Source organism: Monodelphis domestica, chromosome 6 (genome assembly GCF_027887165.1).
Source record: "Monodelphis domestica isolate mMonDom1 chromosome 6, mMonDom1.pri, whole genome shotgun sequence".
NCBI classification, from domain to species: domain Eukaryota; kingdom Metazoa; phylum Chordata; class Mammalia; order Didelphimorphia; family Didelphidae; genus Monodelphis; species Monodelphis domestica.
The window spans coordinates 292632586-292754481 of record NC_077232.1 but is presented as its reverse complement, the minus strand read 5'-3'; the positions used below and the strand labels follow the sequence as shown (position 1 = coordinate 292754481).

Genomic DNA, 121896 nt, shown 5'->3' with positions numbered 1-121896 from the left:
CTAGGGGGATGACTCCCCATTCAGAATGAATCCTTTCCCAGGCTGGGAAAAGTAAGGACGTCTCTTGGGGGATCCTGGGATCTGTTCTTGTAAACAAGATCCCCGTAATCCTATGACCCTAGACTTAGGGCCAGTGCGCCGAACCCCCTCATTTGATGGGAAGCTCATGGTCAGAGAGGACCTGATCATGGGCACACGGCTTTCCGAAGTCTTAGGTAGGACGTGACCAGTTTGAAGACAAGCTGCCTACTTGCTATACAGTTTCTGACAAAAGCAGTCCAATGAAGTATTCCAAATAACTCCAAAGTACTGTGGGTTCTTCCAAAATTTCCTTCAACCCTAACTACCCTTGAGACATGGGAACAGGCCAGAAGCTTCTGAATACCAGGTTACGCAGCAGCCTCTCCTCTCTGGGGGACTAGTTGCCACGATGCAGTATACAGAGAGCAGCTGCCCAGCTGGCACCCTGTCCCCCAGTCCAGCCCAGAAATACCAAGTTTCCTTTCCTTCAGTTGACCCAAGGACTGCCAGGCAGACACAGAGAGCACAGATGCGGGCTGGTCTGGGGCATCTCCTGGGGACAATGGCCCCTACTGAGGGATACGTGCCCAAGCCTGGCACTGCTGGAACGCTTGTCCACCCCTGCTCACAGGCCCCTGTGTTCTCTAGAGGCAGCAGCCCCACACTGGGATAGGCACTCCTTATGAGTGGGGCCCAGCAAGGCTGGACTTGAGGGGAGCCTGGGGGATGGGGGAGGGCTTCCTACTTTCACTGATAAGGGGTTAAAATCCCAAAGAAAATACAGATGTGGATGGGAAGCTTCCAGAGCTGTCCAGGGTCCCAGTTGGTTTGTGTCAGAGGTAGCCTTTCATCTTTGGAAGATCCACTCTCCCACCTAGTCAGTGGTGGAAAATGCCATGGGAAGGGACTCATGCTGGAGGTGTAGGTGTACATGGCAGGAGGGAGGGAGAGAGAGATGGAGGGGGAGAAACAGGGAGAGCAGGAGGAAGAGAAGGGGAGGGAAGGTAAAGAGATTGAGAGAAAACACAAGAATATGGACATTCCATTTAGTAGAGAAGTTAAGAGGGGGAGATGGTCTCCCCACCTCGAACCCACCCCCAGGTCTCTAATCTGTCCACATTCTGTCTTCATTTACTTTTCTGTGAACATTTTTTTATCCTACCGTAGAAGGTAAGCACCTCTTGGACGCAGACTTTTCTGTATATTCCCAGCATGTGGCACACAGTAGGTGCTTCATAAATGGGAATGAGTGGATTCTGTAGTTGGTGCAGCAAGATGCATAGGAAGTTGGATTAAGACACAGTTCAGGGCTAGGGCAAGGTGATGGGGCATTTCTCCCTATGATGGCCGCTGAGGTCACACAGAGGATGTAAGGCAAGGAAGGTAGGCAGCTGCCTCTGCAGGTAGCAAGCTGCTTATCCTGGAGAGTATTCCAATAGAAGCTGGATGACTTCATTTGGGGGAGGAGGGTCATACTTGGGCACTCAGTTCTGGCCTTGCTGGACCATCTGTTTTTCCCAAACCAAACTGTAAACTGAAAGTAAAACTCAGCAAGTGAACAGACAAAGCAGGGAGACCTGGGGCCAAAGCTATCGTCAAATGGACCCCAGTGGGTCTGGAGTTAGAGGGCCCTGGAAGGCTCTGCCTCCTGCCCAGGACACAGAAGAGGAGTGAATTAGTACTGCAGAGCAGCGGCAGGGTGATGAGGGAAGTGACTGTCCTCTCTGAGGCTGTGGGACCCAGTCTTTCGCTGTGAAAATGAGGAAACAAAGATCACCCACCCATGCGAGCCAGGAGGGCCAACCCCATATTGATCTGGAAGATGAGGAAACTGAGGCATGGAGGTGCCATGTGCATGGGCTGCTGAACCAGAATGTGGACCCATTTTTTCTGAAACCACTGTTGGTGTCCCTTCTCCCACAGTTACCCTTGAGGTGGCACAGAAAGACAGACTGACCTGGAGCTCCTAGAAGGTAGGAGAGCCCAGGCATTCCTCAGAGCAGAGCAGGTCTAGGGCCATGGACTGAGCTCTAAGGTGGGCCAGTATATGTGAAGTGGAAGGCCTGGGATTTGAATTGTAGCCTTCCCACCCAGAGGACCCTGGCAAATCCTTGAAGCTCCCTCAGTTTCCTCATTTTTAAAATGAGACATTTGATGACTCCAGATTACCATTACCTCCTGACAGAGGAATCAAGGTATTGGACTAAGGAGGCAGGTAAGAACCTCCATTTGGGACAAAGACAATCCTGGGCTAGCCTCTGCCTGGTGATGCCAGCACAGTCACTCCCAGGTTGTGGCCTCCTTTTTTACCTTTTTTTTTTCCCAATGGGGAAGGACAGTGGGGAAAATAAAGGCTCATTCATTTGAAAAGGTGGCATGAAATACAAGTTCCATTAAAAAACAACAACCAAACAATCAAAAGAAGGAGTTAGGTCACTAAGGAGGTTCTGTCTGCCACAGCAGGGGCTTGGGAAGAGCCCTGGTGGGGGGCCACAGCTCTGGTGTGCAGTTGGCTACAAGTGGGCACACTCTGCCTCCAACAGGACTATTGTGTTTCCACATCCTGGCTCTGTGGGGATAATGCAGGGAGAGGCAGACTCCGGGTACTCATGGCCAGGGGGTCACAGGGGCTGCAGCAGCCTGAGTGTCTGCTGCAGGGCCCCAGGTTCCGAGGAGGCCAGGTACTGACAGCACAGCCAGTCCTCCAGCTCGATGGTCGCCTGCTCGTCCAGGGCCTTCTCAGCCAGCTTCATCAAGAGCAGGGCCCTCTTCATGTGTAGCCAGTTCTGCAGCTGGCCCTGCAGCAGCTCCCGCCGTGGCCCCCACAGCAGGCACTGCAGGGCCCGCTTGGCCTCGGCGATGTGCAGCCGCTTGATGGGGTCAGCCTCTAGGAGCCGGTGGGCCAACCGCTGCAGGCCGGCTGAGTAGAGGGACAGAGTGGGCACGGGGGGCAGGTCCTCGGCCTGGTAGTCCTGCCGCTGCAGCTGGGCCTGTTCCTCAAAGGGGTTGGGTTGGTGCAGGAGCTCGTAGATGAGGATGCCTGTCTGGAACTCGTCAAACTTCTTGTACTGGGCAGCGGCCACAATCTCGGGTGCCAGGCGCGCCTGGGTCCTCCTCTGCTGCTCATCCACCCCACCGCCGCCCCGGGGCTGCTGCTTGGCCTGAAGGAAGTTGCTGATGAGGAGTCGGGGCAGAGACTGGTCCCCTGGGGAGGTCCCCGGGCAAGGCACCAGCAGCAGGTTCTCCAGGCACAGGGCCCGGTGTGTGATGCTCTGTTCCTTGAGACTCTCCAGCCCTTGGCACAGCTGCAGCAGCAGCAGGCACACCCGCCGCTCGTAGGCTTCTGGCTCGGCCCAGTGGCGGGAGGCCGAGTCCTTCACGAAGTCTGCGGCCGTCTGGTGGGGCACCTCTCGGGTGATCACCACCACACAGTCCTGGTCCTGAGGCTCCCCTGCACACAGCAGCATACTGGAGGGCACTGAGGCCACAAAGTGGCCACAGTCCTGCTGCAGGTTGAAGTGAATAGGCACGGACAGATCATCGCTGTAAGGGGCTTCCTTGGACACCAGCATCTTACAGATCTAGAGGAAGACGAGAGAAGTCAGGGCAGTGTGTTCCAACATGTGGAAAGTTAATATTAATTTGTACCCCTTTTTGGTCCCCCAAACACATTTTTTGACTTAAAAGCTATCCATGAATTGGCTTCTCCAGGCTGAGGCCAGGAGGGGAGGCCTCCCTCTTGTATATCTACAGGGTGGAGATGAGTTCTTTGTCTTATCTGTAAAGGATTCTCTTTCTGGGACACAAGGAAAAGTACACAGGGGCTGTGCTGCCATTTTGCCCTGATAGAGGTCAGAGAAGCTCCAGAGAAGGACACTGCAAAGAGCATACACTGATGCAGAAGACTGGATGTCGGCCTTTTTTCCCTGGAACCAGTCTGGCTTTCAGATCATGCAGCTGCTCAGGAACAAGTATCTAGAAGTGCTGGCTGGCCCCAGGCTTTGTGCTCCTAGCAAGCCAGTCACGCAGCTCAGGCTTCTCTTTCTCTGGCCTGCTTTCTGCTACTTAATAATTATAAAATTAAGGTACGATCTCCAGAGGATTTTAATTGTAAGAAGCAGAAACAATGGGAGCCAGGCCAGGAGTTTGAATCCTGGTTCTACCACTGACCACTTGGGTGACCTGGTGCAAACGACTGACGTTCTCTGTAAGATTAGAGGGTTGGCATGGCCAGCCTCCCAAGGGCCTTTGCAGCATCATGACAGGTCTGCCAGGCCTTCTCCTAGGGCCTCGATGTGCCCATCTATAAAAGGATGGGCTAGATATTCTCTAAACTCTAAACCTTAGGGTCCAAAGACAGAACCTCTACAAAGGTTGGGCAGAGTTCTAGGGATCAGAATGATCAGTCTTGGTCAAGTGGATCTCTCTGAGCCACTGCCTCCTCTCCAGTTGGCCCCATTCTGACTTTGGACAGTGAGGTCCAGAGGCTGGACAGGAGGAGCCTACCTCTGCAGAAGATCCCCCCAAGTACCTGGGGCAAGGGATCCATGAATGAGAATGAAACATTTGCTGCCAATTAAGGGAAGGAAACCTCATGATCCCTCCAGCTCCAAAGCCTACAGCAGCAGGGCTACACTTCCTTCCCTAAGAGCAGTCCTAGGAGGCTTCCAGAAAGTTCTAGGTACCCTCTGGGACCTTCTAGACCACTAGGGAACCCCCCCCCCAAATTATTCAGTGGGTCCTGATTTCTTCTAGGGTAAAATAGACTTTTTGGCCTAGCATTCAAGGCGCTATAAAATCTGGCTTGTGCTTGCTTTTCCACATTTATTTCATGGTACTTCCTTCCATGTACTTTGGGGTCCATTCAAATGGGTCTCCAGCTAGATCTCTCAATGAGTGTAAATGATGGATTCCCTTGATGTAGTTAGATATATTCAATTTCATACTATTTAGATTTATCATTATGTAAAATATGGTCATTGGTCCTAGCCCAGCCAAAATAGGCCCTGAAAATTTGAATAATATAACCACCTGGGATGAAAGTGGGAGAATCCATACTATCTGGGGCCTGGATGTGCTTGCTAGATAATCACAGATTTTTCCTGATCTTTCCCACCTCCATTCATTTGCATAGCCTGTCTCTGGTTCCTGAAACATACTCCTCATCTCTGTCTATTAAAATTCTCTAAGGAGGAAAAATGCCCATAAGAAATAAAAGAAAAACCCAGGCATAAGCCTCTGGGTGTAACTGGTTGAGGGGTGGGGCACCCCCACATGCAGCAGGGCTGTGACAGGTAGCATGTATAGGCATTCACTGACAACCTCAAGAGTTGGCATGTCACCTCTCTATGGTGGCTACTGGCTCATATCTTTACTGATTCTCATCCCGGGTTCCAAGAAAATCAAGGAATATGTTCTGAGGGTTCGTCATAAGTTAATAGAAATGGGGATGCTAGGAGACTCAGTGGATAGAGCACCAGGCCTGGAGATGGGAAGTCCTGGGTTCAAATCTTTCCTGATACTTACTAGCTATGTGACCTTGGGCAAATCACTTAACCATGACCACTCTTCTGCCCTGAAACCAATACACAGTATTGATTCTAAGATGGAAGGTAAGGATTTTTAAGTTAATAGAAATGCACAACTCTAGAGTTAAATCAACTGGAAAATTGGAGAATTTGGAGAAATCTCTTTTCCCTATAAGCTTATCTTGTCCATTCACAAGCAGATCAGCTGCTCCATTTGCCTAAAGTCACCTTTAAGTCTTTGCTCTCTATTCCTTGAGGCCTGTGAATCTTAAAACTGCTCAGACTCTACTTCAGAAGATTTGATTAAGCTATTCTTCATTTTTAACAATGGAGGTACTTGGTCAGGAATGTATTGAGAACTTTTAAAATTACTCCAACCTACTCAGATAGTGCCTTAGGGGAAGATAAAGTTGAAAACTCCTGATTGAATAATGAAAAGTCCCTAACTCATACCTATAGTAAAGCTAGAACCTTAAGCTAGGTCTATTTTTAGATCTAATACAAAAGGGTGCTAAGTACTTATAAAGGTTAAATTAATCACTGAAAGGTCAAGCAACTTACAAAAGGCAAGCTTAACAAAAGAGGTGTGAAGGACTCAGTAGACTTTATCTAAACTGAGAAGGTGAGAACAAAAGAAGATGAGAACTAAGAATAGGTGGTCCTGGGAAAAAGCATCTACTGTGATTGGTAGACCTGAAAATTTAGGGGAGGTGACACGAGAAAATTTCTTTAAAAGGAAGGGGAGTTCGAAATTGAGTTAGTTGGAGTTTTTAGTTTTTGGATTGGAAGTTAGTTGGAGTTGGAGTTCAGAGGTTTGGAGCTTGCTTGAAGACAATCTTGTGGTGAGTGATAAAGACTGACTTGCTTTCCCTTAGGCCCTTTCTACTATTTTCTTTCTCTCTCTCCTTCCCTTAATTCCTTCATTTGTATTAATTAAAATCTCCATAAAACCCAGCTGACTTGGGTATTTTCATATTTGGGAATTTTCCCATGGTGACCACTTAATTTTAGATTTTAAATCAAGACACTAAAAATTATCTTTATAGTTTGGCTGAAACCTTAACAGTTTTGGCAATTCACAGTCTTGACAAACCACATTTTCAGTTACAGGCCCCAATGAGGCACTGATGACAAATATAATTTCCCCGTTCTAAGCAGAAAGTTGTAGCTGGAAGACTGCTCCCATGAAACCTAGAATGAGAATGAAGAAGGAAGGGAGACTTCTGGCAGAGAGACATGTCATGGAGGTTGGAAAGAGTAGCCTGAAGTCTAAGAGAGACTTGTAGGCAAAAGACACTAAATGTACTAAATGTAACCCTGCCCTGGTAAAACTCCCTGAGCCCATTTCTTCCTCTCTGAAATGGGAAGAAAAAGGAGCATCACCAGCTCAATAGTACATGGCTATATTACCAGGGACTTTGGTTAAAAACCTCCATGAGGATTGCTACACTCAAATGAGGCGGTGAATATTAAGTGCTTTGCCCACAATAAAGCATTATGCAAATGTGAGTCACAATTCTAATACAGACACTGACTTCTCAAGTTTACTGGGGCTAGCCAGAGCCAAGAATTCTCTAAATACACTTCTGTCCCCTTGGGAAGTGCCTGGGTTTTAGCTGTGCTCATGTTTGTACCTCCTTAATTAACTATGAACAGAACCCTGGATGTGGGCCAGCAATGGCAACCCTGGGCTATTCCCTGCCAGCTCTCAGGCAGGGGTCAACCTTTTCTGCTCTGCAGGGGCTGAAGGGTTTCCATGGCAGCCGAGGTGCTTCTCTGTTTGGAGGATGGCTCTTGTGTCTTGGAGAGAGGCTGGGCTTGAGGGAATGGAGCAGCCCCAAAGATGACTAGGTTCTCTGACATCTAATCCCACAGAAATTGTTAGGGATTCCCAGTTCAGGTTTTCTGACATACTGACTAGCCCGTCTCTGATTTCTCCAAATCTATCACAAATGTCTCAGAACATATTATGGGATGAAGAAAAGGGAAGCTTCTGAAAAGGCTGAACAGTCAGAGGAGCCCAGATTCTCAATGTTCTCTAAAAAAATGCCACAAAAACATCATAGAAACAAAATGACCAGGAAGGAAGAGCTAGTGGTCCGGAGATTCTGAGTTTTCAGGATTCTAGTGTTTTCCTCATTTGACCCTTTCATTTTGAAGATGAGGAAGGAATGGCCCAGGGAGGCTAACAGCACAATTGATCAAAGTTATATAGGTTGGTCCTTTGATGTAAAATTCCATGTTCTTTCTATTATATATATATATTCTTTAGGTGCAGCACCATGATGGTAGGGACAAAGTACATTGACCCATCTGATGTCTAACCAAAATTCCATGATAGAAGGTCTGAAAGTGAATTCTGGCACAGCATCACCTATGAAAAGATGGAGTGAAATTTTTCAGCCAGAATGACTTAGAAGGCTGGTCCAAAACATCTGTCCCACCAGGATGGAAAAGTAGGACTGCCAAGGCAGGCACCACTGTGCCAACAGGCCTTGGGAACATCTGAGTCAGCAGCAAAAGCTTCTGGAGCTCTCAGGGACAGAAAGTAAGGGGGATTGGACAACTGCTCAAAAGGAGATTACAGGGGCCCCTTTGCTGGCTCTGGGTGCAAGACTTGTCATAGTGCCCATATGCACTTGGACTCAGTGAGGAAGAGTACTAGCATATACCAGCTCTTAGGGACACAGGGAATCAGGGGACTGTGTTCACAGTTCCAAGGGAGAAAAGAGTGCTTGGACACTGTGACTTCTCTACTAGCAGCAATGCAATGACCCAGTACAATTCTAAGGGACTTCTGAGAAAGAACACTATTCACATTCAGAGGAAGAACTGTGGGAGTAGAAACACAGAAGAAAAACAACTGCTTGATCACATGGGTTGAAGGGGATATGAATGGGGATGTAGGCTCTAAATGAACATCCTAGTGCAAATATCAATGGTATGGAAATAGGTCTTGATAAAAAAAAACAGTGGAATTGCTCATTGTCTATGGGAGTGGGGAGGGGGAGGAAAAGAAAATGAATCATGCAACCATGAGAAAATATTCTAAATTATTTAATGAAATAAAAATTTTCAAAAAAAAAAAAGGAAAGAGTGCTTGGAAAGACTTAAGAGGAACTGAACCAGGAGAACATTGTACACAGTGACAATAATATTGTGTGATGAATAACTGTGACTTAATTTAGCTATTCTCAGTAATGCAATGATCCAAAACAATCCCAAAGGACTCACCATAAAAAATGCCATCTGCTTCCAGAGAAAAAATTGATGGAGTCTGAATCCATATTAAAACTAAGTTTTTCACTTTCTTATTTTTTTGTTTAAGTTTTCTTCCATAAAAGGATTAATATGGTGAAATGTTTTACATGATTATACATGTAAAACTTATATCAGATTGCTTACCATCTCATGAGGGTTTGGGGAGGGAGAGAATTCAAGATTTAGAATTATTTTAAAAAATGTTGGTAACTGCAGGAAAAAATAAAATATTTTTTAAATTGGGCAAAAAGAGTTCTGACTCAATGAAAAAATATGCCTGCAAAGGCACAAGAGAAAAAAGTGACAGAAGAAAACCAGAAAAGCAACAGCAATAGAATCTTCAGAAATGAGACTAGAATTTTCTGCTGATACAAGAAAAAGGAGATTTAATCCTCTAAAGATAGGGCTGATCCCCATTTAAAAAAGGGGGAAAAATCAAATTAAGACATTTAAGGGGGAGGGGAAGCATAAAAGAAAACAGCAGGAAGAAAAATGAACAGGTGGGAGTAGACTGAAATTTCAATACTGACTTGATTAACTACTTAAAGGGGAGGCAGCCCTGTGTGTGTGGTGACTGAGGGTCTGCTCTGCTGGTTTCCTGTAAAATCCTCCTTCTGTTCTACTCTAGATGTGGAAAATTCATTTTATTGGGTATTTGTTAAGCTCAGAATTCTTTTTTGTTGTTTTAAGCAAAGAGAGGCCAGGACCTCTTCAAAATGCTTCCTACTTCCCTCACTCATGTTTGTTGACAAACCCTGCCATCCCTTAAAGATCAGACTGCAACAAAAATTGTAACCCAGGTACATGTACCCCAAGACTCAGACCTAACTGGTGCCTAATGGTGGGGAATGGAGCAAAGAATACGTCAAGAACAACAATCCAAAATTATATTGTTTAAAAATAAAGGAGATGCTAGAGAGGGGCTGTGAGCTCCCACAGGGCAGAAACTGGCTTGCTTTTATTTGTAGACCTAGCACTAGACAGTGCTTGGAAGCTTGGCACATGGAGAGGCTTAAGAAATGTTTCTAGATTGATAAGAAATGCAGAATGGACATGACCATTAAAGGGGTAATGAGCATGTTTGCTGTGAGGGTCTTCCCTCCCTCCTTTCTTTTTGTTCAATGGAGATGGGTGGGCAGTGTGAGGAGGAGAAATACTTGTAAAAATAAACAAATGTCAATGACAGTGAAGCAAGAATTAATAGCAGAGTCCCCCAGGCATTTTCCTTTGACTTGTGATTTCATCTATGTGACGGCTGCCTCCAGTTGGAAGCTGAACATTGTCTACAGTGTGGAAAATGCACCTAGATCCAGGTGGGCCACACTTTGGTGTGGTGATGTCTGCTCCTAGAAAGTGGCTGGAGATCCTGTGATGAGGCACCTTGCTTAAGGTCCTCTTTGGATGGAGGGGCCAGAGGCAGGACTCCTCAGGCTGGCAGGCTGGCTTTCTGATCACCATATCTGTCTACCTCAAAGGCAATCAATACCTAAAAGGAAAACCTAAAGAAGGGCAGTTTTTGTTTTCACATAAAACCATCTCGTAAAGATTTCTTGCTTGTGCATTGCAGCATGTGCCTGCTGGTTCCTCAACCATAAATTCTCAGTGAGTACATGCTATTTTGTATTTTTATGGGGAAAATAATGCCATGCTTGGGTGGGAGGTGGGGATCAGAGTGTGGGTTCCATTCCTCCCTTCTGCTTATTCACTCATCTCCTTGCTCTTGACTGAGTTTCTGTGTTTGTAAAATGGGGGCTGGGTTAGACTGGACAGTCCCTGAGATTCAGTTCTGCTGGGGCATCCTGGGATTCTGGGGAACATCAGGTAATCAAACTAATCTTGCCATCTTGGTGACATAGAACCAAATCAAAGCAGGGGTGCATGCCCTTGGCAGGGGTAGTTGCTGGCCCTCCTTCAGGGGTGGATTTCTATAGTTAACCTGGCTTCTTAATGAGTCCATTCCCAACTATCACATTCAGGGAGACCTTGTGGCATGGCAGAGAAAGCCTGGTTCTCACACTCCAAAGATCTCTCTCTCATGCCAGCTCTTCCCTGGCCAGATTCTGTGACATCAGGAAAGGCACCCAAGCCTGTCTTCTGAGGTATCTTTATGGAGTGGGGGAAGTTATGAAACCCAAAAGTAGGATTCAAATCCCAGCTATGACACCTGTGAGAGGCCCTTGGGAAATCCCTGTATTCTTCCTAGATTTAGTTTTCTCATCTTGAAAATGGGGATGATGGTTCTTGATATGGGTCCTAGGACCACAGATTAGAGCTGAAAGGGACATTAAAAGCCAATTCCAACCCTTTCATTTATCAGGAGAGAAAACTTGAGGCTCAGGGAGAGGAAGGAACTTACCCAGGCTAGGGTCCTAGGATCACTAACTTTGAGCTGGAAGGGTCACTGAGACCAACTCCCTTCATTTTATAGAGGGGGAAACTGAGACCCAGGGAGGAGAAGGGACGTGCCTAAGGCTCATATTCCTTTAGATGGATAAACCTTAGCTGTTGGGGTCTCTGGGAGGAAGGGGTAGGGGGTAGATAGATGATCTCAGAGGTCTCTTCTTCCAGCTCTAACATGCCCCACAATTAATGTTGAAGATTTTTCTCTTGCTTCTAAAGCAATTTTTTTTAAATTATAGGTAGAGCAAAGGCTTCTGGTGGGCTGAGACTGCTTTATGTAGCTTTCTTCTGCCTTCCCCCAGAGTCCCCAGATGGCTCTTTCTCCACTTCCAACTCCAATTCCATCCATACCACTTACCTCAGAGTAGCTTGGGCTTATCCCTCTCTTCCTCTTAGGCCAACAGTGACCAATTCCTGGCAATGGTCCTTTCACTGCCCTCAGGCTCTTCTCCCTATTCCCCTCTCTGCAACCCCCAGATTGCTGCCTCCCTCTATACCACCCTTCACCATTTACCCCACGGAGCTTCCTTTTATACCTTTCCAATGGTTCCAATAAAGCTCAAAGTTCTTGGTATGGCATTCAGGGCCTCCATTGGGTGCTGTGTTCTCCCTCAGCCTTGTCCTCCTCTTGCTTCATCTCAGGCAGGTTCCCTAAGGCCCTTTCTGATCCCAGAGCCCTTTCTGGGTGCTCTCCCCTGCTTTACCTGATGGATCCTGCTCTGTCCCTACTGCCTTCCTAAATCTCCATCGGGAGCCCGGGGGCCTGGTACCTTGACAGCGTAGGCGCGGGAGGGGTCCTGGGAGCAGGTGGCACAGTAGTAGACGGCATCTCCAGAACGGCAGCAGGGCTGGTTGCGTGTCAGCTTGAAGAGAGACCAGCTGTTCTCGCTGAAGCGCAGCGGCTCTGACCCTTGATCCCCCATGAAGTGTTGCTCGCACCTGGCAGCCAGGCGCAGAAGGGACTGGGTGTAGAGGTCACTGAGCTTGGCGTAGGTGGCCTCTTTGCTGGCGATGCTGGCGAGGAGACTGGGCTGCTGCTGCGGAGGGCAGCTGGAGGCAGAGGTCTGGCTGGACACGCTGAGCTGAGAGGAGGCCAGGGACAAGCCCTGGGACCCCGGCAGCTGGGCCTCGGGGCCCCTCCCTGTGGAACGAGAGTCTTCAGGGAAGCAGATGCTCGTTTCAGAGTGGCTGGGGTTCAGCCTGGGGCTTGTGGTCCGGTGGACCAGGGAGCCCTGGGTCAAGAAGAGACCGTCGGGAGAGGATGCGGCCCGGCTGACCGTCCTCTTCTGGGGCAGGGGAGGGGGCTGCAAGGGCCCATGGGTGGACTCATCCTCCTCAGGTTGCACAGGGGAAGCCACTGGAGCAGAGGAAGGACAGCAGGCTGGCTCCAAGGAAAGCCCTGAAACAGAAGAGCAAAGCAGGGCTCACCCTGAGGGTCAGCAGCTGAGTCCCAGCGCAGTCAGTGGGGAGGGAGGAAGAGCTGGGATCCACTGGCTCTTGGGTTCCGGGGACTCTAATGGTGGGAAGGGGACCCACCCCCAACAAAGGAGCTGGGAGACGCTGGAAGTCATGAAGGCTAACCGAGGCCCAGGAAGGGGCAGTGACTTAAACAAGGTCACATTTAGGATCTCAGCTGCCATCTCAATGAACCAAGACACAGACAGTATGGGACTTGCCTACCTGCCAGTAGGAATGACAGTTTCTCTGATGCTGGCGTTAGACGTGGGAAGGCGGGGCTAGGTGTCCCTCAAGACTCCTGTCGGGGAGCCCCAGGGAGGCCGTGACCCTCCTGGTCTCTTCCTGGTGAGCCGGGGTTCAGAAAACACGCCCTTCTGCTACCTCAGGGAGTGCTGAGGGAGACCTCCATTTAACACCCAACCATTCCTCGCAGCTCCCCGAGACCGGCTAGCCTAGCGCCACTTAGTCCAGGGACGGGCACGCTAGCGCAGGAGTATCATGCAGGAGGGCAGTATGTCATTTCAGAGACGGGGGGCTGCCTCATTGTATTGGGGAACGTGGGACGAACTGCTGGTCCGTGTGCCTTAGGAACGCCGCTTTGGCCTCTAAATGGAAGGTCACGTGGAGCGGGGAGACCAGAATTTGGAGGCGACTGAAGAGGTCTGGGGCGTCAGAGGAGGCTGGGGAGGCAGTGTGCCCGAGGGACAGGTGTGAAGCTTTAGGCTCCCAGGAGCCACGACCCCTGACCCGACTGCTAGGCTGCGAGGGAAAGTGTTGAGGATGAGCCTCCGCTGGTGGTCTTGGTTGGCCATAAGGACAGTGAAGGAAAGAACTATGGAGGTTAGCAAGAACGCTTGGGTGTGGTTCTGTGTCCCAGTGACCTCCTTTGGCCATGGTAAGTGGGGGGTGTTTGGGGGCTTCCACTTTAAAATGTGGAATAGGCCGGTGAGGCTGCAGGCCTGGAGATCCGGAGAGAGGGAGCTGGGAGACCTCTGCGTGAGAGGAGACAGGAGAGGAAGAGAGATGAAGGATTGATTCTACTGTTCAGAAAAATGATTTCAGCCCAACCCCTTTAATCAAAGGTGGCCCGCCCCAAGAGCGTCACCTGGCCCCCGGAATTCTCTCGGAAGGCTGAAGAAGGCTACAAAGCATTTTGGGTTTCCCCGGGGCCTGCATCCTCCAACTTGTTCTTGTCTTGGGTTACCGCCCCCAAGACTTGATGATCCATACATAAAGGCCTGTGTTTTGGCTAGTTCCTCACCTGGCGACTTTTCTTCCCTGGGTAAATTCTCTCTAACTCCTTTCTGGCAGGCTCGTTCTCTCTCCTCTACCAAATGACCTCAAAAATGTTGTTCTAAAACTATTTCAGATTTTAGGTCTGATCTAGAGAACAACAACAGTGAGGAAGCTTAGGGAGGGGAGCAAGCCCTTTGGAGGAAGATTCAGGAAGGAAAAAGGAGAAGAGCTAGCCGGACCCAGCAAAGTAAGTCAAAAAAGGTACAAGACGCTCCTGGAGTTAAGTACAGCCAATGCAGTGACCTGAGGGCAAAATCCAGGATAGAGGATGGGGAGGTGGATGAGGGCCGTGAAGCAAATAAGAAAAAGGATTCTCAAAGCAGTTTCAGCTTTCTCTGATACTAAGCCACCATCTTGGCTCTGCACCCAATGGAGAAAAAGGAAAGGAAATTGAGTCTCTTAAGAGTGATAATTGGTGGAGGCAGCTGGGTGGCTCAATGGATTGAGAGCCAGGTCTAGAAACAGGAGGTTCTGGGTTCAAATTTGACCTCACAGAGCAACTGGGTGACTCAGTGGATTGAGAGCCAGGCCTAGAGATGGGAGGTCCTAGGTTCAAATCTGGCCTTAGACACTTCCCAGCTGTGTGACCCTGGGCAAGTCACTTAACCCCCATGGCCTAGCCCTTACCACTCATCTGCCTTCAATACACAGTATTGAATCTAAGACAGAAGGTGAGGGTTTAAAAAACGAGTGATAATTGGCCAGAAAGGACTTAACTAGAAGCTGGGATCTCAAGTGGGTAACCAAATACAGAACAAGGTTGAAAAAAAATGTCAATTAGTCTATCAAAGGCCATGTTTATATCTTGGCCAGAAGAGAATGATGAGGAAGGGAGAGAGGGAGCAAAGGGATGCCCAGAAAGCCTCTTCCTTCTCCACACTGTTTGGGGGAATGAAGGGTCCCTAAAGCAAATAGTGGTGAGGTGTGGCTGGTAAAAGAAGGGATGTGAAGGGGAGAAAGGGAGACCAGGCCCTACTGTTCATAGAAGAAAAGGGAAGGAAATGTCAGTTGGACACACAATGCAGGAAATAATACAAGAGAACTGTTAAGAATTTCTGAACATTAAAAAATGGAATTCCAATCTTAAGGGTTTGCAGGTCACTTTCAAAAACAAAATACATCCAAGGTTCTGAAACTCCAAGACACAATTCAGCTGAGAAACAACAGAGTCTAGAGGTCTCCAGGAGGAAAACTTTCAAATACAAAAGGAAAGGAAATTCTAGTGACACAAGATTATTCTGCATGCACCAGAAAACATAGGAGGGAATGGAATCAAGTGTTCTAAAGAGCAATGTAGCTCAGCCCAAGGGAACCTACCGTCTATAAGTGAGCTTAACCACACTAGAACAAAAGATTCCATAATCAAGAAGAATTTTAAATATTTTAATAAAGAAACCAGAAACTAAGAAATTAGTTGCTTCTTGAACACATGAAACAATAGAAATGCAGAAGTGAATATATGCAGTGGGCAAGATCAGCCACAGCCACAGAGTGACAGCAGAGAAACTCCAATAAAAATTCTTTCTGAATGTACACAAGGAGATAGGGATCAAGGTAGAAATCAGGTGGAGGTGACAGTGGAGAGTCACACAGGGGGCACTATGGATAGAACCTAGTGACACCTTGCTTATAGATAAATCAGCGTTTTGGGGGGATCCATATAACAATATCAAGGGGGTACATGAAAGGCAGGGAAGAGAGAAGTGAAGGAAAGGAGATAGAAAGGAGTGTGTTATGCACTGGGATCAAAGGGCTCACAATAAGGGTAAAGTGACCTCTGTGGTCTCAGAAAGAGAAAGACTAGGAGAAAAGAAGTAGGCCTTCTTTTAGGGGTGTGAAGGAGTTCCACTGATGAATGCTCTTCTATAAAGGAAATAGTCTATAAAGGGAGATGGTAACCATATACAGGCTGTGGCTTGGGATATTTGGTACTTGAAAAATCTGTTCTTCCTACATTGGGAGGAAGAGTTAGAACTCCTGGAGGCAAGTGACACCTGGGGGAGTGGGATGCCATGGGCATATGGAGGAGATTTTAAAGCAAATGAATTAAAAAAGAGGTAACTGGGAAAGGTAGAAAGTGTGGGGCTCCACAATTGGGGACATGGTAGGGTAACCAGCCAACCAGGGATCAATGTCCACTCTGACAACTGCAGTAAGTGTCATTTTTCTGAGAGTGAGCACAATGTTAACAGGGATACCCACCAGGCAGGCCCTACAAGCTGTGGTCGAATGACTCTAGAAGGGCATGCCTCGAAACTCTGAAAGTTTTCACTATATGAGGAATACAGAGAAAAGAGATAGCCAATAATTTTAGGGACAGGAATCAGAATGAGTGTCTAGAGTAAAGAGAATGATAAAATGGATAGATAAGAAGAGAGAAAGAAATCCTTTTTGGAAAGAGAGGCAAAAAAAGAAATTAAAAAAAAAACAAACTAATGAACAAGGCTAGGTAAAGGAGAGGAAGAGGGAATCTGGCCAAAAAGGAAAAAGAGGAAGAATTCTAAAACCAGATAAAAGCAGGACATAAAGGAACCAATAAACAAAGCCCCAACAGGAAAGGGATAACAAATGAGAAGAGGAGTGAGGGGAAGAGAGCCAGTGGGAAAAGGGCTATCTTAAAAATAAAGTACCTGAAGGAACATTGTACTGTGTTTAAAGAAGGGGTATCAGAACTGAGCCCTGACCCCCAAAGGAAGAAACATATAGAGGAAAATATAAAGCCAACTCTTAACTTTCAATGTAAATGGATTAAACAACCCAATAAGAAAGGGGAGATTGGATAAGAAATCAAAACCCTATAATCTTGTGCCTAAAGAAACATCATTAAAAAAACAAGTCGTGTACAAATGAAAACTGAGTGATTAGAAATGATGGGAACCTGTTTAGGGGGAAGGGGAGTGACTGCTCCCTCAGAGAATTTGTAACAGAAAGGAATCTGGGCAAGGTCTGACAGGCATCTTGGATTTTTGGAAAGGAGACAAGATTCAAAGAGTTCATAGAAAGGTTAAGGAGGAAGTCCTGGGTCTAAAGTCTACGAGGAATATCAGCCCAGCAGGGATAGGGATGCCCAAGAAAGAAATAGGAACACAAAAGCAACAATTGTAATGACAAGGTTGAGGGGGAGGGGATGGTTTGAGGAGCCCAATGTGACTGAGTTCACCAACTGAGATTTAATAAAGAAATATAGAGAAGACAGAAACAGCTGATGCCAAGCAAAGTAAAGGAGCAGGGACAAAATTACCCATCAGATTGCCAGCAAGGGGAAGATTTCAAGATCAAACAAGGAATATCAGAAGATAAAACAGACTTTTTTGTGCAGAAAACATGAAAGTTTTTGTGCAAACAAAAATCATGCAGTTAAAATGAGGTGGGAAATGTTTAATGGGGGGAAATAATCTTTGTAGAAAGTTTCTATGATAAAGGTCTCATTTCCCAGGATAGATAAAGCACTGGTTAAAATACCTAAGCCTGAAAGCCATATTCCAATTAGTACACGGTCATACGATATGAGTGAGCAATTCCCAAAGGAAGAAATTCAGGTTCTGAACAACTATATGAAAAACAAGCTGCCTTTTTATCGTATTTACCAAAATACATTTATAAAAAGATGAGGGTCCTTGAAGCATTTCTAAAAATGCATGGAAGAGAACAGAAGGAAAGTCAATAAAAAAAAAACACAGAAGCCTTGAAGTAAGATTGAATCCTTGGAGGGTGCAGATCATTAATCCTCTTTTCTGACTGCTTCATATGTGTGGAAATGCTTATCTCATTTGGTATATGATGTTTGGAAGTTTTTATAAAGGACATTTTTTAAAAAAAGGAGGTGGGGTGGGGGTGGGGGTATAAATTTGAAGGAGCTTTGAGGCCCTGCACAGGACTGACCTTGCTATTTCAGGAGAAATCCATACATACCAGCTCCGGGTCCCCCCATCCAGCCTGGGATGTCTGGCTCCTCCCTCCCTTTTCCCTTTTAGCTAGAAGTCACATAATGCCCCATATTGTTACTTAACTATTTCCTGTGTATAGGTCTAGTGGCTCCAAGTAGAGGGGACCTAGTCTTAAAATTCTTCTGTATCACCCTCAGTGATTTTCACAGTCTTTTGGGCCCCGGAGGCACTCGTAATTACACCCTTACGTGACTAAATACTTTTAAGTGAATGAATGAATGAGTTTATGGATAAGCTCAGTAACAACATGCTGGAGAGGAAAATGTTTCATCAGCTGAAGCTGAGCCAGATAACAGAGAAGGCACTGGGGGAGTATGGTCCTGGGAAGGGTCACCCTTAGCCAGAATGGCTGGGTAGGGAAGCCCAGGATAGGAGCTCAGCTTTGGGCGGCTGGGAAGGAGGAGATAACTGACCAAAGGAAGAAGGCTGAGAGCTCAGTGGGAATGTGGAGGAGCCAACACTAGCCAGGGAGTCCTCTGAGCTGCTGTCCTTTCTGACCTGAAGGAAGTGTTCTGGCCCTGATGCCTGAAGTCCTTGAGCCCTGAAAGAACTGATTCACTGTCAGGAACATGTGAAAGTTCATGGAAAAGAAGAGACATCACGGGATGACAGAAGGGTTTGTTTCAGAAAAGGAAGAGAATGAGATAATATTTGTAAAGTGCTTAGTACAGTGCCTGGTATAGGGTAGGCTCTCTAATAATGCTGGCTATTATTATTATTATTATTGAATGGAATCTGCAAAGGATAGGCTGGTGAGCTTGACTGGGATTAGAGGAAACATGCTAGAGCCGATAACCATTACAAGAAAAGTGGAAGAACATCTAAAAAGGAAAGCTGTGATGGCTAAGAGCCAACCTGCCTTTATCAAACACGTGTTATACCATTTTTTCCTTTTTTGGGCCAGGATTAAGAATAGCTAATGATAATAGCCAGCATTTATATAGCACTTTGATGGTTTGCAAAGTGCTGTAGTGGTTTGCCATTTCCTTCTTCAGCTCATTTTAACAGATGAAGAAATTGTGGCAAACAATTAAAGTTAAGTGATTTGCCCAACTAGTAAGAATCTTAGGCCAGGTTTGAACTCAGATCTTCTTGGCTTCAGGCCCAGAATTCTATCCCCTGGTGCTACCTAGCTGGTCTACTCCTTTTTTCATCGAAGTCAATGACTTGGAAAAAGGGACAGATGACATGCCTATGAAATGTGCAGGTGACCCAAAGTTGGTGAGGTAAGCTAATAAAGTGGATGGCAGAATCAAGATATAAAAGGGATTCTGCTTAATAGGCAAGTACACTGGGCTGAAATTAAGAAGATGAAATTAAATTTGGACAAATTCACACTTGGGTTCAAAAATCCAATTCCACTAAATATAAGATGGGGTGGCATGTGTAGGCATTATTGTTTCAAAAAAAGATTTGGAAGGGGCAGCTAAAACAGAAGGTAAAGGTTTAAAAAAAAAGATTTGGGATGATTCTGATGAACAACTTGCAGTCAAGCCCAAAGGACTATAAAACTGTGCTCACCCTTTGATCCAGCAATATCACTATGTCTACAGAGAGATCAGAGAAAAAGTAGGACTCATATGTACAAAAATACCTCTAGCAGCTCTCTTTGTGGTGACAAAGAATTGAAAATTGAGGAGAATGGCTGAACAAATGATAGCATCTGACTGATGAATGGTTAGCCATTGATGAGAGGAAAGATTTCAGAAAAGCCAGGGAAGATGTATATGCAGAGCAAAGTGAGCAGAACCAGAACAAGATAGTGTGTATACAGTAACAGCAATATTTTCCAATTATCAACTCAGAATCTCTTAGTTTTTCTCAGCAACACAATGATCCAAGACAATTCTGAGGGACTCATCACAAAAATGCTGCTCTCCACCTCCACAGAGAACTGATAGAATCGGAGTAATGACTGAAGCACAATTTTTTTCCTTTATTTTTTTTAACAATGTGGCTAATATGGAAATGTTTTTCACATGTGAAATCAAGATCACATTTCTTGCCTTTCTCAATAGGTGGGAGGGAGGGAGGCAGAGTCAAGATGGCAGCTTAGAGGTAGCAAAAATTAAGACCTCCATAAACCCTTCATCACCAATCAAAAACACAGCACTTTCAGGGGACTGAAAACCAAATCTAACAACAGGACAGAGCTAGGAAACCCTCTTCCTGGACCCAACTTAAAAGGTACGTCCCCCCAAAAGTCTGAACTCTAGAACACACAGGTTTAATATACCTGCCTCACTGGGTCAGTGAAAAAACGATCAGAGTAGTGGTATTTCACCGGTGGCCTGGAAGGCTGGCTCATCAACCCTGGGGGGGAAGCAGAGGGGGAGGCTCGCCGACTGGGGGATCCCCTCGAGGGGAGCCTGAAGGCGGGGCCCTGGGGGCCTCTCTCTTATTCTACACCTCTCATGTCTCCTCACCGTGCCAGACTAGAGTCAAGAAGGAAGGTCTCTGGACCCCTTACCCACCTATTGTACTGAGCCTACAGAGGTGGCTGGAATCTCTGGATGGGCAAGAGTGCTTGTCTGGAGGGAGAACCCTGCCAGTACAGCTGTGCCAGGTTCAGGGTGTTGAACACAGGTGGTGTAGAGGCAGCTGGAGAAGTGCAGAGCAAGCAGCCTAGTAGCAGCCAAGACACTCCATCTTGGCTCCCCCCCCCCACCTTTTCTGGAGGTTTTGACCTCAGGGAACAGTCAGCATTGCAGATCAACTCCGTCCTGGCTCAATCCCATCAATAGGGCAGATAAGAAGCCTTCAGAGGACAGGAAAGCTCAAGCTCCAACACTCCTTCCCCACAGACTGATCTGAGTGCCTCACTGACTGAGCTCCAAGGGGCAAACACTGCAACAAACTATAGGCAACAACCTGGACAACAAGGCAGGAAGCCCAGCTCCTTTTCAGCTTCTGCTGTCAGCTGGGGAAAATCAGACTTCCTGACCAAACAGCAGAACAGAGAAGAAACCCCTTTAGGACAGAACAGCCCAAATTCACAGATCCAGCACAAAATGAGAAGAACAAGACTACAGGCAACTATGGCGGGGGGGGGGGGGGGGGAGGAGAAAGAAATATGAGTACACAAAACAGAAAAAGAAAAAATAAATTACAATCAAGAGCTTCTATCCAGGCAATGAACAAAGAGTAAATGAAACAGAGGACAATCAAGGAACACCAAGCAAAAACACAGAAACTCCAGTGAACTGGACACAGGCTATGGAAGAACTTAAAATACAATCTAAAAAACCATTAAGAGAGGCTGAAGACAACCAAGAAAAGAACTTAAAAAGCAAAATAAATCATCTGGAAACAGAAAATAGTGTCTTGAAAGCCAAAATTAATCAGCTTGAAAATGAGGCAAAGGAGATGAAAGATGAGGCAAAGAAGATGAAAGATGACCTCCAAAGAAGGAGAAGGATGACCAAAAAGCCAGGGATGAAATACAGTTTTTAAAAACCAGAATAAAAAAACTAGAAGCAAACGACTTCACAAGAAAACAGGAAACTATGAAACAAAATCAGAAGAATGAAAAAATTGAGGAAAATATGAAACACCTCATCCACAAAATGGAAGGTTTAAAAAATAGGTCCAGGAGAGACAACTTAAGAATCATTGGTTTACTGGAAGATGGTGACAAAAGAAAATGCCTAGACATCATTCTACAGGAAATTATCCAAGAAAAATGCCTCGGCATTCTAGAGCAAGAGGGATAAGTGGAGATTGAAAGAATCCACAGATCACCTCCTGTACTTAATCCCCAACTGACAACACCCAGGAATATTATAGCCAAATTCAAGAACTACTAGACCAAGGAAAAAATATTAAAAACTGCTAAGAAGTCATTCAGATACCATGGAACTACATGAGGAAAATAGATACACATAAGGTAAAGGTAAGCAGATGGAGCAAAATCTATTGGGAATCAAATGAGAAAAAGGCAGGAGTCACAATCATAATATCTGAAAAAGCCAAAGTAAAAATAGATCTAGTCAAAAGAGATAGGGAAGGCAGTATAGAAAATGAGGAAATATGTATGCACCAAATGGCACTGCATCCAAATTTCTAAAGGAGAAACTAGTGAGCTCAAGGATGCAATAGATAGAAAAACTATACTAGTGGGAGACCTGAACCTTTCTCTATCAGAACTAGACAAATCAAACCAAAAATTAAATGAGAAAGAGGTAATAGAAGTGAATGAAATCTTAGAAAAATTAGTATTAGTAGATATGTGGTGAAAAATAAATGGGAACAAAAAGGAATGCACCTTCTTTTCAGTAGCACACGGTACAATCACAAAGACTAACCATGTACTAGGGCATAAAAACATTGCAAACAAGTGCAAAAGAGCAGAAATAAGAAATGCCACCTTTTCAGATCACAATGCAATGAAAATAATAATTAGTAAGGGTACATGGAGAGACAAATCAAAAATTAATTGGAAATTAAATAGCAGGATTCTCCAAAATCGGTTAAAGAACAAATCATAGAATCAATTAATAATTTCATTGAAGAAAATGATGATGAGATAACCTTTCAAAATCTATGGGATGCAGCCAAAGCAGTACTTAGGGGCAAATTTATATCCTTGAGTTCATATATTAACAAATTAGAGAGGGCAGAGATCAATGAATTGGGCATGCAAATTAAAAAACTAGAAAGTGAACAAATTAGAAATCCTCAGATGAAAACTAAATTAGAGATCCTAAAAATCAAAGGAGAAATTAATAAAATGAAAGTCAAAGAACTATTGATTTAATAAATGAGACTAGAAGCTGGTACTTTGAAAAAACAAATAAAATAGACAAAGTACTGGTCAATCTAATTTAAAAAAAGGAAAGAAGAAAGCCAAATTAACAGTATCCAAGATGAAAAGGGAGACCTCACCTCTAATAAAGAGGAAATTAAGGCAATCATTAAAAAGTATTATGCCCAATTATATATGGATGAATATTTACAAAAATATCAATTGCCTAGACTAACAGAAGAAGAAACAGAATACCTAAATAACCCCATATCAGAAAAAGAAATTGAACAATACAAAGAACTCCCTAAGAAAAAATCCCCAGGACCAGATGGATTCACAAATGAATTCTATCAAACATTCAAAGAACAACTAATCCCAATATTATACAAACTATTTGACAGAATAAGCAAAGAGGAAGTTCTACCAAATTCCTTTTATGATACAAATATATGGTACTGATTCCAAAGCCAGGCCGGTCAAAATTGGTCTAGAAAGAAAACAATAGACCAATCTCCTTAATGAACATAGATGCAAAAATCTTAAATAGAATACTAGCAAAAATACTCCAGCAAGTGATCCCAAGAGTTATTCATTATGACCAGGTGGGTCTTATACCAGGAAAACAAGGATGGTTCAATATTAGGAAAAACCATCCACATAAGTGAACATATTAACAAGCAAACCAACAAAAATCACATGATTATCTCAATAGATGCAGAAAAAGCCTTTGACAAAATACAACACCCATTCCTATTGAAAACACTAGAAAGCATAGGGATAGAAGGGTATTTCCTAAAAATAATAAACAGTATCTATCTAAAACCATCAGTCAACATCATCTGCAATGGGGATAAACTAGAAGCCTTCCTAATAAGATCGGGAGTGAAACAAGGATGCTCATTTATCACCTCTATTATTTAACATTGTACTAGAAACACTAGCTGTAGCAATTAGAGAAGAAAAATAAATTAAAGGTATTAAAATTGGCAATGAAGAGACAAAGGTATCATTCTTTGTGGATGATATGATGGTCTGGGTCTACTTAAAGAATCCTAGAGAATGTAATAAAGATGTAAGCTGATGGGAAACCTTATTACTTCTTGAGATAGAGAGGATGAACTGAGGGGGAACCAGTTTCTTCACAATGGCTATAGCTCTCTTTTCTGGCTGGCTGTGTCTAGAGAGACTGCTTCAGGGAACTGAAACTGCTGATGGAACCTGAGGCTGCTTAATGGTAATGGAGGACAGAGAAATGCTGCTGGGGGATGTCACACACACAGGGATGCTGGTACACAGGGGACTGCTCTGGGGAATCTGCCTATTGATCTCTAACGATGGTTGATCTATTTCCTAACCTCCTTCTTCCCTCACTCCCCCTCCAACTCTCTTCCTCCTGCCACCCTACTCCTCCCAATTTTCCCTCCCTCCTGAGTGAATTATAAAATATTCCAAGTTTCTTTCTCAGGTAAGGGGTTTATTAGGATAACAGGATGGGAAATTGAGGTAAGGGGGATGAGGAAGTCCCTAATCTAACTGAGGTAAAATTGAGAAAATAGTCCAGTCACAAACTGTGACTATTAGACAGGGAGATGGAGGACAATGGCTTTTCAAGATCTTTCTTCTTCAGTTAGATGTCTTCTTCTTGTCAATTTCAACTGTCCAAAGTCAGAGAACTTCAAGTAACCAAGTCAGCCTTGCAGTCCCAGATCTCAAACTATTGTGATAGAGGCTGGCACTAGAGAAAAAGTGCCAGAATGAAAAGTATGTGAAATTGATCACCTTGACAGGGGAGGGGCCCCAGGAGTGGAATCCTGAGGAGAGAAGACTCTTGTGAGGAGAGCAATGAGGGTTTCTCTGTCTGGAGAGATTTTCAGTCACCAGCAGGAAAAGTAGGTAACCCGCAGGAGAAAGTCTTTTAAGGTAGAAAAAGACTTTCTCTTGAAAGTCTTTTAAGGTAGAAAAAGACTTTCTCCTGAGGGTTACCTACTTTTCCTGCTGGTGACTGGAAATCTTTCCCCCCCCCAACACTTCCCAATTGAAGGGACTTTCTGAAGAGAAACCTGAGCTTTACCTCAACTCCTGTTGCCCAGGGGTGAGTCAACCTGACTTTCTCTCAGGGGGCTCAGGCTGCCATGGCCTGAATTCCCCCCCAAACTCAAGGAGGGAGGGAAAAGGGTTTAGAGACAGGGACCCCCTTTTCCCACTTTCCTTTTCTCATTCTTCTTCCCTGTCCATTATTCCATTTGTATTACCTGATTGAGTTAACATTAAAAGTTATCTGTTTCCCAAGCTGAGTGTAAGTGAACGGATTAAGGGGAGACCTTCTGGTCTCAAGTAGTGGAGGGGGGACAAGAGGGACAAGAGCGAATTGGGGAGAGCAGCTTTAGCTAAGGAGGGAAGGCAGAAGGGGGAAAATCTTTAAACTCCCCTCTCTGAGCCAACCCGTTATATCTGCTGTCTCCCCTGAACCCCACTTTGTGGGAAGGGGGGGTTCTCCTCTCCTTCCTCCTCTCCATACCTCAGGGTCCAAGCGTCCCCTCTAGAATACATCCCTTCCCTTCTCTTTTCTCTCTTCTATTTTTTTTTTAAAACACTATACTATAAAGCAGTGGTCATCAAAACAATTTAGTACTGGCTAAGAGACAGAAAGGAGGATAAGTGGAATAGACTTGGGGCAAGTGACCTCAGCAAGACAGTCTATGATAAGCCCAAAGATCCCAGCTTTTGTGACCAAAATCCAGTATTTGATAAAAACTGCTGGGAAAATTGGAAGACATTATGGGAGAGATTAGGTTTGGATCAACATCTCACACTCTACACCAAGATAAACTCAGAATGGGTGAATGACTTGAACATAAAGAAGGAAATTATAAGTAAATTAGGTGAACACAGAATAGTATACTTGTCAGATCTTTGGGAAAGGAAAGAGTTTAAAACCAAGCAAGACATAGAAAAAAAAATCACAAAATGTAAACTCAATAATTTTGATTACATCAAATTAAAAGTTTTTGTACAAACAAAACCAATGTAACCAAAATTAGAAAGGAAGCAACAAATTGGGAAACAATCTTCATAACAAAAACCTCTGACAAAATTCGATTGTGCCACAGTGTATTAGTCTCTGTGTATAATGTTCGCCTGGTTCTGCTCCTTTTGCATCAAATTACAAAGAGCTAAACCAATTGTACAAAAAATCAAGCCATTCTCTAATTGATAAATGGGCAAGGGACATGAATAGGCAATTTTCAGTCAAAGAAATCAAAACTATTAATAAGCACATGAAAAAATGTTCTAAATCTCTCATAATCAGAGAGATGAAAATCAAAACAACTCTAGTAGATTGGCTCACATGACAGCAAAGGAAAGCAATGAATGCTGGAGGGGATGTGGCAAAGTCAGGACATTAATGCATTGCTGGTGGAATTGTGAATTGATCCAACCATTCTGGAGGGCAATCTGGAACTATGCTCAAAGGGTGCTAAAAGACTGTCTGCCCTTTGACCCAGCCATAGCACTGCTGGGTTTGTACCCCAAAGAGATAATAAGGAAAAAGACTTTTACGAGAATATTCATAGCTGTGCTCTTTGTGGTGGCAAAAAAATGGAAAACGAGGGGATGCCCATCAATTGGGGAATGGCTGAATAAATCGTGGTATATGTTGGTGATGGAATACTATTGTGCTCAAAGGAATAATAAAGTGGAGGAATTTCATGTGAACTGGAACAACCTCCAGGAAGTGATGCAGAGTGAGAGGAGCAGAACCAGGATAACATTATACACAGAGACTAATACACTGTGGCACAATCAAATGTAACAGACTTCTCTGCTAGCAGCAATGCCATGATCCAGGATAATTCTGAGGGACTTATGAGAAAGAACACTATCCACATCCACAGGAAGAACTGTGGGAGTAGAAACACAGAAGAAAAACAACTGCTTGATTATATGGGTCTATGGAGATATGGTTGGGGATGTAGACTCTAAATGATCACCCTAGTGCAAACAACAACATGGAAATAGGTTCTGATCAAGGACACATGTAAAACCCAGTGTAATTGTGTGTTGATTATGGGAATGGGTAGGGGGAGGGGAGGGAAAAAATATGATTCTTGAAACCAAGGAATAATGTTCGAAATTTACTAAATAAAATTTACTTAAAAAACAAAAAAGAGGGAAACAGAGGCCCCCAAAAGGGAAATGACTCGGCCAGGGTCACCTGGGCTATAAGCAAGGAGGGACGATTTGAACTTGGGTCCTTGGACTGCTGTCTCAGAGCTGCCTTGGACCCTTGCTGTCCTTAAGATCCTTACACCCTGCCCACTCACTCATTCATGGATATGGAACTGCCTCTTTGGGACCATGAGGGGACTGCAGGGGCAGAGGCTGCCCTGCAGTATCTGCACCCAGGATTGGGATCCAGTCCAGGGAAGGGGCCTCAGTTTCTGCCTCTGCTCTGGTCTTCCTGCCCTCTCTAAGGAAGTGGTGAAAATGGGATTTCTGGGCTAAGGCGGGCCTCCCTGTAAGCCATACTGTGGTCAGGCTGGCCAAGACACTTCCCAGAAGCTGCCCGCCCTCTGGGTCGGTCCATAGTTCAGATGTGTACGTGGGCCACTTACCTCCTTCACTGCAGCTCTGCGAGTCAGAGGTCAGGCTGTCCGTGGAGCCGGTGGTGAAATGGACATGGAGTCCGCCGAACCCGGGGGGGCTGAGGCTTTCCGCCACACCGTGGCTGGCCTGTTCCAGGTCAGGGCTGCTTTTGTTCATTCTGAGGAGATGCCTGGAAAAGGGAAGAGGACAGGACAAGCCCTTTAGTCCTAGAGGGGCTCTGGGCTGGAGGCGAAGGTTCTGGAAGGGGGCTTAGTCCATACTATCGTCCTTGACAAGAGGTCCACCCCAGTCTGGAGACCTCCTGGGATGGTTATCCCCTCCTCCTTCAGGACAGGAAGCTTTTCTTCCCCTGGTATGGGGCCTCCATGGACCCTTCTGCCTCTTTCCCCACCGCTCCAGGTTCTGCCGCTGGGGCCAAAGAGAACACATGGAATCCCTCTTCTACATGGCAGAAGTGGCTCCCCTTCTCCCAGAACTGCTAGAAGCTCATCCAAAACCTGGCTAAGCCGAGGCAAGCCCTCTCCTCTGCCGTGGTCACTGCCCTCCAAAGTGAACCAGGCCAGCCTTCAGGGCGTGCCGCTTCTCGTCTAGACCCTGGGAACCTCCCCAGTCCCCAGCCATCCTAGAATCTTCCTAGGAAGCCCAGTGGAGCTCTGCCTTCCCCTGCCTCCACGGTGGGCCTATGGGCTCACGCCCACCTCCATTTTCAGATATCCCAGGGGCACTCGGCAATCCCACCTTCTGTCTTTCAGGGTACCATCCATGGAGGCCATGAGCTCCCCCAATGCCTTTGGGTGTCCCCATCCTATTGGGAAGGTGACCCAGGAGGAGGCAACCAGGCTGGGCATTTGGCCTGGAAGGATGTAGAGACGGTGAGCGGAGACACTGGCCATCCATAGGCACACTTGGACCAGGACGAGGGATGCTGCGGCGGTGGACACAGCACCCAGAGGCAGAAAGACGCCCAAGGAAAGCAAAGGGCAGCGGGCGGCCACAGCCAGGGAAGGCTGGGAGACCCTTTCAGCACAAAGCCTCTGTGGATTGCGACATGGCCAGGGCACAGCAGCCACAGGAAGCGGCCAGGCCAGGGCTGGATGTGGGTGGCTCCTGGGGCATCATAGAGCCCTGGCCCAGGGAGTCCCTAACAAGCGAAGGGGTGTCCCATGGCCCCGAGGGGGAGCACCAGGGCAGGACCCAAGAGTCCGTCATAAACGTCACAAGGCCCGTCTCCTGTCATCTGTTTCTCACGTGAAAAGAAAGGGGGTGAGGAGCCAGCTGAAAATGGGTGGGCATGTGGGAGCAGTCCAGGAGGTGTGGGGCTGGCCTGGGCCTTGCAAGGATGCTAAGGTGGGATCAGGGAGCGGAGGGGCCCCGGGCAGGGGCAAGCTTCTGCAACTATTTGTCCTAGCATCAAACTAGGGGACTGGCTGGACAAACTATGGCCTATGAGGTCATGGACTAAGGCGGCGCCCTCAGCAGTGAGGAAGACTCACAGGAGCCGTCTGAAAGCTGGGGGCAGGCCCACGCCAGTGAGTGTGGGAGCGCACATTCGGGGGGCTCTGAGTCTGGGCTGTTGGGGGCAGAAGGGACTATTCAGGGACGCCAAACCCGGGACGTGATGGCGCCTTGGGGGACCCCTCCAGACCAACCAGGACCTGAAGAAAAGCCACTGCTCCAGCCGGCCCTTTGCAGGACTCGCCCCCATGCCTATCCCGTCCTGGGGAGCTCTAAATCCATCCAGCTGGAGGAGCCTGTGTACAAGGCTGACTTTGGAGGACCAGACTGGAGTCCAAACCCTGCCAGTAATACACTCTAGCTGTGACCCTGGGTCAGTCACATTTCCCTGGGCCTCAGGTTACTCATCTGTGTCATGGTCCACTGACTCCAGTTTAGCATGGAGGCTGGACAGGTTCTGTGATCTCTGGCAGTCGTTTCTGTGCGGGTACAATGGGGCCATGATTCAAATTTACTTACAGGGACCCTTGGAGGGGAGTCCTCTCTACCGTACCTCGGAAGGAGATCGGGGCCATCATTCCGCTGATCACGGATCACAATCAGCCACGACAAAATCCAATGAACAAAAGTGGATGCAACTAACCCCAAGCCCCCTGGCCAAGCAAGATAATGCAATGGCCAGTGGACGGGCAGGAAGCTTACTGGGGTTTCTCAGAATGAGTCATTCCAACAGCAGCCCCTGGCCAGTTACTCTTCTCCCCTCTTGGGGTGGGCCTTGACACAGAGGAAGGGGCCTCCCCCCCCCCATTTCCCTCCCATTCCTTCTTCTCCTGCCCACGGCTGGCTTCCTTCCCTGCCTCCGGTTGGCTCTGGGCCCGCTGGACGGACCTTGGGAGAGGTGAGTGGCAGAAATCCCCTGGCCCCAACAGATGACAACGAAGGCAACATCCTCCTCAGGGCTGCCGGCGGCAGCTGCTGCGGACAAATGCCTTGAATGGGGTTTTCCCCCTATTGTGCCTGGGAGGGACGGATCAGAGCTGCCTGCCCCAGACTGGATGGCTACTGAGAAAGCCAGAACAAGCTAAGGCCAGCAGGAAGAAGGGCCATCTGCTCAACTTCCTCATTCATTCTCAGGAACAAACCACAGCTAAAAATACCGCTGAGCCTGGGGAGCAGCACAGGGCCCAGTGTGCAGGGCTCCCCAGCCCGACTTGCAGCGGTCCTCGCGGCCCAGGGCCCCTCACTGCCCATCTCCCGCTCCCCGTGGGGCCGGGCCGCTCACTCCTCACCTACGAGTCCCCGTCAGGTTCCCACAGGATACTGAGCCACACTCCGCAGCCCCAGCCTGTGTGGCCGTGGGAACGCACATGGCCAGTCTGGTGCCACAGCAGGAGTCTGCCTCTGCGCTTGCAAAGGAGGAAATGGGAATTCCAGTGCCCCAGCCCCACGTCCCGCGCAGTGCCTGGAGCAGAGAAGGTGGGCACCACAGGCCTCTTACCATCCTTGATGGGCGATGCCCAGCAGCAGCCCCTCCGTGCCCCGCGCCACAGAGGCAGAGAGAGCAGCTGCCGCCGGCCGCGTGGGTCCCGCTGTGCCGGCCGCTGGCAGGTGACAAGCAGTTCCTCTCCCGGCCCTTTCTATAGAATGCACTTCCTCTCTCGCCCGCCTGTGTGACCCACACATCTCCCTACGGGGGCTGGACCTCTCTGGCTAGGCCCCTCCGATCTGCTGTGACGGACAGACGCTGCCGCCCCGGGAACAAGGAGGGACGTCTCATGTCGACACCGAATGAGAGCTTACAAATGCCTTTCCTTCATTCTTTCTTAGCGCATCTGCCTGGCCTGGGCAGCTTTCTACCCTCTCTTCCTGCCTCCGGCACGGTTCTAAATGAGGCCTGATATTCAGAAAACACTTCTTGTCTGCCATGTGCCAGACACTGAGTGTGGGGGAAGCAGAGAAAGGTAAAAACCAGTGCGAAGTGCCTCCCTTTGCTCTAGAATATGCGGTAGCTCCCTGCAAGGCCCCACAGACTCTCCCCCAGCCCCCTGTCCTTTGACTCCGCGTCGTTTATTCTCCCACACAGTCCCACTGACCCACAAAAGCTAGCTCAGCCTTCCACGCGGGCAGCTCTTTAACTCCATTCACTTTGGCCCACTTGAAGTGGCTTCCTCTCTCTCCTGCAGGCAGCTTTCCCTCCCCCGAGTTTTCCAGTCACCCTGACGGCCCCTTGGCTCATCCATCCCAGTCTGCCTAACGAGAGGCCGTCCGTGCCAGACGGGTGTCCATTCGGGCAGTATTTTCTCAAAAGGCCTTGCTGTAAACTGTGGGGAGCACGCATTTCCCTCTTCATTTGGGCAGCACCATCGGAAGGAATGGGCTGCTCCCGAGGGCTCAGTGGGCCCAGGTAGGCTTCCGTTTCATCACCGGGGAAGGCCGGCCTCCCTCCTCTCCTACGCAGGAGACTCCCATCTGGATCTATCAGAGCTCTGCTCAGAAATCCTTCAGACACTTCCCTCAACAAGGAGAGGGCCTCCCCATGACCTCTCCAGGCTGCCTTGGGCTCCCTCCCCAACACAAACTCAACCACCCCGCTCCCACTGTGGGGCTGCTTCTTGTCACACTTTCCTAGAATGCCTTCCCTTCTCTTCTCTAGTGCCCCTTCCTCTGACGCACAACTCTGACGGCACGCGGCCCTCCCAGGAAGAGAGCTCTGGCTGGCTTCACCTTTGGGCCTTGACTGTCCCCAGCACCACAGGACCGCATGTCCCCCATCGGGGGCTGGTCCAGGACCCACAGCGGGTGCAGAACACACGCTTGTTTACCACCCGGCAAGTGAGTGCCTTCGCTCACAAAGGGCCTGGGCCCGGCAGGTGTCCAGCACGACCATCCTGGGGGCAATCCAGCACATGGGCCCCTCTGCAGGCCTTTGCTGGGTAAATGCCGCCAGTCAGGTGACCTCCTTTTTCTCTGGACTGCTTTGCATTTACTGTCTGAGTGACACCACACGGCAAGGCCAAACGGTTCCTCTTAAAATACAGACTGGACGGGCTACTTCTCAAGAAGTTTCAAGATTGCAGACCAGAGGCAGAAACTCAGCTCCCAACACTGCACTCCAACGAACTTGAACTCCTCGATCAAAGTCTGGCACAGCAGAGCCAACAATAGATCAGAGTAAGGCATTTTTCCAGCCTATGACAACTTAAGAGATTGTCAGTAAAGATCTGTGATACTGGAGCTGGGGTTGGGGATATCCCCAGTGTATGTGCAGCAACTGCAGCAGCAGTCATAGCAATTTGGGGAGCTCTCAGCAAAGAGGTAGTATGGTGGGAGAGGGGTTCAAACAACTGCTCAGAAAGAGATTATGAGGACCCTTTTTGGCATGGATTGCAACTGGTGCTAATTGGTAATTCAATTGACCACAACTAATTCTGGGTCACAGTTCCAGGGTGAAGAGTCATGGGAGTAAGTAACAAGGAAGCAGGGGTCCTGGTTACAGTTCTAGGGTCAAGAGGAACACTAGCACTTGTGGTTTTGGGGGAGCAAGGGTCCTTCCTGGGTAAAGACCCTACTATAGACCAGAAGAGCAATGACTACCCCTCTCCCAGGGTGACATGACCTTGGAAGCACCAAAGACCCCCCAAAATGGCTCTGAAAAATGTAGCATAAAAAACCCAAAGCTTAGGACAGTGTCTCCCCACCCTACAGGTAAGCAAAGCACAATTTTAATATAAAGTACAAAGTCAAGAAATAGAAACAAACAAACAGTTTAAAAAATTTGACTCTAAAAATTTACTATGGATGCAGGGAAGACTAAGACCCAAACTCAGAAGATGACAACATGAAAATAGTCATAAGAAAAGCTTCAAAGAAAAATGCTCACTGGGCACAAGTTCAACAAGAATTTCTGAAAATTTTAAAGAAAGAGGGGCATTTAGATGGCACAGTAGATAGAGTACCAGGCCTAGAGTTAGAAGAACTGGGATCAAATCTGATCTCAAACAACTCCCTAGTTGTGTGGCAAGTTTAGTAAACTAGGCATGCTAGTTTGCCTAGCCCTTGCTGTTATTCTGTTTTAGAACTGATACTAATATAAAAGGAAAGAGTTTAAAAAAACCAACAAAGAATTAAAGAGATAAGAAGGCAGAGGAAAAATTGGGAAAAGAAACAAAAGTGGTGCAAGAAAATTATTAAAGGAGAATTAACAACTTACTGAAGAAAATAATCCCTTAAAAGTCAGAATTGCGCAAGTGGAAGCTAATAACTCCATAAGACATTAAGAAACAATAAAGACATAAGAGAATGAAAAAAAAGATTATGTGAAATATCTCATTGGACAAACAAGCCTGAAAAATATACTGAGAGATCATTTGAGAATCATCAGATTACATGGAAATCATAACCAAAAAAAGTACCTAGACATCATATTAAAAGAAATTATATAGAAAAACTGTCCCAATAGCTTAGATTCAGAGGGTAAAATAGAAAGAGAAAGAATCCACTGGTCACCTACTGAAAGAGATTCCAAAATGAAAACTCTTGGGAATATTATAGTCAAATTCCAGAGCTCCCAGGTCAGGAAGAAAATAATGCAAACAGCCAGAAAGAAACAATTCACTTATCCTGGAGTCACAGTCACATTAAAATCCTGGGTGGCTTGGAATATGATATTCTAGAAGACAAAAGAGCTAAGATTACAAACTAGAAATCCTGATTATCCTTCAGAGGAAAAAAATATAAACATTTAAAGAAATTGAGGACTTTCAAGTATTCCTGACGAAATGATCAGAGATGAATAGAAAATATGACATTCAAACATAAAACACAAGAGAAACAAAAAAGTAAAAATGGAAGAGAACTCATAAAGGACTTAATATGTTCAAACTATTTACTTTCCTATATGAGAAAAAAAAATTTTAGGGTAGTTAACTACATAGACAGTGGGCATGAGTGTGAGAGTTAATTATGTCAGAATGGTCCCCTCTCTCCCCCAAAAATGAAGGGATAAGAAAGAGGGATGCACTGGGAAGAGAGGGAAGAGAGAGGCAGAGTGGGAGAAAATCTTTTATATAGGAGACACACAAGGAAACTTATAGTGGAAGGGAAAATGTTAGGTGGATGGCAGGTAATTCTTGAACCTCACCCTCATTGGAATTGGGCTTAAATCTTAATCTCAATGGAATTGGTTCAGAGGGAAGAATGTATATACACACTCAGCTGGCTATATGAATCAATTTTACCTAATAAGGAGATAGGAGGGAAAGGAGATAAGAGAAAGGGAAGAGATGATTAAGGTGGGGGGGGGGGTGGAGGAAGGTATGGATTAAACAAGATAATGGTCAAAACCAAAATAGACTTTTGAGGAAGGATATGATAAAAAGAGAAGAATAAACATAATATTAGGATGGTGAGAAATACATTTAGTATTCATAAATGTGAATTGTGAAGGGGATATGTTTATCTATAAAATGGAAGTAGAAAATGGATTAGAATTGATTAGAAACCAAAATCCTACAATATATTGTTTCTAAGAGACAGACTTGAAATAGAATAAAACACAGTTAAAATAAAGGGCTGGAACAAAATCTAATATGCTTCAAATGAATAAAAAAAAAGCAAGGATAGCAATCATGATCTCATACAAAGTAAAAGCAAAACTGGACTTCATTGAAAGAGATAATCAGGGAAACTACATTTTGCAAAAATGTACCATAGACAATGAAGTAATATCAAAATTTTTTAAGTTTCTCTGATAAGGGCTTCATTTCTCAAATATATAGGGAACTAAATCAAATTTATAAAAAGAAGAACCATTCCCCAATTCCTAAACTGTCAAAGAATAATAGGCAGCTTTCAGAAAAAAGAAATCAAAGTTATCTCTAGTCATGTGAAAAAATACTCTTAAATCACTAATGATTCTAGAAATGCAAATTAAAACAACTCTGAGGTACCACCTCATATTCATCAGACTAGCTAACATGATAGAAAAGAAAAGTGACAATGGAGATGTGACAAAATTGGGACACTAACACTGTTGGTGGAGTTGTAAACAGATACAACATTCTGGAGGACAATCTGGAACTATGCCTCAAAACTTATAAAACTATGCATACCTTTTGGCTCATTAATGCCACTACTAAGTCTATAACACAAAGAGTTAAAAAACAAAAAGGAATAAAACCTATATGTGTAAAAATGTTGATAGTCATTCTTTTGAGGTGACAAAGAATTGGAACTAGAGAGGAGGCCCATCAATTGGGGAATGGCTGAACAAGTGGTGGCATATGATTGTGAAGGAATACTATTGTGCTATAAGAAATGAGAAGCAGGGTGTTTTCAGGAAAACCTGGAAAGACTTAAATGAACCGACTGAAAATGAACTAAGAAGAACAAGGAGATCACTGTGCTTAGTAACAATGTTGTAATGATGATCAGCTGTGAATAAGATGGCTACTTCTCTGATCAATACCATGATCCAAGATAATTCTAAAGGACTCATGATGAAAAAATGTTATCTGCCTCAGGGAGAGAAATGATGAACTGAGGCACAAACTGAAATAGGATTTTCTCACTTTATTATTATTATTATTATCATATTCTTGCTTTTTTTTTTCCCCCAATGTGGCTCTTGGAGAGCTTCTGCCCGAGGTTGGGGAGTCAATATGGATGGAGAAAAGCACGTATTGACAAGATAACAAATAACTATGAGGGCAGTCCTGGAGGCCATGGGGGTGGGACAGTCAGGAGAGGCGACAGGTAGAGTCTGAGCCAAACAAATAAGGGAGTCCATAAGGTAGACAGGCAAGGATGGGGTTCTAGGCAGAGGCACTGAGAGAGGAGATGAGGGTCATATGGAAAGAACTGCAAACAGGCCCATTTGGCTGGACTATGGAGCAAAGAAGTAGGGGAAGGCCGGAATTTGGGCAGGGTCTGAATTATAAAGGGCTTTAAATGCCCAAAAGAATACTTTCTATAGGAAGTGACAAGGAGGCACTGGGGTTTACTGAGAACAAGAATGACCATCAGAGCCAGACTTCAGGAGAAAGACTTTGGCAGATGTGGGGAGGAGGCGAGGAAGGTCAGTTAGGAGGCCACTGCCAGGGTCCAGGCCAGCAGCGAGGAGTGCCTGCCCTCAGGGGATAGAAGTTCAGGGCAGGAAGAAGCTAGAGCCAAGGAAAAGCCTGAGAAAATACTGAAGAGTAGAGGGCTTTTTAGAGCAGGCCGAGACATAGGCAGGGATGGAATGATCAGCAGTAATTTTTTTTTTAATCCTTATGAACAACTCTAGGGCAGAAGGGCAAGAGCTAGGCAAATGGGTTAAGTGGTTGGCCCATGGTCACATAGCTAAGACCTGTCTGAGGTCAAATTTGAACCCATATCCTCCTGATTCCAGGCCTGGTGCTCTAACCACTGTGCAACCTAGCTGCCCCTAAGCATCTGTAATGGTTTTGATGAAGGAAGTGGAGTCCCTGTGGAAGACAGTGAGACCCGGGTGGGGTTACAAGCCCAGTGTGGGACTGGAGCTGGAAGTGAAGGATTCAGACGTCAGGGAATTGGAGGAGCCTCCTAAGGAACCCTGAGGGGTGGGGGATTCTCAGGCAGCATCAGCACAGATGGTAAAGTGTGGAGTGGGGGAAGCTGGGGCTCTATAATGGTCAAAAAAGCAAAGGATCCCAAGGAACAAGAAAAGAAAAGGTCTAAAAAGAAGGGAATAAATGAATGAATAACTCACTAACTAAATAAGAACCACCCAAATCAGCAACATTTCTGTATCTTACCAATAAAACCCAGCAGCAAGAGAAAGAGAAATTTAAAATATTTAATAACAAAAATTAGTTTTAAAATTTGAATATAAAATAATTGTAGTCAACATAAAAAACTTGGGAGTCTACTGCCAAGTGGGTTACATCCTTAAGAACTACCTGTTCAAACCTTAGAGCATTTATCAATCAGGGAAAGGCTGATAGTCTAATAAATTTGAATCAGTTCCCTGTTTATCTCTTTACAGAGATATACTCTTTACTGAAATGGAGTCAGAGGTAAATTATTGGTCAGATATTAACTGCCTATGGGTAGGCTAAGTCAATATCATAAAAATGACATTATCTAAATTAATTTACTCTATTGAGGGCCATGTTAACCAAATTACCAAAGGGTTGTTTTATGGAGCTAGAAAAGTTAATTACAAAATTCATCTGGAGGAACCAAAGGTTAAGAATCTCAAGGGAGATAATGAAAAAAAGTGGGCAATACGGGATCTCCACCTATAGTACAAAGCAATAATCATCAAGAGGATTTGGTCCTGGTTCGGAAGGCACACAGCACGATTAACAAAGGAACCCAGTGGCCTCGTGTTTCATCCCCCAGATCCTGGGGTCAGGACTCACCACTTGATAAAACTATGGGAAGGCCAGGACGGCACCCAGCAGAAATTGCATTCAAACCAGCCCTTCACACTGTTCACCAGACAGGCACGAACTAATCCATGACTTTGATATAAAAAGTCCTGGCATAAAAAAAGGCTCGGCACAAACAAATGCAATGCATAAGTTCAGAGGGAAGCAGTTGGGGGGGGGGGGGGTGAGACACAATCTTCGCAGCAGGTCGCTGATAAAGTTCTCATTTTCAAAATATACAAGGAACTGATCCAAATTGATTTCCCCAATGGACGCATGCTCTAAGGATAGGAACAGAGTTCCTAAAGGATGTGAACCAAGCTATATAAACCCTGAAAAATGCTGGGAATCACAATTCTACCTCACAAGGAGCAGCTGGGGTGACCCAGCAGATTGAAAGCCGGGCCTGGAGATGGGATATCCTGGGTTCAGACACTCTTCCTAGCTGTGTGACCCTGGGTGAGTCACTTAATCCCAATTGCCCAGCCCTTATTGCTCAAGAAGATACTTAGTATTGATTCTAAGATAGAAGGTAAGGGCTTAAAAAAAAAGATCCTACCTCACACTTCTCAGTTAAGCAAAGATGACAAAGAGGAAAACAACAAATATCAGATGGACTGTGGGGAAGTACAAGAATACAGTGCATTGGAAGAGCCATGACTAGCCAGGCCACTTAATTTTCCTGGACTCTAAGAGAGGAGTTCTCCCTTAAAGCCAAGTTCCATCAAAAGGCTGTCTCCCACTATCCCCTCTCCTTCTCTACTCTCATTTCTCAACACTTCTGACCTCATCACTCCCCTGAAACTGCTCTCTCTGGCCTGGGATCTCGTCTTCGGCCTAGTGGATTAACTTGGGGTCAAGAAGGTCTTGAGTTCAAAACTAACCTCGGACACTTACTGACCACCATCTTTCCACTGGATAAACTCCTCACCAGAAAACTCATCACCATGGAGATTCCTTTAGCTTGGTCACTCACATTCATTAGCTGCTGTGGCCTCTCTGCCTGCAGGGTGGAGCAACAAACTCTCCTCCCCCATAGTCCCCTTTCATAGTGGGCTCAAAACCCCAGCCACCTCTTCATTTGCCAAGAGCTGCTCTACTTGATTTTCTCTTCACCGTTTGATCACGGCCCTAGGGTAGCATCCTTCTCCCTTCCCCTTTCCAGCTTCCTTTTGTGTGTGCTCTTCCCCCATTAGACAGTAGACTCCTAGAGAGCAAGGGGTATCTTTTTCTTATTTGTAATAATAATTTATATATTTATCACACCATGTGACCCTGGGCAAGTCATTCACACCTGTTTGTCTTACGTTTCCTCAATTGTGAAATTGGGATAATAATAGCACCATCTCAGGGTTATATAGTGAGAAGAAAATGAGAGAATATTTAGAAAGCATTTGCAAACCTTTGATAATAATAATAGAAATGGGAGTTATTACTACCGTTATTATTTTCTCTGCAGCCTTTGGCACAATGGATCAAACCTCCTCCCTGGCATTTTCTCTCCTCTAGGTTTTGGAGACTCGGCACTTTCCTGGCTTTCCTCCTCCCTGTCTGGTGATACCATTACGTGGCCCCAACATTCCATCCTGGGCCTTCCTCCTCCTCCACCTCTGCCTGCCTGACCTCATCAGCTAACTGAGCTCAACGATAAATCTCCCAGTAGATGACTCTGATCTATCACTGCAGCCCTATGCCCATGAACTCTAGCCCAATGTTACCAAGTACCTGTTGAACATGAATCAAGTCAATCAATGAGCATTTATTCATTCTTATTCCCTGGTCCATTGACCAAATAGAAACTCTTCCACCCTCCACCTAAATTACTCAGAAGTAGGTCTTGCCATTTCCTTTGAACTTAATGGCTTATGGATTGAGCGATTAAAGCACTCCTTGATCCAGCCTAGAGTCTGCCCAGGGAGGCAGCCCGCCCTCTCCGAGAGGGAACGAGCTCCCCCCGGCTGGCCACATTCAAACAGAAGGTGACCCGCTTGCCAGCCAAAGCTGCGGAGGGCCCCCACAGCTCCCGAATCAACGTCCCTATGAAGACACCATAGGCAGCCCACGATGACCTGGGAAAGAGGTGAGACACAAACAGGAGGCAGGTGTGCTTTTGAACGGCCAGCGTTCCTCATGTAAAAGCTTAAAATAGGGGCCTCGGACTAAATCCTCAGGGCCAGACTGAATCTGCTGGGGTCTCTGAGAAGCTGAGCAAATACTGCACACAAGTCTCGCTTCCATCCTCTCTTGTGAGGGACAGGAAGACACAGACAGATGTGACCTGAGACCCCTTTCCTAGCCTGGATCCAAACAGCTTGGCCAATGGAAAGCTGGATGGGCCAGACTCTCTCTGAGAGTCAGTACTCATCTCTGTCCATTAGAGATGAGACTCAAGGTCCCTTGTGGGCCCCGAAGTCGTGTAGAGGCCCCACAATCAAATCCTGCCTCTGACAATGACTATGATGATCACGCCTGACCCATGTTCCTTTCCCTCTCCCCACATTCCCCTCCCCTATTACCTCCTTGTGTAAGTCACCTCATTTCTCCAGGCCTCCATTTGCCCTTCTGTAAAATGAGGCTTCTGAGAATCCTCTCAGCTGACATTTTAGGAGCCAAAGATCTCTTAAATACAGGGATGCTAAAGTGTGCCAGACTTGCTTAGGTGACAGACTGGGGTACGGCATCCAGGGACCTGGGGGATGTCCACTGGCCAGTTCTGCTCTCCTCTGGTCAGCTGTATCTGGATAGCAGTAACAGTGACCATCTCCACGCCGGTCCTTGTCTGATCCTCCTCACAAGTCTCAACACTACCCTTACTTTACAGATGAAGAAACTGAGGGGGCAAGCTTAAATGATTTACTGCCCAGGTCACACAACTAGGAGCATCTGAGGAAGGCTTGGGTCCTCCTGAGGGTACCCCCACGCTGTTTTGCTGGCGCCTCCAGCACTCATTCTCTTTCTCCTCACAGTCAGTTCACCCCCTCCTTCACACTTGCCCATTTCTAGACACCATCACCTTCTCAGTCACTGAATGAGGCTCATCCCCAACCTTGGTCCTTCTTGACTCTCTCTTCTTACCTCACCTCCATAGCCAAGAAGTTGCCATCTCTTACCTTTGGCCCGCACTCAGCTTCCCAGCCATATTCCCCCCCCCCCCCACCTTTGTAATAAAAGCCTCTCTGCTTCTAGTCCCTTGGCACTATAAGCCAACCTCCATAGAGCCACCAAGATCACCTTCCCTAAACCCAGGCCTGGCCACTTCATGCTTCTGCTCAAAAGCCTTCTGAAGTACCCTATTGCCTTGAGGATCAAGCCCAACCTTGCAGCCTAATGGCAAAATCCTTCCTAACCCGGCCCCTATTTCCTTTCCATCTGACATTCGGCCCTGAAATCAGCTAGACACTGGACACACAGGGCTTTCTTTCTTTGCCCTGTGACATCTTCCAGAAGGAAGCTCAGACAAACCCCATTCTCTACTGTGGCTGCCCTGGAGTTGATGCCTGCTGGGCCTCTCTGTGCTGGGACAGAAGCACTCTTCCTGGGAGGTTGGGAAGGTGGTCCAGGTGGGCTCCTCCATCACTGGGCAGGGAGGCATTCCTAGGAGCCTTGGAAACTGAGAGCCCCAGAGCTGGGCTCTGAAACGCCTCAGGGGAACCCAAGGCCAAGAAGGAGAATAGGAGCCCCCTTTGAAATTGGCAGCAGCAAGCAGTGATTAAGGGCCGAATCATGTCCTAGGCACCTTGCAAAATGCAAGAAAGAAAGCTTGGAGTTTGTTTGACCATGACAGGTAAAACTGGTCAAAGCTCCAGAGACTGATTTAGTGTCAAGCTCCCAATAAGGAAAAACAACCAAAAGAATGGAAGACATCCCCAAAAGAAGCAGAAGGAGCCTAACCCAAACAGCCTCCTAGATTTCTTGGGAGTCACCTACCCAGAAGGCAGCCATTAACCCTCAAGCATAGGTCTTTCCATCCCCAAAGGTCTCCAAGACAAGGCCATGAGGCTACTTGTCAAGAACATCCTAGAGCTGATCCCTATTCTGGTACTAGTCACACTAAATGGCTGCTGGCATCTCATCCAGCTCTGCCCATCTGGAAAAACCAAGAACTGCTAGAGACCTTCCCATTGCCAATGGTAGAAGAGGAAAAGGAAGACCTCTCATTAGTTGTCTAGAAGGGGAAGTCAGGGAAGCAATACAAGACTCCCTTTGCCTCCTCACCCCTACTTTTATCTGTGGTCATCTCATTTCCCATCTCCCACCCACATTTCTACTGTCAGTCCTGCCTCTTTGTCTCTCTTTTCCCATATCCAAACTCAGGTGCCACCATGAAAGTGTGGATGCTTGGGTCAAGAGTACACTAGTCTACTATTGTGCCACTATTTCCCAGGCCAAGAGAATGGTCCTTGAATTGGAAAAGACAAAACTGAACAGGCCACAAGGGAGATGGAAGGAAGGATTGAGATAACGAGAGAATGCCTAGCTGGACCCAGAATCACCTGGCCCAGGTGAAGACCCTTAGGCTATGCTTGAGAATTGGTGAGCAAAATGGTGCAATCACCACCAGTGATGCAGAGAACAACACAGGGAATGAGAGGGGAGAAGGAGCAGATGTGTTTGAATTTTCAGAAAAGGGAAGAGAAGTGTTTGTCAATAACAGGCCAGTGAGCTTGACTTCAATTCCTGGTAAAATCCTGGAGCAGATTGTTAAAGTGATGTTTAGAACAGAACTAAAACTAAAATGGAAGTAGTGATGACCAAAACTCAGCTGGATTGACTCATGCCAGGTTGACCTTGTTTCCTTTTCTGGCAGGGAAACTAAAAGGCTAGATCATGAGGTGCTATAGTCACTATTTAAAAGCATCTGCCGAGACTTCCGGGTAAGCATGGCTGCAGAGTAGACACAGCTTGCTTCCTCTCCTCAAACCCAATGATACAGACAACCGCAAAAGACACCCCCCCCCAAAACAAAACAACCATCCTCATAAGAAAGGAGGGACCCCACACTAAGGCGCAGCACTGAAGGGAGGTGGGATTCCGGCATTTCCACAATATAAGGGAACAAAAAAGCCATCCTACCCTCCCCCACCCACCACTCCACCATAACTTCAGAGTCAGAGTTAAAGTCAGCACTGGCCCGAATCAACAAGTGAGGGAGGGGCACCCCAGGACTGAACAACGGGCAGCCCCAAGTCTAGGGACCTGACTAAGACCACCAAGGACCTACTTCTGTGAGTAGTAACACCCGAAACTGCGGTAGGCAGGCAAGGGGAACTCAGATCTTGGGCACCCAGGACTAGCGTGCTATAATCAACGAGTGTGTGAAGGGATCCCCTGAAGTGAGCAAGGGGCACCCACAGGTCTTGGGAATTAACTAAGACCACCAAAGACCTACACCTGAGAGCAGTAATACCTGAAACACTGGCAGGCAGCGGAGGGCAGACCCTGGGCTCCTCCAGGAAGACAGGGCAGCTGCGGAGAACCGAGAATTTGCCCGAGGCCAAAGCCTCGATCATTAGACCTTTACATTGAGAGCAAGCCCTCTTCACTCAGATTTCTGACTGGAAAGGGGAGAAAATAAAATATAGAGATGGCAAACAATGTTCAGGAATCACAACACCCCAACACCAAGAAAAACAACAAGAAGGGGATGAATTTGGATACATTTTATGGAGGGAAAATACAGAGGAAATAGAAAGAGGAAACACAAACAAATGCTCCAAAACCTTCCAAAAGGAATGGAAATTGTCCACAAGCTCTTGAAGAATTTAAATTGGAAGTTATCAAAAAGATGGTAACCCTCTGGCAGGAAAAATGGGAAATAAGGCAAAAGGAACTCAGCAATCTAAGGGATAAAAACACACAATTGCAGAATCAGCTTGAAGCCTCAAAAAGCAGGACAGACCAAACTGAAAAGTAAAACCAGTCTTTAAAGGTCAGGATCAGGCAATGGAAGACAATGATCTTGAAAAAGAACAAGAATTAATAAAGCAAAGTCACAAGACTAAGGAATTAGAAGATAACATAAAATGTCTCATTGACAAGGTGATAGACCTGGAAAACAGAGGAAGGAGAGACAATCTGAGAATCATTGGTCTACCAGAAAAACCAGAAATAAACAGTAATCTTGACATCATAATACAAGATATCATCCAAGAAAACTGCCTGGAGATTCTAGAACAAGGGGAAAAATAGCCATTGAAAGAGTTCACAGAACACCCTCTACACTAAATCCCCAGAAGACAACTCTCAGGAATGTAATTGCCAAATTACAAAGCTTTCAAGCAAAAGAAAAAAATCTTACAAGAAGCCAGAAAAAGACAATTTAGATATAAAGGAATGCCAATCAGGGTCACACAAGAGCTAGCAATTTCCACATTGAACGACTGTAAGGCCTGGAACATGATATTCAGAAAGGCAAGAGAACTGGGTCTTCAACCAAGAATCAGCTATCCATCAAAACTGACTATATACTTCCAGGGGAAAGTATGGGCACTCAACAAAATAGAAGATTTCCAAGTTTTTGTAAAGAAAAGACCAGAGCTCTGTGACATCCAAACACAAAGAGCAAGAGAAACATGAAAAGGTAAATATGAAGGAAAAGGAAAAGGAGAAAAATGTTATCTTTTTCTTTTATTCAAACTCTCTTCTATAGGACTACATTTATATCAAACTATGTATATTAATGTGGGGGAAATGTAATGTGTAACTCTCAAAAATTGTATGCATCATTAGAGTAGTGAGAAGAATCGCACATAGGGAAAGATTGGGGCATCAAGACGATATGGAGAAAGGGGGGAAGAAAGAAAAAAGGGGGGGAAATCGTTGATGGAACTAAGATATACTTCAGGAAATAGAAAAAAAACCTAAATAGAATAATCTTTCTCACACAAAGATACACATGGGAAGGGGAGGGGAAGAATTCTCCTATAAGAAGGAGAGGAAGAGAGTGCGAATTGGTATAACTTAAACCTTACTCTCAGTGAAATCAACTCTGAGAGGGAAGAACATCTAGATCCATTGGGATCTTGAATTCTATCTTATCCAACAGGGTAAGAGAGAAGGGAAAATTAAGGAGGGGGAGGGAAAGAGAGTATAAAAATGGAGGAAAGGAGAGGTGGGAGGGAAGTCAACAGACCCTAAAAAAACAAACAAACAAACAACAAAACCCCAAACCAACCAACAAACAAAAAGGGAACAAAAAGAGAGTGGCTAGAAAGGGAAGGATATCAAGGGAGGGGACTAGGGGGACTGATAATTAGTAAATCACTGGTTTAAAAGGTTATAGCTAAAGAAGAAAGGTCAGAATTAGGGGAGGATATCAAAATGCCAGGGAATCCACAAGTGACAATCATAACTTTGAATGTGAATGGGATGAATTCACCCATAAAACGTAGACGAATAGCAGAATGGATTAGAATCCAAAACCCTACCATCGTTGTCTTCAAGAAACACACATGAGGTGGGTAGATACTCACAAGGTCAGAATTAAAGGATGGAGTAAGACCTTTTGGGCCTCAACTAATAGAAAGAAGAAAGGAGTTGCAATCATGATATCTGACAAAGCCAAAGCAAAAATAGACCTGATTAAAAGGGAGAAGGAAGGTAAATATATTCTGATAAAAGGGAGTATAGACAATGAGGAAATATCACTAATCAACATGTATGCACCAAATGGTATAGCACCCAAATTTCTAATGGAGAAACTAGGAGAATTGAAGGAGGAAATAGATAGTAAAACCATATTAGTGGGAGACCTCAACCAACCACTATCAAATTTAGATAAATCAAATCAAAAAATAAATAAGAAAGAGGTAAAAGATGTGAATGAAATCTTAAAAAAATTAGAGTTAATGGACATATGGAGAAAAATAAATAGGGACAAAAAGGAATACATCTTCTTCTCAGCACCACATGGCACATTCACAAAGATTGACCATACACTAGGTCACAGAAACATGGCATACAAATGCAGAAAAGCAGAAATAATAAATGCAACCTTTTCAGATCATAAGGCAATAAAAATACTGATCAGTAAGGGTACATGGAGAGCCAAATCAAAAATCAATTGGAAATTAAATACTCCAAAATCGGTTAGAGAACAAATCATAGAAACAATGAATAATTTCATTGAGGAAAATGACAATGATGAGACATCCTCTCAAAACTTATGGGATGCAGCCAAAGCAGTCCTCAGAGGAAAATTTAAATCCCTGAGTGCATATATTAACAAATTAGGGAGGGCAGAGATCAATGAATTAGAAATGCAAATAAAAAACCTTGGAAGTGAACAAATTAAAAACCCCCAGAAGAAAACCAAACTAGAGATCCTAAAAATTAAGGGAGAAATTAATAAAATTGAAAGTGATAGAACTACTGAACTAATAAATAAGACTAGAAGCTGGTACTTTGAAAAAACAAACAAAATAGACAAAGTACTGGTCAATTGAATTTTAAAAAGGAAAGAAGAAAAGCAAATTAACAGCATTAAAGATGAAAAGGGGGACATCACCTCCAATGAAGAGGAAATTAAGGCAATCATTAAAAACTACTTTGCCCATTTATATGGCAATAAATATACCAATCTAGGTGATATGGATGAATATTTACAAAAATATAAATTACCTAGACTAACAGAAGAAGAAATAGAATTCTTAAGTAATCCCATATCAGAACAAGAAATTGAACAGGCCATCAAAGAACTCCCTAAGAAAAAACCCCCAGGGCCTGATGGATTCACAAGTGAATTCTATCAAACTTTCAAAGAACAGCTAATCCCAATACTATACAAACTATTTGACATAATAAGCAAAGAGGGAGTTCTACCAAATTCCTTTTATGACACAAACATGGTACTGATTCCAAAATCAGGCAGGTAAAAAACGGAGAAAGAAAACTATAGGCCAATCTCCCTTAATGCAATATAGATGCAATAATCTTAAATAGGATACTAGCAAAAAGACTCCAGCAAGTAATCAGGAGGGTCATTCACTATGATCAAGTAGGATTTATACCAGGAATGCAAGAATGGTTCAATATTAGGAAAACCATCCACATAATTGACCATATTAACAAGCAAACGAACAAAAATCACACAATTATCTCAATAGACGCGGAAAAAGCCTTTGATAAAATACAACACCCATTCCTATTAAAAACACTAGAAAGCATAGGAATAGAAGGGTCTTTCCTAAAAATAATAAACAATATATATCTAAAACCATCAGCTAACATCATCTGCAATGGGGATAAACTAGATGCATTCCCAATAAGATTAGGAGTGAAACAAGGATGCCCATTATCACCTCTATTATTTAACATTGTACTAGAAACACTAGCATTAGCAATTAGAGAAGAAAAAGAAATTGAAGACATCAAAATAGGCAAGAAGGGGACCAAGGTATAGCTCTTTGTGGATGATATTATGGTCTACTTAAAGAATCCTAGAGAATCAACCAAAAAGCTAGTCGAAATAATCAACAACTTTAGCAAAGTTGCAGGATACAAAATAAGTCATCAGCATTTCTATATATTTCCAACACAGCTCAATGGCAAATATTAGAAAGAGAAATCCCATTCAAAATCACCTTTGACAAAATAAAATACTTATGAATCTATCTCCTGAGACAAACACAGGAACTATATGAACACAACTACAAAACACTCTCCACGCAACTAAAACTAGACTTGAGCAATTGGAAAAACATTAACTGCTCATGGGTAGGAAGAGCCAATATAATGAAAATGACCATCCTACCCAAACGTATTTATCTATTTAGTGCTATACCCATTGAAGTTCCAAATTTTTTTTTTTACTGATTTAGAAAAAAACCATAACAAAGTTCATTTGGAAGAACAAAGGATCAAGGATATCTAGGGAAATAATGAAAAAAAAATACAAAGGAAGGTGGCCTTGCAGTCCCAGATCTCAAACTATACTATAAAGCAGTGGTCATCAAAACAATTTGGTACTGGCTAAGAGACAGAAAGGAGGATCAGTGGAAAAGACGGGGTAAGTGACCTCAGCAAGACAGTATATGACAAAACAAAACCCACTATTTGACAAAAACTGCTGGGAAAACTGGAAGACAGTGTGGGAAAGATTAGGTTTGAATCAACACCTCACACCCTACACCAAGATAAACTCAGAATGGGTGAATGACTTGAACATAAAGAAGGAAACTATAAGTAAATTAGGTGAACACAGAATAGTATACATGTCAGACCTGTGGGAAGGGAAAGACTTTAAAACCAAGCAAGACATAGAAAGAGTCACAAAATGTAAAATAAACTATTTTGATTACATCAAATTAAAAAGTTTTTGTACAAACAAAACCAATGTAACCAAAATGAAAAGGGAAGCAACAAATTGGGAGAAAATGGCCAATAGAGAGGCAGAGAGATAATATAAAAAGATAAAGAGGATGGCCATATCCACAAAGACAAAGATCAATGATCAAGGGTTTTCTGTCCATTGGATCTATTTGGCAGTCTGTCTGGTGAAGCGTAAGGACCTCTTCTCAGGACAATGTTTTTAAATACATAAAATAAACACATAGAATTATGAAGGAAACCAGGTATACTGAAATAGTTACATAAATATTAAAAAAAAGAAATATTCACAGAGTCCAGGTTAAGAACCTCTGCCTTTGAAGATGGGAAGATGAATAGCAACTGCAAATGCCTAGATGTTCACAGGACACAAACTATAGGGAGTCAGAAATATTGGCCCAAAATGTTTAAATATAAAGGATCAAAGTATGCAAAAGGGGAAGTGAACTTCGGATCCAAATGTAAGAAGGTGAATTTACCTTCTCATGTGTCACTGACAGTTGTGGGGTAAGTCCCATAACTGCAATGTTGGATAGGTATTGTTTATTTATTATTATTATTATTAAATATTCTCTTATTAAAGAGAAGAGACTGGGGAGTAGTTAAGTGACTCAGAGGACTGAATGTTAGGCATAGAGACAAGAGGTCCTGGGTTCCAATCTGATCTCTCATATGTCCTAGCTGTGTGTCCCTGGGCAAGCCACTTCACCTCCATTGCCTAGTTCTAACTGCTCTTCTGCCTTGGTACCAATTCACAGACAAATTCTAAGACAGAAGGCAAGGGTTTAAAAAAAAGAGAGGATGGGTCAAAAAGGCTGGAGGAGAGGGTAAGACAGAGCTGAATTCTAGATTAGGAAGGTATATTTATGTGAGGAAATCCAGGAACCAAGGAGGAAAAGCCTTGAAGAAAGCATTTGGATAGAGAATGGAGACAGATACAGAAATGATATTGCCTCTGGAGTAGCTTTCAGAGCCCCAGGACAGAAGGAAGAAATAGATGATAAGTTTGGAGATGAGAACAGAAGCCTGAGTCAAAGGCATGCTATTGGTACTGAAGGGAAACTTCATTTATCTAGACAACTCTGGCAGGTTTTCTGTACCCTGGCAGAGCAGCTCATACCCGTGGGACTTGTTACCATGATAAGGAAGGGGAAGGCAAGAAACTTTTATGTAGCCTACTATATGCCAGGCACTATTCTGTCTTTTCAAACAGACAGGAGCCAACAAAGGAAGGTTGTTGGTAGTTCTGATTCTCAGCAAGAGAAGACCAAATATTTAGATTCTCAAAAGCCATTTCCAGACTTTTAGACTCTGGCACATTCTGGGGCATTAACAAGTCATGAGAATCTTTGGATGCCAGACATTTTGGGGAAGATAAACTCTGATGCAGGACTACAGAGAGCCAGAAGTGATTGCTGGACATCCCAAGGGGGCCCCTAGGAAAAGCTGGGGTGTAGGAGCTAGAGGATGCTCTGCCAAACAAGGCAGTGGGTGCTGGGAAGCTCCTCTCTTTCCAGGGAATCAAGGTAATACTGTAAAGACATAAGAGTGCCAAGGACTATGGCCACATCCTTGGGCAGAAAGCCTTTCTGATGAGTCCAAAAGCCTTTCTGGCACAGTGAAACCTGCAAAACAAGGCTAGAAGACCGAGAACACAGGCCTCCTCTTCATTAGGGCAACTTGAGAAGGAAGAAAGTCAGCTTAGTAGTGGGGAGAGTCCCCACCTACTGACATCCTCAGTTCTTAACCTAGTTGGTTCCTGGGTCTGTTGGTTGGAACTGGTCCTAGGAGAGTTCTGCTTGCAAAGTTTTTACCTCTTCACTCTTGAGTGTATGTACCACTTGGTGTTCAGGTCCAGAGAAACCTGATCAATACACTAGGCAGATCCATACTTTAGGACAGAGACGTGGCATATGGGCCTTTAGCCTCCCAAGCACACTCCACACTGGCACCCAGATCCTAGAGGCCCGAGGGCCCAGGGAGCCCAAGGCCACTGAATTCAACCTGCTCTGCTCATTTTACAGAGCAGGGCATCAAAGCACAGAGAGAAGTGGCATCCGGCCAGGGTTCTGCAGTTCCCAAGTGTCAGGTAGGATTTAAATCCTGGTCTCCCTGATGCCTAATTCAACACTTAATAACTACACCACCCTGCCTCAAGATGACGCCAAGGCAGAAACTCTTCCATGAAAGCAGTGCCCTAATGGTCTGGCATTAAGGAAACCCCTTGTCTTTGTGGCCAGAGACTGGTCCTAGGCACTATGCTTCCAATCCCACTGGGTATCTGAGAGCTCCATGTATTGCAAGAAAGCCTTAACCCAACCAAACTTGATTAAGCACTGCCTAGGCAAGTTGCTCTGGCAACTTGATTCTGTTCCCAAAGCCAAGATTTTTAGAGAGGTTGGTTTTAATTAATGCCATTGCTGGGGTTCAAGTACTCTTGTGGGATTGGACTAGACTGGACTCCTTGGTGGGAGGAAGGGAAGAGAGTTCATTTGTCCAATATGACCCTCTCTGGCCTCAGCAGTGTGAAGGACAGAAATTCAAGTTGTATGCCCATTGCTCCTTCCCTGATTTAGTTTACCCAGCTTGGCCCCAGGAAGGGCCCAAGCCTTCCATTAGTGACTGACAATATGTAAGGTAAACTCAGGAAGTCAAGGCCTGGGTTCTAATTCCTTCTTACACACATGCTGCCTTCTGGACCCTGAGCAAAGTCACTTCTTCTCAGAGATGCTACTTCCTCATCTGTAAAATGGGAATAATAAAAGCATCCACCTTCCTGAGCCATTGGGAAAAGGAAAAAAACACCATAAGGAAATGTGGAAATCCTGAATTTTGGAGGAGATACTGTGAGCAGAGCAGCAGAATATTGAGAAAGGGAACTCTTAGGTGAACCCCTTTCTCACTTTAAGAAGGTCCCATGGTTCTACCATCCAGGAGGACTGACATCAAGAAATGGCCAGATTTCCCATTTGGAGAAAAAAAAAACAAAGAGAACTTTGGACTAATGGAGAGAAACTTTCTCAGAATGCCAGTTCCACAGACAGGTTTTGGAGGGTCTTTCTCTTTTTCATCAGAAGTTCTAAGAGTAGGCCACAGTAGGGAGAGCCCTTTTTTGCTACAGAACAAACAGCTGATTCTTCTAGAGCCCTGAGGCCGAGATTCCCCCATTCTATGTCATTTCCTAGAACCCTGGGATCTGGGCACACCAGGGAGCAAAGTCCTGATTTTGCAGAGAATCAGAGCTGCATGCCTTGCCCTTCCTCCCAGAGCCCATGAGGACTGGTGCTGGGATTCACATTGAGAGAGAGAGCTCTTAGGCTAGAAGGGCCCTCAGAGGTCATGGAGTCCAAGCCCTTTATTTGCAGAGGCCTGGGGACGACCGGGGAATTGCCCAGAGTCCCTACAGGTTGGAGGCAGGTTTTGCATCCAGGTTTCTCCTGACTCTCATGCCAATCCCCTTGCCAGGGTACCAGGCTCTCCCCCTCTTCTTCCAGGGCTTCTCCCATTTTAGTGTAAATGTCCCCCACACCCACCCCCCAAAACAGCATGCTGTCCCAGGTGACCAGAAACAAGCTGAGCACTGTATTTGCTGGTAGCACAGTTGCTATACATTTCTTGAGCACAGTCTATACCACATGACCCCCAGCCTGGCCCCTGGCCCCTGGGCCCTTTGTGGCCTCTCTCTCCAAGACAGAAAGTGATTGGGACCTGGGCCTAAAGGTGTGTGAAGGAAGTTACTGAGGGGACTGTGATGGTGAGCATAGAACTCTGTCGTCCCCTGTAGTCAGCAGCAACGCCAGTAATTAGGGTAGGGGACAATGAGGCAGGAGGAAGGGCCACAGTGGCTCACGAGGCAAGATGTATGTGAGCCAGGGGGCAGAGAGAACGGCCCAACTGGATTCAGTCTCTACCACTAGTGTTGCAACTGCCTGGGGGGCCATCCTGCTACCAGTAACACGGAGACGCTTTAGAATAAACTTCCTCTTAGATCAGTCTGCCTCTACTCTCTCCCTCTCTCCTCTTTCTCACCTTTGCCTTTATAATAAATGAATAAAATAAAATCTATGGCCAGGCTCCTTTTCATCTTTACAAAGGGGGGGTAGGTCAGACAATGTGGGGAAGGCAGCCAGTCCCCCAGGGAGGGAGAAGGGGCCCAGTGGGCCAGAAGAACCAAAGCAGAGCCACCAAGTTGCCTTGGGCCTTGACAGAGACTGCCCAAGACCAAGAGTCCTCAGAGAGGCAGCATGCCCGGACTGCCCATCCTGTCCAAGCCTGCCCCACAACCATTAACCAGGGAGCAACTCCTGGAGAAGGGGCCAGCTACACCACCAACTGCCAACCAGCTCCTGTCTGGTCAAGGGAGCAGGGCGCTCTGAAGGGCAAAGGAGGCAGCACATGCCAGGCAAGTTGGAACACCTTGTCCCTTCCCTCAGGTGGGGCAGCCCACCCAGGAGGCTGGACCCTGGAGGAGCTCTCCAGGGCAGAAACTGAGCCTCAGCCCATCTGAAGAGGATGCATCCCCACTGTTCTGGTTGCTAGTGGGGACTAGGAGATCCTTCCTCAAAGCTGAGAGCAACCCCTCTCTGTGGATTAAACAGGAAGCTCCTTAGGAGAAGCTCATGCTGGCCAGCTTTCTAGCCCCAGGGATAGTGCTTAGGGACTGCTCAATAAGGTCCTGACTTCATTCTGTCTGTCTGTCCATTCATCCACCCATCCATCCATCTATTCATCCATTTATTCCAGGGTACCAACCAAGGAAGCCAACTGAGGAGGTACCTCCCAGGCAGCCCCAGATCTTCAAAGGCAGAGAACAACATGCCTTGTCACCCAGAGGCCATGAGAAGCTCACAGCAGGGCAGCCATCCCCAGGCTGGCCCAGGCTCGCTCGGGTTCAGAGCATCACAGATTAGAGGAGCAGGGACCTGGGAAGCCGCTGAGGCCAACTCCCTCATTTTAACAGAAGGAAACGGGTCCAGGGAGAGGAAGGGACTTGCCCAATTTGGACCCAGGACCTCCAAATCCAGGACTAATGCTCCCTTGAAGAATCTTGGCTCCTAGGAGAACCCTCCTCTCCAAGAGTATGTAAGAAGTAGCAGCCTTATGCAGAGGGTCCAGAATGGACCACAATGGATCTTGTGGAAGGGACATGCAGGAAGACAGACAGACAGACAGACAGACAGACAGACAGACAGACAGACACACACACACACACACACACACACTCACACTCACACTCACACTCACACTCACTCCTACCTGTCCTACCCATGGAAGAGGGCTAGAGTCTACGGAATGCCCAGGTCCAGGGATGGCCACAACCCATGGCACTGTCTACTGCTGCCAGTAACTTAGAGGCATGCCTGGGCCCTGAGGAAGAACTAGGCTCACGTAGCCACTCTACTCAGTTCCAGTGGGTGACAAGCCCCTTCCCTGTGGGATCCCCCCAGCTCTTGAGCTGGGGTTCTGGCACCCATGTACCCCAGACTTCCTGATTTGGGACGTCCATGTGCCACCTACCTTGATTTCGGAGGAGGGGGAGGAGGGCAGAACTTCTCCACTTCACTCCTGTCTTTGGGGAACTCGAAGGCAAAGGAGGCTGACTTACTCATGCCCAGTCCAGTTCCTCGGTCCCCTCGGCTAGGCTGCTCAGAGATACTCTCGGCCCGGGGACGCCGAGTATGGCTAGTCGTCTCCATCTCCCTGGCCGTTCCCAGACTGGATGGCCCTGAATCCAGTTGCTGCTCCTCTTCCTCCTCCTCCTCTATCCTGCCCTGGTAGCTCCTGGCTCCCACCTGAAAGCGGGGCCTTCTTTGGTCCCAGGAGGAAGACTGGGCTGGCAACAAGCCCCGAATGAGGTCCCTGGTACCAGGGGAAGAGAGAGAGGCAGAAACATCTGTGAGGCCTGAGACGGCTGGCTGGTTCCAGTGCCCATCCTTGAACTGGACCAGAGGAGAGCCTTCCGGGGACCCGTGAGCCCCTCCAGGGCTCCCCTTGCAGACCTTTGGGGGGATAGCTGGGCATCTTCTTTCCACATCCTCACCCCTTGGGCCAGGCAGGTGGTTGTGAGGCGGCAGTTCCAGTATCTGGGTAGGGGTGTCATCCAGGCCTGGCCCCACATGCTCACAGGGCCACTGCACACCCACGGCCGAGTCAGGACTCCGCAGACAGATGGTGCGTCGGTCATCCTCTGGGTGGGCAGCCACGATGGTCACTGTGGCTGCCACCTGAGCTCCCGTGTCGGGCCTGGCCCTCCCCTGGCCCCAAATGTCACTTGCCAGGCCTTGGCCTGGGTCGCATCCACTTTGCTTGTTTGTGCCCGGCAGGTCGGAGGATGCCGAGTATGGCTTTTTCCTCTTGGTGACCTCAGCGTAGATGGGCTCGGGCGGGCTGCATTCAGAGGACTGGGTTGGGGATCTGCTGGGGCTCTCCCCACGGGGGCCTGGGCCACAAGGCCACCTCGGCTCAGGCTGCCTTGAGAGGGAGCAGTAGTCGCCATCCATGTACCCAGCAGTGAGGCTGGATGGGCCATCAGACAGACTGGCCGCCTCCAAGGCCTGGGGCAGCTTCCTCTGGGCCAAGGCCAAAGGGTGGACGTGCTCCGGACGGGACTGGCAGCAGTGTTCCTTCCTCAGGCTGGGGCCCCAGCCCTCCTCACTGGGAGAGACAGCCTCGTCTGCACCCCGGGGCACAGGCCCATCCTTCCCGTGCCCACGTCCGGGGCCTGGCCCTGCTGCCGGGGGCAACGTGCTCGTGGGACAACAGTCCGCAATGGAGCAGTATTCACCGCCCTCGGGGTCTCTCTGGGGCGAGCTCTGCAGCTCCTTGGCCCTCAAAGCAGTGGGCACGATCCCGCTGTGGGGGGCGGCGCTGCCCCCAGCTCTCTCTAGGAAGGTGGCCAACTTCTGGTGGAAGCTCTGGTAGGCAGGGAGCACTGACTCCTGACCGGGAGGGCTGGCACCCTCCACGTGCCCCCCAGAGTCTGGGGAGGGGGCGTCTCTGCTCCCCGGTCTTGCCAGCCTCAGCAGACCCAGGCGGGAGCTGGCGGCCAGGCTACAAGGGCCAAGGTCTCTGCCGGAGAAAGTCCTCAGGGCATCTCGGGGCTCCTGGAGAGGCAGCTTGCTGGGCGTGGGCCTCCACAGCACCTGGGCAAGTCCAAGGGTCAGAGAGGGCTGTTAGGGAGGAGGGCGCTGGGGGCCTCCCCCGCCCAGCTCACCAGCTGCCTGCCTCTGCCTCTGCGTGCTGGCCCACATCGGGGAGCATGATGGGAAGGGAGCTCACAGGCCCTCGTGGGGTTCCCCTACCCTGCTGCCACACGACCTCCTCCCTTCCCAGCTCCCTTCCCAGCGTGGGCAGTGGAAGAAGGGACGGGGCTCTACACTTAGGCAACACTGTGCCCCGGGACAGGCAGAGGGGGCACCCCCATGGCGCATCCTGGCGCCCTCCCCCCCCACCCCGGCCTGCTTGGGGAGAGGCGGGAGGCCAACCTCACCCCCAGGAGGCACAGGGCTGGCCTGGGCCCAGGCCTCCGTTTCCTCATCTGTCATAGGGGGATGGTCTTAAGGCCCGGGTCCAGACCTGTAGGACCCCGTGCCTTGTTTGCTGTCCTGGAGACAGAGAGCTTGGGCTGGCCCATGGGAATCCCAGGCCTGCTATGTAGGAGATGGGGGCCTCACCTCAGGAGCCCCCCCCAGCTGGGAGAGGACAGAGGATCCTTTGCTGGAGGGAGATACTCTGGGGGTCCAGGAACTCCCGGCTTGGGAATCGGTGGCCCAGGCCAGCATCCCCGGGCGGCTCAGAAGCCAGTGAGGCCAAGCCCACCCACTGCACAGCGGTGGCACCCAAGGCTGGGGCACAGAGAACTCTCCTCGCTAGCTCTTGCTCCCTTCTCCTGGGAGGCAGAGTGCAGGCCCCGTGCCACGCTGCCTCACCTGTGGGGCCTCAGAGCCCATGTCTGCACCCTCTGCGCTCATCATGGTGGGCTTCACTGCAATGGTGGGCTTGGAGCAGGGGGACAGGTTGAAGCCCTCCTCCTCTGGGGGGGTCCTCCCGGGCCTGACGGGCTGGGCGGTGGGTGCTGGCGACTGCTGGTGGGCACTCTGCAGGCAGAAGCAGTTCTTGCAGGAGCCGGGTTTCCAGATGTGCTCCACGAACTCATTGCAGGCAGACATCTTCGGAAGCCTGGAGGTCACAGGGATGGCCTGGTGCATGTTGGGGGGGAGGTGGCCAGGCTCATGCTGGGCCGCGCTCCCCACTAGCGTCCGTGCCGGTCCCCAGAGCGCTCCCTGCAAAGAAAGGCCAAACGTGGGCCTGGTCATTGCCCTTTCAACCCCTAACCCAGGTGCGAGGGGGCTTTCCTAGGCGTTGGCTGCGTCGGCAGCTATCACCCCAATCCTGCCCCCCCAAGCCTGAGGGAAGCTTCATCCCAGGCCTGATGCTGAGCCCCCTTCCCCTCCCTGGGCCTCGGCCTCCTCCCCTGGATGTGCACGGGACCTTGAACCTAGGTGAGCCGGATTTTGGCGCTCCCAATCCGTCAGAGGCCTGGGGGCCCGGCATGCCTCCAGGGGGCAGCTGCCAGAATGCCTGCTTGGCACGTGGGCAAACTGTCTCCAGGAGGAAGACGGGGCTGGCCCATGCCCCCAGGAAGGGAGAAGGGGCCTGGGCTGGCTGGCCGGCTCTCTCCACCCCACTGGCTGCCGCCCGCTCTTTGCCACTGTCCGAGCTGACACCAGGAGGCCTCAGATCGCTCTCCTCTGGGCTCAGAAGAGCTCATGGAGTTGGCATTTAGTTGGTCAGTAGACTGGCCCAACGGCATGCTGGGTAACACACTGAGAGTCTAGGGGGTAACAAAGGCAGGCAGCAGACGGTCCTCTGGGAGAGACGCTGCACACAGCCATGGCCAGGACACACAGGAGGTCCTCCCAGAGGGTGTGAATGCCAAGCACAGGATTTGGCATTTGATCCTGGAGGGGACAGGAGCCAGTGGGGTGGGAAGAGTGTCTGGGAGCTCTGCCACCTTGTCCTCCTTGGATCTACAGCTAGGTGGCACAGGCCCAGAGGCTGGCAGTCCGGAGTTCCGATCCTGCCCCAACCACTTAATGGCTGTACGCCTCAGGGTTAGTGTGAGGAGACTGAGCAGGTGTCACCCTGGGGCGGCCGTCAGGATGCACGGAGGCACGGGGGCCTTTCTCCCCCCACGTACCACCCCGGTGCCACGCACGACACACCTCCAGCCTGAGCCTCCCCACCTAGTCTGGGCATGCCTCCTCCCCAAGAAGACTCGAGGACAGCCTGGGCCCTTGCAGAGTCTCGTTCCTGCCTCCTTTAATCCTTTCTTCTCTCCTGGCTCTCCTAGCCCCTAGCATCCTCTAGGACAGGGCTCTGGGCTCCGTGCCCACTGCCTGCCTCGATGGCCTCACCTGGGAAAGCCAGGCGCGCCCGCCCCCTCGTCCTCTTGGGCTAACCTGTGAAGGCCGGCACCTTGCCAGGCCGCATTCCATACCTGTGAGGAGAGAGGGAGGCCTTGGGATTTCGCAAGGGCCCCTCAGCAGAGGAGGAAGGCAGGCTGGGGAGGATCAGAAGCCCTTCGCGTCCTGGGCTCCAGTCTGGGCCAGTCTCTGCAGAAAGAACTCTGGAACCCAAGAGGCCCCAGGGGCTGCTGGGACAGGCCGGCCCCAGGCACTGCCCCAGAGCTGAAGAGTCTCATCCCTGGTTCCCCCTCTGCCCCCATCTTACATAGTGCCCCAGTCACCAGGGAAGGACCTGGGGGGGGGGGGGGGGGCGGGGCGAGCTGGCCTGGGTGAGTTATGGAGGAAGTGACAGCCTTCCACCGGGGCTGGGGGAGGGACAAATCAAGTCATGATGGTCCCATAGGGCGCCCAGGCTGTTTTCTGCAGGGTAATCTAATCTGCAGGCAGGAATGTGATGGAACACCCCTGCAATCTAACCCACAGGACCCCACACATACACAAATAAACACGAGATCTGCAGGGTCTCTGGGGCGACCCCCTGGGCTTCAAGCCCCCAAACACTCCCCAAGCTCCCCAAAGAGTTTACTGGGAGCATGTGGCTGCCTGCGAGGCATGGGGTGCCCGGCTACTAGCCCAGGCACCGCCCCCGAGCCCCTCCTCTGAAATAGCACTAAAGGCACAGAGAAGGCAAGTGGGGGAGCCCCAGGACCCCCAATTCCTGCTAATGCACCCTTTCCCCTGGCTCCAGGGAGCCTGAAACAGCCGCCAAAGGTTTCACACAGGGTGTGGGCTTCCCCCTCTCCAGCTATTTCCCCTGGTTCCCCTCCCTCCCTACTCTGTGCCAAAATGGACTTATTCTGCAGCTGCCAGAGCCCAGGGGTCATCTCCCACCTCCACCCCTTTGCCCCTTGGTCTCAGTGCCCTCCAGGATCCCGGGGCTTCCAGTCTCTCCCCATCCCGTAAAGCCTTCCTTCACAGTCAGACTAAGCTAACACCCCTGAGCCCCAGCCTGGCCCACCAGATCCTGGGAGCCGCGAAGGGCCGTCTCCAGTTATTTTCAGCATCTTTTACTGCTCATTGTATGGGTTTGGGAGGCTTACTCCGGGAGGTGGAGCCCTGCTAGTAGTAGCAACTGTCCTGGGCAGGCGAGGGGCTCCCGCCACACCAGGCTGTCTGGAAAACAGACAAGAGCCCCCTCCAACGAGGTTCAGGACCCAGACGGGAAAACCGAGGGCCAGGGAGGGGCTCGGACCTGGACAGCCCTGGGTTCAAATCCCAACTCGGACATTGCTTGGCTGTGTGGCCCGCCTCCTCCCCTTAGTTCCCTTCCCCTCTCCCTGAGCCTCAGTTTCCCCTCAGTCAATGAGGTCCCAACCCCGGCCAGGTCTGAGGAGCGAGGGCGCGGGGTTTCAGAGCCAGGACGCGAGCCCCCGGTCTCGGAGGTCGTCAGGACCCAGCACCTGCGTCCCCTGGCGCCCCGCCCTCGGGCTGGGGACGCGCCCTGGGCTTCCAAGTTTCCCGCTGCGGAGACCGGGACACGGGCTCCCACCCCCGAGAGGCCGCAGCTGCCTCAGTTTCCCCGCCTGTGTCCGACGCTCCCCTCACCCAGGGGCCCTGAGACTCACCTACCGCCGCTAGGCCCCCAGACCGGTCCCGCGGAGTCGGGACCCCTGTCCCGTGGAGCCCCCGGCCCCGACACCGGGGGCATTGTTTCCAGAGCGCGCAGGCGCGCGTGTGCCCGCGTGTGAGTATGTTCACCGGGTGGGAGCCAGCCCCGCCGCCGCCGCCGCTACTGCTGCCACCGCCGCCGCCGCCGCCGCCGCCGCCAGACACCACTGCCGCGTGCACTAGCGCCTGCCTGGAGCTCCGGGCTCCAGGACCGATGCCGCCCCGCCCCCTCCGGGCCCGCCCACTCTGGGCCTCTCTATCCTGCCCCCTACCCCGCCCCCAGCCTCCCGCTCCCCTCTGGCCCTCCTTGCTCCGCCCCTGTTCAGACCGGCCCCACGGGAGCCCCGGGGTCTAGGTCGTGACCCCCCTTCATCCCCGTGCCTTTGTGTCTGCCTGGGGAGAGCTGACGGAGGCGGGAAGGCTGGGGTGGCAGAGGAGGGGGCACGGAGGCCTCCTCGGTACCCCCCACCCTCAAAGGCTGGGACCTCTCTCTCGTCTGTCGTCTCCCATATCTCCAGAGACCCCTGAAAGCCCCGCCCGACCCAAGGGGCTAGAGCAGGGCCGGTATGGGGGTCAGGGGGCCTCCCCTCCCCTCCCCTCCCCCTTTGCTGGCTCATCATTTCTGGGCCTTTCTCCTTGAGCCTCAGTTTCCTCTGCTGGAAACAGGGCACTAGGGCCCTGGAGGAGTCCTGTGGATCTCCGATGGTAGAGTGTAATGGGGCAAAGGAGACAAGCAAACAAGCCAGCGGGCATGGCCTCCCAGAACTAGGACCTGAAGGGGCTTTCCCATGCCAGATGGGGAAACGGAGGCTTTGAGGTGACACCAGGAGGGAGGGACCTCTGATGCCTTTGAATCCAGCCCCCTCACTTTTCTCTTCAGGCCAGGGCAGCTTCCGAGCTTACTGACACACAGGCAGAACTTGCCTGGGGGATCCCACCAAGGAATTATTTACTATCCAGGAGGTCCACCTGAGCCAGCCTTCGTTTGCAGCAAAGGCCCAGGCCCAGGCAGCCCAGCTCTGGGTTTGGGGTCTTGAGTTGAGTTCAGTGGCTGTCCCGGCCCTCCAGGGCCCTCAGACCCTAGGGGCCAGGGTCAGTGGGGGAAAGGGACCTTCTTGAGCCTCTGCCACCTCCCCGCGCTGTGGCCTTTGGACTGCCGCTCCCTCCCCAGCTCACCTGCAGACCTGACGGTCCTGAGAAGAATCTACAGAGCTGGCCGGGCTCCCCAGTTCTGCGACGACTCTGAGACATGTAGGATGGGCACAGAAGTCCATAGATTCCCTCTGCCACCCTTGGGCCTTCCTCTGTCCTGTCCAGATCTTGTCATGCTCATCAGCTGGCCTCCACATCCCTCCCCTCCCTTTCTCCAGGATCAGAGCCTTTCTCTCCTCTCCAGTTACTGTCCCTCAGTATTCTTGGTGCCCTCCTCACTGATAATCCTGCCATTTGGATCCGTATGGACACCTACTTGTCTCCCCCCTTGGCTCTGGTACTCGTTCTCTCTCTGAAGGAGACTCCTCAGCCTCCTTCACTCTGTTATGGTCCATCAGCCACCCCCAAGGGTGACCATCCCTCAAGTCCTGGACCCTTTCTGGGTCTCGTCCATCACATCAGCTCCCATGAGCTCAATATTCTCTCTCCTCAGGGAACTTCCCCATCTGTCTCTCCTGTTCCATTGATCTTTTCCTCTAGCCCCATATCCTACTACCATCCAAGATGGCCAGTTTTGTCTTGCTGCTCTTCAAATGTCACTCATGAGTCTCGAAGAATTCATTTTCTTCCTCCTTAAACTTGTCCTCGCTCCAAACTTCTGGCTTAGGCACCAGCATCCTTCTGGTTGCTGTTAGGTAACCCCCAGGATCCCACTCCCCAGATTCTTCACTCTCTCCCACCAAGCTTCCCTTTCATCCCAGGCCTTCTATGTCCTAGCACAGAGGAAGATCTGTGGGGAGTGGGACTTTCCTGTCTTGCTGTGTCTTTTTCCTGCCTGATCTCAGCCTTCAGAGGAAAGAGGAGCAGTGAAGCCAAGTGTCTCATCTGGCCTTGGGTCTCCCATCTGATACTCTCCTTGGCTCCAGCCTCCTTTGAGAAGAGCAGTGGTGTCCTCCATGCAAAGACAAACATGCTCCATCCTGGCCAGTGAGTCTATAGAGCACTGCCCCTGATTCTTTATTCTCACCCCCCTCCACCAGCCAGCTCCATAGGTACCAAACTTCCTCTCCTATTCCTTTCATCTTCTAGCTATGCCTGCCACTGGCTCCTAGCCTGCCTTGGCCACCGCTTCAAGAACTGGTTGCACCTTCACTCACACTCCTTGGCTCCCTTAGTCAAGATGGGGAGCTGGAATGCTCCTTGTTCCCCATTGCCACTTACATGTTCTTCCCCTTTCTCTATCACTCAGTAATCTCTCCTCCTTTGCAGGTAATGCTGCTATCCATCTCTACCACCTGATCAAAATCTTGCTAGTTGTCTGCACACCCCCAAGTCACTCTCCCCCCTCCCTCCCTCTTACTATCGGGCTTCAACATTCATCTTCGACATCTTCAACATTCATCTCGCTCTCAAATACCCTAACCAGTGTTGGCAAACCTTTTAGAGATCATGTGCCCAAACTGCACCTTCAAGCTGCCTGTTAACCACTCTCTCAAGCCCCTCAGACAGCAGAGGGAAGAAGCACTCTCATTGGGCTGCTGGACAGAGGGATGGGCCAAGTGAAAAACGTCCTCAGGCTCTGTGAAGAGGGGGAACAGAGCAGCCCCCTCCAGCAGGCCATGCTTTTGTCAATATTGCCTAGCCACTCAATTCCCCAACCTACTTACTTCCCATGACCTACTCCTCCACCTCATCTCAGCCACACAGGAGAGCCATACTCTTGATCTTGCCACCCTTTACCTACAAATGAACCTCCATGTTCTAGGATTCTAAAATTCCTTTATTTGGCTAACTCTTTCCATCTCTCCCTTTGTCTTCCTTACAAAACCCTGCTCTTCACTGTGACCTCCAGTCCCTTGACCCTTCAATCCTCTCCCCATCCATCTTCACATTAGCTGCTCTTTCCTCTTCTCTCCTTCTTGACTCCTTGCTGAAGCAATTCAAACTCTACACTGTCTTTTTCTCTTGAATCCCCAGACTCCTTATCATATCACGGATTATACCCAGTCAAGCCTCAACCTTGGACATTCTACCATTTGGCATACCATTGCTTCCAAAAATAACCAAAGCTATCCTGACCTTAAGAGTTCTTTTGAAGGAACTACAGCCACGGTTCCAGATCTCTCTTCCTTTCCACCAAATTCCAGCCAAATTCCTAGAAGAAAATGTCTGCCTTGTGGTCTTCATTTGCAGCTCACTCCTACTTTTTTAGCCCTTTGCTGGACCTTATTTCTCAAATGAAAAGCTCTCTTCAACCAAGATTATATGTGATCTCTTTATTGTCCAATCCAATGATTCTTTGGGGGCAACTACATGGTACAATGGATAAAGTGACTGGCCAAGTCAAGAAGCCTCATCTTCCTGAGTTAAATCTGGCCTCCAGACATGGATTAACTGTGGAATCCTGGGCAAGTCACTTACCCTTGCCTCAGTTCCTCATCTCTAAAATGAGCAGACAAGGGAAATGGCAAACCACTTCAGTATCTTTGCCAAGAAAACCTCAAATGGGGCTGCAACTGAGCAACAACAATGATGACTTTTTCCCCTTCTAGTCCTTATCCTTCTTCTTTGCAGCCTTTGATATAGTTTGCCTCTCCTCCAGGAGTTGCATGACATGGCTGGGCGCTTTCCATCTTCCAACCTCTCTGATTACTCCTTTTTAGTCAGGAGCATCATCATCCTAGTCTCACCACTGTATTCTCCAGAGCTCTGGCTTGAACCATGTTCTCTCCTCCCTTGACACTATTTCTTGGAGAATTTATCTGTTCCTGTGGCTTTAATAATCACTTCTATACTGATGACTATCCTAGTAATAATAGCTAGCATTTGTCTATCACCTATTATGTGCCAGGCACTGTGCTAAGCATTTTACAGATTTTTTTTCTCATTTGATCCTCACAACAACCCTAGAAGGGATAAGGAAACAGGCAGACAGACTGAGTGACTTGTCCAGAGTCACTGAAGTATCTGAGGCTACATTTAAACTCAGGTTTTCCTCCTATCAAGCCTAGCAGGTCTTCCATTTTTAATTATAATAACAATTACATAGCTCTTTAAGGTTTGCAAAACACTTTGCAAACATTATCTCTCTTACTCCACCCAAGGATCCTTTGAGGGGGCTATTATTATCTCCATTTAGCAAATGAGGAAACTGAGACAGAGAAAGATAAAAATAATTAATTGACTTGCAGTCACATGACTAGCTGTTTGAGTCAGGATTTGAACTCAGACCTTCCTGCCACAATACCAACCAGTATCTCCACTGGACCTAGCTTAGCTGAATCCCTTCTCAGATACCTTCCCCTACGGGAATTCTTTTGTATTCTGGAAACATATTACACATTTCTTTTTTAGTTTCTCCGGAAATCTAAATTATATTTTCCTTTAAAACTCTTTCCAGATTGTAGGGAAAATATCCATGCAAGAAAAGTGATTCTCCACAAGAAGAAAAAAGGCCTTTCTTAGGGAAATGGATTAAGGGTGAGGATCATGTTTTATTCTAATTTTGAAGTCATCTAAGTGATTGGGGCTGACCCCCTTACCCCCTTCTCCACTGAGAAAGGATTAAGATCTCTTCCAGAGGGACAGAGTTCCTGCAAGGAATAGAGATTTGTTCATTCAACTATGCTGGAATGTTAACCTGGGTTGTAGTTTTCTTTTTTCCTTTAAAAACTTTTAAGTACTTTATTTTTAAAATTTTCTGATTTATTTTTTCAGTTACATGTAGAAATAATTTTTGATATTTTTTGGCATTTTAGGATTCAGATTTCCTCCCACCTTTCCTTTCTTCCTTCTCCCCCAAGATAGTACATATTTCTGTATTGTTCATGTTGCAACAGGAGATACATATCACACATACAATAGAAATTTCATGAAGGAAATATAGTGGAATATGGCTGGCTTTGATCTGCACTCAGATTCCAACAGTTCTTTTTCATCATGAGGCCCTTGTGGCTTTCTAGAAACTTGCTTTGCTGATAATGGTTTAGTCCTTCAGTTGATCATCATATAATACTTCTGTTATTGTATACACTGTTCTCCTGGTTCTGTTCAGGGACTTTCCTACCTGGGAGGTACCTATGCCAGTGAAACCAAGAATTGAATTCTTCCTCCCTTTCCCCTCATGTGATAGGAGGACAGGCTGTATGTAGCTTCCATTACTGAATAGATAGGCTTAGACACAGCTGGCACCAAAGAGCTTTCTCGGTCATCCAGGCCCTTTCAATGTGGTCCCTCCTGTTCTGAGTAGGATTAGTATACTAAAAATCCCAGCACTGAGCTCCTACCAACGTACATTATTATATCAGACCAAGCCAGATGCCACATTGATTCAAGGCAAAAGGCATTTAATTAAATAAAATAGAAAGACAAATTGTAGTGGGAAATCATCACTATAATCCTGCTTGTTATTCTTGAATGGTTCCCACTACTCCCACCTTAATGAACCCAACTGGAAGTTCCCCTGCCTCCTTCTTCCATCAACTTTCTCTTATTCTGTGTGGCTCCCTTCTACACACAAATGTCCATAGACTCCTTTTATAGAATTACTGAATTTTCTACCATTTCTGAGGTTCTCTGTTGGCTACTGGGACTTGCCAACTCACAGGGATTTGAGTTCATCATTTCCCCTGTGACATGACTCATGCCCAGGGGCTAGTGTTGCTCTTTGGTTGCAGGCTCATAGCCAGCTATAGTCAGCCAGCACAGCTGGTACAATACTTCAGATCACAGATGGGAGGAAACCGATTGTGTTACTTCTTTAGAAAAGGGGATTTCCAGGTGAGGAAATTCCCTCTACCAAGTTGGTGTCCAGCTTCCTCAACCACTGAGAAGTAAAGGGACTTGCCCAAGGACACACAGCTGATTTATGGCAAAGGTGGGATTTGAATTCAGGTCTTTCTGGTCCTGAGGCAGAGATCTCTAATCACTGCTTCATGCTTCCTCTTTGCCTCACTACTGCAGTCAGCCAACACAGTCAGGAATCTTGGGGGCCAAAAATTTTAACAGCTTCATTCCTCCCCCGTGGGTAATCCTCTGGGAAACCCTACCCTTGATATTTAGATTGCATTGAGTAAATTCCTTTCAGTTCCCATTATATCTCTAGCTACAAGTATTGAACATGCCAATTATCTGAAAGCTTCCTGCAGAAACTCTACATATTGCTATACTCCTTACATGCAAGTCAATGAAATGGTATGTCTGTAGGCAGAGATGAAAAGGCTGGATTTCAAGCATGGAGAGAAGGGAAGGTGGGGCAAAAGCAAGGAGCAGCTAGGAGACCAATTGGGCGAAAATCAAAGAATATGAGAGAAAGCAGAGGGGAGATGAGAGATAGTCCGTGAGTGGCTTCTTTCTAGGCTGAGCCCTGAGAAGAATTCCAGTGATCTCTGGACATTAACAAGATTCTTCTCTCTGAGTCTTGGTGTTCTCTCCCGCAAAGTGAAGAAACTGGCCTTGGAGATTGTGAATCTTAAAAACTACTCAGACTGTACCTTAGAAGATTTGGTTTAGCTATTCCCTTATTGTAACAATGGAGATACTTAGTCTAAGAAGAATCAGGAATGTATTGGGAACTTTAAAAATTACTCCACCCTACTCAGACAGTGCCTTAGGGGAAGATAAAGTTGTGAACTCCTGATTGAACAATGAAAGTCCCTAACTCATACTTATAGTAAAGCTAGACCTTTAAGCTAAGTCTATTTTTAGATCTAATACAAAAAGGTGTTAAGTACCTGTAAAGGTCAAATTAATCACAAAAAGGTCAAGTAACTTACAAAAGGCAAGCTTAACAAAGAGGTGTGAAGTACTCAGAATATATAATCTAAACAGAGAAGGTGTGAACTAAAGAGTGGTGAAAACTAAGAATGGGCAGTCCTGGGAAAAAGTGTCTACTGTGATTGGTAGACGTGAAAATTGAGGGGAGGTGACATAAGAGAAAATTTTCTTTAAAAGGAAGGGTAAAAAGTCAGTTCAGGGGAATTGGAGTTCAGGAGATTCAGTGGAGTACTGGAGCTTGCTTGGAGACAGTCTTGTGATGAATAATAAGACTGACTCGCTCTCCCTTAGGCTCAGGGAGGCCATTTTGGCCAAGGCCTTTAACTACTCCTTGACTCAGCCTGAGCCAGAGCAGTTTAAATTAGTTCTCTCTCTTTCTCTCTCTCTCTCTCTCTCTCTCTCTCTCTCTCTCTCTCTCTCTCTCTCTCTCCTTCTCTTTCTCCTTCCCTTAATTCCTTCTCTCTTTATTAATTAAAATCTCCATAAATCCCAGCTGACTTGGGTATTTTCATATTTGGGAAATTCCCATGGTGACCACTTACTTAGATTTTAAGTCAAAACACTAAAAATTATCCTTACAATTTTGGTGTTTACAAGATCTCAAGGGTCCTCCCAAAGGTAGTATTCCCCAATTCTGGGAGTATTTACTTGCTATATTGTTTAGGATTCTGTGGCACCTAAGTACTCTTGTTAACCATTTATGATTCATTTGGTAACAGCAAGTCCAAGACCATGAGATAGTGTTGGGCTTCCCATCACTGACCGTGAGACCAACAGTCCCCAGGGCCTATGGGATGGATCTGGCCTTTTGCTATCCCCTCCACAGGCTTCTGTTTATGTTCTCATTCTCTGTGTTCTCCCTTCTCTTCACTCTCCTCTTAATAACATTAAAGTGGGTGGATAGGAAAGATCACCCTCTAAAACCTGGGTACAGCAAGGTAAACATCTCCAATCAGATAATTTTTTTAGATGTTGGTCATGGAAACTAGTCCTTCTGGTGGTGTAGTGTGAGGCAAGCCAAGGACAGATCATGAACCAAGGTTTTGTGCTTACAGGTGTGGGACTGTGGGTGTGGATCAAGTGTGAAATTCCCAGTGTTCATTCTTGAAGGGTTTGGGTTTTTGGAGAGAATGCATCCTGGGGTGAGATTGGGACAGTTGATCAGTTCATGAAGCCCTGATTGTATCCTCACTTTCCTCTCTTGTAGTGATTCTAGCTTTTCAGGACAGTGATGATGAAGCTTGGAGAAATAACCGACTAAATCGTCATTTTTGAGCCCCAAGTCTCTACATGGATGGGAAAAGTTCCCAAAAGTAGGAATGAAGGGCTTTTGTGGATTTGGGGGCATGACTGTTATCCACACTGGTCTCCAGGGAATCCCAGCTCTGGGTTTTATCCCAGAGGCTTTTAGGGGTAGAGTGACTAGCAGGAAAGCAAACAGTTGGTGCAGAACACTATTCAAACTCAGGTCTTCTGATATCTGAGCCCTTTACCTTTTGCTGTCTGAAAGGATCAAAGAACTGGGCTGGATCTAAGAAGATGGATAGTATGGAAAAATAGAAAATCTGACCCTTGGCTTCAAAAAATCTCCTTCCCATTTTGTACCCCAAAGAAATAATAAGGAAAAAGATTTTTATAGCCACATTCTTTGTAGTGACAAACAATTGGAAAATGAGGGGATGCCCTTTGATTTGGGAATGTCTGAACAAATTATGGTATCTGATGGTGATGGAATACTATTGTACTGAAAGGAATGAACTGGAAGATTTATATGTGAACTGGAAAGACCTCCATGAACTGATGCAGAGTGTAAACCTCAAATTTTGATTCCCTTGTAACAAGAGTGAGAGGAGCAGAACCAGAACGTTGTACACAGAGACTGATACATTGTGAAACAATCCAATTTACTGGACTTTGCTACTAGTAGCAATGTAATGATCCAGAGAAAGAACTGTGGGAGAAGAAAGATAAAAGAAAACTTATCACTTATCACTTGTTTCCCTGGGTATATGATTTGGAGTTTTGGCTTTAAAAGATTGCTCTATGGTCAGGATGAATAATGTGAAAATAGATATCAAATGATAACATTTGTACAACCCAGTGGGATTGCTTGTTGGCTCTGGGAGGGGGGAGAGGAAAAGGGCAGGGAAAGAAAGTGAATTGTGTAAACATGGAAAAATATTTTTTAAAATAATAAAAATTTTTATGAAAAAAAATCTCTTTCCCAGGTACAAGGAGTGATTAGACCACAGGATATTGAAAAGGCATCTGGGATTTCAAGCTCCCAGTAGGTGATGGGGCAGCCAAGAAGGTTCACCTAATCTTAGGTTGCATCAAGACAGGGGCAGCATAGCCTTGGAGATCATGGAGGTGACAATTCCCCCACTCAGAATACCTAGAGGCAGCACAGATGCTGTGATAAGCAAGATAGCTCCCAAAGGAGGAGGACCTGGCTAGTGAAATGACTCAAGGTCATAGGAAAAAGATCAGCTAAAGGAACTGGGAAAGTTTGTCTGGAGAAGATAAGATGGAGGGTAGATAGATTATTATCTGAATGAATTAGATTTCTAGTCAGCCCTCAAAGGCAGAACCAAGAACAATGGGCAGAATTCCTAAGGAGGTAAATTTAGTGGAGATCAGAGTAAACTTTCTAATTTACTAGAGTAAGTGGATTGCCTGCTGAAGAAGTGAGGCCCACCCCCTCAGCTGGGGGTCTCCAACTTTGATTTGAAGACCTCTGAACAGGGGGAGACCACTTCTGCAAGTAGGCCTCAAGACTGGAGGGGCACCTGCCACACAGTGGATATTGAGGTTTCTTGCTTGGGGGCAAGTTGGACTAGATGTGGCCACAGTCCCTTTCAGCTTTAAGACTATAGTGCTATGGGTGACCTTGGCTAAGTGTTTCCATCTTTTTGGGCCTCCAAAGATGTCCATGAGAAGAAAGGATAAATTCCCCAGATCCTAATAGCAATAAAGCGAGCACAATGAGGGAAACCACAAAATTCTGTCCAGGCTTAAAGGGGCAAGGGAATCAGATATATTCAATTCAGGGTAGCAGCACCCTTTGCTTGTCTTGTACTAATGCAAATCTGTACCCCCAGGTCCTTTTTCTCTTTTCCTCATTTCCAGGTTTAGAAGTTCCCTAGCCTTTCCCAAACCATGCCTTCCCTAACTCTCCTTTTAGCTGATAAAATCAAGAGCTCTGCACTTTTGGAAAGAACTGAAGCCCCCATTTTTTAACCTTTTTTGAACATTAAGTGTCCCCTGTTAACCTATATCAGTAATGAGGCAAAGAAAAGGGTACCGAGTATAATCTCCCTCAATTTTTTGAGGTTCCCGAGCAAAGAAATCACTCGTAATTTCACTCATATTCAAATAGGGGATGGACCATTCAAAAAACAGTTTGGACAACGGATTGGGCAATAGACTTGCAGTGAGGAAGACCCAGATTCAAACTTGACCTCAGATCTTAGTGATCCTGAGCCAGTCCCTTCTCTGGCCTCAGTTTCCTCCTCTGTAAATAAAGGTCTTCACCCTATACTTAGCAGATTGACCAATATGACAGTAAAGGAGAATGATAAGTGTTGTCGGGGATGTGGCAAAATTGGGACACTAATGCATTGTTGGTGGAGTTGTGAATTGATCCAACCATTCTGGAGGGAAACCTGGAACTATGATAAAACAATGCATATCCTTTGATCCTACTAGATCCCTTTGATCCAGTAATATCACTATTAGGTCTGTATTAAAGAGCTAATTAAGAGCTATTAAAGTGCCCCAAAGAGATTTTAAAAAAATATCTAAAGTAGCTCTTTTCAGGGTATCAAAGAATTGGAAATGGTATACTATTGTCCTATAAGGAATGATGAATGGGATGGTTTCAGAAAAAACTGGAAAGACTTACGTGAATTCATGCAGAGTGAGATAAGCAGGAGAACAGGAGAACATGACATACAGTAACAACAATATTGTGAGATGATCAACTGTGATAGACTTAACTCAGCAATGCAATGATCCAGGACAATTCTGAGGGACTTATGACAAAGAATGCTAGTCACAGAGAAAGAATTGTTGGAGATGAAATGCAGATGAAAGCATAAAACTTATCACTTGTTTATTTGGGTTTATATTTTGGAGTTTGTTTTGTTTTGTTTTTTTAATTTTTATTTAGTCAATTCAGAACATTATTCCTTGGTTACAAGAATCATATTCTATCCCTCCCTCCCCTCCCCCCACCCTTCCCGTAGCCCACCCACAATTCCACTGGATATCACATGTGTCCTTTGTAAAAATGGAGATTTGAACCCCGGACTTCAATCCCCAGAAGTCCTTGGCCACTCCCCAGAATGCTTTGTAATCTCACTGAGATCCTCACCTGGGCAAGATCAAAAATTTCTATTTTAACTGGCTGTAAAAGCCTACTGAGCCTTCTTCCTACTTCTGCTTCCAAGCAGACACGTCTCTCATGATGTAAGTGAAATTGAATGGGCCTTTCGGCCCTCTTAGGCATGTGCTTTCTTACTTGTATATTTCTTTAATTCTTAACCTTTAATAAACCTCTAAAAATATTTCTAGCAGAGAAACTAATTTTAGCTGCTACACCTTGATCCGAACCCATTTCCATGTTGTTGGTTTTTGCATTAGGGTGTTAATTTAGGGTCTCTCCTCAATCATATCCCCTCAACCCCTGTAGTCAAGCAGTTGCCTTTTCTAGGTGTTTTTACTCCCACAGTTTGTCCTCTGCTTGTGGATAGTGTTTTTTCTCACAGATCCCTCCAGGTTGTTCAGGGTCACTGCAGTGACACTAATGGAGAAGTCCATTTAATTCGATTGTACCACAGTGTATCAGTCTCTGTGTACAATGTTTTCCTGGTTCTGCTCCTCTCGCTCTGCATCACTTCCTGGAGGTTGTTCCAGTCTCCATGGAACTTCTCCACTTTATTATTCCTTTGAGCACAATAGTATTCCATCACCAACAGATACCACAATTTGTTCAGCCATTCCCCAATTGATGGGCATCCCCTCGTTTTCCAGTTTTGGGCCACCACAAAGAGCACAGCTATGAATATTCTTGTACAAGTCTTTTTCCTAATTATCTCTTTGGGGTACAAACCCAGCAGTGCTATGGCTGGATCAAAGGGAAGACAGTCTTTTATCGCCCTTTGGGCATAGTTCCAAATTGCCCTCCAGAATGGTTGGATCAATTCACAACTCCACCAGAGTGCATTAATGTCCCAACTTTGCCACATCCCCTCAAGCATTCATTACTTTCCTTTGCTGTCATGTTAGCCAATCTGCTAGGTGTGAGGTGATACCTCACAGTTGTTTTGATTTGCATCTCTCTGGTTATTAGAGATTTAGAACACTTTTTCATGTGCTTATTAATAGTTTTGATTTCTCTATGTGAAAATTGCCTATTAATGTCCCTTGTCCATTTTTCAATTGGAGAATGGCTTGATTTCTTGTACAATTGGTTTAGCTCTTTATAAATTTGAGTAATTAGACCTTTGTCAAAGGTTTTTGTTATGAATATTGTTTCCTAATTTGTTGCTTCCCTTCTAATTTTGGTTGCATTGGATTTGTTTGTACAAAAATGTTTTAATTTGATGTAATCAAAATTATTTATTTTACATTTTGTGACACTTTCTAAGTCTTGTTTGGTTTTAAAATCTTTCCTAAAGGTCTGACATGTATACTATTCTGTGTTCACTGAATTTACTTATAGTTTCCTTCTTTATGTTCAAGTCATTCACCCATTCTGAGTTTATCTTGGTGTAGGGTGTGAGATGCTGATTCAAACCTAATCTCTCCCACAGTCTTCCAATTTTCCCAGCAGTTTTTATCAAATAGTGTATTTTTGTCCCAAAAGCTTTGATCTTTGGGCTTGTCATAGAGTGTCCTGCTGAGGTTATTTACCTCAAGTCTATTCCGCTGATCCTCCTTTCTGTCTCTTAGCCAGTACCAAATTATTTTGATGGCCACTGCTTTATAGTATAGTTTGAGATCTGGGACTGCAAGGCCACCTTCCTTCACATTTTTTTTCATGATTTCCCTGGATATCCTTGATCTTTTCTTCTTCCAAATGAACTTTGTTAATTTTTTTTCTAATTCAATAAAAAAGTTTTTTGGTAGTTTGATGGGTATGGAGTTTTGGTTTTATAAGGTTATTCACATACAAAAATGAACACCATAGAAAATATATTTTGTGTGATAATACATGTATAACCAGACCAAATTGCTTGACAGTTCCAAGAGGACAGGGGGAAGAGAGAGAGGGAGACAATTTGAATCCTATAACTTTGGAAAAGTTATGTGGAAATTTTTTATTACATGCAATTGTTAAAAATAGAAAATATCTTTATAAGTGAAATAAAATGAGGGCCTTATCCTCACTGACCTCTGAGTTTGCCTACCTCTAAATCTATGGTCCTCTGTAGGCTATGAATCTCTTTTCCTAGGCTTGCTGGGAATCACTCTCCTTCATGACATCACATGTCTCATTGCTGACAACCCAAGTCAGACATGCTTCACTATCCTCTCAGTGACCACTGGCTCTGGGCCATGTTGCCAGGCAAGCAGGGGCACAATGAGACTGGCACAGACTCACAAAGGAACTCCCAGAGAATGGCTCTTTTGAGTGAATAGGCTGGTTTTTTTCTCTTTGAAATATGTGGGGGTCAGGGGAGGAGGAGAGGCAGGATAAGGGTCAAGACGCTGCTCATTACACAGGGATTGACTAACAAGTTGCCTTTGTCAGCAGCAGTTGCGGGGCTGGCACCTGTAGCTGATGCCAGACAGCTTCTCAGATCGAGGGACAGTGTAGGTTCCCAAGAGATTCTGGGAAAAAAAAGAAAAACAAAACAAAACGGGGCAGCTGGACCTTTGAGGCTGCTGGATTCTTGGCTCTCCTCCAATAGGGACCAGGGCATGGGCCCATTCCAACGTAGTAGCTAATATATAAGTTGCAGAACACATCTCTAGAGTAGTAGAATCCCTCCTTGCCAAATACACAATGTCTCTAAAGTCTTCGAGCCCTTTTAAGCTATTAAAGTCAGTCCCTTTGAAGCCAGAATGGATGGCTTGGGGGTTGTTGGACTGGAACTCAGTGTGGATGCAAGATGGGCGACTCTTCCATCTATTTCTCACTCTCTCCCCCTCTTGTAGGCTTTGAACTGCCTTCTGGAGAACTGGGAGAGGGGAAGGAGCCTGCCCTGTTTCCCACCAAACCATGGTGGCTGTGAGCAAACACAGCCATGTCTGGCTTATGTTCATTTTTACACAAATGAAAGTCCCAGAATGGGAGTATCTGGCTGACTCAGCGAGTTTGGGAGACCTGGAGGTCCCCTCCATGGCGGGAGCCATGATGGAGTCCATTGGAGGTGGGAGCAGCACTTATCATGGCGCTTGGCCCATGTTTATCGGCTGACTGACTGCTAGCAGGAGCATAGCTCACATCTGTAGAGTACTCTAATATCTAGAAGCCACTTTCTGGAGGCCATTAAAGGAAACTTCCTTTAATTCTCCAAACACCCCAAGGAAGTTGTGGCTTAGTCTATTAGGCCACACCTTGCTGCCCTATTGTCATTCTAAGACCATCAAAACAGAGCTGGGAGGAACCTAAATAGTCAGCATTTTACAGAGGAGGAAAACGAGGCAAGCAGAGTTAAATGACTTGCAGAAATCTGAAAGGTCACATTTGAATTCAGGTCCCAAGTTTGCTGCACCACCCAATTGCCCAAGGAAGTAGGTGCTAGAAAAGCCTCACTTTATAGAGGAGGAAACTAAGCCACTTTTCACTGAAGCTCCACCTCCCCACCCCCCATCCTCCAGATGGAGATCTCTGCTGAGAAAAAGATCTCTAGTGCAAGAGTAAGGAGTTAACTCTTTGTCACATATACTCTCTACACATATGCTGCACTCTCCTCCTGGATGTTGGGTGAGATTGTGGGAAGGTGTAGCCCATGTTTCTTTTGGAGATGTTATCTCTTGGGAGGCAACTAGGCAGTACAGTTACTATGGCTTGGAGTCAGGAAGTCCCAAGTCCCAAGTTCAAATACAGCCTCAGATACTTACTAGAGAAAGAAACTTGACTGTGTTTGCCTCAGTTTCTGCATCTGTAAAATGAGCTGAAGAAGGAAATGATGAGTCAATTCAGAATCTTTGCCAAGAAAACCAAGATGGGGTCAAGAAGAGTTGAACGGGACTGAAATGATTGGACAACAAAAAGGAAGGACTGATGTTCAAGACAGAGAGTGAGCATCAGCTGGGCCATTATTAGGTAGGAGCTTGTGAAATAGGGACATTCTCACTACTTCCCTCATAAGATGATGACCAGGAAAGGCCTTTGTAGAAGGCTGTTATGTCCTCTGGCCAGCCACCTTGCTTTAAAACAGGACATTTTCACTTCCTCCACCTCTCTGCCCAGCAGCCCAATGGGAGCACTTCCTCCTTCCCCTGGGGGCCATTCCCTCAGGCTATAAGTATAGGAGAGGAGGTATTGACTCATATTGGAGGAGGGAATCCCCACGGGTCTGAATCTGGCTTCTTCCCTTGTGTAGGACTGATGCCCATGTTGGGTCCTTTGGCCATAGATTGATTTCATGGCAGAGCCTGGCTTGATGTGGAGTCAGGTCTGGTGAATCAGGTCAGTGACTAGGCTGGTCACATTGCCTAGACCCTGGCGTGTGGAGGCTGCTTCTTCCCCAGAAGGCTCCCTTTACTATTCTCCAGTCAGTCAGTCAACCACCAAGCATTTATGAAGTGCCAGCTCTTTGCCAGGCATTGTGCCAAGTGTTGGGGACACCAAGAAAGGCAAAAACAAAATTTCTGTCCACTCTCAGAGGTCCCAATACAATGGGAAGACCACAGACACAGGGGAAGCTAGAGATAACCTCAGAGAGAAGGGAGTGGGGAAAGCTTTCTGCAAAAGGTAGGGTGTGAAGCCAGTCAAGCCAGGAGGCAGAGATGAGGAAGGAGAATAGTCCAGGCCTGCTGACAGCCAGTGAAAATGGCCAGAGCCAAGATGGAGGATCTGGCTCAAGAAACACTCATTGATTTGAAGAGTAAGGTCACAGAGATGTCATAAGCCCTGCAATCTCTGGCTCAGACATTCCTTGCCTGGCTGGGAGGGAGGGGATGGATGAATGGTCTCCTTCCCAGGGCCCCTCTAAAGAATGTGCAATTCTGCTCCATTTACAAAACACGTCAGTGGTTATTTGGGGCTCTTAAGCTCTTATGGAATGCTCCTTGAATGTTCTCACACTTTAGGGTACACTGTCAGTAGGAGACTTTATTTCACTCATTTACAGGCTGAGGGGCCAGAACAATGGGTGGGAGTGTCCAAGAGGCCAGTTGGGCTCTGGATAGAAGCCATTTCCTAGTCACCCCTACAACTCACAGAGCCCTCAGTCATTGCTGGGCTCCCAGATCCTTCCTTGCCAGCCTTGAGAACAATTACTTGGGTTTCAGGATAAAGGACAAAGCTAGCGTGATCCTCCTATGTCTCTGGTCTCAGACCTGGGACAAGGTGAATTCTGGCTATTGCTTGTCCTCGCACCTGGAATACATGATAGGGATGATAAACTAAGAGGACTGTCCACTTATACTTTCTTCTACCACAGCATCATTCAGGCTTCCTGTTTGTCCTGCTGCCTCTCATTCTAGTGCAGGCAGGCAGGCAGGCAGAGAGGGAGTTATGGAGGTAGGATGATATGGGGCCTGCCCATGTCCATTTCTGGGTCTACTCTCTGGTTCCACATCTAGGGAGAGCTTTCACTTCTACTGAGCATCCAAGCTTGAAAGCTGTGGCAGGCTGGACAGGAACCTCCAAATATGTCACCCTGAAATAAGGAGGACTACCAAAGTAGCAACAATGGAGTTCTTTGATGGAGGCAATGGAGTTGCAGTGCTTGGTGGTCATGTCAGTGGGGCAGGGTTTAGATGCATTTCTATTGGGAAGAATGATTAACCCTTGGTCAGATCAAGAGCTCCAGATGTGATTAGCATCTGATCAGAACACAAGTCTCCAGGTATAATGATATTCCAGCAGGATCACAAGACCTGCTTCATCCTGGAGTTCAGTGAGGTCAAGGGAGGGCCACCCCTTTTCCCCTTCTGTTAACTGCATTTAACATTCTTCATACCACTGAGCACCTAGGATCCTTCCATGGGCTCATGTGCTTTTGATCTTGGCAACAAAACCAAGTGCCTCTAGGTCTTCTTTCTGGGGAGAAGTTGGTCTCCTAGGCAAAGCTCTGAGGTTTCCTCACTTAGATGGGTTCAATCTCAACTGGGCTCACAGTGGACAACATCATCAATGAGGAGCTGCTTCCTCCCAGATGTGTGATCCTTGGCAAGTCACTTCACTTGGTTTGCCTCAGTTTCCTCCTCTATAAGATGAGATGGAGAAGGCAAACCACTCCAGTATCTATGTCTAGAAACCCCCAAATGGGGTCTCGAAGAGTTGGACAAGACTAAAACAACTGAACAATAAAGAATGGCCATACAATATCCTCAGCTATTCAGTATGGATTATTGGGTGGACTAGGGTTTTCTAACACTGGCTTTGGGTTGCTGAGCTGATGCCCTGGGTTCTCCCTGACAGCTGCACATTCATGTCTATATTGAAGTCTTTACCCTTGAAGGAATTCGCTTTTGGGCCCTGGGCCTCCAGACACCCATTTTTAGACCTTCACCTGCTGAATATACCAAGTTCCTAGTGGCTCCAGAGAGACTCCCCTCCCAGGGAACTGAGATGATCTGGGATTTAGATGATCAATAGAATTCACAAAAATGCCAACCTCAGGAAAGTTTAAATCCAGTAGCTATTTCAAGATGGAAGAAGGGAAACCTGGGAAATTATGGCTTTGTAGAGAGATTAGCGAGACTGGGATATAGAGGGGTTTCCTTCTGCTGTTACTGGTTCAAGCTGAAATCTGAGCCAGTTTCTGCCTGGCTCCCCCTGAAGTCCAGCTGACTTTGGCAGCTGTCTCCCTTTTTACAGCAGAAAGAATTGGGGGCCAAAAGGGTAGAGACCCACCCTAGGGACATTAATCAAAATATATATATATATATATATATATATACATTTACTCAAAACACATTTCCACAGTAGTCATATTCCCCTCTACCAAAAAAAAAAAAGGTCAGAAAAATATAGCAAGGAAAAAAAACCCTCAAATATCTATATTCAGAGTTCAATCATCTGTTCTCTGTGGAGGTGGATAGTACTTTTCATGATGAGTCTTTCATTACTGTCTTGGGTCATTTTATTGATCACAGTAGCTAAGTCTTTCATGGTTGATTCTCACTTCACTTTGCATCAGCTCTTAAAAATCTTCCATGTTTTATTGGAACTAACCTTGTTATTTTTAATAACACATTATTATTCTATCACAACTATATAACTGCAAGTTGTTCAGCCATTATCTAACTGATGGGCATCCCCTCAATTTATAATTCTTTGACACCACAAAAGGCAGCAATAAATATTTTTGAATGTATAGGTCTTCCCTTCTTTTCTTTGATCTCTTTGTGTGTAGACCTAGTGGTGGTATTGCTCTTTTATAGTCCTGTGAGTACAGGTCCAAATCATTCTCTAGAATGTTTGTACCACTCCACAGCTCCCCCAACAAGGCATTGGTATCCCTATTTCCCCATATTCCCCCCAGCATTTGTCATTTTTCTTTTCTGTCATTTTAGCTAATCTTATGAGTGTGAGGTGGTACTTCAGAGTTGTTTTAATGAACATTTCTCAAGAACATTTTTTTCTTGTGACTGTTGAGAGCTTTGATTTCTTCCTTTGAAAACTACCATTTCACATCATTTGACCATTTATCAATTGAGAAATGACTCTCATTTTTATAAATTTGGCTCAGTTCTCTATATGTTTGAGAAATAAAGTCTTTAGCAGAGAAACTTGCTACACTTTTTTTTTTTGCCAATTTCCCAATTTTATCTTTTGGCAGCATTGACTTTGTGCAAAAACTTTTAATTTTATGTAATCCAAATTATCCATTTTACCTCCTACCTACCTACCTACCTACCTACCTATCTTTTGCTTGGAATCTTTCCCTTACTTAATGAATTTTTTAAAAGATTTAAAATAGTTTTTATTTATACATTTTGTTTTAAAATCACCTATACTTACCAGTGTGTAGATAATCTATAGAACAAGAATGAAAAAGAGAAAGGCAATAGGGGAAAAGTTCTGAAAAAATAAACTTTAAGTTAAAAAAATGATATTATATGAAGTATTCTACACTCTTGGACCCATATCTCTGCAAAGTAGCCACAGTAGGATAGAAGAATTCATGAACATTAAGCAAGGCCTGGAATAAGGAAGGTCTAAGTTCAAATCTACCCTTAGGTACTCACTAGCTGTGTGACATTAGGCATGTCACTGATCCTCTACCTCAGTTTCCTCAACTATAAAACGGGAATCATAATAGCACCTGTCTTCCAGTATTGTGAGGATCAAATGAGATTATAATTTTGGCTTATCTCAGCATTATGTAAATGCTTATTTCCTACCTTTAACCCTCTGTGCCTCAGTTTCTTCCTCTGTAAAATAGCATGGGGTCAAACTCTCTGTGCCTCAGTTTCTTTCTCTATAAAATGGCAGGAAGGTTGGACAGGTCCTTTCCAATTCTAACCCTAACATCATAATCATCCCATTGAGTGAGCTCTGCATCCTTCTTTTCCTGGCAACTAACTCTTGGGAAGAAAGGACAGTATCCTACCGTGGGGAGCCCTGATCTCTCTGCTCCATTGCTGAACACAAAAGCTCAGAAGGACACAGCAAGCCCTCTACAGCTGATGCAAAGGCTCTCCAGGGGTACTTGCGGTCCTAAAAGGTGATGAAAGGCAAAAGGGAGGGCAGCCCTCTTTGCCTTTGCTTTCTCCTCCTTCTATCCATGTACAGGTCTAGCCTCCAGCTTCCAAGACTTCAGAGGAGGAGGCCTAGGAGTGGGACACTTCAGCTGGCCCAGGAGAATGGAAGGCCATTCTTTTGGCAGCCTTCCCTACCTTGTTTACTTTCTGCAGAGGGGAGAAAGTGGCTCTCTTCTGGCTTTTAAAAAATGTTCCCCACCAGTCACGGTGGTTTTATTGGACACGTATTTATTAAGCCCTTAGGTAATAAGGATACAAAGAAAGGCCAAAACAAGATTGCTGTCCCCTAGATGGGGCTCACATTCTGAAATGTGACTTGTTTCAAGGAGTCGAGAGCCACTGCATGGCCCAGGTACTTTAGGGTCCCTGCCTAGGATGGGTTCTGGAGACCAGACCTCCTCAGTTCCTCCTCCTTGCCCTTCTGCTTCCATCTAGAGTGCTCAAATGAAGCTCATAGCTAAGTTTCCCCAGATGTGGGCAGCTCAGTCACCTGCTCACCAGGAGTGCCAATGGTGGATAACCTTTAATTTATCCTTTTGTCCTTCCTGGGCTCTGCTCTTGATTTCTCAGGCTTTCGTCTGTCTTCATTCACAGACCTTGGAAGTTCATGCTGCATTTTCCTGTGCTGGGTGGATTATTTCCAGAACTTCTGTTTAAAGGAAAGGGCCCTGGCCAGCCCTCTGCCATGCTCCTGTTTGGGGCATTTTTTATTTGCACCACCACCCCCTTCCGGCTCCTTTTATATGCTTTCTTCTTCCTTTAGAATGTAAGTTCCTTGAGGGCAGGAACTATCTTTCTTCCTGTTTATATTTGTATTCTCAGGGTTGAACAGGGTATCTGGCATATTTTTAAAAAGTCTAACCCTCCATGTTGTGTATCAATTCCAATGCAAAAGATCAATAAGAAGCTAGACAATGGGGATTAAGTGACTTGTCCAGGTTCACATGGCTAAAAACGTGTCTGAGGTAAGATTTGAACCCAGAATCTCCTGTCTTTAGGCCTGGCTTTTTTAATCCACTGAGCCACCTAGCTGCCCTTGTCTGGCACATATTAAAGGCTTTATAATTGCTTGTTGACTTGACCCTAAATGCCCAAGACCCAGAGGACTCAAAGGAGCCCATGAATTAAGACAGAAGCAGAAAGCACTCCCTAAAGCTTGCTTTTCTATACAGAAAGTATAGACACTTTGGAGGACTGTTAAATACTTGGCATCAAATCCATGACATAAGGAGGGAGAGCAGAGAGTTGGTCCTTTTCTTTTTAAAGTTTGTTATTTATTTATTTTGACAATAGCTTCAAAAAAATTTTTTTGAGTTAAAAATTCTATCCCTCCAGCCTCTCCTCTACTCATTGAGAAGGCAAGCAATATGTCAAATATACAAGTGAAATCATGTAAAGCATATTTTCACATTAGCGATTTTGTTTTAAAAAGGCAATAAAATAAAGTGAAAAAAATTATATTTCAATTTGCACTCAGAGTTCATTAGTTCTTCCTCTGCTTATAAAACAGCATTGTTTTCATGCCATTGTCATGGATCATTGTATCAATGAATAGTTTAGCTAAATCTTTCACCATCAATCATTGTTACAATATTTCTGTTACTATTTACATTACAGCATTCTCCCAGTTATACTGACTTTGCAGTGCATCAGTTCATCTAAATCTTCCCAGGTTTTTCTGAAACCATCCCCTTCATTTCTTATGGCACAATAGAATTCCATCACAATCACATACTACAACTTGTTCAGTCATTTCCCAGCTGATGGACATTCCATCAATTTCTAATCCTTTGCCACCACAAAAAAGCTGCTATCATTATTTTTGTGCACGAGTCCTTTCCTTAAGTTGATCCTTTTTTATTTCATCCCTTGGTAGAGGAGACTCCAAGCTTGGCCTATAGTTCAGAGACCACTGAAACCAACTCCCTCATTTTCCAGGAGAAGAAACTGAGGCTTAGTGGAAGAAGGACCTTGCCAGAGATCATCCTGGCAGGAGGCAGTAGAGCTGTGTGGTTCAAGGTCAGCCCCTCTGGCCTCAAGTCCAGGCTTCACTTTAGCTACAACTTTTTTAGGTAGCAGAGGTCTAAGGTGGATGGGGTGAAGTCAGAGGGTTTTTTCCCTAATGGCTTCTTAGCTGCTTCTCAGGCAGAGGGTAGAGATCTCAGGGTGTGCCTTGAGTTGGCTTATCTTTGTATCCTTATTACCTAGTAGGAGCTGGTTGTGTTTTCCTGTGTCTGCTTACTTCAGTATCAGTCGAGTATCTGGAAGCCTGTGCCCATCTCCTTCATGTTGGTTTAATTAGATCACATTTCAGGTCTTCATCTTGAATGTTCCCATTACCTTCACCCAATAACAAAGGCTCAAGGAACAGAGTGAGAGCAGCCAGGCAGTCAGGGGCACAGCATGAGAAATAAAATCTCACTAGGGAGAGCAGCTGTGGGGCAAAAGGCAGGGAGAAAAGGAGGGCAGGAGAGAGAACAGAGCAGAGAAGAGAAGAGAAGAGAAGAGAAGAGAAGAGAAGAGAAGAGAAGAGAAGAGCTCAAAAAAGAAAAGAGAATTAAGTAATCTGGAGCCTGGACACTTGTGAATGGGCTGCTGATTTTAAAAAGAAGCCACATGACTCAATTATGTTATCCAGAAACAGCCATTGCTATTGAATTAGCTTCTCTCTGCAATCCAGATCTGAACCCAAGGATGGAGGCAAATGATAAGGGTCCTAATAGGTCTGTGAATGGCTGAGAGGTGGAAGAGCTCCCTTGGCTCTCTTTTGCCACCTTTCCTTCTCCTACCCTCTCCTTATAATGATGGTGGCTTCTTTCTTTCTTCCCCATCTTCTATACACATTTCTATATTTCTCTTGTTCACATACTGTGTGATCCACTGGGAACCCTACCATTCCTAAGCTTCCTACTCTATAGGATATGATCTTGTCATCACAGATTATGACACTCACCTATACACACACACACACTCCTAATTGAGGTCTATCAATTCTACTTGTAATTCTTGCCTGTTGGGGTAAATTCTTTTGTACTCTATGGGCCTCCTCACTTTGGAGAAAACTTGGATTTAAATCGCAGCTTTGCCTCTTGCTTCTATAGCTGATTAAGTCCCTTCTCCGCTTTGGGTCTCATTTCCTCACCTGTAAAAGATGGAAGTTGGACTTGATGGTCTCTGAGGCCCCATTTAGCTCTAGGTCCAGGAGCCTGTGACTGCTAAACAAGAGCTACCAGCAGATGTCTATAGGGAAACACTTGGCTTGCTTAGTTCTTAGCTAACAGGATTCTCTTCAACTTAGACAAAACCAAGTGCTATCATGGACAGTTTGTTGGAGTCACCTGAGTGGCAGGGAGGCTAGGAAAGGGGAAGCTGTGAATGTTAATGGGGGAGGGCAAGTTAGCAAGAAAAGCAAGCCCTAAAGATGGCAAGTGGATTCATGGCCCATTGGACCACACACCTGCAGAAGTGTATAGGTAGTTTGCTTTCCTGAGTAGAAGGAAGGATGGAAGCAACATGGTGTAGTGGAATGGAGCAGCAGATGGGGAATGAGGAAGACTGGGTTCTCAGACACTTACCAACTGTGTATCTTGGGAAAGTCACTAAACCTCTCTTCATCTCTAACAATGTAGGGTTTATCTACTAGGACCTCTAAGATCTCGTCCATCTCTCAATCTATAATCTACTGAGAAAATTAGTGTGTTAGTGTGAAGGCTGGGTGGTGGGGAGCATTGTGGGCCTGGACATGGCAAGGAGCACAGGCAAAATGCTTCAGGCTTACCTGAACACCCTTCCCAAACTTTTGGGTGGTATGTAAGAAACAGAACTAGGGACCAAGAGGACTTGCAGAAGGAAGACTTATATGAAGTCCACTTTCAAAGGCACTCAGAACCCTGAGCCTGAAAGGTCCTCTGGGCACTAAGGTCAAGGTTAGATGTCCCAAGATCAAGGAAGTATATGCAGATGAAGAATGTCCCTTCAGAATGTAGAAGAGGGAACTCCCAGCAATATGGAAATGGGCTTATCAGATGGGCAGGTGATGAATTCCATACCCTGTGAGCCAAATCAGGTTTCCCTGGGAGGTTTCCAACCTTTCTTTTAATTTGGTACCTAGAGTGTCGAAACAGAATTTCTCATGATGTCATGGGAGTGGATTTGTAGCTTTCCACCCCTATCTCAAAAATGAAGATTTGGGGCTCTTTCCTTAAACCATTGTCACTCTAATGCATGGTTGTTGAAGGGCTTTTTTCCAGTCTATGTTCAGAAGAATCCTAAAGGTCAATGAGGGATTGAAGGGGGAAGAGTCACTCTTCTGTGCCCTGATCTTCCAGGAAGTGGAGAGGAGTAGGGAAGGACAGAGCACTTCATCCTAATGTTAGATAGCCACAGTGACCAAGACCAGTATCTTCTGCTGTGGAGTAGAGGTAAATGTTCTGCTCAGTTTTATGTCTAGCATGGTGGACCTTGAGGCCACAGGGACTGGTGACTTTTGACCACCTTAGTCTTTTTCTGACTTTTTTAGTTTTTCCAGAGTTGCTTGCTCCAGCATTGTTTATCTCCCTCAAAGAGGAAGTAGGCTCTCAGTGCTTTGATTCCTGCTCCACCTCAGATTCCGGGGGAACAATTAGGCTTTGGCTTCTAGTCTGAGGCTTCCATTTCCTGCTGCCTTCACCTGATCTCTAGCCTCAAATGAGAAGTGAAATCTTCCTCTGGGCCCTCCATCTCCTACTAGACATTCTACCTGAAGGAAGGCAGAAAGTGGCTTTGTAGGGCTGACTTTCATCTGTCCCAGCATAAGGCAACTTCTATCTCTGTCTGCTAGTCTGATCTCTCACCTCAGATATGGAGAACCTCTGTTTTCTGCCTTTCCTACCTTCTTTCAAGTTCTAACTACAATTCTACTTTCTACAGGAAGCCTTCTCCAGTCCCTTTTAATCCCAGTGCCTTTCCTCTTTCCTACTTATACTGTATATAGCTTATTTATTTATAGTTGTTTGCTTGTAACCTCCTCCATTAAATTGTGAGCTCCTTGAGAACAGGGACTCTTTTTTCACTCTTTCTGTATCCCCGGCACTTAGCACAGTGCCTGACTATCAGTGCCAAGTATGATGATGTCTCTCTCTGCCAGGTCTTTTCCGAAGTAGCTGATATTGCAACTCCTATAGTAGCCAATCCCCATTGATTGGATTCCATACCAGGAATGGGGAGGTACCAGCTAACTTGGAGATGGTGCTGCTATTTCCACATCCTATCTAAGTGATAGGGTACAAATGAGGTGATGGTCACCATTCCTGATGGAGGGAGATGCTTCTTTTTTTCTTTTCTTTTTAAAAAAGCATTTGCTAATTTTATTTTATTTCCCTCAATTACATGTGACAACAGTACAGAAAGGGAATTTTTGTTCTATTTGTCTATTTTAAGTTAATCAATCAAGAACTTAAAGTACTTCCACTTAACACTTAGTCACTAACAAAGAAAGTTCACACCCTAAAAGGCCACAAGCACAGCCCCTCACTCCAGGCAGTGCTACACAAATTGAAAGATTGATTGATTCTTGAGATGTGACAGTAGAGCTGATGGGCAGAAAATTTGTGTATAAGCTGGAGCCTGAGAGAGATTTGGCTTTTCATTCTGGGCAGCTTTTCGCCTTGAGAGCATGAGCTCTGATGGGATTCTTGGTGGTCTTGGGCTCATGTGCACTGAAGGTTCTAGGTGTTTTCGGCATCTTTTGGCTCTTCTGATTTTGGCTTCCTGATTTGGACTTTGGATTCTGGTGAAGATTCGGCTTCCTGCATTAGAGACTCAGATTGAAGATTACTCCGGTGAGACTCTTGCTTCTTTGGAATGAGAGACTGTCTTTTGTAGCTCAGGCTCTTCAGCATGAAACTTCTGACTGGAGACACTCTCATGGATTCAGTCTGGAGGCACTAGGATTCCAACTTTGGGTATTTTTAGCTAGGCACTATTTTCTACCTCTTCCTATATTTCCCACTTTAATATCTTGATTTTGCTATAAATAAAGCTACTAAAAAGCCTACTGACTCAGTTTAACTTTAATTTTTACAAACAGCAACCACAACAATTTTTAAAATTCATATATTTTGTCAAATCATTTTAACCCTTACAGTTTCCAACATTTTTCAAAGAATATTGAGTCTTTAATACTCTCATTCCCTTCCTTCCCCCTCACCTATGTTGAGATGGTAATTCTTTTATGGAAGGAAATTCAGATTTTAAAAAATTAAGAAAGTGAAAAGTTTCCTTTGGTCTGGATTTAGACTTTATCGGTTCTTTGGAAGCAGATGGCATTTTTTATCGTGAGTCCTTAGGATAGTTTGGTTCACTGTATTACTGAGAATAGCTATTAGTCACAGTTGTTCATTGTACACTATTCTTGTCACTGTGTTCAATGTTGTCCTGGTTCTGCTTATTTCACTCTGCTTCGGTTCATGTAAGACTTTCCTTTTCTTTTTTTCTTGAGCTACTCTTGCTTGACATTTCATATAGCTCAATAGTATTCCTCTACAATCATATATTATAAGTTACTCAGTCATCCCCCAATTGATGGGCATCTCCTCACTTTCCAATTCTTTGTCCCCTTCCCAAAAAGAGTTGCTTGAAATATTTGTGTACTTATAGACCCTTCCCCTTTTTGTTTTTTATTTCTTTGGGATACAAGCCTAGTAATGTTAGTGAGGGATCAAAGCATATGTACTGTTATAACCCTTTGGGCATACAGTGATCCCTCACCTATCACGAGAGTTATGTTCCAGAGAACCCTGTGATAGGTGAAAATCCACAAAGTAGCGGTGTCATATATATATTTTAAAGTTTTATAAATCCCTCCTACTCTCCTATAAAACTTTCCCACACTCTTATAAACACGTCATATGCTCTTAAACACTTTCTGAATATATGGGCACAGTGTGGGAGAACAAACAGACAGATGCTACAGTCATCGAGTCAATCAGCACCCAGGATACAGAATAGCACTGTGGTTGGGTACCTTTTATTCTATCAGCCAATAGTGTGCCATGTACAATCTCACACTGGCAAATGCCCAAGCAGTAGCAGTGTACAGTATTGCCATTGTGTACGGTAAGGTATTCATCTGTGAAATCCTGCAATATAGCAAAAACTCTGCCATACAGAATTAGATTTTTTTTTAACCATGATACAGTGAAGCCATGATAAGTGAACCAAGATATAATGAGGGATGACTGGAAATCCAAATTGCTCTCTAGAATGGTTGCATCAGTTCACAACTTCCCCAACAGGGCATTAGTGTCTCAACTTTCCTATATCCCCTCTGCGTTTTGTCATTTTTCTTTTCTGTCATAATAGCTAATCTGAATCATGTGAGGTGGTACCTCAGAGCTGTTTTAATTTACATTTCTCTAATTAATAATGATTTAGAACATTTTATTGCATGACTATAGAGAGCTTTAGTTATTTTGAGAACTGCCTTCATATCCTTTGACTACTTATCAATTGGGGAAGGACTTGTATTCTTATATATTCAATTTGTTTCTCTAGGTATTTGAGAAATGAGGCCTTTATTAGAGAGACTTGCCAAAAAATTTTACACCATTATGATTACTATGCATTACTCTCTATCTTATTTACCCTTGTTTAGGTTCTCTTCTCCACTTCCACCAATTTGCCCTCTTTTCTTTCAGCCCCCACCCCTATCTTTTATATCCTTCTCCCCCTACTGTCCTGCAGGGTAGGATCGCTTTCTCTATCCACAATTGATTGTGTATATTCTTCCCTTATTGAACGAATACTGATGAGAAAAAGGCTCATGTGTTCTCCTTCCCACATCCCACATCTTCCCCTCTACTCTTTCATGTCTCATTTATGTGAGATAATTTACCCCATTCTATTTTTTCCTTCCCCCTCCTCCCAATGCATTCTGCTTTCTCATGCCTTAATTTAATTTAATTTCATGTCATTCTATCATATTCAACTCACTCCCTTGCCCTCTTCCTATGTAAATTCTTTCTAACTGCCCCAATAATGACAAAGTTCTTTGGAGTTATAAGAATCATCTCACCATGTAAGGAGGCATACAGTTTAATCTCATTAAATGTCTTGATTTCTTTTTCCCATTTACCTTTTAATGCTTCTTTTGAGTTGTGTATTTGAGAATCATATTTTACATTCAGCTCTGGTCTTTTCTTCAGGAATGTTGGAAAGTCCTCTATTTCATTGAATTTGAAAATTTGAAAAATTGAAATAAGAGGTGATCGGCAGGCTCTTTTAATTTCTATTTTGCCTTCTGGTTCTAGAATATCAGGGCAATTTTCTCTGATAATTTGTTGAAAGATAATGTCTAGGTTTTTTTAAATCATGGCTTTTAGGCAGTCTAATAATTCTTAGATTCTCTCTCCTGGGTTTATTTTCTAGGTCAGTTATTTTCCCCATGAGATATTTAACATTTTCTTCTATTTTTGTATTCTTTTGATTTTGTTTGATTGTTTTTTTGATGTCTCATGGAGTCATTAGCTTCTACTTGCCAAATTCTAATTTTTAAGACATCATTTTCTGGAGTGAGCTTTTGTACCTCCTTTTCCATTTGGTCAATTCAACTCTAGAAAGAGTTCTTTTCCTCAGTGAATTTTTGAACATCTTTTTTTCCATTTGGCCAATTCTGCTTTTTAAGAAAGTCTTCTCTTCATTGGATTTTAGTGTCTCTTTTACCAATTGGCCTATTTCAGTGATGGTGAACCCATGGCATAGGTGTCAAAGATAGCACGCAGAGTGCTCCCTGTGGCATGTGGCTACTCCTTCCCCCCCAGTTTATTACTGAAAACGCAAAGGGACTTGGGTAAAGCTGTTCCCCTCCCCCTCTCCACCATGCCTGACAAAATTTTTTCACATCACCTGCCCTTCTCCCCAGGAGCCCAATGAGAGCATATAGTGAGGAAGGTGGGTGGCTCACAGGTGGCAGAGCTGGTGGGAAACAGCACTCAGGGCAACTTCCCTCCTCCTCTTTACACTTGCTGAAGATATTCTTCGCATCATTCTCCCCTCTCCCCATCATCCTAATGGGAACTCTTTCTCCCTCCTGTGTGGAGTAAGGAGGGGGCAGGTCATCTCTGGTATTCAGTGTAGGGGAGGGACATGGCAGTCAGTCAGGGGGTGGGGCCTGGCACCCCTTCTCTAAAAGATTCACCATTACTGATGTATTCTGTTTTTTACGGTATTAATTTCTTTGGTATTTTTGTGTGTGTGTGTGCCTCCTTTATTAAGCTGTTGACTGTCTTTTTTTTTAACCCTTACCTTTTGTCTTGGAATCTGTACTGTATATTGGTTCCAAGGCAGAAGAGCTAGGCAATGGGCTAGGCAATGGAGGTTAAGTGACTTGCCCAGGGTCACACAGCTAAGAAGTGTCTGAAGCCAGCTTCAGACCCAGGACCTCCCATCTCTAGGCCTGGCTCTCAATCCACTGAGTTACTCAGTTGCCCCCCTGTTGACTTTGTTTTCATAGTTTTCTTGTATTATTTTCATTTCTTTTCCCAATTTTTCTTCTACCTCTTTTATTTTGTTTTTAAAATCCTTTTTTGAGCTCCTCCATTAATTCCTTTTGGAATTGACAGAAATTCCTGTTTTTCATAGAGACTTTAAATGTAGCAATATTAGTTTTGTTGTCTTCTAAGTATGTGTTCTGGCCTTCTCTGTCACCAAAATAACTTTTAAAGTTGAGTTTCTTTTTCTGTTTGCTCATTTTTCATCCTTTTTCTTTTCTTTAAATTAAAAAAAAACTTTTAAAGTTTCTCTGTACTTGTGATGGAGGGAGCCCTTTTCCAAGCTTCAGGTTCTTTGTGCAGCTGCCTTCAGAGCTGACTCGGGATCTGTCTGCTTTCAGTTCTTCAAAGGTGGCATGATGTAAGGATGTAAGCAAAGGTATATTTAATACTCTCCTGGCTGGTGATCTGTTCTGTGAGTAACCAACGCCAAGCATTCTTTTTTCCCTTGGCACTGTGACCTGGGTCCCCTGCTCCCTTGTAGCCACAAGTGTTGCTATCTGCTAGTTTTCCTCCTCATCCTGAGAATGTGCCTCCAGACTGAGACCTGGTTCTGTGTATGGGCAGTGAGACAAAGGTCTCCCACCCAAATCTAGCTAAGACACCTCTATAATCTCCATCTAAGCAACTGTCCCTCCCCCCTGCTATCTATAGTTGAGAGCTCTAGAAGTCTTTACTGTTGCTTCAGCTGTGACCAAGACCTATTGCTGTGGCAGGGCTTGCCCTGGCATGTTGTGCTCACCTTCACCTCAGTCCATTAGATACATGGTACCAGCCTTCTAAGCTGTTTTGTGCTGGAAAATTATTTATTTTGTCTTTTTCTGGATAATGCTGCTCTATAATTCATTCTAAGGGATTATATAATAGTTTTTTGGAGAGTAATTTGGTAGAGATTAGATGAGACTATACCTTCTCTGCCATCTTGACTCCACCATCACTTTCTTTTCTTTTTCTATTTTTTTCCTTTTTTCAGTTACATGTAGAGATAATTTTTAAAATAACTGCTTTCTGATATTTTGCAAATCAGATTCTCTCCCTCCCAGCCACCAACCCATGCCCCACTACCCCCCCCTCTGCCCCCTACCTTGAGCAGTAAATAGTCTGTTATAGATTATACCAGTGCTTTCATGCAATGCATATTCCCATTTTGGAATCTCTGCAGATCTTGTCTTCTGTTTGCTGTGCATTTGCATTTTTGAATGCCCTCTGGGTGATTTGCTTAATTGTTGCTTTTGCCAAACTGTTTTCAAGCTGGTTTTCGTACTCTACATCATTTTTACAGATTCTGAAAAGATGTCTCTGGTTCCAAAATCTCTCCAGCTGATTACAAAGCATTTGCTAGTTAAAGTGGTTTTGTTCTTTTGGTCTCCTTGAGTAATACTGTTGTAGGGTGTCTTTCTCCTTTTTTTTCTTTTTGATATTATTTTTTTATTTGGTCAATTTCAAACATTATTCCTTGGTTAAAAAAATCATTTTCTATTCCCCCCCTCCCCCCACCCCTTCCATAACCGATTGAGCAATTCTGCTGAGTATTACAGGTGTCCTTGATCAGAACCCATTTCCATGTTGTTGGTGTTTGCACTGTTGGTGTTGTTCATTTAGAGTCTACATCCCCAGCCATATTCCCTCAACCCATGTAATCAAGCAGTTGTTTTTCTTCTGTGTTTCTACTCCCACAGTTTTTCCTCTGAATGTGTATAGTTTTCTTTCTCATAGATCCCTCAGAGTTGTTCAGGATCATTGCATAGCCCCTAATGGAGAAATCCATTATATTCGATTGTACCACAGTGTACAGTCTCTGTGTACATTGTTCTCCTGGTTCTGCTCCTTTCGCTCTGCATCACTTCCTGGAGGTTGTTCCAGTTCCCATGGAATTCCTCCACTTTATTATTCCTTTGAGTACAATAGTATTCCATCACCAACAGATACCACAATTTGTTCAGTCATTCCCCAATTGAAGGGCATCCCCTCATTTTCCATTTTTTTGCCACCACAAACAGTGCAGCTATGAATATTCTTGTACAAGTCTTTTTCCTTATTAACTCTTTGGGGTACAAACCCAGCAGTGCTATGGCTGGGTCAAAGGGCAGGCAGTCTTCTAGCACCCTTTGGACATAGTTCCAAATTGCCCTCCAGAATGATTGGATCAATTCACAACTTCACAAGCTATGCATTAATGTCCTGACTTTGCCACATCCCCTCAAGCATTCATTACTTTCCTTTGCTGTCATGTTAGCCAATCTGCTAGGTGTGAGGTGGTACCTCAGAGTTGTTTTGATTTGCATCTCTCTGATTATAAGAGATTTAGAATACTTTTTCATGGTTTTGATTTCTTTAACTGAAAATTGCCTATTCGTGTCCCTTGCCCATTTATCAGTTGGAGATTGGCTTCATTTTTTGTACAATTGATTTAGCTCTTTGTAAATTTGAGTAATTAAACCTTTGTCAGAGGTTTTTGTAATGAAGATTGTTTCCCAATTTGTTGCTTTCCTTCTGATTTTGGTTACATTGGTTTTGTTTGTACAAGAACTTTTTAATTGAATGTAATCAAAATTATTTATTTCACATTTTGTGACTCTTTCTAAGTCTTGCTTGGTTTTGAAATCTTTCCCTTCCCAAAGGTCTGACATGTATACTATTATGTGTTTGCCTAATTTACTTATAGTTTCCTTCTTTATGTTCAGGTCATTCACCCATTCTGAGTTTATCTTGGTGTAGGGTGTGAGGTGTTGATCCAAGCCCAATTTCTCCCACACTGTCTTCCAATTTTCCCAGAAGCTTTTTATCAAATAATGTATTTTGTCCCAAAAGCTTGGGTCTTTGGGTTTGTCATATACTGTCTTGCTGAGGTCACTTACCCCAAGTCTATTCCCCTGATCCTCCTTTCTGTCTCTTTGCCAGTACCAAAATGTTTTGATGACCACTGCTTTATAGTATAGTTTGAGATCTGGGACTGCAAGTCCTCCTTCCTTTGCATTTTTTTTTCATGATTTCCCTGGATATCCTTGATCTTTTGTTCTTCCAAATGAACTTTGTTATGTTTTTTTTTCTCATTTAGCAAAAAAAAATTTTGGTAGATCAATGGGTATGGCACTAAAAAAGTAAATTAATTTGGGCAGGTATGTTAGCTCATCCTACCCATGAGCAGTTAATGTTTTTCCAATTGCTCAGATCTAGTTTTAGTTGTGTGGAAAGTGTTTTGTAGTTGTGTTCATATAGTTCCTGTGTTTGTCTCAGCAGATAGATTCCTAAGTATTTTATGTTGTCTAGGGTGACATTAAATGGAATTTCTCTTTCTAATTCTTCCTGCGGAACTTGGTTGGAGATATATAGAAATGCTGATGACTTATGTGGATTTATTTTGTATCCTGCGACTTTGCTAAAGTTATTTATTATTTCGACTAGCTTTTTGGTTGATTCTCTAGAATTCTTTAAGTAGACCATCATATCATTCACAAAAAGTGATAGCTTGGTCTCCTCATTGCTAATTTTAATACCTTCAATTTCTTTTTCTTCTCTAATTGCTACTGCTAGTGTTTCTAGTACAATGTTAAATAATAGAGGTGATAATGGGCATCCTTGTTTCATTCCTCATCTTATTGGGAAGGCTTCTATTTGCAGATTGCAGATGATATTTGCTGATGGTTTTATATATATATATATATATATATATATATATATATTAGAAAGTATAGGAATAGAAGGGCCTTTTCTGAAAATAATAAACAATATATACATATATTGTTTATTATTTTCAGAAAAGGCCCTTCTATTCCTATACTTTCTAATGTTTTCAATAGGAATGGGGTTTGTATTTTGTCAAAGGCTTTTTTTGCATCTATTGAGATAATCATGTGATTTTTGTTGTTTTGCTTGTTGATATGGCAATTATGTGGATGGTTTTCCTGATATTGAACCATTCTTGCATTCCTGGTATAAATCTCACCTGATCATAGTGAATAACCCTCCTGAACACTTTCTGGAGTCTTTTTGCTAGTATCCTATTTAAGATTTTTGCATCTATGTTCATTAAGGAGATTTATCTGTAGTTTTCTTTCTCCATTTTTGACCTGCCTGGCTTTGGAATCAGTACCATATTTGTGTCATAAAAGGAATTTGGTAGAACTCACTCTTTGCTTATTATGTCGAATAGTTTGTATGGTATTGGGATTAGTTGTTCTTTGAATATTTGATAGAATTCACTTGTGAATCCATCAGGCCCTGGGGGTTTTTTCTTAGGGAGTTCTTTGATGGCCTGTTCAATTTCTTGTTCTGATATGGGATTATTTAAGAATTATATTTCTTCTTTTGTTAATCTAGGCAGTTTATATTTTTGTAAATATTCATCCATATCACCTAGATTGTCATATTTATTGCCATATAGTTGGGCAAAATAGTTTTTAATTATCGCCTTAATTTACTCTTCATTGGAAGTGAGTTCTCCCTTTCCATCTATGATGTTATTAATTTGTTTTTCTTCTTTGTTTTTTTTATTAGATTGACCAGTAGTTTGTCTATTTTGTTTGTTTTTTCCAAAGTACCAGCTTCTAGTCTTATTTATTAGTTCAATACTTCTATCACTTTCAATTTTATTAATTTCTCCCTTGTTTTTTAGGATCTCTAATTTGGTTTTCTTCTGGAGGTTTTTAATTTGTTCACTTTCAAGTTATTTGATTTGCATGTCCAATTCATTGATCTCTGCCCTATGAGCTCAAGGATATAAATTTTCCCCTGAGTACTGCTTTGGCTGCATCCCATAGAGTTTGAAAGGATGTCTCATCATTGTAATTTTCTTCAATGAAATTATTAATTGTTTCTGTGATTTTTTCTCTAACTGATTTTGGAGAATCATTATTTAATTTCCAATTAATTTTTGATTTGGCTCTCCATGTACCCTTACTGATCATTATTTTTATTGCCTTATGATCTGAAAAGGTTGCATTTATTATTTCTGCTTTTCTGCATTTGTATGCTATGTTTCTGTGACCTAGTATATGGTCAATCTTTGTCAATGTCCCATGTACTGCTGAAAAGAAGGTGTATTCCTTTTTGTTCATATTTATTTTCCTCCATACATCTATTAACTCTAATTTTTCTAAGATTTCATTCACATCTTTTACCTGTTTCTTATTTATTTTTTGATTTGATTTATCTAAATTTGATAGTGGTAGGTTCAGGTCTCCCACTTGTATAGTTTTAACTATCTATTTCCTCATTCAATTCTACTAGTTTCTCCTTTAGAACTTTGGATGCTATACCATTTGGTGCATACATGTTGATTAGTGATATTTCCTCATTGTCTATACTCCCTTTTATCAGGATGTATTTGCCTTCCCTATCCCTTTTAATCAGGCTTATATTTATTTTGGCTTTGTCAGATATCATGATTGCAACTGCTGCCTTCTTTTTATTAGTTGAGTCCCAATAGGTCTTGCTCCAACCTTTAATTCTGACCTTGTTAGTATCTACCTGCCTCAGGTGTGTTTCTTATAGACAGCATATGGTAGGAGTTTGGATTCTAATCCACTCTCCTATTTGTCTAAGTTTTATGGGTGAGTTCATCCCATTCACATTCAAATTTATGATTGTCAGTTGTGGATTCCCTAGCATTTTGATATCCTCTCCTAGTTCTGTCCTTTCTTCTTTTGTATATCCTTTTAAACCAGTGGTTTACTTTTAATCAATCCCCCTAATCCCCTCCCTTGATATGCTTTCCTTTCTAGTCCCTCCCTTTTTGTTCCCTTCTTGTTTTTTTTTTCATTTAGAGTCTAAGTTCCCTCCCCCTATCCTTCCCTCCCTTTTTGTACTCCCTCCCCCCTGCACCCCTTAGTTTCCCCTTCTCACTTACCCTGTAGGATAAGATAGAATTCAAGATCCCAATGGATCTAGATGTTCTTCCCTCTCAGAACTGATTTCACTGAGAGTAAGGTTTAAGTATTACCTATTAGCACTCTCATTCTCTCCTTCTTATAAGAGTATTCTTCCCCTCTCCTTCCCATGTGTATCTTTGTGTGAAACAGATTATCCTATTTGTTTTATTTCTTCAAGTGTCTCTTGGTACCATCTTTGATTCCCCCCACCATTTTTCTTTTCTTTTTCTTTTGCATATCATTTTATAACCCTTAGTGCCCCAATCTTTTCCTTTGAGTGATTCTTCTTATTACTCTAATAATGAATACAATTTGAGAGTCACAAATAACATTTCCCCATATATTAATATATATAATTTTATTTAATTGTAGACCTTAAAGAAGAGAGTTTGAATAAGAAAAAACATTTTCCCCCTTTTCACTTTCTTTCTTATTTCCCTTTTCATGTTTCTCTTGATCTTTGTGTTGGATATCAAACTTTCAAATTAGTTCTTGTCTTTTCTTTATGAATACTTGGAAGTCTTCTATTTTGTTGAATGCCCATACTTTCTCCTGGAAATATATAGTCAGTTTTGGTTGAAGAGCCAGTTCTCTTGCCTTTCTGAATATCATGCTCCAGGCTTTGCAGTCCTTTAGTGTAGAGCCTGCCAGGTCTTGTGTGATCCTGATGGGTGTTCCTTGGTATCTGAATTATCTCTTTTTGGCTTCTTGTAGGATTTTCTCCTTAGCTTGAAAGCTCTGGAATTTGATAATTACATTCCTGGGAGTTGTCTTTTGGGGGTTTAGTAAAGAGGGTGTTCTATGAACTCTTTCAATGTCTACTTTTCCCCCTTGTTCAAGAACATCAGATCAATTTTCTTGGATGATTTCTTGTAGTATGGTGTCAAGATTTCTGTTTCTTTCTGGCTTTTCAGGTAGGCTAATCATTCTCAAATTGTCTCGTTGTGACCTCTTTTCCTGATCTGTCACCTTGTCAGTGAGATATTTTGTTTCCTTCTATTTTGTCAGTCTTTTGACTTTGCTTTATTCATTCTTTCAGTTTTGCAAGATCATTGGTTTCCAGTTGCTCAATTCTGGTCCTTAAGGCCTGCTTTTCTGTTATAGTCTTTTGGTTTTCTGCTTTAATTTTTTTGGTGTTCTGCTATAATTTTTTGGTTTTCTCTTTGAACCATTTCCCACTTCCCTTGCCAGAAGGCTTCCATCTTTTTGACAAGCTCCAGTTTAAATTCTTCCAGAGCTTGTGGACAATTTCCATTTTGGGGGAAGATTTTGGGTTTATTTGCATTTCCTCCTGTATTTCCTCTGTAGCCTGGGTTCTTCCTCTGTAAATATTTTTTGAGGGTCATTGCCTTTTTTTTTGTTTTTCTTGGAGGATGTTTGCCCCAGGGCAGAATTTGCCATCACTGTGGAGGTTTTACCTTCCCTTTTTAGTTAGAAATCTGAGTGAGCTGGGCTGATTCTCTGTGTATAGAGTTAAGGAGCAAGAATTTTCCCTGAAGCATGCTCTCAAATCTCCACAGCCGCTGCTGTTTGCAGCTCTTCTCTGCGCAGGAGCACTCATGGTCTGAGTTTCCCCACCTGCAGAGATTTCAGGTATAGCTGCTCTCAGGGGTAGGTCTTTAATGGTCTTAGTTAGCTCCCAAGGACCTAGAAGTGCCCCTTGCTCGCTCTAGAGGGGCCCCTTGCTCACTCACTGATTCTGGATTGTGCTGGCTCTGACTCTGGTTCTGTAGGTGGGGTGGAGGAGCGTAGATCAGCTCTCATTTGGGTGGGAGCTTTTTCACCCCCTTATAGTGTGGAAATGCCCAAATTCCACATACCTTCAATGCTGTGCTCTACTGTAGAGTCCCTCCGTTCTTATGAGAATTTTTTTTTGGTCTCTTGAGGTAGTCTATATCAGTGGGTACTGGGGAGAGGAAGCGTCCTGTGTTTAGACTGCTGCCATACTTACCCGGAAGTCTCTGTAGGGTATCTTTCCATGTGGACTCCCTACACTGTAACCTCCTGAATAGGATATAAGCCACCCACTCTCTGGGTTAGATGACTCACCCAAATTTGCCCACATATTTCTGGATTCCCAGAAAAGAACAATCATGAGGCTCCACCCAAATTTAATACCTGTTAAGAAAGAACATTTTCTCCCTAGTCATTGTAATATTTGAGCCCTACCAGAGGCTTTCATTTTTATAAAACCAGTTGCTCACTATGATGACACCATTTACTTAACAATAAGGCAAAATAAGAAACAATATCTCACTGATATTCAATATAAACCAATGCAAAAATAATTAAAACATCATACTCCATTCATAAACCAGAGTCACATTCTCTTACCAATGCATTAAACGTGGGGGAGAGTTGGTTACATATAGAAACTTGAATGGAGGCATGTGGGTCTGGAAAACCCATGTGTTCAAGATAAGTCAACCCTGGATTACAGGTCTTGTCATTTATTGGTCTATTCAGGAATATATGCACTATCTGTTTTTGTTCCCTTTTCCTATTCTATTCCTTTCCACCCTGTCTCTGGGCAAGAACTGATGAAACAATGACAAATTCCTTTCTCTCTCCTCCTCAGTTCATTCCTTTCTTTTTTCCACCCTTCCAGCCTTATTCCTCCCTCCTTTCCATGTCTCAAGTGAAGAGCCTCTTGGTACTCTCAATGCCTTTTGAGCTAAAAGATTTTCATTTTCTGTTTGTTATATGTTTGATAGTCCTTGTTTAACCATCTCATAGTCTTCAAACACATCATGTCATATGTCAGAATAAACTCCAGATGGATGCATGATTTAGAAATACATTTAGTTCCTTTCAGGCAACTTTTCAATTTTCCTTCCCTCTAAAACTGGGATATTTGGGTTTATTGAACACTAGGCTAATTAGGTTTGCTTGCTTCTGAATGGTGTGTACCTCTTCTGTGCCAATGGCTAAACTCTTACTGAATAATCACTGTGATGGGTATTGCTTGAGATTTGGTACCAGTAGACTCTAGAGCCTTCATCACTTTTCCCCCCTCATCAATTCCTTTGAGATTCTTGACCTTTTGTTACTCCAGATGTATCACACACACACACATACACATATACACATAATATATATATATATATGTAATACTTTGATAATTTGATTGGCATCAAGTGATGCCAGAACCAAGAGAACATTGTATACAGTAACATAAATATTGTATGATGATCAACAGTGAAGGACAAAACCATTACTGGCAAAGGCAGACAACCCCAAGGTTTGGGGCCTCTTCCTTCTGATAAGCAATTCCTATTTCTCCAATTACTTAGGCCCATTTTTATTTCTCTAAAGAGAGTTTTGTAGTTGTATCCATGTGAATTTTAGTAATTTTTGCTAACTGAAAGTTATTTTTCTGCCCCTTTAAGCTATCACACCGTGGGGTTTCAGGACACTGGGCAAGTCTAGACAACCCTATAAAACTCTAACTTTCAGAGGAGGTGCCAATCTACTCTGGTAGAAGGATTTTTTTAAAAAATCTGGAAGTTCCTTTAACAAATAAAATCAGAGAACCAGCTCATAATTTTTGAGTGCGAGGTATCAGGGATACAACAATGTAACAGTCCCAGGCCTCTAAGACCTTACAAAAGTCTGTCAGGGGAGGCAACTTGGACACAAATGTTCCAAATAAATATAGGGTAATTGGAGTAGAAAGGTGAGGGATCAGGGAAAGTCCCTCCTCTCTTGAGGTGGGTTTATAAACTGAGTTTCTGAGAAAGGAAGAGAAAGAAAGGTAGGGGTGAGGATGAAGGGCATTCCAGGTATGGGAGCACAGAAATGGAAAATAGAGCATCTATGAGAAATGGGAAGGCAGCCAGCTTATTCCTTGATCCTCCTGAAGGATGAATGATGGGAATATTATGTTATGGTTAATTATTCTGGAAATTCAAGATCTAGCCAAATTGTGAAGGAAATGATTTTTTAAAATTAATTTATTTAGTCAATTTAGAACATTATTCCTTGGTTTCAATAATCACATTATTTCCCTCCCTTCCCTCCACCCACCTTTCCTACAGTCAATGTGCAATTTCATTGAATATTACTTGTGTTCTTGATCAGAACCTATTTCCATGTTGTTGGTATTTGCATTAGGATGTTCATTTAGAGTCAACCTCCCCATTCATATATGTAGCAGTCCACCCCTAGCTATGGGCAAGGGACACAGTTGGTATGTACAGATTGCCTTAGAAGAGAGCATGCTCAGTCTTGAGCATGCTCAGTATTGCACGTGGCTGGGAAAGCCTCTGACCCTTGACCCCAGCTTCCCCCAGGTTAGGTGGGAACACAGGTTTCTTTGTGCTCACCTGGTTGAGAGAAACCACACCTATACCTTGTCATTAACCAATGATGATCATCCCTATGTACTGTGTATATTTGCATATCAAAGAGGTTAAATATGCCTCAGCCAGCTCCGCCTCTCTCTCTTCTGCTCTTCCTCCCTTCCAGCTTGCACTGATGCCTGTCCTTGCTGGGGTCTGGCCTTTGGCCAGGCTCCATCTCTAATATTTCTCTATCATCTCTCCAACCTGTGTGGTATTGAATCTGCATCTCTGGACTGGTAAAAGCCTTCGGAAGGGTCCTTTGATCAGAGCTTGGCTGTGGCTCATTGATAATTAATAAAGACTCATTCCTGCCACCTCATATCTCTACTTCGACTCCGTCATCCCCCTCGTGGTATCTAAAACTTCTATCCTTTCTCTATCTTCCTACCTTAAAACTTCTCTCTCCCCTTTGAGGAAGCTTTAATATACCTTTGACCCATGTATTCAAGCAGTTGGTTTTCTTCCCTGTTTCCACTCCCATGGTTTTTCCTCTGAATGTGAATAGTGCTTTTTCTCATAGTTTTCTCCAAGTTGTTCAGAATAACTGCATTGCCACTAATGGTGGTCCATTACATTTGATTGTACCACAATGTATCAGTCTCTGTGTACAATGTTCTCCTGGTTCTACTCCTCTCACTCTGCATCACGTCCTGGAGATTGTTCCAGTCCCCATAGAATTCCTCCACTTTATTATTCCTTTGAGCACAATAGTATTCCATCACCAACATATACCACAATTTGTTCAGCCATTCCCCAATTAAAGGGCATCCCCTCATTTTCCAATTTTTTTGCCACCACAAAGAGCGCAGCTATGAATATTCTTGTGCAAGTCTTTTTCCTTATTATCTCTTTGGGGTACAAATCCAGCAGTGCTATGGCTGGATCAAAGGGCAGACAGTCTTCTAGCGCCCTTTGGACATAGTTCCAAATTGCCCTCCAGAATGGTTGGATCAATTCACAATGCAATGCATTAATATCCTGACTTTGCCACATCCCCTCCAGCATTCATTACTTTCCTTTGCTGTCATGTTAGCCAATCTGCTAGGTGTGAGATGGTACCTCAGAGTTGTTTTGATTTTCATTTTTCTGATTATAAGAGATTTAGAACACTTTTTCATGTGCTTAATAATAGTTTTGATTTCTTTAACTGAAAATTGCCTATTCATATCCCTTGCCCATTTATCAATTGGAGAGTGGCTTGATTATTTGTATAATTGGTTTAGTTCTTTATAAATTTGAGTAATTAGAACTTTGTCAGAGGTTTTTGTTATGAAGATTGTTTCCCAATTTGTTGCTTCCCTTCTCATTTTGGCTGTATTAGTTTTGTTTGTGCAAAACCTTTTTAATTTGATGTAATCAAAATTATTGATTTTATATTTTGTGATTTTTTTTCTAGCTCTTGCTTGATTTTAAAGTCTATCCTTTCCCAAAGATCTGACAAGTATGCTATTCTGTGTTCACCTAATTTACTTATAGTTTCCATCTTTATATTCATGTCATCGACCCATTCTGAGTTTATCTTGGTGTAGGGTGTGAGATGTTGATCCAAATCTAATCTCCTAGGGGTAATAGGGGGCCCCTGAAGCAGGTGAATGAGATAGAGAAGCAGGTAGTTGATAACATGGATACAATGCTGGATCTGGAGACTGGAAGACCTGACTTTAAATTCAGACTTGCCCTGTGACCCTGGGTAAGTCACTTGAGCTCTTTTTGCCTCAGTTTCTTCATCTATAAAAAAGGGATCGTAATAGTACCTATCTCTAAATTTATTATGAGGATAAAATAAGACCATATTTTTAAGGCTCTTTGCAAACCTCTATGCGCCAGATAAATGTTATTATTATTGATACTCATTACTGTGATGAGAACTACATATGCTTTAGGAAAATTCCTTTGGTGTTTGAATAGAGGATGGACTGGAGTGGGAGTGACTAGAGTATGAAGCTCCTCACCCCACGTATCCCCACCCCAGCAGCTATTGCAGGAATCCAGATGTGAGGCCAGGAAGGCCTACACCTAGGGGATGACTCTGTCAGAGGAGAGAAGGGGGCATATAGGAGAGACTTGATTTGGAAACAGAATCCACAAGAGTGTGATTATGGAATCAGGGACTAGTAGGAGTTAAGGATGATTTTCAGTTTAGGATTCTCTGCACCTGGAAGGATGTTGGAGCCCTCAGCTTTGGTGGAAAAGAAATGGAGCTATGTTTTGGACATAGTGGTTTGAGATATCTGTGAGTCAGGCCATCTGGGAATGCCCAAAAGGTGGTGATGATGTGGTAGTAAAACTCAGGAGAGGGGTACAGAGGCCTAGTGGTCATCTGTCTAGAGATGAGATAATTAAAACTGTAGGAACTAATGAGGTCACCAAGAGAGAGAAGAAAGCCCAGAACAGTTAGGAGGTGTGACATGGAAGAAGCATAAGCCGGGTAGACTGAGGAGGTAGTCGTAGTAGTAGTCTCTTGATAACCAAGGATGACGATTGTCTTTGTGTGTTTTTGTGCACAAAGACACTTGTGTGTGAAGGAGATTTAAGTGGAAAAGTCGATGCACAGAGACAGCCCCACTCTCTTGGCATTGGAAGCCTGGGTCCAGTGGCACAAAAAGTCATTACACCTGGAGACTTTCTCAGCTGCATTGGGTGGCCATGTTGTCTTTTGTGCTCCAACACGCCTTCAGCACTCCACAGTGCTTTGCTGTGTTGCCCTCTCAGCCGTTGAACCTTCTTACAGTCTTCACATGCCAGGTGAGCAAAGCCCTGGTTCATCAGGGGTCGACGACCCGATGGCTACCCTCACAAGGTTTGGCCAGCCTGTCGAATCCGTTGCCTGGGATGTGGCCACTGCCGCATGCTAGCAGCTACTGGGAGCCACAAGTGAGAGCTGGGTGTCAGGTGAGGGTCAGAGGCTGGAGAGCTGCCCTAGAAGGGCATGACAAGCCCTCCATACCAGAGATACTACTCCTACCTGAGCACCCCATAGAGGAGGACAGATAGTATAACTAAGAGAAAGCTCTGCCATGAGAATGAAGAGAGATGGGAATCTCCAAGAGAAGAGTTTGCTCATATCGAACTTTGTTCATGTCAGTGATGATAATCCCCAGGTCTGGCCTCCATCACTTCTTGCCTACAGTATTATAATGGCCTCAACATCAGTCATCACCCTTATTTTCCTGCACATTCTTTGACCCAGGGACACTGGCCTCCTGGCTGTCCATCAATAAGACTCTCCGTGTCTCTCACCTCTGGACATTCTCTCTGGCTATCAGGTGGCTGTTTGGAAAGTTTTCCCTCTTCACTTCTACTTCCTGGCTTCCTTCAAGTTCCAGGGAAAAAAATAATATATGAGAAACCTTTCCCTATCCCCCTCAATACTAGTGTCTTGCCTCTGAAGTTATCTCCATTTACTCTTGTATATGTATTAGTGGGGAAATTGAGAAGGAACAGGGACAGAGAAGAAATTGAGACAGTCTTTCAAATTCAGACAGAAATTCAAATTTCTATTCCTTCTGGCATTTCCCTCTTATACATATATAGTCTAGCTTATTTTTACCCAGTTGTTTACATGTTGTCTCCTCCATTAGACTCCTTGAGGGTAGGAATTTTCTTTTGCCTTTTCTTTATATCCCTAGCCTTAGCACAATGCCTGGCACAATGTTTAATCAATGCTGATTGACTGACTCACAGAAAGTACAGGTGTGACAAAAGTGGAGACCAAGAGAGCAGTGACCACAACTCTCCCCAAATCACCCTACCTTAGAAGCACCCAAAACTCACAGATTCAGGACTAGCTCTGAAAACACTAGCAAAAAAGAGCCTGAAATTTGGGACAGTGCCTCCCCACCCTTAGGTGAATAGAGCCCAAGTTAAGAAATTGGCTAGAAAAATGAGCAAACAAAAAAGAAAGAACTTGACCATATAAAATTCTACTATGGTTTCAGGGAATATCAAGACACAAAATCAGAAGATAATAATATGAAAGTAGATATAAGCAAAACCTCAAAGAAAAATGCTAATTTGACTCAAACCTTAATAAGAATTCTTAAAGAATTTTCTCTAAATTTCTCTAAAGAAAGGGATCTGAAAGATAGAAAAAAAATGAGGAAAATAGATGAATGAAGCAAGAAAATTACAAAAAGAAAATCAACAGCTTGGTAAAAGAAGCACCCCCAAATACTGAAGAAAATACCTTAAAAACCAGAATTGGCCAAATGATAAAAGAGGTACAAAAATCTATTGAAGAAAATAATTTCTACAAAAGCCTTGACAGCTAAAATAGGGCAAGCTTAACCTGGGCCAGAGGTCATTGGCTGCCTTGTCTGCTTTATGCATCTTTCCTGAACACAAGTTAACAAATGAGGAATTAGAAACAGACAATTTTGCATTTGAAGCAGATTGAAAGAAGCCTTATACTTTTTTTTAAAGCTTGAAAAGTGCATTCTTTTTTATTTTTTACATTTTATTTAATTAGTTAATTTAGAATAGCCTTATACTTTCAAGAGGTTGGCAATCTGGGTCAAAAAACAGGAACTGACTAGAAACAGGAATGTCCTTTTTGTAGAGGAGGACCTCTAACTTCTGACTTGGTGTCAGAAGACAAGGACTTCGAGGGAATAGTTTAGATTTTGCAGAGACAAGGCAAAATGTAAAGTGCCCAGCAGTCAGTTTCTCAAAATATTTTATGTTGCCTTTTCTATTAGTATATAAGTATAGTATAAGTATATATATATATATAAGTATATATAAGTATATAAGTATACTTATAAGTATATATAAGTATATAAGCTTTTCTAGGGTCAAGAACTGTCTTGTCTTTTGGGTTTTTTTTAAACCCTTACCTTCCATCTTAGAATCAATACTGTGTATTGGTTCTAAAACAAGAGAGTGGTAAGGGCTAGGCAATGGGGGTTAAGTGACTTGTCCAGGGTCACACAGCTAAGAAGTGTCTGAAGCCAGCTTCAAACTCAGGACCTCCCGTCTTTGGGTCTGGCTCTCAGTCCACTGAACTGCTGCCCCCAAGAACTGTCTTGTTTTAAATCCCTGAGCTCTCAGTGTTCAGCCCAGTGTCTAGTACAAAGAAAGTTCTTAATAAATGCCTTTTCCGCTGATTCATTCATTGATGCAATCATTGATGTCCTGTTGTCTAGATGTCAATCTTCCATGTGGAATACACTAGAATAAATTCTAAAATATTTCTGTGAATGTGCTAATTCATCTTTTCTGTAAAGTAACTGTCCTATACCTGTTTTTATATTGCACATTGAACACTTTTCTCCTACTCTCCTCCCTCATTAGCTTTAGGTAATCCCCCCCCCCCCCCAGGGCTCTAGGGTAGAGATATAAAGAATAAGAGATTTCAAAAAAGAGCCTGCCCCTTCTTCTTTTCTCTCTAGAGACCAGGCTGTCTCTGGACTGAATCAGGTCTGTACCCACAGAGGGTAAAGTCCTTAGAGGAAAGGGAAGGGATGAGTGCCCCTTGGTCCCACAATTACAGTAATTATCCTTACATTGGCATTGCCATTGTCTAGAACAGTGCCTGGTACATAGTGGGCACCTAATACACGATTGATGATTGGTTTTAGCTATGGTTTTACATTTATTTCTTGGTTTCTGTGAAGCCCGTTGACTTTTTCTTCCCAGAGATCCCAGGGCAAACAGGCCACTGGGAATCAATGGATGATCAGGTACGAAGTAAGTAGGTACAGAAAGGTAAAGCAGCCAGTGCCTGATTGATCACAGAGGAGCCCAGCCTGGGTTTGTAGCAACTCATTGTGCCATTAGACTGAAAGCCTTGATCTCATGGTTCTGGGATCATAGATCTTGAGTTGGTAGGAACTCAAGAGAACATTTCTAGTCCAAATTGCTCATTTTACAGATGAGGAAACAGGCTCAGAGAGGGGAAGGGATTCTCTGAAGGTCACAGACAAGTTCATGATGGACTCAGCCCAAATGCAGCTCTCTTTTTACTCTATCTCAGCTGCTTTCCAATCTGGATGGAGTCCCATCTCTGGATTCTGGTCCGCAGGGCCCCATGGATGTACCCTTGTCAATATCCCTACCACTCCATCTTCAGGACCATGGGGCCCCTCCATGTGCCTGTAGCTGCCCCCTTTCCCTAGAATGTGAGCCTCTCAGGATCAGGGATTACTTGAAATTTCTCTTTCTATTCCAAGGGCTTAACACAGTACTTGGCACTTCCCAATTGGTAATCAGTTAATTAACTGATGAATTGAGCTTGCAATTAGACGTGTTAAATATAGCCAGGACAGCAGGAATCCTATCCCAGCCCAACCAGACTGAAAGGCAATGCTGCAGCTGAGTTTCAGGGAACAGCCAAGACATCCTGCCACCCTCTCTGCCTCTTTGCTGGGGCTTGTTGACAAAGGGTGAGGCACCTGATTGTTCACAGGGCCAACTTCCCAGGGAGACAGACCGCAGTATATCAAGTTCCCACACATCTGGGCAGCCTTCGAAGCCAGCTGTATAAAACCTTCTCTCAGAGGCACAAAGCAGAAAGCTTTCTTTCCTCCTATAGTAGGCAGTTTAAGGTGGGGACTATGGGCCCCCTCCCCAAACACAGAAGTCCCCAGGTAGGCAGGCTCCCTTTCAGCTAATAGCGACTAACAATAATAGTGACTATTTATATAGCACTTGAAGGTTTGCAAAGTGCTTTATATGTGGTTCTAACAATAACCCTGGAAGGTAGGGGCTGTTGTGACTTATATTTTAAAGTTGAGTAAACTGAGGCAAACAGAGGTAAAGTGACTTAGTCAGGGTCTAGTTATAGCTAGTCAGGGTCTGAGGCAGGGTTTGAACTCAGATCTTTCTATTCTCATGTTCGCTAGAACTATGTCCCCTGTATATTCCTAATGTTGACCCTAAAGGGGTCAAAGAGCTCCGAATCTTGCTGGTCACAGTGAAGTTTAGTGTGGTGAGCCTTGAGGGTGAGGATAGGGGGGCACTGAGAGAGGGAGGCAGCTTCACCAGATGGGTTGTTATTCTTGCCACTGTTGGGCTACCCTTTGAGTTCCCTGCCATCTCTGGGGCAATGAGTATTGATTAAACATTCTCTGTGTACCAGACTAGGGGCTAGGCACACCAACAAAACAGTCCCTGTCTTTTAAGGGTTTCCACTCTATTGGGAGAAATAACTTGTACACACATAAGCATACCTGAAATATATTCAAAATACCAGATGAGTTTGTTAGTGGAGGGATTGTCACTAGCAGTTGGGGAATGAGGAAAGGTCACTTGTCAGAGGTGGTGCTTGGGCTGAGCTTTAAAACATGTTAGGGAGGAGGGCATACATTCCAGTTATGGGACACAGCCTGTGCAAAGGCTCATAGGTGGGAGATGGGAGCTCATGTTTGAGGAACCATGATGAGAAGATGAGCTGGATTGAAGAGCAGCTTTCAATGTCAAAAGGAGGTGACTATTTGATCTTGGACATAGTAGGGAGCCACCAGAGTCTATGGAACAGTCCTTCTGGGTCAGATCTGTGTCATAGGAATTTCTCTCTGGCTGCCAAATGGAGGAGGGACCCAATTTGGAGGCCATGGTAATTGTCCAAGGGAAAAGCAATGAGTGCCTGGCTAAGATTCTGACTGTTTTAGAGATGGAAGGGAAGGGATGAGAAAGAGATCTAGAGGCAGAATCTACTAGACCTGGCATTAGGAAATGGGGTCTGTGGGGCACCTTGGTAAGAGCATGTGATCTGGAACCAAAGGATCTGACCTCAAACTGGGGCTCCGTTACTTCCCATCTGTGGGATCCTGGTCAAGTTCTTATCTGGATCTTTGTTTCCTTCTCCGTAAAATGAGGAGTCGAACCTCTTTGTTCCAGAGACCGAGATTATTCTCTTTTCCTAGGCTGTCCCAGGGAGGGAGGTTCAGTGAGTTGCTCAAGTCCTCCCAGAGCTCAGGACTATGGTATTCCTGGCCTCTGGCTCTGGCTCTTTGGGAACATCCAGCTCCTGATGGAATAAGGGAAGATGGTGCCTCAAAATTGCCTGGGGGCTGGGAAGGCTCTGCTAGGGGCCAGGCTGCCTGGCAGTCAGATGCTTCCTACCTGCATAGTTGAGTTGGGTGTGGCAGGGTCTGGGACACAGGGAATGTGGGAGGGCAAGCTGCTGAGGTTCAGCCTTGGCACAGCTCCTTGGCACTCCCCTCTAGCCCCAGAAGGTTACTCCCTAGATATCTCTGACCTAGAACTCACCAAGACCAATCCATTTCTGGAGGAAGACCAGGATGCTTTGAGCCAAGTGGGGAAGACCACCTTCCTAGTGGGATGCCCAGTGTAGGAATAGGAATAGAGGGGGAAGTGGCAACCTGCCTTTGAAACACCTTGTCCAACAGCCACATACTTGGTTCTAGGGTCATTGAAGGCCTCCACAGGACAGCATCCTTCCCACCCACCCCCAAACCCTGACCAGAGGACAGGATTGCTAAGCTCTGGTATTGACTCTGGATCAGCCTAGAGCAAGAAGGGCTTTCAGACACCAAACCCCTGACCAGAGATTGAAGTGACTTGCTCACTCACATAGCCAGTTTAGAGTCTAAGGGGGAGATTTGCTCCCAGGACTTTCTGACACTAAGTCTGATGCTGTATCCACTACAACACACTTCTACTAGACAGAAAGCTGGGATTCTAAGAGGCAGTATGGCCAGAATAGGGAAAACTAGGGATCAAAGTTACAGCCAGAGATTTTTGTTGTTGTTGAGCTGTTTTCAGTCATATTTTGATTTTTCGTGATCTCATTTGGGGTTTTCTTGGCAAAGATACTGGAGTGAATTGCTATTTGTTTTTTTTTTAAACCTTACCTTCCATCTTAGAATCAATACTGTAGGTACTGGATCTAAGGTAGAAGAGTACTAAGGGCTAGACCATGGGGGTTAAGGGACTTGCCCAGGGTTACACAGCTAGGAAGTATTTGAGGTAACATTTGAACCCAGGACCAAACATCTCCAGGCCTGGTCCTCTATCTACTAAGCCTTCTAGCTGCCCCCTACAGTTATTTTAAATGAACTATTTCTCACTATCTCTTCTTGCAAGGTTTGTTGGTGATATATAGAAATGCTGATCATTTATGTGGGTTTATAAAAATTGTTAAATATTTTACCTAATTTTTTAGTTGTTCTCCCTTTCCCCACCTCACTCTCCCTTGCCATCATCCTCTACTCTCTTCTTCTTTCCTCCAGGCTTAGAAATGGGCTGGTCATTTTTTCTGCCAAAGTCAACTATTTTACTTGCACCTTTGATCCTTTCCTCTCCCATTGTTTGCAGAAGATTACCCTCATTATTTTCCTCTCCTCAAATTTTTAGTCTCCCTCCAACTTATCAGATCCTTCACTGTTCCCTATAAACATGGGCAACTCTTTCCCATCAAATAAAACTATGATTGGACTTTACCATATACTTGTAACTCCAGCCTGGGAAAATTTGCTTCTCTCTCCTTAATAATACACTGTATAGACTTTGCCCACAAGCCATGCCCACTACTCATTCACTGGCTGATTAGCCTATCCATGATATATCTTCATGCTTGCGGACCTGGGTTTCCAGAGAAAGATCACTATCATTCCAGCTAGAACTCAAGCTCTTCAAAGGTGCTGTGGGGATATTGTTGGGAGTGGGGCCCTCTCATTACTCACTATCATGGGTCACGAGTCCCCATAGGTATGCTTCCAGTTGAACTGAAATTAGACACCATGATATCATTTGCTCTTAAATATAAAAATTAGACCTTATGGTAAGGCATAAGCAGGAATAATTATAATGCCTCAATTTATTAATATAAATAAAATATAGTAATAATCAAAATATCAGAGTCCATACATTCACTTGGGTTACACTGTCACACCTGTACATGGTATATGGGAGAGAATAGGATAAGGTGATCTAAGGTCCCTTCCAGCTTTAACAAGTTATGAATTTGTATGAATTTGGCATGGACTTTTGTGTGAATTACTGTGAATTCAGAGTGGAATCTCTTAGAAAGGAGTGAGTCCTCCTTCTTTAGGAATCTTCAAACAGTGGCTAGATCTCTGGTTTTTATGTTATAGAGGGATTTGTGTTCAGCTATAAATTCCGAATCATTTCTTGGTGTGATCTGGCCCCCTTTGGCCATCAGTCTGGTGAAGCCTATGGACCCCTTCTCAGAATCATGGTTTTACATGTCTAAAATAAAAATTGAGGATTATAAAGGAAACCAATTATGTTGAATTTCCATCGATCCATCTGCAAGTTCATGGAGGAACTTACGGGGGGCCCTAGGAAAACTTAGGTAAAGAATCCCCCGGCTAGATGAAGTCTACTAGGGACCTGTCTGGCTCTACAACTAATAGTCTTTGATCAAACAAAAACCCATGCAGGCGATTACAGAGATGTCCCTCCATTTCTTTCCAGATTCCATCATTCATTTCTACCCACCCTGGCTCAGAGTAGAGTTGCAAGGAAATTTCAAGATCATTAAGCCCCAATTCCTCATTTTTACAAATGGGAAAACTAAACTTCAGAAAGTCCTGGGAGGAGAGGGAAGGAGTGTGGAGGAATAACCATAAACTGGTAGATATAAAGTACAATGTTAGGGCCATAAGATTTAGGGATAGAAGGGAGGCAGAAAAAGAGAGATTGATAAATGGATGGGTGGAGCATTAAAAACAAACAAACAAACACAAAAAAACCTCACCTTCTGTCTTAGAATCAGTATTGTGTACTGGTTCCAAGGCAGAAGAGCAGTAAGGGCTAGGCAATGGGGTTAAATGACTTGCCCAGGGTCATACAGCTAGGTAGTGTTTGAGGTCAGTTTTGAACTCTCTGAGCTTAGCTCTTAATCTATCCCAAGGATGGAGCGTTTCTTAAGGGGTTTGGGCTGTGCTAGGCCCCCTGTCTTGTTTCAAGTGTATGGCAGATGGCTTAGAGGAGCTGACCTCTGGAAAAGATAGGCTCTACACAGAGGAAGGGAATGAGCTTGTTTTGCAATTCCAAGGTACAAAGGCAAGTAGCTACAGTAGGAGAAAAGTCATGAGCCTAGACCTCTTTAAATGCTGTCTGGGGAGGTTCTGAAGAAGTCTCTCTTTTCTTCCTGACAGGGCTGCACAGCCCACCCACATTCCAGAGCAGGACAGGAAGTATATTAGCAATGCTCACATTCCTGGGAGCTGTAAACCTCAAATTTCCTTAGACTTATAAATGTTGGAAATTTCACCATTGGGATATTTCATACTTGGAAAATTTCTTACTGATAGTCTATTGGAATGGGAACCCCATTGGCATGGGAGGTTCCTTCTCTTCCCTTCTTAAGAGTACTTTAGGACAGAAACCCTTTGCTGAACAATGGAAAGGACTTTGAACTATGCTTGAGCATAGAACAGGAATTTCTTTGAGTCTTGATTGATTTTAGAATTGATACAATGGAGATACTCCACCCTATTCAGTCCTAATAAGATTGAGTAAGGGCTGCAGCCTAGATCAAAATTTAATTATTCCAATCTCTACCATACTCAAGTTAACAGGATTTAGAAAGGGCTGTAACAAAGGAGTATAGATTTAATCATTTGAAAATATGACCTTCAACAGACATGTGCAAAAAGCCAGAAACCTCTGGGCGGTCCTGGGTTAAGCGAGAGCCTCCATTGACAGGGAAATTGATGAAGAGTGATTGGTAGATGTGAGGACTGAGGGGAGGCAACTTGGATGGTTTCCTTAAAGATAGGAGGGTCTGGAGACTCGGGAGGTGGTTGTTGAGTTTTTTGGGTCGGTGTGGTTGCTGGGCTCTGAGGAAGCTTGCTCTGAAGGAAGCTGAAGGTGGGGGCCTCTGAGACTGTTTCTCCATTTTGGACACGTGAGTAATAGGGACTGATCTCTTTTCTTTGCCCCAGCTATCTAAGGGCTTGGGCCTTTTGGCCCAGCCTAAACAGAAGGGGTATTTAAGCCCTATTCCCTTCTCTCCCCTTTCTCTCTCTCTATATATCTCTAATTCCTTTCTTGCTCCTATTGTAATTAAACTCCAAAAAAGGCTGACGGCTGACTTGAGTTTTTCATTTAGGAATTACATAGCTGATTCCTTGGCGACCTTAAATTAATATATATCAGTCTTTAAAGTGATTCCCTTGTAACATTGTGGCTGACCACACGGGAGTCTAAAGAATCCTCTCAATAAAACTTTTTCCTTGCCTTTTTACTATACTGTTTCACCACTTAGTTCTTTTTTTTTTTAACAAAAAAAACTTGGCTTAAAGACACAGCTGCTAGAACACGTGAGTATAAAAAAAACTTTTTCTCTTTTCTCCTTAAGTTAAATTGGAATCAGCAGTTTTTTCTTTTTCTTCCCTTTAATCTTAAGGGACAGCTGGGTAGCTCAGCGGATTGAGAGCCAGCCCTAGAGGCAGAAGGTCCTGGGTTCAAATCGGACCTCAGATACTTCCCAGCTGTGTGACTCTGATAGACAGAAAACAGCTGTTTTTAAATCTCAGCAACAGGACTCTAAAGTCCTGGCTGGAAGAACTGTTTCTAAATATCCTTTCCCTTAAGGAACAACCTCCTGGATTAAAAAAAAAAAAAAAAACCTGTGGAAAGTTTGTTGCTTTGCCCTGCTCCCCACGTGTTTTGTGAAATTACAAAATATACATATAAAAATGAGTACTATATCCTTTGACAATTATAAGGCAGCTGAAGAAGTAGGGGCATTGAGGAATGAAGGATACCTCCAAATTTTTATATTAATAGGTACTGTCATTTTTGTACTCCTCAATACTATATTTAGAGATGAAAAAATAAAAAATATTGAGGATAAAATAGAAAATGTTGAGGATACAATAGAAAAAATTGAGGATACAATAGAAAAAATTGAGGATACAATAGAAAAAATTGAGGATAAAATAGGAAATATTGAGAATAAAATAGAAAAACTTGAGGATAAAATAGGAAATATTGAGAATAAAATAGGAAATATTGAGGATAAAATGGGAGATATGGAAGATAAAATAGGAAAAATTGAGGAAAAAATGCAAGCCCAATTAGAAGATCTAAAATGTTTCTTACAGGATCAATGGGCAAACACCCACTCTACCAGAAACAGACCTGTTTCTGAACCTTTGAATGAGGAAATTTCCTTCCCTGAAATAGAGATGGAAAATACCTTTCCTATAGCCCAGTTAACAGATTGCTTCTCTCGTGCAGTGCAAATCTTGTCTGAATTTAATCCCCAAAACCCTTCCCCTGCAATCCCAGCTTCTCATGTTCCTTCTCCTACAGAAAACCAAATTCCAATGCAAGGGAGATCTTGTCCTCCTAGAGAAACCTGTCCTTGTCAAACTGACCCACAGGTGCAAAATTCAACTAGAGGCCTGTTTCCTCTAAGAGAAGTACCTGAAATAGGACGAAATGGGGATGTGGTGACTTTAAGACATAGGATACCGTTTACTCCCCAAGAAATAAATGAATTTACACGAAATATCCCCACATATGAACAAGATCCTTTTCTAGTAACAAAAAAGATGGGAGACATATTTTTTCAATATAATCCGTCTTACAAGGACGTTGAGAGCTTACTACAGGCTTTTTTAAGTGAACGTGAAAAAAATAAAATAATTGCTCATGTCAACAAAACCCGGGGGCGTAATGCAGCACATTGGCCATCTCAGGATCCCGAATGGGACTATAATAATCCTGAGGACTATCTACAACTATACCGTTGTAGAGAGGCCATCCTCACAGCCATGAAGGAATGTGCGGACAGTACAGATAAGTGGATGGAACTGGAAAAAATTAAGCAAAAGGAAAACGAAACACCCTCCAGATTTATGGACAGAATTATCGAGTTTGGGGACAGATACTTAGATTGGGACTTAAATAAAGAGAATAGTTTAAGACAAGTTAGAAGAATATTTGTAAATAATTCATGCAAAGTAATTAAAAATTATTTTAAAACACAATGCCCAAGATGGTCAGATATGGACCTTGAAGAATTGCGAAAAACAGCTATATATGTTTTTAAGGGAAACGAAGAAAAGGAGAAAGAGAATAATGATGACATGGAGGAAATGAAGAAAAAAATGAGATGTGTAATAGATAGGATAACTAAATTAGAAAGTGGGCATGATAATGAACCAACGACAATTGCCCCTCTCCAGAAATCCAATTATCAATCCATTACTTGCCACTTCTGTGAGAAGAAGGGCCACAAAATGATGGAATGTAGAACCTTTCTTAAGATGTTTGGAAGGAATACACACTTTAATAATGGTTTTAGAAATAATAACTATAGAAATTATGATAATGGTTATAGAAACCAGAATTCTAGAAATTATAATAATGACTATGGAAATAACTATAATGAATATAGAAATAAGAACTTTAGAAACCAGAATTATAGAAATAGGAATTGGGAATTTAATGACAATGCTCAAATTGAAGAAAATTTTAATGATAATACTCAACAATATATGAGAAATGGCGCTCGTCCAAAAAATACTCGAGGTGCTAATGACCCTCAGAGAGGTGCCCTTCAGGAGGGTGCCCAGGGAACTTCCTAGTATAATAAAGATGATTCTTCTTAGATTGTATTGATTTTGTTGATATTAATTAACCTTTTTCAGTTTTTTTTTCTCCTCTCCAAATAGTAGGAAAGATGAATAAAGAACTTAAGACTATGATTGGCAAATTATGCACTGAGACCCATTTAAAATGGCCTGAAATTCTCCCTCTGGCCCTATTTTATCTTAGAAGCAGGCCTAGAGGAGACTTACATATTTCACCATTTGAGATGCTTTTTGGACATCCGCCTATACAGGCTAAGCCTTTCTCCCCGGCTTATACATCGCTATTAGGGGGAGATATTACTATTGCTTCCTATATACAGGAGTTACAGCACAAACTACGTGAACTTCATGAATCCGGAGCTGCAGTACAAGCTGGACCATTAGACTTTTCTCTGCATGACCTGAACCCAGGAGATAAAGTTTATATCAAGAATTTCAAGCGAACTGGAGCAACTGAACCTTCATGGGAAGGACCATTCCAAATATTATTAACTACTCCAACATCTATAAAGATTGGAGAAAGAGACTCTTGGATTCACTGCTCACATGTGAAGAAAGCATCTTCTGCTGAGACTGATTGACTCTATCCTATCATATGAATTGTGACTCTATCTTATCATATGAATTGGAGATAATAATCCATAGACAAATGGATGTTTTTTTTCAAGAATATATTAAATTACTGATTTTTTTTCTTATTTTTTCTTATTTCTTTTCTTTTATTTTTTATCAGAATATTTGATTTTTTCTCATGTTTTGTACTGAAGGTACACATAATTAATATTAATATTTTTTCCCTGCAGTAATACAAGTTAATATATATACTCTTGCTATAATATCAATATATGCCTAAAAGCTTTAAACTATGGGAACCTGCCATTTATTGATAAAATATTATAGGACTGTGATTAATGTTTGTGTCTGATTCCAGGAAAAGGGATAAAAACAAGGAGCACAGACTAAACCTGAATAGTGCCAATAGAGCACACATGAAATATTAAAGTGAGACTCAAGGTTGCGACGCTTAACTTATGTTTAAGTCGTAGGACTTCCTTGTATCTACACTCTTTTTGAAGTACTCAAACAAGTACAAAGCTTGACTATCATGCTGGCTCCCTATATCTCTGAAGAAGAAAAAAATCAGACAAGGGAATGACATTTCCCCATCAAAATAGAATTCTAATTCTTTCCTTCTTATATTATGGCAACTTCCTGTAGTCTTGGCTACAAATGGCTAAGTGAAATATTACTGCATTCTGTCCTACATACTTGTGGGATAGAAATTACTTTAAACTGGACCTATACAAGGTCTATTTTGAATTTTTCTTATGTTTTTGATTATTTTTCTATTCTTTTGATAATTGACACATACAACCCCATAACTGAACATTGCATTCTGAGCTAAACTTGATATTTTTTTTTTAATACTTACTTCAGGGGGGATTGTATTTTAATTTAAAATCTAAGAATTTTTGAATTTTTTTTGTTTGAGATTTTATTTTTATAAAAATCCAAGACTTTTGTTTAAGATTTTACTTTTATAAAAAATTCAAAGATTTTGATTTTGTTCAAGAAAAGATCTTCAAGAAAGAAGCTTGAAACTTTTATATCCAGAGAATGAACTGTTGCAGAAAGATGCCAAAAACCTACACTTCATCAAGAAGATCAAGAATGAACTTTGGATGTGATTGATTGGACTGAACTTTTGATTGAACATTTATTGTAACATTTATGCCAAAAGGGACTGCCCCTAATTTGGCTTTCTGTCAATGCGCTTAGCAAACATTGGTTTTGCTTTCTTTTCTTTTCTATTTCCTCTCTCACTATTCTAATTTCTCTTAGAAAATTGAATATTGTGTATATCTTTAGTTAGAAGTGAATTTAGAACTACAAAATGATTATGTTAAATGATCAATGGGGAGACTAGTCTCCCAATGATCATCAGGGGGGATTGTAAACCTCAAATTTCCTTAGACTTATAAATGTTGGAAATTTCACCATTGGGATATTTCATACTTGGAAAATTTCTTACTGATAGTCTATTGGAATGGGAACCCCATTGGCATGGGAGGTTCCTTCTCTTCCCTTCTTAAGAGTACTTTAGGACAGAAACCCTTTGCTGAACAATGGAAAGGACTTTGAACTATGCTTGAGCATAGAACAGGAATTTCTTTGAGTCTTGATTGATTTTAGAATTGATACAATGGAGATACTCCACCCTATTCAGTCCTAATAAGATTGAGTAAGGGCTGCAGCCTAGATCAAAATTTAATTATTCCAATCTCTACCATACTCAAGTTAACAGGATTTAGAAAGGGCTGTAACAAAGGAGTATAGATTTAATCATTTGAAAATATGACCTTCAACAGACATGTGCAAAAAGCCAGAAACCTCTGGGCGGTCCTGGGTTAAGCGAGAGCCTCCATTGACAGGGAAATTGATGAAGAGTGATTGGTAGATGTGAGGACTGAGGGGAGGCAACTTGGATGGTTTCCTTAAAGATAGGAGGGTCTGGAGACTCGGGAGGTGGTTGTTGAGTTTTTTGGGTCGGTGTGGTTGCTGGGCTCTGAGGAAGCTTGCTCTGAAGGAAGCTGAAGGTGGGGGCCTCTGAGACTGTTTCTCCATTTTGGACACGTGAGTAATAGGGACTGATCTCTTTTCTTTGCCCCAGCTATCTAAGGGCTTGGGCCTTTTGGCCCAGCCTAAACAGAAGGGGTATTTAAGCCCTATTCCCTTCTCTCCCCTTTCTCTCTCTCTATATATCTCTAATTCCTTTCTTGCTCCTATTGTAATTAAACTCCAAAAAAGGCTGACGGCTGACTTGAGTTTTTCATTTAGGAATTACATAGCTGATTCCTTGGCGACCTTAAATTAATATATATCAGTCTTTAAAGTGATTCCCTTGTAACAGAGCTCCAACAAGGTCTTTAGCCATTATCTCCCTGCTCCCACAGCCCCTGAATCCAGCTCATTTCCCAAGAAAGTTTGGATTCTTCCCACACTATATTTAGTCTTCAGTTCATTCAGGAATGCCCCTAAAGTCCCAGTGTAAGCCAGGGCCAAAGCTAGCCCTCTGCCCTCTCTCTAGTGCTTGGATGGATGGCCCCATTGAAATAATTGATGAGGAGGAAAAGGAAGATCAGAAAAAGGAGGCAGATGGGAGGAAGAAGGGAAGGAGGGAGAGAGGAAAAGGAGGAGAAGAGGAAGAAAAAGGAAAAGGTGAAGACACGGGGAAGAGAAAGCAGTGGATTTGTAAGGGGAAGGATCTTTGGTCCACAAGGACCCCACATCAGCCAGAGAGCCTTACTCAGATTCTGCTAATTATACAGAAAAAAGCATGAATTAGCCACCCTGGTAAGGGGGAACAAGACTAACCTGGCTTCTGGTGGCAATATCAACCAAATGAGAATGGAAAGTAACATGGAGGAGAACAAAGGCCCTGGGTTCAAATCTCAGCTCTGTACTCCACTGACCCATGTGACCTTAAGCAGGACACACTTCACCCCTCCATGTTTTATCTCTAAAATGGGGAGGAGGAAAAGAAAGAATTGAACAGATAGTCCCTAAAAAGCAGCCAAGGAGAATATTGGAGATAGTGTTAGACTTGGAATCAGGAAGATCTGAGTTTGAATCCTGCCTCAGAAAATGACTAGGTGTATTATCTTGGCCAAATCATTTCTCTTTCAGCCTTAATTTCCTAATCTATAATATGGGAATGAGCAGCATATGATTCAGTGAGATGTTGTTTTACAAATGTTGTCCCGTTTGATTTTCACACTTTGAAAACTTCAAATCATTATGAAAATTGATTATTAACATCATCATCATTGTTATTACCACTGCCACCACCATCATGCTTGTAGTCCTTTCCAGCTCTCAGTTTCTTCTGATATGAGGCATCCCCACCTCTTTCCAGAATTGGCATTTTAGCTGCTTTCTCCTTCTCTGGTCTACAGAAATCCCTACCCAGAGGACCTTTTCCTTTTATAACATGCCAATACTGGGACACGGTGATTCTTAGGTCTCCCATATTCCTTTTGTAGGCTGATAGCAAGAGGAGAGATGATGAGAACCTTCATGGGCAAAAGAACACATTTTGTAAAACGTGAACAATAAAGAAGGTCCATCAGGCACCCTTGGTTTTTTAAATTTAATTTGATTTAATTTCTCCCACTTACATTTTAAAATTTCCCAACAATTAAAAAGGAATGTTGAGCCTCAAATTTTCCCCAGCCTCACAATAGCATGCAATCTCATTTTACATGTATAATCTACCCTAGGTTTTTGAAGAACAGATTCCCAAGGGTTCAGAGAAAAAAGAGGTGGAATTCCACGGATGCAAATCTACAAGGCAGGTCAGACTCCTAGAAGAGATGAGAAATCCTCAAGAATGAAATTCTGACAACTTAAAAACAATTCCGCTCAAAAAGAAAAGTGGAAAGTGCTGGAAGAAACCAACGTGGGACTTTAAACAATTTAGATACTTAAAAGATACACAGAGAAGATAGAGGCAAACCTAGCCCTATTTGGTGACTGGAAGGTGATTTACATAGAAAACTACTGAAAATTAGTAAAGAAACTGACACAATGAACAACTTATGCAGCAGGATATAAAATAAGCCCATAAAAATTGCCAACATATCCTTATAACAATAACAAAATATTGACAGACAAAATAAAGAGGGAGGTATCAAAGTAACTGAACAAAAATGCATGAGTTGGACTTCTATCAGCGGTGGTACCCTCTAGACCAGGATGGATACAATTGCAAAACATTCTTCCAAGAAACAAGAGGAATTTAGATACTTTTAAGGGATATTTGTGGCTCTTGTATCTTCTCCTGGGCTTGGATGGGAGGGACCAATCATGGGCTAGGAGTTTTCTACACACTGACCTTTTAAATCTCTCAGAAAGAAACGCATTCTTCTACATAATTTATTAACTTGCAAAGTAATCAGTAGTAACCTTATGGTTTCCGGTGGGGGGAAAAGAGTCCTGGCCTGGGAGCCTGGACAAATAGATTCCAGGTTGCACTTCATAACCAACTGCTCCAAGGACTGTGAGATTTAAAATGATTGAGGTCTTAAACTGTAGTGAGTTAAAATGGTGGAAGATATAAATTGTGATAGATATAAGAGAGGGTGAGTAAATTTGACCGCAGAAATATGTTTCACTACAGTGTCTTGGTTTTTAAATCAAATATATGGTGGTCGCCAGGGAAATATTCCCAATTATTCAAATACCCAAGTCAATTGGGTTTTATAGAGATTTTAATTAACAATACAATGAGTAATCAAAGAAAGAGAGAGAGTAAGAAAGGAATAAGTATGAAGGGCCTCAAGCCAATATGGCCTAGACCTGAGCCTTAAGAGAGAAATCAGTCAGTTTTTTAACACTCACCACAAGGTCTGACTAAACAAGGATTTTAGTGACACCAGGCCAGCTCCATCTCAGCTGACTCCCAAGCGATCCTCATCAGAGATCCTCCAAAAGGATTTCTCCAAAAGGATATATATCTAAAAGGATCTCCTCAAGAGATTCTGCTTTTTCTTATACAGGGGTTTTTCTCCCATGTCACCTCCCCTAAGTCCCTACATCTACCAATCACTGTAGACACTTTCCAAAGGACTGCCCATCTGAATTCCTGCTAAGTTGACCAAGATCCTCAGTAAGTCTGAACTAGAGAAAACACAGCTGAGTCAACTAATCTCATCAAGAGAAAACTTGCCCCACCCTTTTAGGTACCTAGTATCCCATTGTATCAATTCTAAAAACAGGCCTGGCTCAAAGAACTCCTTGCCCCACCATAACCATGGATCCAAGTACTTTCTTTGTTTAGCAATGAGTTTTCTTTCCCCTAAAGCAGTCTTAAGTACGGGTGGAGTAGAGGTCCTCCCATTTCTGATCCTGGCGAGTTCTCACATCAAAATGGGGAATGTTTCCCAGTAGGGAATTTGTTCCAATTAAGAATTCCCTGATGGGGAAATTTTTAACATTCACAAGTCTGAGAGATTTCAAGATTTACAGGACCCAGGCAAAGCACTTTGACTTCTGTTTGCCATTTAAATCTCTTCTCAGCCTGTCCTCTTCCTACCTTTCCAGTCTCCTTACCTTAGACTCCACCATCCATTCTCTATTGTAAACCTCAAAATTTCTTAGACTTATAAATGTTGGAAATTTCACCATTGGGAAATTTCATACTTGAAAAATTTCCTATTAATAGTGGGTCTTGACTATTGGAATGTGAACTCCATTGGCATGGGAGGTTCCTTCTCCTACCTTCTTAAGATTACTTTAGGACAGAAACCTTTTGCTGAATAATGGAAAGGACTTTGACCTATGCTTAAGCATAGACAGGAATTTCTTTGAGTCATGATTGATTTTAGAATTGATACAATGGAGATACTTGGAATCAATCTCCACCCTATTCAGTCCTAACAGGATTGAGTAAGGGCTACAGCCTAGATCAAAATTTAATTATTCCAATCTCTACCCTACTCAGGTTAACAGGATTTAGAAAGGGCTGTAGCAAAGGAGCAAAGATTTAATTATTTGAAAATATGACCTTCAACAGACATGTGCAAAGCCTCTGGGCGGTCCTGGGTTAAGCTAGAGCCTCCATTGGCACAGGGAAATTGATGGACAATGATTGGTAGATGTGAGAACTGAGGGGAGGCAACTTGGATGTTTTCCTTAAAGAGAGGGGGGTCTGAAGACTGGGGAGGGTTGAGGAGTGGGCCAGAGTGGTTGCGGTGTGCTCTGAGAAGCTTGCTCTGAAGGAAGCTGAAGGTGGGGGCCTCTGAGACTGTTTCTCCATTTTGGTCACGTGAGTAATAGGGACTGATCTCTTTTCTTTGCCCCAGCTATCTAAGGGCTTGGGCCTTTTGGCCCAGCCTAAACAGAAGGGGTATTTAAGCCCTATTCCCTTCTCTCCCTTTTCTCTCTCTCTATCTCTAATTCCTTTCTTACTCCTATTGTAATTAAACTCCATAAAAGATTTACTGCTGACTTGAGTTTTCATTTAGGAATTACATAGCTGAATTCCTTGGTGACCTTAAATTAATATATATCAGTCTTTTAAAGTGATTCCCATGTAACACTGATAGAGCCATAGTGGCCTTGAACCAGACACTCCATCTGTGTGTGTGTGTGTGTGTGTGTGTTTCCCTGCTCTTCCCTGCTCATACCTGAATGCTCTTCTTCCTTACCTCCACCTCTTAGTTCCCTTCTTGATTCACCTCAAAGCTCCCTTTCTGCAGGAAACCTTTCCCAGATTCCCTTTAGCTCTGGTGTTTTCTCCTCTAAGGAGGTTACCTGCCACCTTTGTTCTTTCTGTGTTGGCCTCCTCAATGATGATGGCAGGCTCTTTTTGGCTTTCTTTGTATCCACACTCATGGTTTAGGGCTGGGCATGTAATAGGCCTTTAACGAATGCCTTTTCTTTTTGCCTGATTGGCTAACTAGATTGTGTCAATATAAGAAAAATGCTAATACCTCCAGGTGTAGTGCACTTTGATAGGAAGAAGGAAGAAGTGGCTAATCTGACTAAATAAAGACAAATCAGAAACAACTGAACCCAACCTTCAATAAATGTGAGAACATAAGTTACTTGGTGTATAAACCCATTTGACAACAACTGCTGGGAAAATTAGAAAGCACCGACCACAAGAAACTCAATGATATTTGGTCTTGACCTTACTGTGGTTTGGGTGTGAAGCCTTGGTCTATACCTAGTTTCTCCCATACCATTTTCCAATTTTCCCAGCAGCAGTTGTCAAATAGTGGGCTCTTGTCTCAAAATCTGGGATCTTTGGGTTTATCAAACTCTAGAATGCCATGGTTATTTACCCCTGAATATTTTATATTTAATGTATTCTATTGATTCATCATTGTAGTTTTTAGCAAGTTCCAGATTGTTTTAATGATTACTACTTTATATAGTACTTTATATAGTACAGTTTAAGACCAGGTACTACTACTACTACTACTACTACTACTTCTTCTTCTTCTTCTTCTTCTTCTTCTTCTTCTTCTTCTTCTTCTTCTTCTTCTTCTTCTTCTTCTTCTTCTTCTTCTTCTTCTTCTTCTTCTTCTTCTTCTTCTTCTTCTTCTTCTTCTTCTTCTTCTTCTTCTTCTTCTTCTTCTTCTTCTTCTTCTTCTTCTTCTTCTTCTTCTTCTTCTTCTTCTTCTTCTTCTTCTTCTTCTTCTTCTTCTTCTTCTTCTTCTTCTTCTTCTTCTTCTTCTTCTTCTTCTTCTTCTTCTTCTTCTTCTTCTTCTTCTTCTTCTTCTTCTTCTTCTTCTTCTTCTTCTCCTTCTTCTTCTCCTTCTTCTTCTCCTTCTTCTTCTCCTTCTCCTTCTCCTTCTCCTTCTCCTTCTCCTTCTCCTTCTCCTTCTCCTTCTCCTTCTCCTTCTCCTTCTCCTTCTCCTTCTCCTTCTCCTTCTCCTTCTCCTTCTCCTTCTCCTTCTCCTTCTCCTTCTTCTCCTCCTTCTCCTCCTTCTCCTCCTTCTCCTCCTTCTCCTCCTTCTCCTCCTTCTCCTCCTTCTCCTCCTTCTCCTCCTTCTTTCTTCTTCTTCTCCTTTCTTCTTTCTTCTTCTTCTCCTTTCTTCTTTCTTCTTCTTCTCCTTTCTTCTTTCTTCTTCTTCTCCTTTCTTCTTTCTTCTTCTTCTCCTTTCTTCTTTCTTCTTCTTCTCCTTTCTTCTTTCTTCTTCTTCTCCTTTCTTCTTTTTTTCCTTTTAAACATTATTTTATTTGGTCATTTTCAAACATTATTCATTGGGGAAAAAAAGATCATTTTCTTCCCCCCACCCCCACCCCTCCCATAGCCGAAGTGTGATTCCACTGGGTATCACATGTGTCCTTGATTCGAACCCATTTCCATGTTGTTGGTATTTGCATTAGGGTGTTCATTTAGCCGTCTCTCCTCAATCATGTTCCCTCAACCCCTGTAGTTCAGCAGTTGCTTTTCCTTGGAGTTTTTACTCCCACCATACTCTGCTTGTGGATAGTGTTTTTTCTCCAAGATCCCTGCAGAATGTTCAGGGACATTGTATTGACACTAATGGAGAAGTTCATTACATTCGATTGTACCACAGTGTTTCAGTCTCTGTGTATAATGTTTTCCTGGTTCTGCTCCTGTCACTCTGCATCAATTCCTGGAGGTTGTTCCAGTCTCCATGGAATTCCTCCACTTTATTATTCCTTTGAGCACAATAGTATTCCATCACCCACA

At 44.2% G+C, this 121896-nt stretch overlaps 1 protein-coding gene across 3 annotated transcripts; it reads right to left on the bottom strand.

The window, feature by feature from the left end:
• Window positions 1-2393: 2393 nt before the first annotated feature.
• Window positions 2394-58796, bottom strand: PRAG1 (PEAK1 related, kinase-activating pseudokinase 1). Of its 3 annotated transcripts, XM_007495646.3 has the most exons (7): window positions 58530-58795; window positions 56937-57065; window positions 55366-55719; window positions 52955-54579; window positions 27272-27432; window positions 11981-12609; window positions 2394-3602 (listed from the first exon to the last, which is right to left on the bottom strand). In XM_007495646.3, exons 3-7 carry the CDS (start codon window positions 55642-55644, stop codon window positions 2643-2645), a joined length of 3654 nt encoding a protein of 1217 aa, XP_007495708.2. In that variant the 5' UTR covers window positions 55645-55719; window positions 56937-57065; window positions 58530-58795; the 3' UTR covers window positions 2394-2642. The 3 variants fall into 3 exon arrangements, with proteins under 3 accessions (XP_007495708.2, XP_007495707.2, XP_056659361.1); XM_007495645.3 differs by lacking the exon at window positions 56937-57065 and having other exon boundaries at window positions 58530-58796; XM_056803383.1 differs by lacking the exon at window positions 56937-57065 and having other exon boundaries at window positions 58534-58759.
• Between the last annotated feature and the right edge of the window lie 63100 nt (window positions 58797-121896).

Bases quoted from the DNA above. Each gene is read 5' to 3' on its own strand.
- PRAG1 (XM_007495645.3), bottom strand. From the start codon at position 55,644: ATGCACCAGGCCATCCCTGTGACCTCCAGGCTTCCGAAGATGTCTGCC. The intron at 27,433-52,954 runs GTAGGTGGCACA...TCCCTTTTCCAG, and splicing joins CCCCCTCCTCCGAAATCAAG to GCATCTCCTCAGAATGAACA. The intron at 12,610-27,271 runs GTAAGTGGCCCA...CTTCTGTTTCAG, and splicing joins GCAGAGCTGCAGTGAAGGAG to GGCTTTCCTTGGAGCCAGCC.